The following is a 144179-nucleotide window of genomic DNA, read 5'->3' as shown; positions in this document are numbered from 1 at the left end:
ACCATGTCAGCCATGAACTACGTTATGATCTCATCTTTTGGGTTTGAAATCCTTGACTTTTCATCTTGATCATCTGATAGTTTGGTTGAAGTTATACCAAAAGCCATCACTTTGTAAGATCCAAAATTTATTGTAAGAATGAAACCTCATTAGGTGCATTATATTCTATAATAATTGTTTTTAACTTTGGCCCTACATCTATCTTGATTTGATTAATAACCCTTTCCAAGGTAATAATAATTGAGTAAAAGTCATAGAAAACCATCCTCTTAGTCATTTTTTCCATTCTCTACTTAGTAGTAGTCCCTATGTTTCAAAAATATCAACCACATGTATAGTGATGATGTCTTGAATCTAGGGTTCAACTATCAATTGTATCCAAACATCTTTCAACACACCAATGACTTTTACTTCCATTTTATCCAATTGTATCACTATCCAATTAGAAGGCTAAGAAGTGACTCCCAAATTTTGTGCTATCAAAAATCGTATAACATTGCAAGAGGCTCCTAAATCAATTAGGAAATTATGAAGATTCTTAATATATCCTGATACTAAGTAAAAATGGGGGCACCTCAACCTTGTCTTTAAACATGGTTGACATTGTCTCTAAAGCATTGACTTGTTGAGAAACTATCTTTTGAGGAATAGTACTCATATTATGGGATGCTTTTCTATGATGAAGAGTTTTCATCAATGCCTCTCACTAATGAGAAAAATTTTGTAGCTTGTCAAACATGGACATATTAGCCTTTGTTCATTTCAAATCTTCCACCACACTATACTTTTTGATAGATCAAGTGGGATTTTTCAAGATTGTTGGCACATTTCCATGATTTTGATTTTATTGTCCTCTTTATGAGGGCCTAATTAGTATCAGATTGTTACTCACTCTTAGATTAGGAATATTTATTTGTAATACTAGATGAATCCCATTTGTCATAAGTTCTTTTCTACTTCGCAGATTGGAAGTATTTCAAGTGTCATTGCAAAAAGAAAGCATTTCTTTAGGGAGAATATCTAGTTCCTGACTGAATGTAAAAGAGAATTTTTCATTTGCTGGTTGTTCCACCTATTTTTTCTATGTAGAATCATAAGATTCTCATAGCATAAAATTAAATTGAACAAGAGGGACATTCTCATTCACTTGTGAATTTTGAGTCATGTCTTGTTATCTATTGTAATATGAACCATCATGGTTAGAAGCATTTTTACCATCATCATACTAATTGATGTCCATATTCTGAGCAGTATTGATATTGTTATCTACAAGAATACTTTCATTTTTTGGGTAAGTTTTCTATAGCCAATTTTTTCTTTGGAAGCCATTTTTATAATCGAGAGGATTGAAATTGTTTCCTTCATTATTTTTTCCTACATTTTTGTTTCCATTGAAATTCCTATTGTAGTTCTAACCATAGTTGTTGTTGTTGTAAGGACCCGCATTGTTTCTCTAAAAAAAATATTCTATCCTTTTGGAAACCTCAAGAGAGTCAGCTTATTTTTCATTTGTGACATTGTCTTCTTCATTTGACCAAACTCGGAGGAAAAACTATTGCTTTCTTTAGAAAAAGCTACTACATTTTTCTCAAAGAAAGTAGCTTTTGGAGGTTAATATCCTAGATATGTTATAGGTGGAGTTTGTGGAGAATGTTCCTATTCTGAATTCATTGGTATGAATAGGCTAAGAATCACAAGTTATCTGACAAGAAATGATGTCATCATTGTAATAGCTTGAGATGGAAGCTTCAATCCTCCTCCATTAGGATTTTCTTGCTTATTAAAGGTAATTGCTTTTGAGAAGATTTTGAATAACATATAAATATTTTTTGTAGGAAGTCATCCTAGAAAGATAGCAGTAAGATGGTCCATAGGATTCAGATAAATCTGAATTGTGGCCTCAATTGGTAGGGTGTATGGAATTTCTAATTTGTGATAGGTGATGGTTGAACTATGAAACCTGCTCAGTTTAGTCCATGAAATGCCATATGAAGGTGATGGTTGAACTATGAAACCTTCTCAATTTGGTCCATTTTGAATGATATATATTATTGATGTATCACATGTGGGTTGATGAAAGTTTTGAATTGTTCCAAATCTAAATCTCCAATGCATACAAGTGGAAAATTAACATACGAATTAAAGGAAACTTCCATAAAGAGTAAGAGAATAAGCGAAGAACCATATTCTCATTCACAATCTATTTTTTATTTCAGATTTCCTTGAATACCTTGATGTGATTCTTATTAGTTCTCATCTCTCCATAGATGATCCTTGCAAAAAAATTCTCAAGATTCTTGGTAAGATCATTAACTACATCTATCAAGTTGATTGGTGAGCCTACAACATTTACAAAAATATTCCATCAAAGGATTTGGTGGAACAATGGGTGGTTGTTGTGGAGGTAGAACTGAGGAAGATGACAAAATGTTGAATGCAAGTGGTAGAATTTCAAGTAATTCTTTGTCACTATGAGGCTTACAAAAATGGCTAAGTTTGAGGAGCTCGTGTGTACTGGGTGAAGATTGTAAAGCTCATTGAAATGGAAATAATGGATCAAGATCTTCCACTTTGCATCAATTCTAGAAAATGTGCAACTCTAAAAAAGTAAACTATCTCAACAACAAGGTGCATCTTGGAAGCTAGTGCACCTAGCATACCTAGAGTACCTTAGACGCAAGGACACCTTGAAAACTCAAAAGCTCAAAAGCTCAAAATCTCAAAATCTTAGAAGATCAAAAAAAAAAATTTGAACTTGTAAAAATGTAAAATTTTAAAATTGAAAGTTATTTTTTCCTATTCTAAATGTTTGGGGCTCTCTTTCTAGTGCCATTTATGCAGAGCTATCATTTTACACCATGCTTAATGTCAAAAAACCTTTCAAACTCCTCTCTTGAAAAGTTGATCTAGAATCAATTACAAGGTTTTGGGTGAGCTTATGACCTACTGGAATTCACTCAATTTAAGATAAATGTATTTTTTTCACAAGGAGGCCTTTGCTAGTTCTAACCAATTTAGATAGGATTTTTAACCTTCTTGCTATCTCAAAAGAATAATCACACAAAGAGCAATATATTTTTGTATTTTTTTATTTTTTTTATGAATGCAATCTAATAATGCAACCATATGAATTCCTAAATTAACCAAGTGTCTATAAAAGCATATAACAAAGATAGGGTAACAAGAAGTTTAAGAAAATGACTTGAAAAGTAAATTCCTAATGGCCAAGCCATGAAAATAACACATATATGATTTAAACCTTTGAAAAGATCATTAACTAACAAATGAAAATAGGAGCAACGCTTCCTTAATTCCATTGATGCAATCATTAATGAGAATTCAATAGCCATAAGATGTTTCACTTTTAATCAGTGTTAGTGTAAATAATTAGTTATTATTACACTTTACTTAAGTTTAATTAGGAAGATGCATAGGAGTTAGCAACTTATTTGAGCACATGGTGTCTACAATATCTCTTTATGAGATACACCTGTGTAAACTTATCATCTCATCATCTCAAAAACTTCTATGCTCAATGGAGGATAATCCACTGGTAGTGGACATATGCTTGGTTGTGATGTTTATCTCTTTGCCGACTCCTAGTCATTCTAGTTTCCTTCATACATAGGCACATCATCTATTTATTCATCTAATATTCATTATCATTTTGTTCATATTAACATTCTCATTTGATCATCATTAATATCTCTTATTCTATCTATTAAGCTTCTTGATCTTGGTGTTGAATTATTGCCTAAGGAAAATTCTTACATGGTATTAGAGCCATAGGAGATCTCTTCATATAGCCATTGGAGACCATTTTTCTTCACCTATCGGAGGGCCATGATTGAGACCTAGAGTATCCATAGAAATTGAGAGTATTTTGAGCAAGATTTAACATCTCCATTGTATCTAGAGGATTGATTCGGTGAATTTTGACTTTAAGTTTGCATACCCTAGGCTATAGTCAAATTTGAGGCAAATTTTATTTTTCAAACCAAAACATGAAGGCTTGATTTATGAAATTGGTATGATCACTATAGATTTTCTCAAATAATTTTTTAGATTTGCATTCTTTTTTGATAGGTAAATGGCCAAAGCCTAGGTTATTTATTATTATTATTATTAAGATTAATCATTATTATGTGTTAATCATGAGTAGACTCAAACCCAAGACCTCTCTAATAAGAGGCTCACAATCTACCAGTGCGTTGTAGGCTCTTTCCTGACTTTTATTTTTATTTTCTTCTTTGCACTTATTTTATTTAGATCTCCATTTTTTATTTTTCAGATTTGTATTTTATTTTCAGAAATCTAGAGAAAAAATTAGCCTTTTAGGCCAGTAGGAGAGCATTTTTTTTGTAGGCAGACCAGGTGGTCAAACCCTAATCGCCCTTGGTTAGACATTGTATGTAGTCCAAATGGGCACACAAACTATAACTAGCATATAAACTGCCAAAGCACATCAACAAAAATTGTGACTAGCATAGAAACTGCTAGTGGCAACCATCAACTAGCGTTCAACATGGCTCGTAAGCCACTAGACTTGTTGACAAGTGTAGTATTTCAATACCCAAGAAAAAATCAACATGGTGCATGTGGGATAAAAATCCCACACCATGGCCTACACAATCACCTAACGACACCTTTTCCTTCCTCCAATACCACCACTCAACTGCACCTCCACCTTCCATCCAACATGCAGCCAATGCTTTGTCACTACCAACACAGACCTCCACCATAGGTGCTACGTGGACTACCAAGTCATCAACCACATCAGATGATACTTGATAACATCATCTACAACATGGAATACAATTTCATCATCCACACAAGCAACCATGTCACCATCTGTACCATATAGATTGCCATGCTGGCTACCTAGTCATTTGTTTAGCTAACAATATTAATCAGTGAGCCTAAAATGGATGGTTATTTGACCATCACTAGTAGGAAAAATTTCACGGTAGGGAGTATCATTTGGATGCCAATTTTAGCACAGTATTTTTCTAATGCCATTAGGGTAGACCCCTCACCATATGAAATTTTGATTTGATAGTCCAAATTTAGAAGGCCATATCTCAGTCATCCAAACTTGAAATCAAGTGCAATTTTTTTTATTTGGGATAGAATTTCATGAACTTTTTAGTGGTACTATTGTTTTCTAGTTTTAGTACATAGATTTATCAGAAAATTTATTTTTTGGTGACTAAACCTATTCAATCTTGCATTTTGAAACTTCAAATGCTCTGTATGGGCACATCTTTACACATATTTAGGTTATGGTTTTTTTAAAGTGCATAATCTTTTCTCTACTTTCTAGATCTACAATTAGATTATAGGCTTGTGTGGACAAAAGTACCACTTTCAGAAATAGGTTCTTTTCTGCATTGTATTACTTTGATCAAATTAAATTTTTTTTGTATATCTAAGCTGTTAGGATAAACCACGAACAGAAATAAAAACTACATGCAAATATAACCAATAATAGAAAATAATAGTACACACAAAAATGAACACAAGGCACCAATATTTAATGTGGTTCACCCAATCCCTGGGTTACGTCCACCAAACAGCAAGTCCGATCTTATTACAATCCAGTGATTACAACCTGATTACAATTTGTAATCCCTTACAGCTCAATACCGCCGCAAGAACCAATTTCGTATCACAACATTATGAAAAATACCCAACCCTAAGCCCTTTTTATACAAGTATTAAACCGCTTTAGGGTTATAATATGTCAGCCATATGTCGGCCATAATATGTCGGCTACCATGTCGGCTACTGCCCAAAAAATAAAATTTTCGGGGAACCCCACTATTTATGAAGTATGTATAGTACTTTCCTAATCAGTCACCACAATCTAACATAAGCATCATTGCTAAGTACCAAATTTGAACTCCAAGAGGACATTGTAAATATAAAAGTCAAAAGTCAGGGGGTTCTTTGATTGAGTGAAAGTAGGGTGGGGGGTGTCTCTTAGTGTTGTGTTCTTTTCTTCTTGCTATTATATTTCTTTCCTTGCATTATGGGAAACATTAAGGTTCCAAAATTAACACCACATAATTATGCCACATGGTTAGTTAAAAAATGGTGTGAATTAATGAATGAAGAAGTTTCTCAATATGTAGATGGATCTGTTCCTAAACCCATAGGTGATAAAGTAACTCAAAGTGATATCCATGCTTGGGAATTGAAAAATAGAAAATCTGTATGAATCCTTAGGTTAGGGGTTGATGAAATTATCCTTTATCAAATAATAAAATATGATACATCCAAGGAAACTTGGGATGCCCTCCAAAATCTATATGGGAAAGTGACTAAGAGGATGTCTACAAGATTGAATATGAATTTATCTCCCTAGATCCTAGAAACTTTGATTCCATCTAGGGTTTTATCAATAATGTGAATGATTTGAGAACAAAACTTAATGATTGTGAGAGTCCCTTTAAGGATGAAAACTTGATTTATCTAATTTAGAATAAGTTTCCATTAGACTACTTCACATTTGTCTCTACTTTCAACACCTCGAAGAAAATGTTAGGGGCTTCTTATCAAAAACTCACTTTTGATGAGTATGCCCAATTGTTAGAAAATGAACAAGATAAGTTGATAACAATGGGGATTATGATGTCTTCAAAGTCTAATAGTGACTTGGAAGACATTTGTTCATGACCCAAATAGAGGCATCAGACAAATGAGGTTGAGGAAATCCCTTCTACTTCTACATTTTCCTTCACTACACCTAAATGGGCTCAGTAGACATTGGATGTAGAAGTACCATTGGTAAGGAATCCTTTAGATACTAGGAGGACAAGATCATAGCATAACCCACTCCCTCATGCTTATATTGTAGTTGCTTCTGATCCTTAATCATTCAAAGAAGCTTAAGAAGTTCTAGAATGGGATAAAGCAATGGAAGAAGAATACAATTCTCTTATGAGAAACAACATATCGAATTTATTCTCTCTTCCTAAGGGAGAAAAATTAGTTTGGTTTAAATGGATCTATTGAACCAAATTTTTAGTAGATGGAAGTATTGATAAGTATAAGGCAAGACTTGTTGCAAATTTTTTCTCTTAGGTGCCTAGTATTGAGTACACTAAGACCTTTGACCCAATTGCAAAAGTGAACTCCATTCATTTGACACTAGCTATAGTTGTAACTTAGAGATGGGTTGTTCATTAGATGGATGTGAAGAGTGCATTCCTGAATGGTGATCTTTATAAGGAGATTTATATGAAGCATACACAAGTTTTCATTTAGGATTCTACTTTCATGTGCAAGTTGAAAAATTCTATGTATGGACTAAAACAAGCTCCAAGAGCTTGATATGCCAAGATGGATTCTTTCCTTCTCTCAGTAGGGTTCATGAGATGTCATTTAGATCTAAATGCCTACACTCTTCAGTAGGATTATTCTCACTCGCTACTTGTGCTTTACGTTGATGACTTAATCACTACATGGAGTACAACATCCATCATTGATAGTGTCAAGTCTACTTTGTACAAAAAAAATTCCATGATAGACTTGGGTCTACTTCATTATTTCCTCGGTATTGAGATACAAAAATCTTCATCAATGAAGACATTATCTCAACCCAAGTATGCTCTTGATCTACTTGCTTAGTTTTGCATGAGTGACTGTGAGGCTACATCTACTTCCACTCCACTTGTTGTTGCTACTTTGTATAAACAATTAGTTGTAAGTCTCATCTACTTTACACATACATGCCTTGAAATATCATTTCCAGTTGGCATGGTTTCTCACTTCATACAAGAGCCACATGAAATTTACTAGAAGGAAGCCAAACACATCTTACACTATATAGAGGGTACACATACATATGGGATATGTTATTCAGCTGGTACTAGACTACACTTAGTGGTTTATATAGACTCAGATTATGCAGTGGATCTTGATTTTTGCAAAAGAACTTTGGGATACATGTTTCATCTTCATTCTGGCTCCATTTTTTAATAGACTAAAGAGTAGAATACTATTGATCTATCATCTACTAAAGCTGAGTATTGAGGAGTTGTCACTATGGCTACAAAATCTATTTGGTTACAACATATTCCTAAGGAGTTTGGTTTTGACATACCTAGACCCATAGTCATACATTGTGATAATTAGAGTTCCATTAAAATCTAAAAACATTTAGTGTAGCATCACCCATAAAAACCATTAAGGTTCTTATGCACTACATCAAAGAACTAATTCATGAGCAGGTCATTGCATTATAGTATTGTCCTACAAAATAGTAGATTGCATATATCTTCACCAAGCTCATAACTGAGGTCAAGTATCTTCATTTGTAAGATCTCTTGGGGATGTAGGATTTTTCACCAGGGGGTCAAATGATTCTTCTCTTCTTTATTTTACTTATATCTTTCTTTGTAGGATTCTTTTCCCATGAGGTTTTCCCTCTTTCTTGATTTTTTAGAGAGATTGCATTGTATTTGTACATTGGTACCTAACATGGCCTAATAGTCAAGACCCACATTGCATCTTTCATTTATCTTTGTGAGCTTAACTACACTCCCCTAAGTTGCAGTTAAGGGGGTGTTAGTGTAAATAATTAATTATTACTACACTTTACTTAAGTTTACTTAGGAATATGCATAGACATATGAGTTGTCTTGTTGACAACATAGGAGTTAGAAAATTATTTGAGCACATGCTATCTACAACATCTCTTGATGAGATACACCTATGTGAACTTATCCTCTCATCATTGGAGAAACTCCTATGCATAATGGATGATAATCCACTCTTGGTGGACATATTCTTAGTTGTGATGTTTATCTCTTTGTTGGCTCATAGCCATTCTAGTTGGCTTTATATATAGGAACTTCTAGTGTGTATTCGTCTAATATCCATTCTCATTTTGATTGTTATTGAGATTCTCATATGATCATCATTAGTCTCTCTTGTGCTTTCTATTGAGCTCCTTGATCTTGGTGTTGAATTATTGCCTTAGGAAAATTCTTACAATTAGATTGCAAGGCCATGGAAAGATTGCTCATATGAGACAAAAAGTTATGCAGGAACAATATGATAATCTCTTCTAGAACTAAGTATGTCAAAAAAATTTCTAAACCTATATCAGACACTAGAATTATAATATCAAATAATTAAAATAATGCAATAAAACTATTGGCTCAAATACATTCCATGAACATACATGCACAAAATATAACACACTTAGGCAAGAATCACTACACTCCAAATGTGAGAACCAATGGCATTTATTATTGCATCAAAATAATGGCATAGAATAAATATCCTCTTCAATTTGTGTTGAGAGTGAGAGATATCTTTCTGCAAATGTATGCTTCTAAACTAATAAAAAAAATCTATTTATATACAAACTGACTCTCTAACTGGTGCTTAGTAGGACTCTATCCTAATTTATATTATTAAATTGATGCATGAGACTTTATATGTCTTAAAACAAAGAAAACATGATAAAATAAGAAGAATAAATCCATTTGATGATGTAGGAGTATCTGAAAGTACAAAAAATAGAAGATCTATCTTCACTAGGTGTTTGTAGGACTTAAACTACGGTTAGAATGCATTTTTTATGCATGGAAAGCTCTAAATTTGAAACTGATAGATAACTATTCGTGCACCTTTGAATTCTTCAAAAAAAATTGGCAAACCTAAAAATAAGCACACCTCAAAAGTAGTACACCTAGCACACTTCCTCACCTTGGAAGAAGGTCCAAAAAATGCAAAATTTTACCAAGTTTCAAAACTAAAATTCTAGCTTTTGAGTTTTGTTCCCCTTTATACCATAGCAATGTTTGGATATTTTTTCTCAATAATTTCTATATAATCTCAATGACTTGGGTTGTATCCATCAAATCTAAAGCTTCAAATTTTTATTTCATTTTCTACCTATAACTGCATATATCAATGCGAGTTTTGACAAAATCTCCCATTTCCACATCTATGTCTAGTAATGCTTCTTTAATCCTAAATGCTTGTCTAATATCATCATAATTAGAAGATTCTACAAAAGTCTTCTATAACTTCTCAAAAACTTCTTCTATAGCCATTATTTTTTCCCTTTAATTATTTTAAAACATATCTAAGCATGCATCACTATAATGTTTTTCCACCTCCAAAATTTTCTCTTGGGTTTGATACTTGAGCTTATGAATATCTACATGAAATTCCTCCATTACTTTGTTGCAGTCCACAATATTCTCTATCCAATCATCAATTTTATCTAACTCTTCTACTATATATACCTCCATTAACATCTGATACCTTTGACCCTTGATTGACTATAGTGCTCAAAGGTCTTTGTCCTAGTTATGCACTTCAACTTTTAACCCAAAATCTTGGTTCAAAATGGCCACCAAGTTATCTACATTATTTTGTATATGGTGCAGCATTTTAGGAATTCCTTTTATAATGTACACAACTTTCTCTTCAAAACTTTCTCCCCATTACTAACAAGCTTTCAAAATGGGTCAAGTTGCACATTCTTCTTATCCCTTTTCTCAAGTGCTACATTCAAAGTATCCTTGGGATTTTCAATATTTTATGGACCAACTACTTCCTTTAGATATCCCTTTAGGATCTCTTCTTCAAAAGATTCATTATTTTAGTCTTATCCTATTCTAAGTGCCTAAACACTTAATTGATTCTAGTTGTCACCATGAACATGGTAGTGTCCACCATGGGTTTCCTAAGCAAAACCTCCCTAATTTGAAAATCCTTTGGGGTTATGTCCTCAATATCTACATGTGGAGGAGGGATATAAACATGAGAAAACAAGTCCATATTCTGATCACTTATGAAAAACGCCAATGTTCACACATCTTTTGAAGGTGACTTGGGTTTCCTTAGAGATTCAATTAATTCTCTCATTCCCACCTCCTCAGTATCATACTGCTACCTTTTATTTCTAATCATCCATTTCCTCAGCTATTTTAGAATATGTTCAATTAGATATTTACCTTTAGAAAAAGGAGAAGTTTTTTCTACTATGCTATTTCCCTTATCACTCCTCTCTAGTGTCTTCTCCTTTTGTGAGAGATCCACACTAGGAGTCTTTCTATTTGTCAAGTCCATGGATTTTACCCCTGTGGCTTGGGAAGTTTGTTGAGGCTACTCACATTTTTTTCCTTCCTTTAACACCTCTTCAGTGGGTATTTATTGTGGCTCTTTTTCATGTTCTTCTTAGACCTATTCTTCTTCATTGCTCAGAGGTAGTGGAGTAGCTAAACCTATAGCCATGCAAAATTTAGCCTGATTTGGTGATCTTGAAGCTTATTCAGGTCATTGTGCCTGAGGTGATAATTGAATCAAATCCTCTTGTTGAGGTTAATTAGTCAAAGTATCCTTTATCTTATTTGCCACTACCTTAGTGCTAACTAGCATGAAATCAAAATGTGACATCTGAAAGAAATTATCCCTTCATCTTCTTTTTTATCAATCCATTTCTATACAACTCATCCTTTGAACTAGTAGACTAAATAGGTTGAGTGGGAATGGATGGTGGTGTAATGGTAGAGATTTTTCTCCACTCCAACTCTATCACTCTAGCAAGACAAGTCCTCCAACTCAAGGGAAGGTTTCTTCTTCATCTTCATCATCTTCTTCTGGAATAACTTTTGGAATTGATGGAAAAGGGATAACCTTTCTAATCACCTTTTGTCTCCTCTCAACTAGAGTTTTGATCTTTCTTCTCTTAGGAGCTGATGGGGAGGCTTGTACTTCTTGTTGAGGAGGAGACACTATTTTTACTTCTATTTCAATTCTTCCTTACCCTTATTAGCCTGTGGCACTTGAGGATTATCCAAGGTCTACATAATTTCTACATTCTCTAACCCTTGTATAGTCTCTACCCCTTCTTGTTTTGTTGCTTTAGTTATTCCTAATTCTAGATAATCTTGTTAGTGAGAATTTATTTTCCTCTTACCTTTACCCTTCTAAGCCCTATAATCTCCAACTTCTTTGTCAAGTTGGTGAACTATTTCTAAAGTGGGCACTATTACCTTGGCTTTTCTACCTTTTATTGGGTAGGCTATAGTGTGGAAGACTACCATGTTAGCAATTAGATCCAATTTGAAAGGTCTTTTGATTCAATCCTTGGTTAGTTTAATGACATTTTTGGCCCTATGATTAATATGTAAATTCTCTTCCTTATCAATCTCTGCATTCATCATGGGTCAATCTAAAATCTTATTTCTATTATATAATGGATTTAATACATATTTGATATCTTGATGTGCTACCTTTAAAGGAACTTTTATCTTCAAAGCACTGCTTGCCAAATAGAGAATCATCCTAGAATAATTCCTTATACGGATATCATAGTAATCTACTACCTTCATCCAATGATCCTCAATTACATCTTCATGTTGGAATTGTTTTTCCGATAAGTACTACACTCTTCCAATGTTATCAAAATAGGGATGACGAAATTTATATACATCCAAGGGATATTGATCTCAATTAGACTCAAAAGACATAATATATTTTCTCTGGACCACGCTAAATGGTGCTATAGTAATGGGCTACGTCCAAGTTATCTTGTGTTCCTTCCTTCATCTATCATATATAGACAAGAGTTGTTAAGAAATCACCAAAAATATAAGTCTATGAGATGGATACCCAGGGAGCTTCTTGGCATTGAAATTCATACCTGCTACCCTCAAATAAGTGAATATCCTAAATTGGATGTAATGGGTGTCAATTTCTAAAATCTTTGTAGCTGCCTCCTCTACCATCCTTTTTTCATAATCCCCTTTGCTGAACTAGATAATCATGAAAATAAAAACATCATTCACTATTCTATATTCCACTTGTGCTTTGGAAGCTTTTTCTTCACCAACTAGGGATATACTATATAGGGCCATGTGTTTTCATCTTGCATGCTTCCTTTTTTAAACAATCCCAGATAGTGTGTTGCTCTTGTAGCTAATAAGTACATGAAATAGGATTTCATTTACAACTTATAGCTATTCTTAACTACCACCAATTGATCATCTAGGTTTTTGCTAAGAATCAAAGCCCAACCAATCGGTATCTTTACTATTTTGATGGTCTCAATTAAGTGTACCATTCATAAATTCAAGTTTCTTGATATTAGTAGCCCCATGAATCCACTCAAAAGTACTATAGAATATCTAATATCCTCTTTCATATTTCCCCTTTTCATTTTTCTTTGCATTTGAGAGGAGTTTTCTTGATGAGGTATGAGCATTGGATGATTTTTGATGCTTTCTCTCCATGTTCTCTATACCAACTTTCCACCCAGTGATAGGTCAAGCTAATATATTGATCTGCTCTCACACGATTGAATACCTTTTCTTTTTTCTTAGGTTGGGAATCTAAAATGATCTCTCTAGTTATACTCTTCATGACCAGTTATGAATTTTAATTTTAAAAATAGTACAAAATAATAAGTAGAAAGAATTGGTAGTAAAAGAGTATACAAGATAATTCTAAAACAATCAAACCTATATATTGAGGGTGATCTAAGGAAAATGTGGCTAGGTATGTTAATGGATTAAGACTTGATATTTCAATATAAGTTAATTATGTTAAAGATTATTACTATTAAGGATGCTAATAAGTATTAATTAAAGCTAGAATATATTTTAAACAAATGACCAATCAACCCCATGCTTAGTGGTAAACTAATTATTGGCAATGGAAAACATAAAATTATGTGTGAAGAGGAACCTAATTAGAAGATTCATGAAAAGGGAAGAGATAGTTGAGAGTCCAAAGGTATTGGCTTTAAATGTAGAAGTATTAGATATGAATCTTTCCAATTTTTATTTGTCCCTACTAAAGGAGAAAAAAACCCAATGGAATATGTGGAATGAAGTGAGAATATAAACTTCATGATAGGTAAATTACACCTAATATGGTTGAATATTTTATGTTTAGGAAACATATGTTGAGTTAGAATGGAAAAAGAACTTATGAATAGAAGGAAAATGTTCCAAATTGTTTGTGAATCAACAATAAAATATTATATGATATTAATGGATAATGGATGTAATGATAGCCATCTACCTATAGAAATGCTTCACCAGTTGGCATTAAGGAGACTAAAACATCCTCCTCTTGACAGGACAAGTTACTTTTAAGACCATTGTATGTTTGAAGTGAAAGTATAGTGTCGAGTTAATTGTGTCATTGGAACATACTAGGATGGGGTATTGTGTAATGTGATTAATTTGACTTCCTATCATGTATTTATGGCTATTCCAGTTAGATATCATTCTATTAATAATTATGATTTCTAGAACTTTTTTTTTTCTATCATAAATAATGGCCAAAATTTCACTCTAATTATTTATTAGGAAAAGGGAATGAAGGCCAATAAATTGATTATGATGTGGATTTACACCTTAAGAGATCAAATACTATAGATTAAAAGGTGAAGGATTTTAAAAAAGTGGTAGAGAAGGTCAAAAAGGTCATAAAATTATTGAGGAACTAGATGAATAGAAATGAAGTAGTAAAATTGAAGGATAGTGTAAACTAGATGGTGTTATAGAAGGTTGCAAAACTAATGGTATTAAATAAGTAGTAGAATCTTGTGATGAGTGGATTGGAGGCCACAAAGTTGTTGAATAATTCTATAGGGAAAGTTGAGTACTAAAGGAGTAAAAAGAAATTTCTTACTAATTTTAGTGGTTACACAAGTAGTGGCATTTGGTGTTGATTTGTGAAATAGATAAAATATCATGGAAGAAAAATAAGAGAAACTTACCTAATGTTTGATGGCTCTCAATTATATAATATTATAGAAATGGCTAACCTTTATATATCTTCAAACAACATAATTTATATATTTGAGGAAGTTCTTATGGATTTTGATACTAACCTATGTATTTTAAATATGTTTTCTTTACTTGGAGATTATGGATTAGAAAAGGCAACTTGTCAATGGTGATCTTGGATGTATACATGGTAGTATTCCCTTTTTTGGAAGAGGTGAGAGGAGAGTAATAGGAAGACAAAGAATGATATTTGGTATATTGGAACATTATTTGATAATTAATTAGATGTACGAATGAAATTTGAGAAGGATTGTCACAATCTTTCATATGTACTTGTTAGCCAACTTGAAGATATTCCCTAGTAAAAAAAACAACAATATATGACTAAATAATATACTAAAAAAATGAAAACATATGATTAATCTTAATAACATGACCAATAGTAGTTTATTGTTGGGCATTTATCTCATGGCCAAATTTATGACTAAATTATTTTTCATCATTAATTTGGTCTCTTATTATTGTTAACTAGTGATTTATTTGGCTATTTATTATAGTTAATTGGTATTTTATTTGATAGTTAATTTTGTCATTTATTTGGTAGTTAATTTAGTAATTTCTTTGATAATTTATTTGGTACTTTATTCGATAGTTGATCTGGTCGTTGATTTGGTGGTTGATTTAGTAGTTGATTTAATCATTTATTTGATTGTTTAATTGATTATTTGTTTAATCATATTAGAGAATGATGGAATTGAACCACCGTCATCCTATTTATAAAGTAGGTACTCTTCTATTGAGCCAGTACCATTTAAAGAATAATTCAAAAAAAATATCAGAGAGAACATAAGACAATATTGTTAAAATATCATAATTATCAATCCAATAATCAACAAATGCATATCAAACAAAAAATTAAAATATCGTAAGTCTATGTAAAAATTTGTGGTTCTAAGACTATGAGCATGAAGAAACTAGTAGGATGCTCATGACATCTCTTCTCTTATGCTTTTGAGAGTTAGACATCATCATTGAATATAAAGGAACACAAAATTATCAGTTGAAATAGCTACAATTTGAATTATGCAAGATTCATGCCCTTCTACATAACTGGAAGCTAAACATTAACAAGAGCTTTGTTAAAGGAGTCCGTGCCTATTGTAACGAAACAAATATCAAATTTTTCTTTAAAAGGAAAAAAAGTGAGAATTATTTGAATGGAAAAACATTGGAATCTTAAGTAATTTTTTATCTAAATTAATAAATAATTTATATAGAAAATAAATTATTAAATTTTATATCCCCACCATATCAATATATTCTAGTGTAATATTTAGAAATTATAAATACATACCAAATTTTAATATTTTTAAACTAAAACTATATATTTTTTAGTTTTACATATTCCCCATCTTCTCCTTCATAAAAATGACAATCTACATGCCTAATCCATTTATTTAGAAAATATTTCACTGTACAAAATGGATAAAAGTTATAAATTTTATAATAATAATGACACAAAATGTAAGGTGGTGTATTGAACAAAAACATCTTTATCAAATCAATTCTAAAAGTTGGCCTTTCTCAAATTTTGAATTTAAAAATATCAAGTATTTTATTTCATTTTCATAAAGGAAGATTAGATGACGAGGTATCATGTAGGTTTATGTTCTAAGACTACAATTGAAAAGTACTAACTTGAGAGATATAAGGTAGCTTTCATATTTCAGGTTTCGTCATTTACAAGAGGATAAAATACAACTACAATGTTTGAAGAGCTTAAATATAGAGTTAGATTTTTGAGGATCATATAAGATATGTTTATTATTCATGACTATATGTGAGGAAATGTGCAAATGAAGACAAGCCCGTGTAATAAAAAAATATATGTATCCAATTATTCATTTATATAGAAAAAAGAAAATAATAATATACATCTATGTTTAATATTGTTTACTTTTTCATAAATAAATAAGTAAAGTTACCAAATGACAATCATCATTAAAGAAAAAGACTAAACAAATGACAATCTCATTAAACAAAGAAAATCTATTTATTTATATTATGTAAAATAATATAAAAAATATTTGGAATAACTTTATAAGTTGTACTATAGAATATTATATGATAATTTAAAACAAATATTTATTTAAAAAACATCAATTTTAATTTTATACAATAAATATATTTACATTTTATGTGTATTAATCAAATTAATATATTTAATTATATAGAGATGTATACAATTGTGAAACTTTTATTTAAGAATTTTCTTTAAAACTTAATTTCGTAAATTATAAATTTGAATACAATTTTTTTTTATTAGATTTAGGTTTCTTTCAAACTATGAGAATAGATATTTACACATTTTAAAGATATTTTAGAAACAATTGGCACGTTAAAAATTGTAATGTACTTTTATTGATCTAAATATCTCACATCAATTTATTATTGTCAAAATATTATATAATTTTATAATAGAAATATGTTTTTAATAAATAGCCTATGAATAATACAAAAAATATAGAAAATAAAAAAATATGCAATTATTTTTAAGCCTCATCTTTAGTTGCATTGTGTTTATGTAAGATATTGATTGAGAAACAACAAAGCCTTAGGTGCTACACCCAATGATAATTGTGTGATCCAGAATATGATGTCTTGTGGGGATTTCTCTCATTTTGGGGCAAATTATGAAAGGTAAAGTAAAAATTAAAAATATAATGTCTTTAGTTTCCTTTCACCATTGTAGCACCATCAAATTTGACCTAGAGCCCTATACAACACAACTTCTGGAAGAAGAAAAAAAAAATGTTGGGAAAAAGAAAATATGGAGTTTGTTCACTTCAACTAGGATGATGCCTCATTCTAGCTCTCTATCATGGTCAGGCGATGCCAAGACTCTTGCATTAGATGGGAAGATTGTAGTAAAAACATTTTAAATGTGATTGGTAATTTGATGTTTCTGATAGCATATTTGAGAAATCAAATCCTTGATATTGTAATAGACCCACTCTACATAAATGTGAAGTTATTGGGTTGTAAACCTATTAAATCAATTTTCTAGAAAAGCGTGAGTGTCTCACAAGGACATCCATATATTTTGTATGATAAAATAATTGTATTCCATGACATGTTGTCTCCTTTTTTGAGGTGCTTTTCCACTTTATGTTCATCACATATTCTCTCACACATCACATACAACTTAATTATCTTATTATAAAATCCACATTCATTATAAGCTAAATATAACACTAGTACTTTACTAGTATGATCCATTTCATCCCTTAGAAGCTTCTTGTGAAAAGGTGTTGTTAGACGAGGTTCTAATTTCAATTTTGACACAATGGTTGACAAAAGACTATGGAATTGAATTCTAGGGATTAAATTCTATAGTTCATACTTTGATTATAATTAAAGTTTGATGTTGGGTTTGGGTTGTAATATAAAGTGACCACTTCCTCTATGCTATTTATATGTAGATCATTCAATCATGAATACACATTTAGATGGGCGTCTATTCAAGTGAGTCAAATATTTTGATCATTTATTAACAATTGGTCTATGTAAAATATTTCATCTTTAATAACATGTCATTTTATCATTTTAGTTGAGTTTTTACACCCTCTTCACTAGGGTATCAATGTATAACTTTTTTCCTTATGTAATATATGATATCATTTTCAAGTAAAAATGTATTCAATCTTTTTGTTCTTTTTTAGCTTCACGATTTGATGTTTAGAAATCCCTTTTTTTTTTTTCATTTTAGTTATGTCAAATATTGTTGATGATGTCTTACATGGTTAAATTCTAGACTCTGAGTTTATCTATATTTTAAAGGAAAACAATTCAGGAACCTCTCTCTCTCTCTCTCTCTCTCTCTCTCTCTCTCTCTCTCTCTCTTGTTAGTGTAGTTTTTTATTTTTTCTATTTTGCTAGGTTTTTCCTACACTTTTAATAATCTCACTTAGGTTAATAAAGCATGTCTTATTAAGTGAATGGTTGTGAGGTGTTACCTTCCTACATGTGAGCATCCATTAGCTATCTTGGGAAGATACTTTGCTATCTTTAGTCCGATAGATGGTTGCTCCTCATTGGTTGGTGTTGCCACCTCCTCCCTCTTCCTAGCCTATATAAGCATGCTACCTGACTTGTATTTGTATCTCTTGTTTTTGCATCCTCTTAATGCTATTTTGCTTCCAGCATTTGCATTACTCTCTTGGAGACTAACTCTATGATGCTATTTTGATTTTGTATCATTTGCATTCATAGTTTAGATATTTACTCTTGGCACTAGTTTTCTGGGTTATTAATCTTTTCAGATTCTAACATGGTATTAGAGCTTTTCTATGTGCAAGAGTAGATTTTAGTTTCCTTATTTGAGAGATTCGGGGGGGGGGGGGGGGGGGGGGGGGGCAAATAAACTTTATTATAATTTTTTGAAAAATGAAGTATGCTCTTCTCTTGCATCTTTGGATGATCCTGAGAATCAGAAAAGTTTTGACAAAAATAGTTTTTCTCTAGGGTTTCAATCTCAAATCTAACAACAAACTTGTATATTTGGAGTTTTCAATCAATTTTGCAGGTTCCAGCATGCCATTGATGGACTTAAGAAGCTGATCCAACATTTGCATGTCATATTTTGGTTGCTGGGGTCATTTTTTATTTTTGGAGCCATTTTTTACTGTTAAAGGCGTCTGATTTACACTATAGCAACATCTTCTGTACATCAGCAAGAAAAACACTTTTTGAGTTTTGTTCGCAGCCCCGAAAAACCATCTGGGTATCTTTTAGATTTTGCATGCAAGCTATATATTTTTCAAAATCGAGCATGCAAAGCTACAACCATACCCCTCTCCGTTGGCGGTCGCAGATTTGAATACAATTTTTCTTCAAATCAGGGAATCAGCAAATTTTTGGAGCACTTTCAGCCCAAATGGATATCGCCATTGGATCTGGAATGCCGTTTGAAGTCAGGATTCATATAAAACTTATCATTTTTGGACACAGGGCAATTTTGGAGATTTTTTGAAGCCTCCAGGGTCACTACTGTATAGATCGAATGGACGCAGGGCTTAAAAAATTTTTTTTTTTAAAAAAATCAAATTCAGGCACATCACCGCTGTACCACCGTGGGGCCGCCATGGTGCCACCTGTGTGCAGCCCGCAGCGGCCGCAGCTGGCAGTGCCACGCAGGCTCCACCGCGGCCCGGTCGCCTCCCGTTCGCCACCCTACGACCACCTCCGCCGGCGCTCCGCCCATTCTCCGGCCTCTCCGCCCGCCGACCTTTGCTTGTCTATTCTGTCACGTGGAGACAGTTCAGCACTCGCATGGCATTTTTTAATTTGCCAATTTTTGGCACAGCTAGCTCTGCAGATCCGTCAACACTGACATCACCACTTGGCCCAGCGTGGGGGTGACACGTGGCCTGGGCGCCACGTGGCACACTACCACGTGGACCTGCAACGTCGTTTGTACTACCACGTGGCGATGCTACATGGCACTCTTTTTTGCAGCGACGACTGTCTAGCCATCAAAATTAATGCTCTAAATTGCTGACATCATCAGCCTTGCTTGCACTCTCCTTCAAGTTCTCTTTTGGACCTACCTTCGATTTTTTGGCCATAACTTTTGCATACGGAGGTATTTTTTCAATCCGAAAGAAGCGCCGAAAAGCTGGTTCTGAGACAGAGATCCTTGTATAGGTGCTTTTGAGTTTTGAAGCATTTTGGTTGCCTATTATGGCAGTCAAAGCCAGATGTTCTATTTTGCACTCTGAGAGGTGTATCTTGAGCTTCCGATCTCTGATTTTTGACTTCTTTATATTGCTGGAAAGCTCTTTTTGTGCTCTTTCTAGTGATGCTAGTTGTTGTTCTAGATTCTGTTCCAAACACATCTTATTCAGTATTTTGTGTTTTTGCATTCTGGTGGATATTCTGTTTGTTTCAGGTCCGAAGATCAATTTTGTTGCTTCAGTTGCTTCGTTTTGGGCTTTACCTTCTATTGTTTTAGACTTATATTTTTTCTGATCATTTTTGATATTCATTGTAAGCATCTTTATGCAACGCACTGAGATAAAGTGCCACTCTTGCATTTCGGGATCCTTTTCATCATTGTGATTCGTTGTACTCACACTATTATATAAAGTGCCATGGGGGGATAGTTGTTTGCTGCTTATAGGCCCTCTTTCTCTAATTCCTCATGCAGTGTCAATGACACATGCCTTTATTTGTGTTTGTACCTCACTCTCGATGAGTTTGGCTCCTGTGTTGTAGGAGATTTTTGGCCCATCTTTTCAGCTGCCTGTCACCTCACCTACCTTAAGGGGAGGTTATATTGTTGTTCTATGCTTCTTTGGTTGATGGTTTGTGCCTTCTATTTCCATGGAGGTTCCTTTGGTTGATGGTTCATGCCTTCTATTTCCATGGAGGTTCTACAGATCAGCATTTTGATAGAGTTTTGCGGTTCTTCATGCTTCAGTGATGTTGCTTCTTCATGATCACTCCTTGTTCCTATTTTAGGGGACAATTTGCCTAGCGGGAGACTTCTTCAGTTTTTCACTAGGTTCTTACCTCTTTTGGGGGGAGGGTTTTTCCCATGTGGTTTTCTCTCTTTCCCTGCTTTCAAAGGTTGCATCTTCTTGCTTTGTACTTGGGTACCTAACATGGCCTCATTGCCGGGACCCATTTCTACATCCACCTAAGCTTCGCTTATGGGGGGGTGTTAGTGTAGGTTTTTATTTTTTCTATTTTGCTAGGTTTTTCCTACACTTTTAATAATCTCACTTAGTTTAATAAAGCATGTCTTATTAGGTGAATGGTTGTGAGGTGTCACCTTCCTACATGTGAGCATCCATTAGCTATCTTGGGAAGATACTTTGCTATCTTTAGTCCGATAGATGGTTGCTCCTCATTGGTTGGTGTTGCCACCTCCTCCCTCTTCCTAGCCTATATAAGCATGCTACCTAACTTGTATTTGTATCTCTTTTTTTTGCATCCTCTTAATGCTATTTTGCTTCCAGCATTTGCATTACTCTCTTGGAGACTAACTCTATGATGCTATTTTGATTTTGTATCATTTGCATTCATAGTTTAGATATTTACTCTTTGCACTAGTTTTCTGGGTTATTAATCTTTTCAGATTCTAACATCTCTCTCTCTCTCTCTCTCTCTCTCTCTCTCTCTCTCTCTCTCTCTCTCTCTCTCTCTCACAATTTAGAGCATTAAGTATGTATAATTTCTTAGTATTTTTCAATTAGTCTTGGATTATTTGTCAATTTTATTCAATACAAGCTAGAAGTTGATCAAAATTAACACTTGTGCTAGTGGGATTCATTCTTTCTTGATTCATGTTTGTTCTGATTAAGAAATCTTACATAAAATCAGGGTTTTGATGGTTTCATAGCATCTAAAAAGTTTAATTTTTTTCTTGAAGGGGCATTGTATTATATTAATCCAAAGAACTTGCAAAGTTCTATTTATTTACTATGGCATAAGATGATGGTATTTTCTCAATATTTGGAAGTTTATTTTCTTTCATTACATGTCATGCTTTTAATGCCAGGCTAGGTATCCACAATGTTTAAGATTCATGTTTGATCATTTATGTGATATGATAACCCTAATTTGGATCACATACCTACTTTCTTTTGTTATGGTGTCAATGGAATAACCAAGCTATAACAACATTAGCATTTTGCATCAATGAAATTTTCTTATCTTATGGATTTGAGGATTGTATAGTATGTATTTTGGATATAGTAAGTTGTTAGGTTCTTTGTATTTTCAAGCATACCTGATGGGGACACAACCCAAGCACAGAATGGACACAAAAGGAAAGGAAAATTTTATTAAATTTGTAAATAAGCTAATATATCTAGTACAGAGAAAATAGACTTCAAAACATGCCCTATGGGCTTACAATAGCATAAATCTGGAGATAATTTCTCCTTTCAGTACCTCCTCTCGAACTCCACTCCGAACTACCTTTTACAATGCCAGAAATGTCCTTAAATAGACCTTGAAGGGTTAAGGACTAGGAATACATTCTAGAAAGTGCTAGTTGGCATCCACTGACCAAATAGAAGGCTCCGGAAGTTGCGTTGAAGTCAATGCAAATCTAGAAGAATCCAGAAGTGGTAATCAAACTTTCGGGAGGCATAACTTTTGAACTATAGCTCTGATTGACGAACCGTTTACATTTTCAGAAAGCTCTCGAAGTGCTCTATAGCCCTATAGACCAGCTTTTCTCATCCCCCATTTTCAGCCCTTTTTGAGGTGATTTAATTCTGCTAACCTAACTTTAAAGCATTCTTAGGAGGTCTCCAAAACCTAAAAAACTACGATAACTTTCAAACTGTGGGGCCTTTTGGCTTGATTCTTTTTCTGGAATGCTCTAAATTACAATTACATTCATCTAGCCAATTTACACATCCTAGTTCACCAAAATGATGGCTAAATTACATACTCCTATTTTTTGGCATTTATATGTATCCCAAGGTGTTCAAATACTCTATCCTAGAATACTAATAGTGAAACTATGAGAGTTGGAACCTTTATTTGACCCAAATGGGTATCCAAAAATGAAAACACATGAAACAAAAACTAAGTCTAAGTACATTCTTTTTGGTGACACAGGATTGCCCTTATACCTCTGGATGCTCCTGCATCAATACCAAAGGTCATAGAATAAATTGATGTCTAGACTCTTAACTATGGTTGAAATACATTGATATATAGATGAATTTAATGTTAAATAACCATTCTTGAATAGTTTGTGTTTATTTTCATTCTTGCACATTCTTCTTGGTTATATCTTTTTTAGCATGTTTGTGTTGCAGGGAATATTACTTTTTATAAAAAAATTGTAGGAAAGAAAACATCATTTTCAAGAACTCTATTACTAGCTAGCAGCTATATGCTTGCAGTATACCATCGAGCTACTCCCATAGGAATCTATTATGATATAACTACAAGAAAGGGCATATTAAGCTTAGGGTTGGAGAGTAATGGGCCTAAAGATGATAAGAACATACCTTTTATTCTAGGAACCATTCAGATGTAGGTAGATGTAGGTATGTACTATTGTGTAGTCAATTGGGTTTCTAAATGAAATGTCTATTTGGATGATAAATCTAATTTTTTTCATAATTTTATCAAATACTAACAAAAAATAAGGTCTTCTATCATATGGTTAATAATGTCAAAGAATATTTGAATCTATATGTGCTGGATATAATTGATTAATTGTGTATTGTCTTTGATGTTATACAAATTTCATATCACTATTAGTCAGTACATGTTGAGCTCACTCAAGCAGTGAAGATATTATTTTGTGTCTATCGAGAGTTCCTATGTTTGCCTAATTTAAAAGGCAGTGTCTGTCGACCTCACTTGGGCATCAAAGGAAAGTTTATAGAAGATGAGTGTTAACCAAAATCATCAAATTACCAAAGGATCTTCATAAATATGTAGTGTTAACTAAGTTCACTAGGTTAACAGAAATAAATAGTTTTTGATTTAGTGTCTACTAAGAAGGGTCATCTTTCAAAGGATTTTCTTATTTTGGTTTATTGAGTTTAATTGATTTATCTATTGGTTCTAGCCGATTAAGGATATGAATATTAATTATTCTAAGTTGTTTATAAGCCAAATTGATAATATGAATGATATAAGTATAAGATCAAGTTAACAATTTGAAAGTGGAAGTGTGTGAATGCATAGAAGATTTTGAAGATCTAATGATGTAGTATGGAAGAAAATTAGAAGTAAAAGCAGAACATCCTTGTGAAGCTGAAAAATGTACATATTACCAAGATGAACCTATAGTATAAGTCTAGGGAAGACCAAAAGAGGAGACATAAGGAGTTACAGTATAAGGCTAGGAAAGGATCACATACAAGCCAGAGAAAAGATCTGTAGTAAAAAATTTGCTTGCATCAAAAATTAGGTCATCTCCTTGTTACTCTCTAACCATTGAAGCAATGATCTAAAATATTTTAACAGAGTTGGCTTAACAACTATTTTTAAAACCTCTAACAAGGTGGCAATTCTATTGAATTGTCTAAAGACCTCTAACAAGGCCAATCCTAAAAGGGTGATTAAATCCTTTAACAAGTTCACACCTAATAGTTTTTTTTGTAACATTTTAGAGGGCTTTCTCCTAATAGAGTTCACATCAAAATAGTGAAAATAGTAACTAGTTGCAATTGGTGGTTTTTCCTAAATTAGGTTTCCACATCAAATCCTGGTATCAATTGTGTTCATGTTATTTTATTTTATGTGTTTGAATCTAAGATAAAGTGGTGATAATCGTAGCTAAAATCTAATATTTTTATGTCAATTACTTACCAAGCATGTTCAATATTTATTGTGTTACAAGATTTTATCTATGTTTGTTGAGCATTAATAGTATTTAGTTTTTAGTGTTTATTTTGTACTAACATCTAAAGGGATCTAGGATTTATTTTTGTGGTAACCGATTCACCCCTCCCCTCTTAGTTACTCCTCTTATATTTTCAGCAATTGATATCAGATCTTTTGGTGCTTGTAGAGAAGGTTTGAAGGACCTAAGCTAAAGACTAGAATCTCTTACAAAAGAGAATTTCCTAAGCTAAATGTAGAAATTTTTGTAGCATGGAAAGGACTTATGATACATTTGGCTACCATCAATGATTTAGGTTGTAAATATCTTGAAGCTAAACACAAGACTCCCATAGGAATATTATCAATTTAAGATATTGCTAAAAAGAGGAATCATAAAATCATGATGATTGATATTGCATCTACTCTCAGTTATGTTGAATTTGATGAAGTAAAAGGATTTAATACTACTCATGAAATGTGGACCAAACTAAAAGACATTTATGGAGGAGATGACAATGTAAGAAGAGCTAAGGCTAAAAGTCTTAGAGGTCATTTTGATTAGATGAAAATGACAAAAGATGAGAACATTGCAAAATATGTGGAAATAATTAAAGCAAGTGTGAGCGCAATCAAGGCATCTAGAGGAGACATTCAAGAAAAAATAATTGTAAGGTACTTAGAACTCTCTTCCTATTTATGCAATTAGCATGTCTTCTATTCAAGAGATGGAATGTGATCCAACCAATAAAATATCTTTGGATTCTCTAGTTTGAAGACTGATAAATTTTGAGTTAGATAACTTTGATAACTATGTTCCTAGCTCAATAGATATTGAATTTGCATTTGAAGTTAAATTCTCACTCAAGAAAAAGAGTAAGAAATCAAAGTCCAGTCAATCGAGAAATAAAGAAGAAGAAATAGAAGAAAGCTCAAATAGTGATCTTAAAGTTGTTGAAGCCCTACTTGCAAGAAAGTATTCTAGAAGCAAAGGAAAGCACAAAGGTAAGGTTCCTCTGATTTCCTCTTCTTCTAAAGAAGCTAGTAACATTGTTGCAAGGTACCCAAATAGAGAAAACAAAGATGAAAATAAGAGCAATAAGCACAAAGGAAGGAAGTATTCCAGGAACTATAAGAACTACAAGGAAAAGAGTAAGAAATCTTGTTTTATGGCTAAAGATTCTGATAGCATTGAAGATGAAATGGTATATATTGTTGTAACAGATGAATCTGATGATGATGAAGATAAAATTGCACTTCTCTCTCATTTTAGAAAAAATGATACATGGATTAGTAATAGTTTCCCTATTCACATCATATGACTAGTGACAAAACAAAATTTGAGCACATGGAATATTACGATGGAGGTAGTGTGAGATTTGGAAACAATGAACCCTGTAACATAAAAGGAAAATGATGTATTATGACAAATAATCTTGTATATGAAAATGCTTATTAGGTTGAAGGACTAGGAATAATCTACTAAGTGTGGCATAGTTGAATAAAATTGGATTCAAGGTACAATTCATGGATGGATAGGCCAATCTACTAGATGGAAAAGGAAATCTTGTTGGATTTGGCAAGCAAAAAAGAGGTAATTTATTTTATCTTCATTTCAGTCAAAGTTCATCTTTTATTGCTCAAGTAGAAGAAATTTTTTTATGGTACAAAACATTATGTCATGTAAATCTTGATAATTTGGTTAAGGAAACATAAAAGAGTAAGAGCTATTCCTAGTTTGAAGAAGCCTAATATGGGTCTATGCAAAAATTGCCAAATTGGTAAGATGGGAAAGATTAGTTTTAAAAGAAAGAACTATTAGTCAGGAGAAGTCTTACTAGAAATTGTGCATACAAAATTATGTGGACCTATTGGAATAGAATGTTACAATGGAGAAATTTTTTTCATTCTTTTTGTTGATGATTATTCTAGAATGATGACTATAATGTATCTAAAATAAAAATCTAAAGCTTTTCAAAAATTCAAGTGGTATCTGGCAAGAGTAGAAAAATAAAATAGAAAGAGATTAAAATGATTAAGATCAAATAGAGGTGATGAATTCATCTCTAGTGAATTAAATAATTTTTTCATTGAAAGAGGGATCAAAAGAAAAGTATCAACCCCTGGTACTCCACAGAAGAATGGTGTGGCTGAAAGAAGAAATAGATTCTTTGTAGATTGTGCAAGAATACTGATCATTGAAAGGAATGTTGCAATAAAATACTATAAAGAAGCTATCAACACTATAGTTCATACCTTAAATAGAGTATAGTTGAGGAAAGATTCAAACAAAACTCCTTATCAATTAAGCTATGGCTACAAACCAAATGTATGTTACTTGAAAGTATTTGCTAGCAAATGTTATATCTTGAAAGAATCTAGAAAAGGAAAATTTTATGTCAAGGGTGATGAAGGCATATTCTTAGGATACTTCTATAGAAGTAAAGCATACAAAAGTTCTAATTTTTCTACTCATAAAATCATAGAAAGTGTACATGTGAGGATTGATGAGTTTGTAGAAAAAGATTGAAGAAGAAAGTAGTAAAGAGCTATAGGATTACAAAAGATTTATTTACTATGAACCTAATGCCCTTCCAAATCTAAAAGGTAAGCTAGGGGTCATTCCCCTATGTAAAGCTAACTAAATGAAGTTTAGTGATGCATCGAATAGAACCTATTAAAGATCAATCAGTTGGTGTAGTAACAAGGTTGTATTGCAAATGAATTGATACTTAAGGTACACTGATATTAACAAAATTGTTGTCTTTGGAATGTGTTATCAAAGAGGGAGAAGTTTACTGTCATATTTTGTAATAAATTTTAATTAGAAGGATAATTTTATTGTAAGAGGGAGAAGTATGCTATCATATAGATATCTATGAGGGACGGGGAACTTGGAAAATTTTTCTAACAGAGGGAGAAGCTAAAAGTTGAAAGAGGTTATACTAAAAGAGAAAGTTCTCAGAGATGTGAGATAGAATGAAACTAGGGATATGTTCCTTACTTTATTCTTTTTCCAAAAATTTCATTTTGTTATGACATGTTGTGTTGCCATCAATGCCAAAAAGGGAGATTGTATGATACAATTGATTAATTATGTATTCTCTTTTATGCTACACAAATGCCATATCACCATAAGGCAATTCATACAAAGCACACTCTATTTTGAAGATAGTTTTTTGTGTCTATAGAGAATTCCTATGTTTTCCTAGTTTAGAAGGCAGTGTCTATTGAGCTCACTCAAGCATCAAAGGAAAGTTTACAGAAGATGAGTGTTAACCAAGCTCACTTAGTTACCAAAGGATCTTCATGAATATGCAGTGCTAGTTGAGTTCACTTGGCTAACACAAGAAAATTATTTCTAAGTTAGTGTCTACTAAGCATGCTCTGCTATTAAAGGATTTTCCTATTTTGGCTTATTGTGTTTAATATATTTATCTATTGGTTCTAGCTAACTGAGGAGATAAATAGTATTTATTCTAAGTTTTTTATGAGCTAACTTAACCATATGAATGATATAAGGTCATGTTGAGAATTTAAAAGTGGAAGAGTGTGAATGCATGGAATATTTTGAAGATCTAATGATGCGGTAAGGAAGTGAATTAGAAGGATAAGAAGAATATCCTTATGAAGGTAAAAATATATATATTCGAGTAGGAAGGATCAAGTACAAGCCAAAAAAAATATCTATAATTAGAAATTTAATCATCTAATTGTTACTCTCTAACCATTGTACCAATGATCTAAAATCTCTTAATAAAATTGGCTTAATAGTTATTTGTAAACTCTCTAACAATGTGGTAATTCTATTGAATTGTCTAAAGACCTCTAACAAGGCCACTCCTAATAGGGTGATTAAATCCTTTAATAGGGTCACACCTAATAGTGTGTTTTGTAACTTTTAATAGGGTTGGCTCCTAATAGGGCTCAATTTAGAAGAGTGAGAACAATAACTAGTTGCAATTGGAGGTTTCTCCCAAATTAGGTTTCCACATTAAATCCTAGTGTCAATTGTGTTCATGCTTTTTTTTTAATGTGTTTGCATATAAGATAATATAATGATAATCATAGATAACATCTATGATTTTCACATTAAGTACTTACCAAGCATATTCAAAATTTATCAAGTTATAGTATTTTATGTGTGTATATCGAGCATCAATAGTTTTCAATTTTTAGAGTTTATTTTGTACTAACATCTAAAGGGATTTTTAATTTATTTTTTTTGTAATTGATTTACCCCTCCCCTCTCAGTTACTCCTCTTATATTTCCAATAGTATGGCACCAAGAGAGATGCAAATGAAAATAAAAAAGAGCCAAAGGAACCTATAATTGGTATTGTCATGCAAAGAACCCACATTATTAATGGTGATGATAGTCAGTATGTGGTTGTTGTAATGGAACTAGAAGCTAGAGGATCAAGAGTTGTCACAATATTTTTAGCTAGATTATACTTTTAATCTTGTGGAACATTTATTATATGACCCATTCACAAAGAAACCCATTGTGAAAGTTATGGTTTTCTTGAGAAAATTTGAAGTAATGGTTAGACCTACTGTTGGGCATCAAAATCAAAGCCTTCATTTTTAGTACCATTGAAAATAATCAACCGCTTTATGTGCTTTTAATGCATATATGTTTAGTTGTCAATTTGAGGCCCATGAGGTGTTTAATGTGTCTAACACCTTACATTCAATTTTTCTATGTGTTCCATGATGGTAAATTTCCATTTCAAGCCATTTTGTGAAGTTTTGTTTAGGGTAATTTCCAAATTTGCATTTTTGCTTAAGTGTCAAATAGCGATAAGAGGCCTAGTTTGCAATTGAATATCTTGCACCCAATAATGTTTCATGACTCACTACTTTGGAAGTTGCAAAATTTGGATTCATGTAACTCATTTAATGAAGTTGAATACCAAACCTTTTTTTTTTTTTAGGTTGATAGCATGTATCTATCATATGTTCATGATAGTTTTTAGTTTGATTTATATAATCAAGAGCATGCTGATATACATTTTTATAGTGAGCAAGATGAAGAAAGTATGTCTAATTTTTATATGCACTATGGAAGTGATGATGACAATTTTGTTTTTCCTAACGAAGTGATTGAAAGTGCTGATATTTTGGGTGAAACAAAGGAGAATGAAATTTTTAGTTTACCACAAGAAGATGTAAATGAGAGTTAAGTATTTGACAGAGGTAAAAGTTTTGTTGAAGTTCAGTCATTTGTACATAGTAGGAATAGATTTCCTTGCTTTCAATAAAGTTGTTCGAGAGAAGTTTTCACTATCAATTTTGTGGTGTACTTCTTCTAGAGACTAGAATCACTTCCATGATAGAGCCAATGTTGGGACTCAAAATTGAAGCCCTGATTGTGAGTACCATTGAAAAAAATCAAGCCCTTTAAGCACTTTTAATGCATATATACCTAGTGTCCATTTGAGACCCATGAGGTGTTGAATTTTTCTAACACCTTTCATTTACTTTTTCTATGTGTTCCATGATGATACATTGCCATTTTGAGCCATTTTGTGAAGTGCCATTTTGAGCAATTTCTAAATCTACATTTTTTCCCTATGTGTCAAACAACAACAAGAGGCCTATTTTGCAATTGAATACCTTGAAAACATTAATGTTTCATGACTCACTACTTTGGAAATGTTTAATTTCCATATTAGAGAGCATATGTTTCATATTTTCGATCATTTTGAATCCATTTGTCTAGGTCTCAAATTCCTCAAATTTGGTCATTTATTGTTGTCATCCTAACGTGAATTGTTTAGAATTTTCGAAGGCCCTATTTGACTTGTTATAACTTTGAATTAATTGAAAAAATGCTAAAATTTCTTTTACATTGCATTCTAGAGGTTAGAGACTTACTATATTTAAATTTTGAGCTTATGACAAATCTGTTCGATTAGTTTTCGAATGCAATTCAAAATATAATTTGTAACTTTTAACTGGTGTCATAAAATATCAATTAGTCAGTACCCCTATTTGTGATGTCATATCTCAAAATCAGTAATAGGTGAGATCTGATAGATTGTACCCCTATGTTTTTCTCTAAAAATACTTTAATTGTGCCAAGTCACAAGTTTTGACGAATCCATCTACACATTTTTCCAGGTCCATTCTGCTTGAAAAAGCCGCTTTTCTGCCAATGTTTCCAATCTGGAAATTTTGAATAGCCTACTTTGACCATTCACTATTTTTTTCCTATTATTTTTCATGAGCCCAAATCTCAAATTTATGCTCTCCTCATCATAGTGAACTAGCACCCTAATTTTCATCTTCCCAAGTATTAGTTTACCCAATTTTTGTTAGAATTCTTTTAGAATAATTGAGAGGGGGTGAATCAATTATTCAAAGTCCAATATGTCCAATTCAAAATTTTTAACAATTCTATAGCAAGCCCATACAAGCTACTACTCATCCAAGCTTTTATCCTTTTATCCTAGCAAGTTACTGGAAATCAATATGCACTAATGAAAGACATATAATCAATACATAAGACAAATATTTACATGGAAACCCAATTTGGAAAAACACTACAAAACATTGTTAAATGTGACCCTATCAAAGGATTTCAACACCCTATAAGGTGTGTGCCTTGTTAGAGGACTTTAGAACATTCAACTTGGAATATGACCCTGTTAAAGGATTTACAAAAGGCTATTAGGCCCACCTAATTCCATAGGACTTTCAATCACCTTCTCAAAGGCTTCTCCACCTAGTTGTTAAGCTAAGCTATCAATATAGGATTTCAATATCTAATACAATGGTAAGGAAGTATTAGAAAGCTTTGACCTAATACTATTTGCAACTTAAACCTTGTAGATCTCAGATCACACTTTAGTTCTTAAAGCTTGTTAACCCTTCAAGATTTGTCTCCTTGAGTCTTCTACTCATTATGCCAATGTATTCATCTCACTATGGTCACTTCATCAAATTAGAGTCTTAGTGCTCTATTCTTCCTCATTGTGTCCTTTCCTTGACACTCCACACTAGCCTTCTCTTGGCTTCTTCACAACTACTTCCTTTCTTGACAATAATTTGATCTCTGACCTCTAACTCCTTAAAAATAAGTTATGTTCTTCATTTTCCACTCAATTCTTCCCACTTGTAACTTGAATTGACTTGAGGAGAAATGATATTGTTTTCCCTCCAAATTTTTCCTTCTAGAAAAATAATGAGAAATCCATTTGTATTCACCTAGAATTGGTTTGCATAAGATTCTTGATGCCAATTCATCATCCTTATCACCCAATTAGTTCACAAAATTCAATATAACCACCTTATTATCTCTAATCTAGTAAATCTTTGACTTTTCAAATACTGCAGCAACTCAACACTATTGAAATACTGGTGCTCGACACATATTGTGTTACTCGGCATCAACTATGTTTTTACTGATGCTCGGTACCTAAACAATTTTTCTAGACATCAACTATATTTTTCTAATACTCAGCACTTGAAGACATTTTTAGTCAGCACCTAAAGGCTTTTGAATCAGCAGCTATAGATTACTTGGCACACAATAGATTTTCCACTTGCTCTACCTCAACTAAAAATTTTCACAGCTTGAACTACCTTGCTTGACACTCACAAATGAACTTAGTTAACCTTTGCAAATGACCTTGTTACAACTTACACTTCTAATGTATCTAATTGTTTCCATCCTCTATGTCTTAGAGTATGTCATTAATACACTATTTTATCAATATCTTAGCTGATCCTTATACTTCATTACAACAACATAACTTCAACCTTTTCTCTAGGTGCTCTAGTTACCTCTTATTGATTAACTCCTCCTTGCTAATCAACTAAGTGATAGTACTTAGATCATATAAGCAATTTTCATTCCTATGAATAGAAAGTTTGATATCAATGACAAAATAATGATTGAAACCATTCTTTACTAGTTCCATTATTCTTTAGTCAATGATCTTTTCAATCATTTCCAGCAATCTCCCTCTTTGGCATTGATGGCAAACCAAATTGATCAATTGGTTATGCTGATCAACTTAGTTATCATCAGACTTATATGCCAAATAGAAAACTTTCTATCTTTATCTTTACATATTCATTATGTATCTCCTTCTTTGTATCATATCTCCCTCTTTTCCTTATACAAATTGAATCCTCTATTCTACTTCTTCTTTCTTTGTTGCTATATCCTTTCTCTATATGTTTGATCCTTTATAGCTATGTGTTTATCAGTTTCTCATTTCTCCCCCTAATCTATTATTGATCATTTTCTCATAAATCTCCCTCTTTGACATAAATGCCAAAGATGTAGCATCTTGAATATGCTTCGTGTAAGCTTTGTATCTCTAGTTTTTCTCCCTCTATCACCATGCTTGTGACTCATCTGGAATTTCTATTCCTATTATCATCCTCTGCATCAACTTTTAATATTTCAATGATAAGTTTCCTTCTAATGTAGGGAAACTTCTCTGTTGCTTTAAACTGCTTGGGTTAGGGGTTTTACCCCTAACTTACCTCTAAGATACTCATAAGCATCTTTAGGTAATAGTTTAGTGAAGATATCTACAATTTGTTCTTTTGTGTAAATATACTCCATCTTCACTTGCTTGTCTTCTACAAACTATCTGACATAGTGATACTTGATTGCAGTATGCTTGATTTTTCCATGCATTACTAGATTCTTGGATATGTTTATAGCACTTGTGTTATCACAATATAGTATCCCTGGCTTGGTTATCTCCTCCTTCATTCCATTCAATAGATGTTTGAGCTATACAATATTTTTGTAGTTAATGGTTGTTGCTACATATTATGCTTCTATTGTAGACTATGATGTGCATGTATGCTTCTTTCTAGTCCAAGTAACTAGTCTTTTTCCTAAGAAGAGTGCTCTTCCACTAGTGCTTTTTCTATCATCAATGTTACCTCCCCAATCTACATTAGTGTAGGCATTCAGCTCAAAATTATCATTCCTCTTGGAGTATAAACCAAAATTATCTATCTCTTTAAGATATCTCATTATCATTTTCACTACTATGAGATGATTTTATCTAGGATTAGTAGAGAATCTTGCTACTATTTGAATTGCTAATGCTATGTCTAGTTTGCTATGTACAACATATTGTAACTTCCAATTCATGGATTTGTACATTGTCTGGTTGACTTCAGTAGATTCATCATTCTTGGATAGCATGTATCTAGTTGCCATTGGTGCGCTAACAAGTTTGGATTCCCCTAGACAAAATGTCTTGATTATCTCTTTGATATACTTTGATTGGGTTACAAATATACCATATTTCAGTTGATGTACTTGCAATCCAACAAAGAAATTTATTTCTCCAAACATTGACATCTCAAATTCATGTTTCATCTTGTTGGCAAAATCTTTTCTAAGTACTTCTTTTCCTCCAAATATTATGTCATCCATAAAGATTTCTAATATAAGGATGTCCTTACCTTCTTCTAATTTGATATACATATTGCTATTGTCATTAATTCTTTCAAAACCTATTTGCATCAAATATTTATGAAGTCTCTAATACCAAGCTCTAGGAGCTTACTTCAACCCATATAGAGCTTTGTGTAGTTTACATACATTTTCCTTATTATTCTCATCAACAAACTATTCTGGTTGCTCTATGTAGACTTCTTCTTCTAGTATACTATTTAGAAATGCAAACTTTACATCCATTTGGTATACTTTGAAACCTTTATAGTCTACATATGCAAGTAAGGTCCTTAATCCTTCCATTCTTATAACTAGGGAAAATTTTTCTCCATAATTCAGTCCTTCTTCTTGTGCATATCCTTTGCAAACTAATTTTGCCTTGTTCCTTGTGATTTCACCATTTTCATCTAGCTTTTTTATGAACACCCACTTGATTCCAATCACATTCTTATCCACTAGTCTTGGGACTAAGGTCCATGTTTTGTTCTTCTCAATTTTCTCCATCTCTTCTTTCATTACATTGTACTAGTCATCATCTTGTAGAGCTTCATTCACTATTTTGGGTTCTACTTTTTTGAGCAAACATCTCTCACTTTTATGTCTATTCCTTTTCATTGGTCTAGGCTTCTTTGTTTCCAATGATCTATTCTACTAGATGGTGTCTTCTCACATACTTTGCCAATCTTGGCTCTTTCCTTGTTTCCATGTTAGTCTTTTAGCATCTAAATCTTCATGCATATCTCCATTAGGTAATTATTCATTTTTTTCATGTGTGTTGTTCTTAGAATCTAAATGTGCATTTCTTACATTCTACAACTTTGCATGTCAATGCAACTGACTTTCATTGTCTGTGACTCGGCAAACACTTAAGTTTGTTACTGATTTTTATTTTGATTTTCAACTTCACCTTCATTGGGCATACCTTCATATAAGTCTACAAAGGACTTGTATTCCTCTATTTTCTTGGGACATTCAATATTTTGGACTTCTATAAGCTCATCAAAATTTATATTTACACTTTCCACTACTTTGTTAGTATTGACATTTAAGCACTTATAAGCTTTTCTTCTAGTGGAATAGCCAAGAAATATTCCTTCCTCACTTGTTGCATCAAACTTTCCATTCCTAGACTCTTTAAGTATATAGAATTTGCATCCAAATATTTTTAAATGTTTAACATTAAGTGAATGACTATACCGTAGCTCAAAAGGTGTTGCATGAGTACCTTTTTTTGTTTGAAATCTATTAAGTGTGTAGAATGTAGTACAACTTCTTTCCAATACTTGAATGCAACATTTTTTTCCATCATCAAAGTTCTAGCATAATCAATCATTGATATGTTTCTTCTTTCTACTATACCATTTTGTGATGGAGTCTTAGGTGTTGATGTCTACCTTTTGATTCCTCTATCATTGCATAATTCTTCAAATTCTTTTAACATGAATTCACCTCCTCTATTAGATCTTAGATGTTAAGGCTATTTCTTTTCTCCTTCTCAACTCTAGCCAAATACCATTTGAACATTTGGAATGCATCAGATTTTTGTTTCAAGAACATGACTGTCATTATTCTTGACTAGTCATCCACAAATAGCATTATGTATCTATCTCTGTTATAGCTTTGCACTTCAATTGGACCACATAAGTAAGTGTGAACTAACTCTAATGCTTCACTAGAAGTATAGGCCTTTCTTTTGAAACTAGACTTTGTCATCTTCCCTAGTTGACATTGTTTACACATTGTGTTGTCAAGCTTCTTCAATTTTGGTAATTCCTCTAACTTTCTTCATTTTTTTGATGTTGATCAAATTGTCAATATTTTACATGATGTAGCCTCTTATGCCAGAAACATACATCATTAGTTTGTACTATAAGACAAGAAGCATCTTCCATATCTAGGTAAAGCAGATTACTCCTAGTCTAGTCACCCTTTTCTATTAGACCTCCACCAAAATCATAGATCTTGGAAATTTTATTTTCAAATTCTACCTTTCATCCTATGTTGTCTAATTGTGATACACTTAGAAGATTATAATTGTGGCCTTCAACATAGTATGCATTATCACATGATATATTTTCAATAAACTTAATGCTACCTCTTCCTTTGATTAGACATGGTGCATTATTACCAAATCTAACATTATTAGCATCGTATTGAGTGAAGGTAATGAACTTACTTTTGTCTCTAGTCATGTGATGAGAGCATCCACTATCTATGATCCACTTGCTATTTTTGTTCATGCCAGTTACCAGGGTTGTTACTTCATCTTCATATGATTCATCTTTCATGGCCACATAGACTACTTCATCATCATTTTTATCTGAATCTTCTTCAACAATGTAGCATCTCTTGCCTTTGTCTTTGTTACTGTCTTGTTTTTTGTTTTTTTACTTTCTTCCTTCTATGTAATTCTTATTTTGTGTGCATCATGTTACAATCTAACCAATTTCATTGCAATTGAAACAAATGATAGGAAACTTACCTTTGAATTTGCCTCTTCCTCTATGAAATCTTCTGGCTAGCAATGCCTCCAATTGGTCTACATCATCTTCATCAATGTTGCTATCATTGGATACATGTTTTCCTCTTCCATTCTTCTTCTTTGATTGCAGTTTCTTGGTGTCTTTTACTATCATCTTAGATTTGAAATAAGATTTAAAGTTTTCTACCTTGTAGATGTCAAAGTTGGATAGTTAAAATGTAGTGAGTCTTCCAATTATTCCTTCAAAGGTTAATGCGTTTCCTTGTACACACCTTAGTTCTTGGATGGCTGACACTCTTATAGCATAGATAGGGAGTGGAGTTCTCAAGTATCTGCTACTAACTATTTCTTCTTGTAGTTGACCACCCAAACTTCTTATTGCACTTACCATTTCTTTCATCCTTGCAACATACTGAGTAGCATTTTCTTTCTCTTCCATCTTCATATCATCAAACTTTCCTCTTAGGCTTTCTCTTTTGGCTCTCTGGACATTATCATCTTCTCCATAGATAGTTGATAGGGTTGTTCACATTTTGTGTATAGTATTACATCCTTTGATGTCATCATATTCAACATAGCTGAGTACTGAGGCAATCTCCAACATTGCTTGATTGTCAAATCATCTACAATAAGGGGTCCTACAGAGTCTACATGATCAACTATGACTAAGGTCTATGCATAGTCACCTATTGATCCAAGGTGCAATTTCATCAAACATTTCCATGCAGCAAAGTTGTGTCTATTGAGCTTGGGAACATATCTTTTGGACATCCTAATCTGCCTACTGCTAGCACCTTGAAATTAATCAGTAGTGAGCTCTAATACCAATTGTTAGAATTCTTTTAGAATAAATGAGAGGGGGGTGAATTAGTTATTCAAGGTCTAATATATCCAATTCAAAAAAATTAACTATTCTATAGTAGGCCCATACATGCTACTATTCATCCAAGCTTTTATCCTTTTATCCTAGCAATTTACTATAAATCAATATGAAGTAATGAAAGACATAGAATCACCACATAACATAAAGATTTACGTGGAAACCCAATTTGGACAAACCACCAGTAACATGCTACCCTCTTTTCTCACCCTTCTGAAGTGATGCCCTATTAAAGGCCTGCCCTGTTAAAAGCTACAACACACTATTAAATGTGACCCTATCAAAGGATTTCAACACCCTGTAAGGAGTGTGCCTTGTTAGAGGACTTTAGAATATTCAACTTGGAATGTCACCTTGTTAAAGGATTTACAAAAGGCTACTAGGACCGCATGATTCCATAAGACTTTCAATCACCTTCTCAAAGGCTTCTCCACCTAATTGTTAATCTAACCTATCAATATAGGATTTCAATATCTAATACAATGGAAAGAAAGTATTAGAAAGCTTTGACCTGATACTATTTGTAACTTGAACCTTGTAGATCTTAGATCACACTTCAGTTCTTCAATCTTGCTTGGCTTTCTTTCTTTGTAGTTCTAATAGCTTTTTCACCCTTCAAGATCTATCTTCTTGAACCTTTTGCTTGTTATGCCAATGCATTCATCTCACTATTTTCACTTGATCAAATTAGAGCCTTAGTGCTCTATTCTTCCTCACTGTGTCCTTTCCTTGACACTTCACTCTAGCCTTCTCTTGGCTTCTTCACAACTACTTCCTTTCTTGACCATAATTCAATCTTTGACCTATAACTCCTTAAAAAGAAGTTTTGTTCTTCATTTCATGCTCATTTCTTCCCACTTTTAACTTGAATTGACTTGAAGAGAAATGATATTATTTTCCCTCCAAATTGTTCCTTCTATAAACATAATTGGAAATCCATCTGTATTCACCTAGAATTTGTTTGTATAAGACTCTATGACACCAACTAATCATCCTTATCACCCGACTAGTTCACAAAATTCAATGTAACCACCTTATCATCTTTGATCAAGAAAATCTTTGACTTTTCAAATAATCTAGCAACTTGGCACTATTGAAATACTGGTGCTTGGCACATATTGTATTACTCAGCATCAACTATGTTTTTACTGATTCTTGACACCTAAATTTTTTTTCTCAGCATCCACTATATTTCTCTAATGCTTGACACTTGAAGAATTTTTCACTCAGCACTTGAAGATTTTTTACTTGGCACCTGAAGATTACTTGGCACACACTAGATTTTCCACTTGCTCAGCCTCAACTAAAAATTTTCTCGACTAGAACTAGCTTGCTAAACACTCACAGATGAACTTAGTTAAGCTTTACAATTGACCTTTTTGTCTTAGAGTATGTCATCAATACACTATTTCACCAATGTCTTAGCTGATCCTTGTACTTCATTACAACAAAATAACTTCAACCTTTTCTCTAGGTGCTCTAATTACCTCTTATTGGTTAACTCCTCCTTGTTAATCAACTAAGAGATAGTACTTCGATCATATAAGTAATTTTCATTCCTAAAAATAGAAAGTTTGACATCAATGGAAAAAAAATGATTGAAAATATTATTTACCTGTTCCATCATTCTTCAATCAATGAAGTTTCCAATCATTTCAAACAATTTTCGGAGCCAAATCCAAATGTGATTTATAGTTTTCTGACTTGTTTTCTTGCAGGCAATTCTAAGAGGGAAATATTGATGGTCAATATATTTTGATCCTAAATTCATCAAGGCACAATATTTGACAAGGTAAAAGTGTGTCAAAGAAAGAATTGATGTTGTTGATTTCAGAGCCCAGTTATTTTTTTGGGTCAATTTTTAAAGCCAGCTAACAGGCCCTATTAGTAGAGAATCACAGTTTGCAAACACTGGCTAAACAAGTTTTAAAGGTTGAATCAGTGATTGGATGGTTTTTAGTCATGATTAGATATTAATAAAATCACTTTGACATTTCAATTATTTGAAACCAATTTTTTTTTTACTCAAACAAACTTTTGGGGGCCCAACTAATTGCATCCAACTATTAGTACCATTGAAAAAATCAACCCCTTTAAGTGCATTTAAACTAGGTTGTCCACTTGAGGTCCATGAGGTGTTTAATGTGTCAAAAACCTTGCATTCATTCTATCTATATGTTCCATGATGATAAATTTCCATTCAGAGCAATTCTGTGAAGTCCTATTTTGAGCAATTTCCAAATCTGCATTTTTTCCTAAGTGTAAAACAGTGACACAAGGCCTAGTTTGCAATTGAATATCTTCCACCAAGTAATGTTTCATGACTCATCACTTTGGAAGTGTTTATTTTTCCTTTGAAATTTTTAAAAATATTTTGAGTCAATAGAACAAGGCAAATATAGCCATGGAAGAATTGGTTGTTTTAATAGTCAATAAAATTGTGCCCAATGTGAGAACTTTCAATACAATCTTTAACGCTTCTTGTAATATAGAAGATTTTCAAAAGGGGACTAAGCTCATGCAAAGAAAGATGCTAGTATATGCAAGTGGTAATGATAGCAAAAGGAGAGAGGCCATGACATGGAATCAGGTAAGAGCCCCACGATTGAAGAATGGGGAGGCAGACCATGTCATAGAGGAACCCACACACAACAAAAATCAATTCTTTTAATGAAATGCATGTATGAAGGAGGATGTCAAACCAGAAAAATAGCCACAGTATAAAGCATAGGAGGCATCATTTATAGGAGCCTTCTTTTATATGAGGTCAAAAAAATGAGTGTTTTACAAATGCACAAAGTAAGCTGGAAACTACAGTAATAAGATGGAATCTGCCACACCAGATTGGGGAAGCCATTGTCCTGAAGTGAAGACACTAGAGGAAATGATGAAAAGAAGATGACATCAAACTTATGGATACATGATAGAAAGATTATATCTCTTAGTGGAATCTTCTTTCTCACATGCACATCTATTTTCAAAAAGGATGCCATTATGAACTACGACAAAAGGAAAGAAGCCACTGGAAAGAGAGTAGGGCATTGGGAGATTTTATCCCACATTTCTTGCACTTGGAAATTTTCAAATTTTAAATTCTCCCACACTCAATAAGTGTAATGTCTAATACGACATGGCTTTTGGAAGCCTAGGTTGCCCATGGTGGACCCCTGATAGCTGGATCCGACTACAAGGAAATGTTGAACCGAAAAGCACCTGTTGATGTTAGATGATGTGGAAACATCGAAAGACTAAATGTACATGATTGTACCATGTGGTGAATCTAAAGGTAGGCATATTAACACTCCTCAAAGTTGAAAGGAGGATAACAAATGGAAGAATGCACTTGGGCACCACATGGCAATGGGCTCAGGCTAGTGGTGAAGTGGTATACCAAGTTAGTGGATGATGTGGTAGTGTAGGTGAATTAGAAATGGACATGTGGCAATGAGGTGTCAAGGTCAAACCAATAGTATAGTGCCACCTAGCACACATTTGGTGCTTGGTTGACTTAGAAGAAAGGTTGAGAATTAATAAAATATTACTTGTTTTAATGTTTTATTAAATTATTGATAAATCACTATTCATTTGTAAAATCAAATTTATAATTCTAAAAACCAATAGTTTATACTATAGAGTTTTTTTTTTGTTTTTTTTCAAGATTTTTCATTTTTAATGTGCAAAACTTGAGCTATGAACCTGATTTTCAAATGCATACAAGAGGGCCAATTTTCACCCAAAATATGGACTCCAATATACTATTGGAATAGAGAGGAGATAAGATGTCCATTTTTAAACTAGTTTTTATATAGGTGGTCATTGGTGCATGCTATAGGGGGTTTTGTATTTTTAGTGGGATGCTCAGTCCCAAGCAATAATTTCATCAATGCAATTATAGAATTCAATTAAGACACACTTGATATGCTTAGTTCACTCAGTTTGGTTGAAATTTGATAAATAATGATGTATTTTATCTCTAGACATAACTAATTTGGCAAGAAATAATAATCTCTAAAAAATTTTGCCAAATATCTAAGATATTTTATGATTTTGGAAGTTTAAATGAGTCAAGATATAATTTACCAGTTGGGGGAAGAGATTAGAGAGATGTTTTTAACTTCTTGAGGAAGCTTTCCAAGTGGACACATGTCATCTTCAAATAAGATCTAGGAATTCATCCTCTTCTCTATCTTTCTTTCTCTCATTTATTATGGGAGTTCTAGTTCTTGATATGTTTTCATGATTGTGATACCATTTTCTTCAACAATTTCTCTTGTAATGAACAACAAAAAATGAGAATATAGATAGTTTTGATCTATTAGATAGTTTTTGAATTTCAATTTCATACATCTTATTCTATTTTTTTCAAAGAAATAAATGAAAAGGCAACAACAAGTTATTCTTCATTCTAATATATTGTCTCCCTTTCATGTTGTTTGTGATCTTTTGTGTTTTGTAAACAAAGAGTATGAAACTTAGTTGCAATCTATTGGTTGTATATGTTGATTTATTTTTCTTATGACTCAAAAAATTATGTAAATGCTTGATTCATCATCATAGGATTACAGATCTCATGAAGGGATAGGTCAAGTATGAGATTCAGAAAGATGCATATATTTAATTCACAAAGTGGATAAGTAGATTAGGAAGTCCCGATGTATGACATATGTCAATGACTTTCAAGGATGTGTGTTAGGGGTTTGTATGACTACCAAATAGTTAAGGAACTTATCATTTTGAAGGATCATAGGGATATGTTGCCCATGTCATGTTTTGTTGAACTCAACATCATTAATCAAATGGTTTTTGCTTTAATGTTGAAGAACTGAAATGTGTTGCCCTCACTTAGCTTCACAATTTCTTATGTCATGTTATTAGCTATTCCATGTCTAAAATTTGTGCATAAGTGCTATAAGATTAAGGTTTTTTATCTACTTTGTTAGATTTAGGAATATGTTTTAGCACTGGTACCATATACATTGAATCTAAGGTACACCCACCTAGGTTTTGCAAAGCCTAAAGTATAAGAAGAGTCTAGCCTTATAGTTAGCCTCATGTCTGGAAGGATGTGTTTAAGATGGGAGTTAGCTATCCCTAGATGTATCTTGTTCTCATCAAGGTAATTTAGAACCTTGTTGTTTCAAAACACCAAATCCTACTAGATAGGATCATCCTCATTCTATAAAAGCTTTAGCCAAACATGATGCTCCCTATTATTTCTTTGCCATTGGTGTTCCATACTACGAAAGATTACTTATTATCAATTCACAATTGCATCCATTTCAGGGTACACTAAAGGAATCTCTTCCTAAGCATGATGGTGGTTTAGAGCCCATTACTTTTTCAAAGTGTGATGCAAGAACTAGTAGTTTTGTTTTAGGAAGTTAAGAAATTACATATCTACGAGTAGCCCAAATTTCAATTGAAAAATGATGAGTTATCTTTGGAAACACTCATTATCATATCCTTGGTGATGATAATATGATTTACATTTAAACAAATGTGTAGAACTCATGTTTCTCTTTAAAAAATTAATGAATATTAAAAATTTATGTAAATTTTTACTTGCTAACATCTATGTATCTCTTTGCAAGAAAGTCCCATGCAGTCTACAAGTGTGTTAAACAACTTTGTGCATGAAAAAATAAACTTGGGTGACCTAAAGGAAAAAGCACAAGTAATTTTATTTTATCGTCCAAATGATTTTTTGTTTCTAATTAAACTTTTAAGGATACCATGTGATGTTGGCACCACAATCCTTAATATTATATTTAATAGTGCAAAATTATTTTACCATAATCACTCAGAATAGGTTTAGTGACTTATTGGTTTATATAGAAGCCTCAATGGACTTATGAATTATTACATGATTACAGAAGGAAAAGAATGTTTCTAGCACCATATTCAGTTTTCTACTTGATAAAGGCAATGTAGGGACTAAAGCTTATCTCAATTCATTCTCTTTAATTTTAGTGTTATGTATTTTTTACATTGTTATAATGTAGAAGGCTTTTTGAATACTCCTAAAAACAATTATCAAACATAAAATTCATGAACAAGAGGTATCCAACTTAGCAAGATTGTAGTTCATAATTTATAACGAAAAATAGACTAGCCCTTATAGTGTCCTCCATTATTTATACTTTGATGGATTTTTGTGACCTATTGTAGAACTCTTATTTTGGCATAGGCTAGGGGAACATTGGAAAATGTGAAGTGGTTGTGTTGTAAACTTATTTTTTGTACTTGCTAGAAAAGACGAAAGTCATGTCTTTAGTATGGTGTAATAATTTTATTCCATGATACGTTGTCTCCTTTCATGTGTTCTTACACTTAATGAGCATCAACCATCTTCTCACACTTTACATACAAGTTAATAAGTTTTAGAATAAGGTAATTAACTTGTATGTGAACTATTAGGGACTAAGTGATTCTCATAAAGTGTTAAAGCACATGAAATGTAACACTATGTCATGGAATATTATTATTACACTATACCAAAGATGTGGATATCCTTGGGATGCACTCGCACTTTTCTATTAAATGTAGTGAACATGTTTACAACCTGATGACTTCACCTTTTTTGGTGTTCTCCCAGTGTGTGCTGAAATGGGAGCAATGGAACAATGCATGGGCATTCATCAAAGCATTAAGAATAGAGGAATACCATTAGATGTTGTAATTGCAACTTCTCTTGTAGACATGTATGTAAAATATGAAAGAATAAATATGGTACATGCTCTATTTGACAAAATGTGTCATAGAAATTTGGTCTCATGGAATGCCATGATTGTGGGGTATGCACAAAATGTTTTTTTTTTTTAAAGGCCATGAAAACTTTTACATAAATGAAACTAGTGGGGGTAAAGCTAGACTCTGCAACTTTGTCAGTTTCGTCCATGCTTGTATTCAAATGGTAGCTCTAGAACAAGGTAAAACATTCATGAAATCATAGTTGAAAGAGGGATTTTTTTTTTCAATATTGCAGTCAGAAATGCTCTTGTAGCTATCTATTAAACTTATATTCTTCACTCAAATATTTATGCAAAAGTGGGTAGGTAAGGTGAGGCTCAAATGGAAATGATATTTATAAAGGAAAGAAATTAAAAATATTTTAACACTTGAGAAGATGTTGATTTTGAGAAATGAAAAAAAATAGTAAATCATATAAAAATAAATAAATAAAATATGACATTCTAGAGGAGAGATTCCTCCTTCAAAATGTATAATTTTTCCTTTGGTTAGAATAGATTTGTTTTGAAAAATGTGGTGGGAGATGAAAACTATTGATTTTAGGTGAGTTGAAATATTAATTGTTATCAAAGGAAAAGTATAGGTCAAAAGCCAATTATTTTTCATTGATCTAGATAAATATGTCATCTATACAATAATATGAAATCAAAGGGAAAAAGGTTTATTTCCATATCATTTTGTGGTGGGAACTAGACCCCTAATTCTCAGATTTTTTATCAACTAAAAAATCAATCTTTAAAATTAGGAAAATATATCAATTATTTTAATATAAATAATCATTAAAAATAATAATTCTTATATTCATCCATTCCTAGAAATTTCATTAATCTACTTCATTGTGAAATTCTAAATAATAATACTAGTTTTATGCCATTGAAGTTGAACGATTATACTTTTGATAGCCTTTTCCTTTATAAAAGGGTGACACACATTTGTCCTTTTATGATGATAATCTACATGCATAAATGAGAAAATTTTATTTAAAACAAATTTATAATGCTTTGATCAATTTGATTATTTAAATTTTGGTTTATATATATATATATGTGTGTGTGATTTTATCAAACTACTGATGTTCACATTGAGTAATCAGGAAATTTGACCATGGAAATAATCAAAGAAATAATAATTTACCCTATGTGCAAACTATAAGACCAAGGTTGAATCCAATCAAGTGATTCAAACCTCTTGTTAAGTGTTTAATTTGTATCGCAATTTGTATGTATGTGTATCATTTTGTATTTTGTGATATTTCAAATAATAAGTAAGAGTAAATCTTATGGTGTCACTTGACACTCATTATATGCATATGTATATTGATGTGTCAATTAAGGTTGGAAACATAATCCGTTAAACTAATAATGATTTAGTTAGTAACCTAAATTAATTTCCCTTGATTAGAGTTTAGAGGCATGGTTATGTCCTTAGGATTTTGGAGATAAAACATTTTCAAACAACTTGTATAGGTCATAAATTGATCCTAGAAGCCAAACTGAATACAATCCAAGAGCCCAAGTGGTAGGGGTATGGGTTAGGAACCTTTTTCACCCTTCTAGAACTTCCTAGCAACATTTATGGTCCCTAAAATATATCAATTTCCCTTTGCTACGAAAATGGATTATCTCCACAAGGTTACCAAAGTTTACACTCTTGCTAAGAGGTTTCCTTTATGATAAGGGAAAGTGGGGAGACCAAAGGAGGCTTAGAGTCAAGATTGGTGTTATTGCTATTTTAGGTGGATGAGCTTAGAGAATATTTAGAGTCCCATTGAAGAGTTGGAGCGTGTTCACCCACTCTCTATTTTTAGATTAGTCAAGTTTTGGAATTGGGAGGAGGAAAGGATTAATCTCATCATAAAACTCATTCTTTTCATAACCTTTGTGAATTTTAGGTTTCTCTATTGCCATGGATATATTCATTTTGTTCATTGCTTAAGTGTGTCTGTAAATATCTTGTATTTTTGGAGTTTTTTTTGTGTTCTTATCATGTGAGGGATGGGTATTTTGGGATTTTAATTTTTTCCTTTTCATGTTCTTTTTCTTATTTTTTTGGAAAAACTATGAAGAGAGTGTTGGCATTACTCACCCTTGCATAGGGAAGAAATGACCATGTATGGGGGAAGGGGTTAGTTAGACACCAAGATTGTGTAGAGTATATTCTCATGGTGAGTAGAGGGAAGAAATGTAAGGTGTATGGGTCCTTGGATTCCAATGACATTTATCTTAATTTGGTTAAGATAAGGAGGAGAAAGTATGAAATTTTATGTGAGTTTATAGCTTCAAAAAAACATGTATATTGTATGATTTTACATTGAGAAATCTCATACTTGGTAGTCCACCTTTACCCCTTATTTATGGGTTCTATGTGAACCCAACTGTACAAGCCTTAGAAGGGTGTTCTTATATATTTCTTGGGATGTGAGATTTGATTTGGCTGTCACCTAGTCGGTTCTAGTTTCTGCAAGCTTAGTGGGTGCTCATTCAAGGCTTAGGATGGCAGCTGGGATCTCCATGGTTATTCTAAGTGGTTTTGAAGATTTCTTTGATAGGTTCTTATGATGGATCAACTAGGTTTTGAAGCCTTGTTAGGGTTCCTTGAGTCATTTTAGGAGACTTCTCCTTGTGATGAGCTTTTATTATATCTTGTAATCTTGTTTAAAAAGGGATCATATTAAGACCTTCTAGATTGTATTTCATGATGCATATGTTATTGTAATAAGAAAAATTGTGATCTTTATGTATAAATTTTACGGTAGAATGAGAACTTGTAAAAAAAAAAAAAAAATTACAAATCACCTATAATTGATTAGAATAGCATAAATACAAAAATCTAGTTGTTTCACAATTCAAAATCTTGTAGCCATAGCTTTAAATTTTGAATACAAGATGATTTATTATATTAATGTTATTTTTTTAATAAATAAATTTAAATTAGATTAGGGGTAGATTTATTTATGTCATAAAAAAATAAATTTGATGTTCAATTGATTTAGTTCTATAGTTGCATCTCAAAATTGTTAAAAAGACACAATGGAATAATTAATATGCATTCAAATTTCAATAATCAGATGATGATTACCCCATTAATACATTAATAATCCCTAATATCATTTATATAAATTTGAAAACATAGCCATTAAACCCAGTTGAACCTTCTTATGTTTCTAAAAAAACATGTTGATGAAAAATGCAAAAATGTGCATCTATAGGATGTGGGAAAATACATGGGAAATAACTTTATTTCTGAACATTAGTTAGAGAATATTCATTAAGTTCCCTTTTATTTTCCCATATGTAAAAAATTTATTCAAAAGATATATATATTTAAATGCAAATAAATATATTCCATGCATGTAATTATATTCCATGCATGTTGATCATCCTTTCTTTGGAATTGACTTGGCAAAATGAATTTATGAGTATGAAAAGGTTCAATGTAAAACAAACTTTAAATTTTATACTCAAAGTTTTGGGTATGTGCAAGATCATGGTGTGCCAAAAAGTGGTGATCTGAAAAATCTATAATTCCAAAATATGTCAAACCATTTAAAAATCTATTCCAATTTTTTTCCCACCCACCATGATACTAAATTAAAACAATTAGTATCCTTATAAGGTCTACTATATCTTTTCATACCAAACCTATATGGTTAATTTTAAAAACATCCTACAAATGTGCTTTTGGCCTATTTTATGTGATTTTTACTTCAAACATGCAGCTAACGACTTTTTTTTCACCAAAATTTGATGAAATGACAAGGGTTTCTTAATTTTCTTATCTTTCCATAAATGTAAGGTTTGTCAAATTATGATTTTAGTAAGCAATTATTGCTTTTTTTCTAATGGAGTTACATATAAAGTGTTAACTAACACACTATTTGAAAAAAAAATATAACTTTCAAATGGTACAACATTTTTTAAATCGAAAAGATGCATCACATTCCATGTTTCTTCTACTATAAGGAAAAAATAATTGAAAAATGAATTTTGTAGAGATTTGAATTAGTTAAGGTGGTCAGACACAAGAGTTTTTTAATTCCAAAAATACTAAAGTCAAAAATTAATAATTAATTATTTATTTAGAATAAGAATACCCAAAAATATGTGTCACATCCAAGCATGAGACTACTACTTATATCTAGAATATTATTAAAAAATATTATCATTTGATTTTGACTAATATGGTAATACATACGTCTACTTCTTATTTTCATTATGAAATTTTTGTAATATTGCATTAAAATTTTCATGCCCATAATTCATAGGGCAAAAACACAACTAAATTTTTATTTTCATTTATTTATATATTATTATTTGTTTTCTAACAACACACTACTAACTAGGATCCAACCAATAATTCAGTAGTTTCATTATTTCATTTTATTTCAATTACTTTGCTAATTATTATTAACTTTACATACTCATGTCCCCCTCTTTACTAGTTACCTAAAGAATAGTTTGGTGGATTATTAAATTTACCCTAGAATTTCACTATCCATCCACTATATGCCATTGCTTTACAATTTTGTTATTAAATCGTAAATATAACATAGACCTAAGATAATATAATTTATAATGTATACATATGTTAAAAAAAATAACTAACCAATAACATTTCTTTATCAAAATGGAAAATAATTTATTAATAATTTTTTTTTACAAAAAATATCACCCAACACCCCCTTATTCATAACCCATCTACATGACACTTATCCCCCCTCCAACTAACCCATAACTCTTTCCTAGGCATGCAATTTTTTTTCTAGGCATGAGAATTTTTTTCATAACACTAATGGTAGAGGTGCTTATAGAATGCCTTATAAACAAGGACAAGCCTACGTGCCCTTTCATAAACTCAAAATATGTACTTTTTGCTTAATTCTAAAGCATTTCTAAATACCATAAGTAAGTTGATTTCCCACACAAGTCATTAATGTTGATAGTCAAGGGTTTTTTCCTAGGTGTACTTGCAAGGATAGAAAAAGGTGTATATAATGTCATGTTAAATCTCAAGAAACAAGGTGTCTAGACTATGTATAGGTTTCCTAACACTTTCTAGAGTCATGATAAGGGTTGCAATATTTGATTGTATATTTCCCAAGCATGTAATGTCAAGAGGTGGTTTTTCTTTCTTTTTTCTAATTTATTATTCTTGCTTGGTGGTAGGTTCATGGGGTAGTCGGCTAGGCAAGTGGGAAATTTACAAGTGCTTTCTTTCTTTTAAAAATTTATTCTTTGCAATAACTCCAAAGCTTAGGTAAGAGGGAATAGTTAGGATAAAACATATTTTTTCATTTATTGTGTTAGGTCAGTTAGAAATTATAAAACATGTTTTTTTCTTCTTCTTGATTATTAAATTTATATATCCCTTGCATAGGGTCATACCATGAACAAGGGCTAAGTTTGACATTTATTTAAGAGGAGGATTTTTGAAAATGATTTACTTTTGACTTGTCAATCCAAGGTACTAATATTTTATTCAATGTCTATTATTTTATTTGACTATAATAGAATAAGACCTTTTTCTTTTCTTTTCCCATACATTTTCCATAATAAAAATATGTATCTATAGGTCTCATTTAAGCTTACCTTATTTGTCTAGTTCCTTTCATGTATTCTCTATGGTTGTTAACATTGAATTGGTCATGGTCTATCATTGCATTATGCTTTATCATTTTCTATTCTAATAAACAATTTAACATGAAGCAAACTATTATGTTGCTAACAAAATCCAATTTCTAGATGGAACTCAAGAATTCTTTGAATCTAAAATTTCATTGCATCAAATATTCAAAATACTTTAATGCCATCCAATTCCATAATTTAAGCTATCTATAAATCCATTACTATCAATTGCATATCTTACAACTAATTTGATTTCAATACTAAGCATCAAGCAACTAAATTATTCTCATGTAATTGTAATTGAGGAGATAAAAATATCAAGGAGATAATGTCCAATTCATTCTTAATGGTATATCATGACACAAAATTCATTCCTTCAACACATTCCAAATTTAAGTATAGATAAGATAACATCAACACATCAAAATCTCTCCTTCATGTTCCTTTCAAAATTTACTTTCAACACAATATCAAGCATGAACAAGGGTGGTCGAATGACCATATCAACCTATATGCAATGGAAGGACCAATTGATACATAGATTTTGAAAATCTCTGTCTCTATGGACATATGAATTAGAATAATAACAACTCTGCTTCACATAACAAGTGGAGTTTATTAGTCCATTTCCAATACAATAATAGTATTCTTCTCCTATGCAAGAATAGACTACATGAACTTGAAGCTTCCAAGCTCATCAAATGAAAACCTTTAAAAAATTTGACAAAAAGAATTGGGGAAGCATGGAGGCTCACCTCCCAACCTAGGCCCCAAGGAGGCCACCCACCGAGCTTGGGGAAGCAAGGCATAAATGGTTGCATACTAGACATTCACATGCCATGCATATTCACAACAATATGACAAGATTTTAACACAATAAATTACAACACATCCCATCCCAAGGCATTGCACAAAGATTCAAGAATTGAATCATGTATAGGGTGAAGGTGGGCTCTCTCCATGAGGAGCATTTCCAAAGCTATGATTCACAATATTCACAAAATCTCATTATCAGCATCCCCTTTCGAGGATGACAATATTTTTCCCTCCACCTACATCATTATACCTTCCTAAATGCAAGTATCAATAATATCACATTCCATTGAACCCACAAAATTCATCTCCACATATGGGAGAGTTCCTTTACTACATGTGTGAGCCAAACTAACCCCTTCACTGAAGCATCTCTTCCCTCCCAAGGTGAGTGATGCTTCACACCCATTACACAAAATACACATAACATAGAAGCAAAACAAGATTCAAGGAAAGATTCATACAAAACTTCTCATGTGCAAGACTCAAACAATACCTTTTCCCACAAACCACATCTACAATACACAAAAATTTCATCATGAAATGAAGAACACCACATCTATTCTACATGCAAAATGAAGAACACCATGGATCAAGGGTAGCAACCTCACTCCAAGCAATGGAAATGGATGGTTATAGAAGAGCTCCTTATCCTCTCCCTCCAAACCCTAGTTGTCTCTAAAGATACAGAGTGACCAAGTGAGTTTCCAATTTAGCCATACCAATATATATCCCTCTCATTTTCAGATTCAATAAAGAATGCAATTTTTTTTGGGTCTCCTAGGTCTACTAGGCATCATTGAGGTCATTATTAGCCCCCTAACTTAAAGTATTAACATGTGTAGGGTTTTTTTTTTTTACAAAATCACCTTAGAGTTACTTTAATTCCCTCCCAATGCTAGGTAATTCAAATTCCAAATTTTTCCATGGTGATAACCTTGTTCTCTTTACTAATTTAGGGAAACAAATCAAATTTCTCAATTAAGCCATTTAACTTGGAATAAGTTGGCCACATGATCCATTATCAAATAAGATGTAATTTCACATAACAAGTACAACTGTCAAGTAACACACATAAAATACACTATACATCACACATGAAACATTTAGAATCTACACATGAAATACATACTACACACATACATCTCATGTTTACAAAATAAACACATCAGAATGAAGTTTACAAATCTTTCAAAGATTCACCTTGGTAGATTCAATTAAGCATGTGTTTATATCGTGTTCCCCCATTAAATTTCCATGGTTCCTCTTCTTGTACATCAAACTCGAGCATCAATAGTCTAGGAAGTCAAATAAACATATACAACATAAGTGCATATAATAATAATATCCATATTAACATAATTTGAATTAGATTTCCTTCCCTAATCTTTTTAATTATTCCATTCAAAATGTTAAGATATCAAAATATTCATGTCACACATCATCATTATCAAATTAATGTCTATCTGCATATCCTAACCATTCATCTGCATGTCATTAAGCATAATAATTAAATTAAGATTTATCTATAAATTAAAAATCATAAAAATCAAATTAATATTTTGTTTTGCATAAAAATCTGATAATATCATGTCATAAAGTTGCACCCATATATGTTCAAACATTTCTTACACAATAATAGATTCTTAGTGCATATAAAAATGTAAAACACTACTAGAGTATCAAAATCAACAGATTAAGCAATCTAATATCCATCTAAGTCTCAAATAACTATCAAAATATCAAGGTCTTGAATATCGAAATGTAAATAAAATATCCATGCTATGATGGGTCGGGATGAGGCCTCACATCCTTCCCCCAAGGAATGAACTTCCTCCTGGAGTTCATCAAAAGGGTGCAAGTATTATGATCTTATCTATATTGCATTTTCCAAGTTTGGCTCAACCTAAGTCTTCTACTTCTATGTGCTAATAAACCGCTCTTTACCTTACCAAGGTCTAACCGATAAATTTTTCATGCCCTTTCTTAAGGTTCTTAACGTAATGTTTTCCTATGGATTTAACAAGTATAAGATACAACCTATGGTTGTGCTAATAGAGTTTTCAAGAAATTTGACCATTTTTCATATTTACGACATAGGAAGGGGTGGCATCCTTGGGATCTTTCCAAGTAGCTTTGCAATGTATATAACATGAAGGTTTAATAGTCTACTAATTTTCTAGATGATTTGTCAAGGATTCTCCTTGGTATAGCCATTTCAATATAATATTCTTTCCAACCTAATCCACAAGAAAATGCCTCATAAGTAACTTAAGATAAAATGATCAATTTTATAGGGAAACAACATAGATGTGGACACATTGGTAAATCATGATTAAAATAAGACATGTCCCTAAGGTACAATGGGACCAAGATCAAGAAATCTAGCAAAATGATAAGTGTAAAATTGCTAGCAAGAAAAATAGAAATTGTATAAATGCAAAATTTTAACAAAGGACTAACAAAATTTCACATTGAATAATAGTTTCACAAAAATGATGTGGTCATACCAAGGTTCCCTGATGGAGAAGAGGAGAAATTATTGTTTTATAGAGCTAATGGCTTAGTAAGAAGTCTCATATACCCTATGTCTCTAAGTGCTTCATCCATATATTGTGGTTTAATTGGGTGCACTAATACATCTTACACTAGGTTGCCATTTATTGCATATGTTGAGATGTAATGGGTTAGGCTCCCTGTGTTGAAACTAGACTCTACTAATAGTTGATCTCAGAAGGGAATGTATGCTTATGCGACCTTGCCATAGAAATATCCTTTATAAATTATTCAACTTAACATCCTATCCTTGAGGGTAAGCATTGTATCTATAAAGTATTAGGTAAGTTCTTTCTCAATCCTAGATTCCCAATTCAAATTGTATCCAAATGGATGTACCTAAATAAGTAATTATTCATATTTATCATTATACATTATACAGTATTCATTTGTGTGATGTAAGATATCCATATTACTCAACATGTACATTGAGATCATGACTCCTAGATGAATAATATCTACTTAAAGTTAAGAGTTCTATACAATGGTGTGATAAGTAACAATCATACTAAGGAATCCAACTATTGATTACATCCTATATCTAATATAGGAATATCACACCTTAGCACTTACAAATTTGGCTATATCACACAATGGTGTCTTGAATGGTTTACTATTTAGTATCGTAACCGCTATAAGAAGATGATAATTCCTCTACTATATATATCAGGTACTCCATAACCACGTTTCACTTCTCTCTACATTATAACAAATCTTAATAGTGCACTTTTATTCACATCCAAGATATCATTCTATATAGTTCACTTCATCATGTTTTGATATTGTTATATTCCCTTCAACTATTATCATTTTCCACACTAATTTAGATGCTATACTTTTATGACACTCTGACCCTTCAACATTATTATTAATGACAATCAATTGTCACAAATATACAATTAATCATAAATAGTTAATGTTATAGGAATAGTATTAAATTTGATCATAAAATATATATTCTATTAAATATAATGGATAGTATAACTTGTACTCTTATATTCGTAATACCCAAAATTGGTCTCAGAAACTAACTTGCTCCTAATCTTTCAAATGATCATCAAAATCCTAATTTATTAGGCATTTCTAGTCCTAATTGACTCTAGTTGATTTATTATTAATGATAATCAACTCTCATAGATATACAATTAATCATAAATAGTTAATGTTATAGGAATAGTGTTAAATTGGATCATAAAATATATATTCTATTAAATATAATGGATAGTATACCTTGAACTCTTATATTTGTAATACCCAAAATTGGTCTCAGAAACTAACTTGCTCCTAATCCTTCAAATGATCAACACAATCCTAATTTATTAGGCATTTCTAGTCATAATTGACTCTACTTGATTTAATTATCAATTGTAGAAAATCATTAATCTACAAAAATCAAAAGAAAAAAAGAAAAAATGATAAGTTCATGTATATCGACATCTTGGCTATTAAACCCACTAAATTAATTAATTAAATTAAAATTTCCTAATACTTTGATTAAATTAATTTTAACATTTCTAAAATTACATGACAAATGAATTTATTAATTATTTGAATTAAATGTCTACACATATTTATTATTTGAATTTAAATATTCAAAATATGAGACACAATTTTAATAAAATCTCCAAAATCTCTTTTTGAGTTAGAAAAATGGAAAAATTGAGTGGTTTTGAAAAGAACAAGGAAACAAATCAATTAACACTCTTTCAAATGAAAACTTCCATTTCAAAATGAACACTCATTCAATCTCCACCATTCATCTAGTTGATATACACCATTTATTCATTTTGGATTTCTCTATAATTCGGAAGTTATGTCTCTCATTTGAGAGGACGAAATTTGTGAGTGAATAAACTCTGTTAGTTTGATTACTCCACATTTGTGCATCCAAAAGCTTTGTTGCATTCTCATTCAATACTTTCATTTTAGTTGTTAAATTGTATACCTATTCTAGCTTAAATGCTTTCTTATTAAACTCTTAGATTAAATTTGTATTTCATCTTGTTTATATTCATTTACTTGCATAGAAAATCTTAGATAAATTTTGCATTTATTTTCTTTACAAATCCTTCATTCTAGTTCAATCTATGGTCACTAAGCTCTCTTACATGCAGTGACAATGTGAAATGCATATAGGGACATTTTTGACACATACTATTAAATTAGTATTCCTTTATCAATGAAATGAGTAAAGAAATACAAGTTTAGCTAATGTTTATTAGAAGAAAAAATGTATAGGTTATTATTATTTCCTTTAATTAATCATAAAATATAATTTATAAAAAAAGATATATTTTTTTTTAAAAATAGAGTAAAATCTATAAAATAAATTTGGTCCTTTCAGTAGCAATTCAATTTTTGTTTATTGTTGATTTCTTTCTTTTCTTATTTTTACTATAATTATATTAGTAGTGCATCATAAAAGATCCTTCATCTAGAAATGTTAGAGGTAAAAAATATATTAGTAAAATCAGTATTAATTTCTTACTAAATATTATATATTTCCCAATAATTATAAAAGAATTGAATGACCTTTATTTAATAATTAAGATATATTATGTTTTAAAAGTGTTCATACAATTAAGAGATAAAAATATTATCTGTCTTATCTTGAAGTTGAGAATGCCACTAATGAAATATCATTATTCACCTTTGAGATAATAAAAGTACTATCTCATTGACGCTTCTATATAACTATTTAGATTAATGTTTAAGTTCTTATTTACATTAATTTTATGACAATGGCTTGTACTAAATTTACCAGTAGTGAGAGAAGGGTTTGGTGAATATTTTATTAAGGTTAGTTATTTTATTTTAGTATTAATTTTCAAAATAAAATTCATATTATTATGATGATGAAAAAATTTATCTAGTACTAGGGAAATCATATTGGTTAGTATCATTTAGAATAATTTATTTAATATGATTAAAGGTCATTTATAAAAGAAATAAAATTGGTCAAAGGTTATCTTATCAATAAGTCAAGAATAATAAGAGTGTTATGCTTCCAGTTGACTCCCTAATAGAAGATACTAGCTTGAAAGATGAGTTCATTGAAGGTTTTCTCTTCTAAAGGTAACACTTAAATTGTACATTCATTTATGGATGCATTAATGCCCAGTGTTTCATGACCTAGCTCTGATACTAGAATGTCATGCCCATAATTCACAGGGCAAAAACACAACTAATTTTTTATTTTTATTTATTTATTTATTTTCTAACAAGACACTACTAACTAGGCTCCAACCAATAATTCAATAGTTTCATTATTTCACTTTATTTTTTATTACTTTGCTAATAATTTTTAACTTTACATACTAACATCCCCCTCTTTACTAGTTACCTATAGGAAAATTTGGTGAATTATTAAATTTATCCAAAAATTTCATTGCCCATCCACTATAAATCATTGCTTTACAACTTTTTCATTAAATCCTAATAATCCTAATTTAATAGAAGCATTTCCACCAGTTCCATACATAATTAGTTAGTCATAAGAATTTTCAGCACCTTATATCTACATCCTTCTTAATCCTTGATTGACCCTTATCTACCCATGCTTGAAGTCTCAATATAAGAAAAATAATGCCAACAATATATATATGTATGTATATATATATATATATATATCAATACATATAAACACACACACTTAACATAGTATCTCCTATAGACGAACTCTTATAATAATCTTCTGCATTCGAAAAGAAACTTACATTTTCAAATCCTATATTCCATCTCAACTTAAACTTTATTACTAATTTTTTTATTATTATTACATTTTAATTCCACTAATACAATATTCATAGAATGCTAATAATGATTAAGGGATGTACCTTTAGAATAGTGAACATAGTGGAATTAAAATGTGTGTGTCTGTGCACGCACATGCGTGTGCGTGTGTGCGTGTGTGGCTGTGTGTGCGCGCGTGTGCATGTGTGCGTGTGCATGTGTGTGTATGTGTGTGTGCATGTGCGTGTGCATGTGCATGTGCGTGTGCATGTGCATGTGTGTGTGCATGTGTGTGTGCGTGTGCGTGTGCGTGCGTGCGTGCGTGCGTGCGTGCGTGTGTGCGTGCGCGCGCGCGCGCGCGTGTGTGTGTGTGTGTGTGTGTGTGTGTGTGTGTGTGTGTGTGTGTGTGTGTGTGTGTGTGTGTAACTTATTACTTATAACATAGACCTAAGATAATATAATTTATAATGTATACATATGTTCAAAAAAATAACCCATAACATTTCTTTATCAAAATGGACAATCAATAATTAATAAAAAAGACATTTTATGGAAAACATCACCCAACACCCCTTATGCCTAACCCACCTACATGAACTTTGTCCCCCCCTCCATCTACCCCATAACTCTTTCCTAGGCATGCAAAATTGTTTCTAGGCACGCAATTTTTTTTTCTAGGCATGCAAATTTTTTTCTTAACACTAATGGTAGAGGTGCTTATAGAATGTCTTATAAAAAAGGACAAGCCTACATGCCATTTCACACAGTCAAAATACATAATTTTTTCTTAATTCTAAAACATTTCTAAATCCCATAAGTCAGTCGATCTCCCACACAAGTCATTAATGCTGACAGTCAAGGGTTTTTTCCTAGCCATACTTGCAAGGATAGAAAATGTTGTATGTAATATCATGCTAAATCTCAAGGAACAAGGCATCTAGACTAAGTGTAGGTCAAGGGTTATTTCCTAGGTGTACTTGCAAGGATAGAAAAAGGTGTATGTAATATCATGCTAAATCTCAAGGAACAAGGTGTCTAGACGAAGTGTAGGTTTCTTGACACTTGCCAAAGTCATGATAAGGGTTGCAAGATTTGATTGTATGTTTCCAAAGCATGTAAGCAAGGGGATGGTTTTTCTTTCTTTTGTCTAATTTATTATTCTTTCTTGGCGGTAGGTTCATGGGGTGGTCGGCTAGGTAGGTGGGAACTTTACAAGTGCTTTCCTTGTTTTAAAAATTTATTCTTTGCACTAACTCCAAAGCTTAGGTAAGAAGGAATAGTTAGGATAAAACATATTTTTTTCAGTTATCGTGTTAGGTTAGTCAAAAATTATAAAACACATTTTTTTCTTCTTCTTCATTATTATATGTATATATCCCTTGCATAGGGTCATATCATGAACAAGGGTTAAGTCTGACATTTATTTAATAGGAGGATTTTTGGAAATGATTTATTTCTGACTTGTCAATCCAAGGTACTACTATTTTATATAAGGCCTATTATTTTATTTGATTGTACCTTTTTTTTTCTTTGCCCAAACATTTTCCAAAATGAAAATATGCATCTACAGGTCTCATTTAAGCTTAACTTATTTGTCTAGTTCCTATCATGCATACTTTATGGTTGTTAAGATTGAATTGGTGGTGATCTATCATTGCATTATGCTTTATCATTTTCTATTCTAATAAACAATTTAACATGAAGCAACATATCATGTTCCTAAAAAATCCAATTGCAAGATGGAACTCAAGAATTCTTTGAATCTAAAATTTTATTGTATCAAATATTCAAAATACTTTAATGCCATCCAATTCCACAATTTAAGCTATCTACAAATCCATTACTATCAACTACATATCTTACAACTAATTCAATTTCAATACTAAACATCACGAAACTAAATTATTCTCATGTAATTGAGGAGATAAAGATATCAAGGAGATTATGTTCAATTCATTCTTAATGGTCTATCATTACACAAAATTCTTTCCTTCAACACTTTCCAAATTTAAGTATAGATAAGACAACATCAACACATCAAAATCTCTCTTTCATGTTCCTTTCAACATTTTCTTTCAACATAATATCAAGCATGAACAAGGGTGGTGGAATGGCCATATCAAGCTATGCACAATGGAAGGACCAATTGATACATAGATTTTGCAAATCTCTCTCTCTCTATGGACATATGAATGAGAACAATAACAACTCTCCCACAATACAAACTTCTTCACATAATAGGTGGAGTTTACTACTCCATTTCCAATACAATAATAAAGAGTCTTCTTCTCCTATGCAAGAATAGACTACATGAAGTTCAAGCTTCCAAGCTCATCAAATGAAAACCTGCCAAAAAAGACAAAAAGAATTGGGAAACCATGGAGGCTCACCTCCAAACCTAAGCCCCAAGGAGGCCACCTACCAAGCTTGGGGAAACAAGGCATAAATGGTTGCATACTACACATTCACACACCATGCATATTCACAAAAATATGACAAGATTTAACACAATACATTACAACACATCCCATTACAAGGCTTACAATATGTTTCCCTCCACATACCTCCTTATACCTCCCAAAATGAAAGTATCAAGAAGATCACATTCCATTAAACACATAAAATTCATCTCCACACATGGGAGAGTTTCTCAACTACATATATGAGCCCAACTAACCCCTTCACCCAAGCATCTCTTCCCTCCCCAAGATGAGTGATGCTTCACACCCATTACACAAAAAACACATAACATAGAAGCAAGAAAAATTCAAGGAAAGATTCACACAAAAATTCTCACATGCATGACTGAAACAAGACCTTTTCCCACTAACCACATCTACAATACACCAAAATTTCATCATCAAATGAAGAACACCACATCTATTCTACATGAAAATGAAGAACACCATGTATCAAGGGTACCAACCTCACTCCAAGCAATGACAATGTATAGTTGAGGAAGAGATCCTTATCCTCTTCCTCCAAACCCTAGTTGTCTCTAAAGATAGAGTGTGGCCAAGTGATATTCCAATTTAGCCATGCCCCTATATATCCCTCTCATTTTCGGATTCAATAAAGAATGCAATTTTTTAGGGGTCTCCTAGGTCTACTAGTCATCCTAGAGGTCACTATTAGCTCCCAAACTTAAAGTACTAACATGGGTAGGGTTTATTTTTGTCATAAACTCACCTGAGAGTTAATTTATGGCCCTCCCAATGCTAGGTAATTCAAATTCCAAATTTTCCAATCGTTATAACCTTGTTCTCTTTACTAATTTAGGGCAATAAATCAAATTTCTCAATTAAGACATTTAACTCAGAATAAGATGGCCACATGATCCATCATCAAAGAACATGTCATTTCACGTAATGAGTACAAGTGTCAAGTGAGACACACAAAATATACTATACATCACACATAACATGTTCAGAATCTACACATGAAATACATACTACACAAATACACCTCACATTTCAAAATAAACACATCACAATGAGGTTTACAAATCTTACAAACATTCACCTTGGCAGAGTCAATTAAGCATGTGTTTATATCTTGTTTCCCTATTAAATTTCCATAGTTTCTCTTCTTACACATCAAACTCAAGCATCAGTAGTCCAACGAGTCAAATAAACATATACAACATAAGTGCATATAATAATAATATCCATATTCACATAATTTGAATTCAATTTCCTTTCCTAATCTTTTCAATTATTCCATTCGAAATATTAAGATATCAAAATCTGCATGTCATAAGTCATCATTATCAAATTGACATCTATCTACATATCCTAACCATTCATCTACATGTCATTAAGCATCATAATCAAATTAACATTTATCTATAAATCAGAAATCATCAAAATCAAATTAATATTTCATTTTGCATCAAAATCTGATAATATCATGTCATAAAGTTGCACCCATATGTGTTCAAACATTTCTTACACAATAACATATTCGTAGTGCATATAAAAATGTAAACCACCACTAAAGTACCAAAATCAATAGATTAAGCAGTCCACTATCCATCTAAGTCTCGAATAAGTATCAAAATATCAAGGTCTTGAATATCAAAATTTAAATAAAATATCCATGCTATGACGGGTCGGGATGAGGCCTCACAGAAATTCAAAATTTTGACCAATCAATTTTTATTTTTTTGAGACAATTTCTAGTATTTTAGAAAGTAGATTCAATTTTCTAGAGATTCTTTCCTCTCAACTTTTTGATATAAAGTTAATAACAAGTAGGAATCTACATGTTAAGTTGACATAACCTTGAATTTTTTATTTTTTAGTGCCACTTAAGAGCATAGTTTTGTTGACCATGATCCTGCACATTCCTTTTTTTTAGTTTTGTTGACATATTGTAGGACATGGGAAGCATGGGGCATGAATATGTTAGCATCCTGAGACCTTAGGAAGTGCTCAAGTACTTGAGCGTATAACCTAGGCAAGTGGGCATGTGGTTAGGAAGTAGGTGTGTAATGTAAGTATGGTATAGGGTGTTTAGGATGCACTAAGTAGTTAAGTGGAGTTTTTTAGTGGTTAATATAGGTATTAAGTGATATTATAAGTGTAGATTATGATAATTATGATGATTTTTAGCACTATGTTAGTTAGGATTAGATAGGAATAATAAAGCTCAAGTTAATATGGAGTTTTTAAATAAGTAGGTTTGGGAGGTAGATAGTTTATTATTGATATTTGCTATTCTCATTTAGTAGTTAAATATTGTACTAGGGATATTGAAGATTTAATTTAGTTTTATTTATGAATATCTTGTATGTTTTATGTTAGAGTAAAAAATTAATTACTAATTATTTATTCTATTTACTTAAGCTTACTTAGGTAAATGCATTCATTTATTAGTTGTAGTTTAGGAGTTAGTTATAAGTTGTTGACAATATGGGAGTTTTTCCTCTCCTAATTAATACTTATCCTCTCATGTTGTTTGAGGACTTTCCACCTCATGTGGATGTATACTTAGTTGTCACACTTAACTCGTAGCATCTGGTAGTTCTTTCTAGGAGATTGCTTGAGCTCTTTATATTCGAGCTCACTCAGTGTATTTCACATTCGTTAAGAAATTCTTGCATATTGTAAATACATATATTCTTGTGTTTGCATAATTGTGGTCTCATCATGTCCATTTACAGTTTTTCCCTAGCTCCTATCTCTCCCCTTCTCGGCTTCCCTTTGAAAGGTCTTTTGCATGCAGGTGATCCTCGATGTCTTTGTAGTTGGATTTCATCAACTCCAACATGGTATTAGAGCCCTCTTACTACTGCTTTGTTGAAGGAATTTTCAAGCCGTGATTTGAAGGCACAAACCCTAGTTTGTTTGTGCAATTTTCCTTAAATTTGAGGGAATAGAAAATTTTTAGAGCACATTGGGCCAAAATGGACACCACCATTGGATTCAAAAGGTGCTTTTCAATTAGGATTCATATAAAACTTTCTAATTTTGGAGACAGGGCTCCAGGAGGCAAAAAAAATTATTCCAAGAGGATCCGTATGGATCATACGGACAAGCACATTAAAATTTTTTTTAAAATATTGCACAGGCACCACCACCAAGCGACCACCATCGCCCCACTCAGTGGCCACCTGCACCCTGCCTCAGACTTGTTGTGCTCAATTTCTCGTTGGCAGTGCCTCCTTTGCCAGTGCTCAGCTTCTTTTGATGGCTTCTCTTCCCACAACACTGCCATCGGTGGTTCTGCAAAATGCTGCTCCAGCTCCACTGCTATGTTAGTGAGTACTTTACCGCCACATGGTTGTAACTAGCCCATCTGACACCTACACCAAGTCAGTAGTCCACATGTATGCTTTTGCAAACTCAGTAGACCATTGCACGATCGACACATGGCATGGGTGCCATGTGGCACACACCATGTGGACCCTGCCAAGTATGCACCTTGCCACGTGGCTGCCATGTGGCCCTTTTTTACTGCAATGGCGGGATGGCCATCAATTTTTTTCTCATGAAAAGCTAACATCACCATGACATCAGCACTACATCACCTTCTTCCTTGCACATCTCTAGGGTCATTTTGGACCTACTTGCAGTTTTTTTGCCATAATTTTTGCATTGCGTCAGAAAGATGGTTCCGAGATGGAGACATTGGTGTATGTATTTTTCAAGTTTTGTTGTAGTTTTTTCCTATTTTTTGCTATCAAAGTCTGAACATTTCCATTTTTTGAAAACCTTATATTTTTGGAAAGCTAGTTCTATCTACTTTTCAAAAATGCTTTCATTTCCTTCAGATTCTATCCCATATTCTTTCTATCATGTTTTTAGCATTTTTTCTTCTTGGTGGATATCTTGGGTGTTTCAGGTCCGAGGGTCATTTTCTTGGTATGGGATCTTTTATTTTGGGTTGTATTTTCTTTTTTTGCAGCTGATTTTTAGTTTTGATCATTGTAGCTATCATTTTGAAGCACTTTTATGTACCACACTGGGATAAAGTGCCACTCTTGCATTCTGGGGGTCATGAACGCTGTTTTGAGATAGTTGTACTTGCACTAATTTTCATAAAGCACCATGGAGGATAGGTTTTTCCATTTTAGTGCCCTTTCCTTTGTCAAGTGTCCCTTCCACGACATTAGCCATAGCAATGTCTATTTGCTCGTGTCTTTATGAGTGTTTGTACCTCTTCATCTTTCTCCTCATTCTTGGTTCGTCTATAGGAATTGTTTGGCTAACCTTTTTAGTTGCATGTCATCTCACCTCGTCTTCATTAAGGGGGGGGTTCTGTAGTTGTTCTAATGCTTCTATGGTTTGATGGTTTGTTAGTGTGAGTTATGTATTCAGTGGTTGATCCTATATACAAAGGATCCTATTTACAAAGCAATTGCAGTGGCTGGCTACCTATGCATTTCGGTGAGATGGATCATCTACCATATAGACACACTTAGTTCATGCCATTTTCTTCCTTGGTGGTTCTTCAGATCAGCAGTTTTCTTTTTGATGATAGATTTGTAGCTTCTACATGCTTCAGTGATGATGCTCCTTCATGATCATCTTTTTTTTCCTATTTGCGAGGACATCTCCTCTAGTTGGAGGTTTCTTCAGTCCTTCACTTGATTTTCTGTTATCTCTTTTTGGAGAGGGCTTTTTCCCACTGGGTTTTCTCCTTTGCTCCACTTACAAAGATTGCATTGTACATGGGTACCTAACAAGGCCTCATTTTTGGGACCCATTCTGCATTTCTTAGTTTAATGAGCTTAAGGCATTTCCCTAAGTTGCACTTAAGGGGGGTGTTAGAGTAAATAATAAATTACTAATTATTTATTCTATTTACTTAAGCTTACTTAGGTAAATGCATTCATTTATTAGTTGTAGTCTAGGAGTTAGTTATAATTTGTTGACAATACAGGAGTTTGTCCTCTCCTAAGTCATACTTATCCTCTCACATTGTTCGAGGACTTTCCACCTCATGTGGATGTATGCTTAGTTGTCACACTTATCTCCTAGCATCTTCTAGCTCTTTCTAAGAGATTCCTTGAGCTCTTTATATTCAAGCTCACTCATTGTATTTCACATTCATTAAGACATTCTTGCATATTGTAAATACATATATTCTTGTGTTTGAATACTTGTGGTCTCATCATGTTCGTTTAGGGTTTTTCCCTAGCTCCTCGCTCTCCCCTTCTCGGCTTCCCTTTGATAGGTCTTTTGCATGCAGGTGATCTTGGGCATCTACAGAGTTGGCTTTCTTCAACTCCAACATATTATTTGAATTTAAATTTATTAGAATTAGTTTTTATTGATGGGTATAGGTTAGAAAAAGGGATCAAGGGTAAGAAGTTATGTTAGGAAGTAAGGGGTATGTATTAGTTTATTTTCAAATGTTAGAATATTATGTGAAACTATATTATTTTATTAATTAAATTCTTTAAATAATGTTTTATAATTGTTCTATGTTTTTAATTATGGGTTTAATTAGTTCGAGTTGCCAAGTTATAGGTTTGAAGGGTTATTGAAGGGGTCTTATATAGATAACCTAAAAGTCGTAAATAGGGATATGTTAGAAGATAAGATAGATGTCATAAATAGTTTATTTGTAATTTTTTAATGTTTTAATTATTTCTAAATAGTTTATGGTAATAACTGTAAATTTAACTTTGAATGGTGACTTAACCTAGTAAAGTGTCAAAGGGGATAGTATCAAATTTTCATCAAATGAAACTTATGTTAATAATAGAATATAATGTTGTAAAATACAATACAAGTGAGTAAGTATGACTTACCCATTAAATATGTTTAAACCCTGAATGTGTCAATAATGTGGTGTTCTTCAAAAAAGAGGTAAGAAAGTGAAACATATGAATCATGCCTTATTAAAACTAAACCTTGAGGCTCAAAGAATATCATTTTCATGCCATCATAAATCCATAAAATATTCAATATGTGTCAAGATATATGTTATTACCTTTAAAAAAAATTGTTTTTGTGTTTTTGCCTTGATTTTTCCTCATGACATTCTACTATCAAAGCCCAAGTTCATAACACTTGAGAAATAATGGACCCACGTTAAGTGTAGAAGATTAAATTATTACTATAAGAAGTAGAGGTCTCTCAATTTAGAATTTTAATTACCTAATGAATTATTTTTAAAATTTGATACTAATGAGTAAACTTAAGAAAAAACATTAAATTGGGATTAACTATTGTAAATGGTCAACCATAATAGATAACCCAATCTTAATGACTTGGAAAATGATTAGATGCAAGAATGGTGTATTTGTATAAAGGTAAATGATGATATCATAAATTATTTGAAATTATATTGAACACTATTGCCTTGGGGGTAGAACTAAATTAAGAACACTAAACATGTTTTTCAACCATGTGGACAGAAAGGATTAAAGAACCTAGCAATTAGAGAGAAAGTGTTTAACATCATCTTTGATAGAAGTTAGGTTATGGTTGGGCATCTTAATCATAAAAGTATTGTAGTTTATATCAAGTATGAAAGTGACCAAGTAGACTAGTATTGATTTAGACATTACAACATAAGTAAAGGAATCATATCAACTTCCTAATTTAATTTTCTTCCTTAGGATTACAATTTCTTTTTAGATATAAATAAATGGTGAGTGAATAGGAGTGTAACACTTTAATAGTGTACAATGTTATCAAGATATTGAGATACCTCTAACATAATACAAGTTAAAATTTATTGTTTCAGTAATTTTTAGAAAGAAAACAAGAGCTCAATTGAAATCTATTAGTAAGATTTGGGAATATCAAATGATATGATAATAATCAAAAAAGCTAATTCAACAAGTGAGTTAGTTACGAATGCATGAGAAAAGGAGTATCTCATTGTACTATGAGGAATAGAACATTAATTAGATAATAAATTTATCTGAATATGATGGTAAGAAAGTAACTAAATGGTGAGAAGTATGTAACATATAGCATTGAACTGATAAGATAGAAAACTAAACTTCTAAGTCAGGGTGATGTACATCTATTTATGTTAATAGGATTATTGTATAAGCATGAGTGATACTAAATTATAACTATCAAGTGTATAATCTTAAACCTTATTAATGAATTAATAGATCAATTATAACCTTGTAGTATAGACAAAGTAAAGTTATGATTAGATTATCAACCAAATATGAAATAAAGCTTTAAGTTTGAGAATTAAGTGATAAGAGGATGCGAGCCACAAGGCATGATAGAAAAGGGTGATGATGGCCTAGACCTTGTTAAGGAGATAGTTTTAAGAGTGAATAAGTGAGTATTAACAACATAATTGTAATGGTTTTATACCTACCAAGTTGCAAACCTACAACCTAAGGATGAACTCATAAGTCATTTATGACTAGGAGACATGAAATACAAATTATATATATGAGAAAAAACATTCAGTGCACTCTCAAATGATGATTAGAAACTTTGTAACCAATGAAGTAATATAGCACAAGGATATATATGTATAAAGGGTCATAACCACTTTGGTGAATTTGATAGCACAACTTCAACTTGTAAATTTTTTTGAATTTGACCTATGAAAGATTGTAGGTAGATGGCCCAATATGTAATATTGAGGATAAGGGATTCTTATTATAACTACAACTCAAAGTGTAAATCTACCTTTCATTAATATCCCCACATGTTTTGATTCTTCTAAAGGAGAACCCTATAACAACAAGAATATGGAAGGAAACTCATTTGATTTATCCTCTCATTTACACGCTATAATGGGGGTTCTAATCTAGACATGCCCCTTGGTACAGTAAAACCTAAGCATAGGGTGAAGTCAATAAAGATATATATGTAGTTACTATGTGGGATCAACCATAATTTGAGAAATATGGTATTTAGACCACCATTTAATTTCATGCAATCTCCCTACAATGTATTTGGAAGACATAAGATTCCTCCTTTCCCTTGGTGACCTTGGTATGGCAGCATTATATCAATAATGTAAATTTTTTAAGCAACTAGATTTAATTCCCTATTTGTCTAATTTTAAGTTTTTCATTTTAGTATTCTTTCTTGTTTCTGATAATTTGATGCAAAGCTTCTTAGCAAAATTTATTATTGATGATTATATTTTTCCTCAACAACATGCCTTCATTTCTTGATTACAAGTTAATTATGGTGGCCATTCTTGATTTCTTTTGTTTCATACTTTTGCATGAAATATTTCATCTTTGATTTTTGAATTTAAGTTTTGAGGCACTTTCATGTGAATTGTGTTGATAAAGTGACATATGCTATGCATACTAAATGGATTCCTAACAATAAAGTGGAGATATAGAATTAGAATAATAGCAATTAACCTTTGAAAAAGATCTGAGTTGCATTTTAAGGAAAACCTATTTAAGGGAGCCTCGTACAATTGTTACCTTGATGAGTGAGTATTTGGAAATTCAAAAAATGTTATGATATTATTATTATGAGAGATGCTATAAGTATATTCATACTAGTCTAGAATGTTTTATAAATGTGACCTATATCTTTTAAGAAGTGTTTGACCCTGGGGAGCGTAGCCATGTCAAATTTAACTTCACATTTAGTAAGAGTAATAGGTAAATATGTTATCATCTTAGAGTGTATATGTCAATTATAAATCATTCTTTTGTATGAGACTAAATTTTGAAATAATTCTAGACAAGCTCAAGCATGGGATGGACATTTTAGTTTGTGTGACTTCTAGGAGGAAGTCAAAGGAAAGTGGCAAAGGATGTAAGGCCCCACCTTGTATGTACTTATTTAAATATTGATTTCTTTGTTAAATCCTTTATAGCAGATTTGTGTGGATATATGAGCATGACAAGGCAATGGTATGGCAGATTGTTGCTTTTCTTGCTGCAAACCATGTAGAGGACACAATGATAATTATGACTATCTCACATATAATGACTTGACGACTATTGCAATAACATAGATTAATACTTAAGCACTTTTTAATCATTAGTAATTCAAAGACAAATATTACCAACTCACTAGTAGTGCCCTGAAGTATCTTTAAATTTTAAATATACTAATTACATTAAATAATCTATTAAGGTTGTTAGGGTATCAGGTAGAAGAGATTGAACTTCTATATTGGGATGAGTTATTTGGTTGCTCAAAATTATAGTTTAAATCATAAATATTGCACATGTTTTCTAAGGATAAATCTGCATAACAAGGTGATAGAAAGTTATGGAATTAGATGACTATTATGATGGATATGAATTAAGGTTTTATGGCTTATGTGTCCTAATGGATACATTCATATTTTGATACCTTGTGATTCAAGACTTACTATGTTGTTTGACTATTTGAACATCGATTTAACAATACCATCAGGTGTTTCACCTTATAATGATGATGTTATTTATGGTACCTTGATGACTAGGCTATGTGCACTAAAATAGTTCAATATAATCTTGTGATGATGTTTATGATATTTAGGTATATGAATGCATTATGATGATTATTTTAGTATTTTAACTCAAAATAATGAATATATAATGGTGGTTCAATTTTGAGATTACTGATTTTAATATATGTGCATAAATGGGAAATTTTATTTTGAAAGTTACAATGTTTTGATTAATTTGATTATGTAAATTTGGTTTGTATATAAATGTGATTTTATTGAACTATTGATATTAGCATTGAGTGTGTAGGAAATTTAAAAGTGGAATTAAATAGAGAAATAGTAATTGACCCTATGTACAAACTGTATAACCAAGGTCAAACCTAATAAATATATTTAAAACTCTTTGCCAAGGGTCAGTGCAAGAAGTTGGGTCTCACTTTTTGCCAAAAAGTGGACGTGTTTTTCCTGTTTTTGAAATATTTTGTCAATTCATGCCAAAATTTGAGCCATTTAGAGATTAAATATAAAAAAAACTTCAGAAATAAAAATTATAGTGCCTAAAATCTTCTTTTTAAATATGTAATTTATTTGTATACCCATATGATAGATTATTTTTTTGGTATGGATATTTAAAAACCACTTTTTCAAAATGCATGTTTCAGGACCATACCACACTCGTGTACGGACACCATAATTTGACACAAATGAATGAATTTTTGTGAATCCTTGTAAATGGAGTTACCTGAAACACCAAAGATTGATGAGAATATTTTTCTTGAATATTTTAATGAATATTTTAATGAAATTTTTAATTGGATATAAAAGAAAATTTTAAAACCTCTCATGTACAGACACCATAATTTGATCAAAATTTCACTTTTTTCAAAAGAAGAAAATTTAACTTCAAAAGAATTAAATGTAGATTGATGACATATAAATTAATTTAAGAAAAAATATAAAATAAAAAAGTTATTAAAGTTTTAGTGAACGTTGCTAGTTTACATTTAGGTACCACCTTTGATTAAAAAATTTTAAAAAAATAGTAAATAAAAACATAACTTTATAAAATTGATATTTTTAAATCAGGACAGTGAGAGCTCTAATGGATTTTTGTTTCGTAAAAAAATTTGATAGGGAAAACTCTCTAAAAATTATGGCAAGTCATGAATTTGTTAGTTCAATGCCTTAGCAAAATCTTAAGAGGCCAAGGCATAGGCTTGGTCTCACCAAGCCTGTCCCAAACTAAAATCCTAGGCAGGAAAAAAAAAATCCCACCTCATGTTGTAAGAAATGCGCACTCATTATTTGAATTTTAAAAAATAGGTACCCGTTTTGAAAAGCTAAAAGCAACATGTAAAATCCATCAAAAACTTAAAAAATTGAATTTTTAAGAAATGGGTACACATTTTTTACTTTTAGAAAATGGGTACTCGATTTTTTAAAAACGGGTTGCCCGTTTCTTAAAAATTTAAAATTTTATTTTTAGAAGAAACGGGTACAAAAAATGGGTACCCGAATTTTAAAAATAACGAGTGCCCGTTTCTTAAATTTAGGGTCGGGCACCCGAACCAAAAAATGGTGCCCATTTTTAAAAATTGGGTAACCGTTTCTAAGAAGTTTCATTTTGCGGATTTGACTTCCGCGAAATTGTGACCCAACTTTGTGCATTCACCTCCAAGTGTTTAATTTGTATCATAATCTGAACCTATATATATCATTCTATATTTTCCGATGTATCCAATGTTATGTGAAACTAAATTTTATGGTGTCACTTGACATTTCTTATATGCATATGTATACTGACATGTGAATTAGGGTTGGCAATATAATCTATTAACAAAAGACTAATTTAATTAGTAAACTAAATTAATTTCCATTGATTATGCTTTAGGGTAAATGTCACATCCCTAGAGTTTTGGAGATCAAATATTTTCAAATCACTTGTATAGGTCATAAACTGTTCTTGGAAGCCAAATTCAATGTAATTAAATTCTAGAGTCTCTTCTCATGGTGAAGAGAGGGAATAAATTCAAGGTGTATCTGACCTTGCATGGCAATTATGTTGCACTTGCTTTGGGGGAATAAGGAGGAGAAACTATGAAAGTTTATGTGAATTTCTACCCTCAAAAACGCATGTATATTGTATGTCTTTACATTGAGAAATCTCCTCCCTAGTGTTTTACCTTCAACCCTAAGTTATGGGTTTGATGTGAACCCAATCGTACAAGATTTAGAAGGGTTTTCTTATGTTGTTTTCCAAAATGTGAGATTTTATTTGGTTATCACCTAGTTGGTTGCAATTTCTACTAGGTTGGTGGGTGGCTTTTCAAGACCTAAGATGGGAGGTGAGCTCTCCATGGTTGTTCTAAGTATTTTATTAAATTTCTTGGATAGGTTCTTATGCTGGACTAACCATCTTTTTTAGTCTTCGTAGGGTTCCTCGAGTTATTTATTGGAGACTTCTCCTTGTGATGAACTTTTTTTGTATATTGTAATATTATTTAAAAATGGAACTTGTATCTCTATTAAGACCTTCTAGATTGTATTCCATGATGTAGATGGTATTGTAATAAGAAGAATTGTGATCCTTATGTATAAATTTGATGGTAGAGTGAGAAAATGTAGAAAATGTTCCATTACAAATCCTATAATTGCTTGGAATATCATAAATGTAAAAATTTACTTTTTTCACAATTCTAACTCTCGTAACCCTAGATTTAAATTTTGGATACAAGATGATGGATTATATTATAGATATGTTTTTAATGAAGAAATTCAACTTAGATTATGGGTACATTGACTGATGTCATTAAAAATAAAATTTGAAGCTCAATTGATTTAGTTTTATATTTGCATTTCAAAATTGTTAAATAGACACAATGGAATAATTAATATATACTCAAATTGAAATAGACAAAAGATTAAATTAGAATTTAAATTGATTAAAATTAGTGTTTATTGATGGGTATAGGTTAGAAAAGTGGGTCAAGGGTTATAAGTTGTGTTAGGAAGTAAGGGGTGCCTATTAGTTTATTTTCAAATGTTAAAATTATTAGAAATATAGACGAGGTAACTGAGAAGGGGAGTGAATCAGTTACCACAAAAAAAAATACATAGATCCCTTAGATGTTTGATAAAACTATTTACTATTGTTACTTGGTAAACATACATAATGTGTTGTAACTTAGTAAATGCAGTGTATGTTAACTTTAACAGATCTTAAACATGCATAGAAATAACATGCAACCATAAAAGAAATAGCATGAACACATGAGACACCAAATTTAATGTGGAAACCCAACATGGGAGAAACCACCACTGTAACTAGCTACTAATTTTCACTCTTCTAAAATGAGCCCTGTTAGGAGCCAACCCTATTAAAGGATACAAAACACACTATTAGGTGTGACCTTGTTAGAGGATTTAATCACCCTATTAGGAGTGGCCTTGTTAGAGGTCTTTAGAACAATTTAGTAGACTATTACCTTGTTAGAGAATTTTTAAATGGCTATCAAACCAAATCTGTTAAGTGATTTTGGAATCACTACTACAATGATTAGAAAGTAACAATGAAATAACCTGAATAAGATGCAACTAAATTTTTTGATCACAGATCTCTATTCTTCTCTACTAGATACTTTCTAGTCTAATATAGCTTTGCTACTCATCAAGGATATCTAACCATCCTTCAAAGTTTGCTTCACACTTTTTCCTTCTCAAACAATCAATCCACTTGCATGCTCACTCATTCATTTATACATATTCTCACACTTAGAATTCTTAGCTTGACCTTTCATATATACCATTTAGATTATCAAGTAGGATCATTCACAAGTTACAATTACCAATAATCATTACCATAGTTTGCTGGAATTAATACTTAAAACAATTAGTCTTTGATTCACAAATTAAAAAAATCCTTCATTGGCCAACCCTGCTCGGTAAATATTGATCTTGAAAAGATTTCCTATGTTAACCAATAGAAGCTCAGCTAACACTGTGAACCCTACAAAATCCTTTGGAGATCGAGTGAACTCGGTAAACACTAACTTTCCTTTGTTAAGAATTGTAAGAATTTACCTAAGGGCAAAATTCACCTAGGAACTAAGAACTCAAACACAAGCAAATAGTAGACCAAAAATGGATATGATCAATTAATCAGAGTATGTCCGAGTACATTGCTCTATTCAGAATGTGATATTGAAACACACTAGGAGTGCCTGTATTTAAAGGCCTCTAAAGAAGCACCTAGAATGTCCCTAGAAACAACTAGAAGATAAGACAACTAAGCACCTTATCCAACATTGTAGATGAATGGATAAGAATGACAAAGTATCATATGTCTACATAGAAGATTCTTGTGTTGTAGACAACATGTGCTTAAAAGAGGTGTAGACCCCTATGATGTCATCAAGACAACTCACAAAAGTGCACAAACTCCTAAGTGTCTCACAAATAAAAATAATAAAATAATGCAAAATAATGCATTAACCTAAGTAAACTTAAGTATAATAAGTAAATACTTATTTACACCAACACCCCCCCTTAAGTGCAACTTAGGGGAATGTCGTTAAGCCTATGAACTAGGATGAAGATGCATAATGGGTCCTGGCTACTAGGCTATATTAGGTACCCATGTACGTAATGAAAATGAAAATCTCTCATAAAGCGGGGAAAGAGGGAAAACCTCATGGAAAAAACCCTCCCCCAAAAAGAGAGATAAATAAGGATACAACAATGGATGGAGTAATCAAGACCCCCCCATTATGACATACATCCATGTATATACAAGAAAGAATGGAGAAGGACAAAACCTCCTATGAGGAAAAAGTCCCCCCCCAAAAAGAGAAGAAGGAGGCGAGGTAGTCCCCCCCTCCCCCTCCCCTTAAAAGTAGTGTGCCAATTAATGAAGAATGATCCTATGTAAAAGTTGATCCATGACCTTTGTATGATGTTCCTCCCCTTTGAAAGAAACAAAGGCAAGGGTACCTATGAGATGCATCCCCTAGATGGAGAAGGAATCTTTATGATGACTGGTATCTCTAAAACCTATTCAAAAATCCTTGTGTCGATACTGATGATGGCTTCCTCCAAAATTGCTAAAGAGAAGAGCAGATCAAACAAGGAAGGAGGTAGAACCTATCTTAGGAAACCAATAGTCTTCTCAACTGATGAAGAGACCTCCTACAAATGTTGTACATAAGAATCCACAATCATGCCAACCTGGAAGGATTGATCATGTAGAGAATGTGTAATAACTGTAGAAGAATCTGCCTTAGCAAAGAGAAGAGAGAAATCATCATAAAAGTCTCCCATGTCTGTTGTGTGTGACTCCAAGAATAGAACTAAAATGTCTAGCAAGAAATCATCACCTGGAAGACCATGAGTACCCTGTAGTGTTGAAGTACATGAATCTGTCACTATGGCAAAGGAAGGAATATCTACCTCAAAAAGAAGACAAATTTCATCAATAATGTCTCCCACATCTTCAATGCGAGACTCCACAAACAACTGTATAATGTCTGAAAGGAAGTCTTCGCATGAAGGTAGAGTAGGAAGACATAAAGTATCTTGTTGCACTGATTTTGAAGCATTTGTGGCTGAAATAGGATCAATATGAGCAACAAGAGATGGAGGTGAGATCTCATTTGAGGTTGAAGAAACCATATTTGGAGTGACTAGATGTAGAAAGTCCACTGGAGATGGAGGATCACATGGATCTCCATATGCTTCCCAAATAGACCACCAAATATCACAAGGAAAATGTGCCAATCTAAGATGACCAAAAGATTCCCTACTCATACTTTTATGAAAAAATTTATTAAGGTTAATAATATATGTCCAATCAAAATGTGGCATTGAATAGAGATAAGGAAGCAATCCAAGATGTTTTCTTAGATGGTCAGTTACCAAAGTCCTCCATTTGTAATAATTCCTTGTTGTCAATTGTGGTCTAGTACCAAATTGACAAATCTGACAAGACTCCATGAGATCAATCAAAGAAACCTCCAAAAAAATCAAAGAACCCCCCTAAAAAAGATGTTCTTGGCACTTGAAAGCCACTTCCCAATTTAGGTCCTATTTTTGAAAGTAGTATTTCTGTCTACAAAACCTATAATGTGATTATAGATCTGGAAAGTAGACAAAAAAAATGCTCTTTCAAAAAAAATAGAACTTGATTTGGAGTCCAAATGAGCCCGTACCAAGCATTTTAAGTGGCAAAATTCAAGATTTTAGAGTTGCAAAAAAATTCAGAAACAGAGATCTCAAACCACCTGTACCAATGTGTAGATCACAAAATCCTACCCCAAAACAAAATAAAATTCTCACAAAAAGGAGTTCGTATGAGGAAGATATCGTTGTTTGAGAATCGTTGCTGCTATTATTTTTTTGAATCACCGTTGCGCCTCCAAAAAACAAATGGCTCTAGATTTTGCCTCAGATGTCCGTTTTGGATGAAAGAAAATCTAATCTGGGGGTTTTTGGAGCTTCTAAATGTGATGCAAATATTAGATTTGCACCAACAAGTTTTAATTTTCACTTGCAAAAAATCTCTCCTATGGCCCTATGGCCAAAAAATTTCCAAAAAATAATGCAGATCTGAAAAAAAATAGCAGAGATGCAAATGCAAAAAATGTAGACCTAAAAAATAAATGTACAAATCTGAAATGATCATACCAATTCTGCAAATTGGTCCTTCAGGTGCCGGTTTGCAAAAAAAAATTGCTTCACAGTCAACTTTGGGCTAGGGTAGGTAGCTTTGTAGCCAATTTTCACTGATTCAGCATTCTGGATGTAATGGTGAGGTCAGATCTGGCATTGGATACTCTTAATTTCTGCAACACTCTAGATTCGAGCTAAGGTGATGAAGCAAGCATGGTCTCGAATGGCTATGTGACGAGAAAATCTCCAAGTTGCTCTGATACCATGTAAGAATTTTCCTAAGGGAAAAATTCACCCAGGAACTAAGAACTCAAACACAAGCACACAGTATACCAAAAATGGATATGATCAGTTAATCAGAGTATGTCTGAATACATTGCTTTGTTCATAATGTGATATTGAAACACACTAGAAGTGCCTATATATAAAGGCCTCTCAAGAAGCACCTAGAATGTCCCTAGAAACAATTAGAAGATAAGACAACTAAGCATCTTATCCAACATTCTAGATGAATGGATAAGAATGACAAAGTATCATATGTGTGTATACAATTCTTGTGTTGTAGACAACATGTGCTTGAAAGAGGTGTAGACCCCTATGATGTCATCAAGACAATTTAGAAGAGTGTACAAACTCCTAAGTGTCTCAGAAATAAAAATAATAAAATAATGCATTAACCTAAGTAAACTTAAGTAAGTGTAATAAGTAAATACTTATTTACACCAACAAGAATGAAAGCTCAGTTAACACTACTTTCTACAACAATTTCTTTCAACATTTGAATTATCTTGATAGAAACTATCTACACAGAGTAATGTTCATAAATGGTTGGTAGACACTAAAAATCATCTTCTAGAGCAACTAAGCTCAGCAGATACTGACAAATAATTGATATGACATTTGTGTGACATCAAAGACAACACACAATTGGATAATTATATCCAACAATCTCCCTCTTTGGCATTGATGGCAACAGAACATGTCATAACATAATGAAACTTGAAAATAAGATTTTTTATAGAAAGTTTACTCCCTCTTAGATTTTACACCTAAAGCTTCTCTTTTCTTCAGTAATCTCTGTCTATAAAGGAATTACATAGCTTCTTCTTTAAATAACAAACTCTTCCTCAAACAAATCTTAGTAAATTCTCCCTCTTTCTTTCAATTTTTTTTTGGAAAGATATGACAGTAAACTCTCCCTCTTTGACACCACATGCCAAAGACAACACATTCCAAATGAGTATCAATGTACCTTGAGTACTAATTCATATGCAATATTTCCTTGACTATGTATCATCAACTGATAGATCTTCAACTTGGTTCTTGTTGATGCATCACTAAAACTTTATTTTAGTGAGCTTCAGATAGGAGAATGACCCCTAAACTACCTCTTAGATATAGGAATACATCTTTAGCTAGTGGCTTAGTGAATATGTTAGAAATTTGTTCTTTTGTATGGACATATTCCAATCTAATTTTTTTGTCCTGTGCCAATTCTCTGACAAAGTGATATTTTATAGCAATATGCTTGGTTTAAGAATGCATCACTAGATTCTTTGAAATGTTAATTGCACTTGTATTGTCATAGAACATGACATTTGGTTCTTTGATCTCAACTTTCATGTCTTTGAATAACTATTTAAACCAAACAATATTACAACAATTTATTGCTACATAACATACTTTTCTTTTGTTATAGATTGGGATGTGCAATTTTTTTTTTCACTTGTCCAAGATACCAACCTTTTGCCAAGAAAGAATGCTCCACCACTTGTATTCTTTCTATCATCAACATTTCCTACCCAATCAACATCAGTGTACACTTTTAAATCCATACTTCCTTCAATTTCATACCACAAGCCATAATTTTTAGTTCCTTTCAAGTATCTCAAGATTCTTTTGGCTGCCATCATATCATTTTCTCTGGGTTTTACTGAGAATCTTGCAACTATACCAACTACTAAAAGTAATATTAGGCCTTGTATGAACAACATACTTCCATTTTCCAATCATTGATCTATATAAGGTTTGATCTACTTCTTTTGAATCATCATCTTTTGTAAGCTTTAGTCCTCTACAAATGGGAGTTCCAACTGGTTTAGAATCTTCCATATAAAAATTCTTGAGTATCTCCTTGGTATACTTAGACTGAGTGATGTAGATACCATTCTTGCTCTACTAAATCTGAAGACAAACAAAGAACTTAATCTCACCAAACATAGACATTTCAAATTTTTTATTCATCTACTCTAAAAATTCTTTACATTGATCATCATTCCCTATAAAAAAAAGTGTCTTCCACAAAAATATCTGCCAAAACAATCTTGTTATTTAGTCCTTGCTTGATGTACAAACTATAGTTATCATTAGTTCTTTGGAAACCAATATGAATAAGGTAGTTATGCAATCTTTCATGCCATGCTCTAGGGCCTTGTTTCAGACCATATAATGCATTGTGTAACTTGTAGACCATATCCCTTTTGTTTGGATCAATAAAACCTTAAGATTTCTCAATTTAGACTTCTTCATCAAGGATACCATTGAGAAATGTAGATTTGACATCCATCTAGTATACCTTAAATCCTTTATGTGCTACATACACAAGTATGGTCTTGACACCTTCCAATCTTCCAATAGGAGCAAGAGTCTCACCATAATCTATGCCTTCTTCTTGAGAATATCCTTTGCATACAAATCTAGCTTTGTTCTTTGATACCTTACCATCTTCATTCAACTTATTCCTAGATACCCATTTTGTCCCAATCACTTTTTTATCTTTAGGCCTAGGTACAATAGTCTAGTTTTTGTAATTCTCTATTTGTTCTATCTCTTCATTCATAGCCTCAATCCAGCTTTCATTTTCCAATGTATCTTTGACATTTCTAGGTTCAAAATCAACTAGCAAACATGTAACTCTTAGCTTACTTCTTATCATGGTACCTTCTGATTTGTTTCCAATAATCTAACTTGGAGCATGATTCCTCCTAACATACTTGGTCAATATAGGTTCATTGCCTCTTCAATGAATTGCATTTTTTATCCTCTTGAATTTCAACTTTAGGTTCTGGCTGCTCAAACTCACTACGTATTGGCTTGATACCTTTAGGCTGAGACTCAGGTCCTTGTGACTCAGTTTGAACTTCTTGCAACTCAGTAACTATCTTGGGCTTGATATATGTAGTCTTCTTATTGATAGATGTGTCTAGCAATGTATCAATTAAAACAAATCTCCTATAATCTTCAGGTTCCTTTTTTCTTTCTTCTCCAATCTTTTTTGCAAACTAATCAACTTTCACATGTGTACTTTCTATAATTTTTTGAGTAGACAAATTCAAACATCTATATGACTTACTTTTGCAAAAATATCCTAAGAATATTCCTTCATCACCTTTTGCATCAAATTTAGCTTTTCTAGATTCTTTCAAAATGTAACATTTACTACCAAATAGTTTTAGGTAACTTACATTAGGTTTATAGTAATACCATAAGGCATTTTGAATGAATCATTCTTCAACTTCACTCCATTTAAGGTATGAACTCAGTGTTGATAGCTTCCTTCTAGTATTTGATAGCAATGTTCTTTTCAATTATCAAAGTCCTTGCACAATCCATGATAGATCTATTCTTCCTTTTAGCTATTCCATTATTCTCGAGAGTTCCAGGAGCTGAGACTTGTATTTTGATTCCTCTTTCAATGCAAAAGTCATTAAATTCATTGGAGATGAATTCACCACCTCTGTCTGATCTCAAGCATTTTAATCTTTTCCTTAATTATTTTTCCACTCTTGCTAAATACCATTTGAACTTCTCAAATGCTTTCGACTTCGCTCTTAAGTACATAATAGTCATCATTCAAGAGTAGTCATCAACAAAAAGAATAAAGAATTATTTTTCAATATAACTTTCTACTCCAATATGTCCACACAAATCAATATGCACAATTTTTAAAATATCTTCAGACTGATAGTTTTTACTTTTAAAGCTAGTCTTTCTCATCTTACCAATTTGACAATTCTTACATAGACCAATATTAGGTTTCTTCAAATTATGAATGCCTCTTACTTTCCTAAATTTTCTTATTTTCACCATGTTGTCAAAATTTACATGACACAACCTTCTATGCCATAACCAACTTTCTTCAACTTGAGCAATAAAGCATAAGTACTCACCAAGATCAAGATAAAACAAGTTACCTTTTATTTGCTTGCCTGATCCAATTAGTTTTCCTTTGTCATCCAACAATCTTACTTTGTCATGCATGAATTCCACCTTGAATCCAATGTTGATTAACTTTGCTACACTCAACAAGTTATGTTTTAGTCCTTCATCTCAATATGCATTATCACATACAAGTTCTTTGGTTAATGAAATTCTACCTCTTCCTTTAATACAACAAGGTTCATTGTTTACAAACGTTACACTACCACCATCATAGTCTTCAAAGTGTTCAAACTTCTTTTCATCACCAGTCATATGATGTGAACATCCACTATCTATGATCCATGTATCATATTTTCTCACATGAGAGATAAGTGCCATCTTATCTTCTTTTTCATCATTATCAAATTCATCTTTTATAGTAATGTAAAAAATTTCATCCTCACTATTATCAGAATCCTTAGAATCATTGGCCATAAAACATGTTTTCTTACCTTTTTCCTTAAATGATTTATGATTTTTGAAATCCTTCTTTCCATTGCACTTGTGACCTTTCTTCTCATCCTTGCTTTTCTTGTTTGGGCATCTAGCTGCAATATGACCTAATTCTTCACATGAGAAACAAATTAAGGGCATTTTACCTTTGTAATTTCCTCCACCTCTAGAATATTTTCTTGCAAGTAATGCTTCAAAAACTTCAAGATCACTGTCAAAACTTTCTTCTGACTCTTCTTCACTTTCTGATAGAATGTTCTTTATTTTCTTGCCTTTCTCCTTAAGTGAAAGTTTGTCTTCAAATGTAGATTCAATATTCTTGGAAGCTAGAACATAATTTTCATAATTATCTAGTTCAAAAGCTATCAATTTTCCCACTATGGCATCCAAAGTTATCTTGTAATTTTTTGACATCTTCTTTCTTGAATAGTAGATACTCTAATTGCATAAATAGGAAGTAATGTTCTAAGAACTTTACTTATAATGGTTTCTTCTTTGATTTCTCCTCTAGAAGCTTTGATTGCACTAATCCTTGCTTTGATCCTTTCAACCTATTCAGAAATTTTTTCATCATCTCTCATTTTCATTTGATAAAATTGTCCTCTTAGGCTTTCTGCTTTGGCTCTCCTCACATTGTCATCACCTCTATAGATTTCCTTTAGCTTGATCCATATTTCATGAGCATTTTTGCAGTCCTTGATCTCATCAAATTCTTCGTAGATGAGGGTTGATGCAATGTCTACCATCATGGTGTTATGATTATTTTTCTCTGTAATGTCTCCAATAGATAATGTGTCAGTAGGAGCTATATATTCTTCATCAAGATATTTGAATCTTGAATCACCAATGGAAGCCAAATGAAGTCTTATATGTCTCTGCCATGCTGAAAAGTTATCTCTATTAAGCCTTGGAATTTCTTTCTTGTAAGACATCCTGACCTTTAGCTTAGGTCCTTGAAACCTTTCCAACAAGTGCCAAAATATCTAATATCAATTGTTGGAAATATAGATGGAGTAACTAAGAGGGGGGTGAATTAGTTACCACAAAAACAAATCCAGAGATCTCTTACATGTCTGATAAAACTATTTACTATTGTCACCCAATAAACATACATAAAGTGTTGTAACTTGATAAATGTAGTGTATGTTAACTTTAACAGATCTTAAACATACATAGAAATAACTTGCAACCATAAAAGAAATAACATGAACACATGAGACACCAGATTTAATGTGGAAATCCAATATGGGAAAAACCACCAATGTAACTAGCTACTACTTTTCACTCTTTTTAAGTGAGCCCTATTAGGAGCCAACCCTACTAAAGGTTACAAAAAATGGTATTAGTTGTGACCTTGTTAGAGGATTTAATCACCCTATTAGGAGTGTCTTTATGAGAGGTCTTTAGAATAATTCAGCAGAACGGTAACCTTGTTAGAGGATTTTCAAATGGCTGTTAAACCAACTTTGTTAAGAGACTTTAGAATCACTGCTACAATGATTAGAAAGTAACAATGAAATGACCTAATTAAGATGCAACTAAATTTTTTTATTACAAATCTTTGTTCTACTCCACTAGATCCTTTCTAATCGAATATAGCTTTGCTACTCCTCAAGGATATCTAACCATCGCTCAAAGTTTGCTTCACACTTTTTCCTTCTCAAACAATCAATCCACTTACATGCTTGCTTATTCATTCATAAATACTCTCACACTTAGAATTCTCAACTTGACATTTCATATATACCATTTATATTATCAAGTCGGCTCATTCACAAGTTACAATTACCAATAATCATTACCACAATCATTCGAAATTAATACATAAAAAAATTAAGCTTTAATTCAAAATTTAAAAAAATCCTTCATTGGCCAACCCTACTCAGTGAATACTAATCGTAAAAAGATTTCCTATGTTAACCAACAAGAGCTTGATTAATACTATGAACCCTACAAAATCCTTTGGAGACCGAGTGAACTCGGTAAACAGTAACTTTCCTTCATTAACTATGAAATATCAGTTAAAACTAATTTTTATCACAACTTGTTTCGACACCTGAGTTAGCTTAGTAGATATTTTCAATGCAAAGTAATGTTCAGGAATGCTCGGTAGACATTGAAAATCATCTTATAGACCAATTGAGCTCGATAGATACTGACAGGTAAGTAATATTACATTTGTGGGACATCAAAGACAACACACAATTGGATAATTGTTTCCAACAAAAATATTATGTGAAACTAGATTATTTTATCAAGAAAAATATTTAAATTATGTTTCATAATTTTTTATTACGCATTTAATTAATTTCAATTGCTGAGGTTATTAGTTTGAGCGGTTATTGAAGGGGTCTTATGTAGATAACCTGATAATGCTAAATTGGGTAATGTTAGAAAATAAGATGGATGTCATGAGTAGTTTATTAGTAATTATTTAATGTTTTAATTATTTAAAAATAGGTTATGGTAATAACTAGAATTAAATATTAGTAGTTAATGATAGATTTAACTTGACTAAAGAACTAATTTTCTAGTGAATTAATTTAGTAATGTGTAATAGGGGATAGTATTGAATTCTAATCAAATGAAACTTATGCTAACAAAAGCTCTGCAAAGCTTTAGTCCATGTCTTAACTACCTTAGAGAAAGGTTAAAAAAAACAAGTAAATAGAGAAGAAAAAGTAATCTAAGAAATGCAGTTAATATATAGATCCAAGTTATTAAAAAAATTGACAAAATCAAAATTAGATAGTGTAGGTAAAATAATAATAACCATTACTAGATGAGAATGAACTTGACTTTGTCTAAACCAATGAATTTATAATATTAATTTTTAAAAAAAACTTTAAGTATAAATGGTTTAGCATTATAATAAATTTTTTCCCTTTGAAGATTTTTTTAACCAAAAAGTTTATATTTTAAAGAAAATTTCTATAAAAAAATAAAAATTATGTAGAACTCTTATACTTACACACACACACACACACACAGATATATATATATATATATATATATATATATATATATATATAGTGTGTGTGTGTGTGTGTGTGTGTGTGTGTATACCCACATACATATACATCCATGTATGCATACATACATACATACATACATACATACATACATACATACATACATACATACATACATATATATATATATATATATATATATATATATATATATATATATATAAAGAATCATCCTCACTAAAAGAACTAAAAATGTCTACCTAAAGTTATTATATTAGAGAAAAATTATTTTGTATTCGCTTTGACAATAAATAATTGCATGAGAACAAGGATGCATTATACAATAATAAAAACTTACAAAAAAATTTGCACAAACAAAATTCCGTAGTGTAGGTAAAATAATAATAATCATTATTAAATGAAAATGAAATTGAGGTTTTCTAAACTAATAAATTTTTGATATTAAATTTTATTTTTAAAACTTTAATAAGTAGAAAATGTTTAGCATTATAATAATATTTTTCCATTTGAATTTTTTTTAATGAAAATTTTATATTTTAAAAATTGTCTTAAAAACATTAATTGTACAATAATAACAACTTGCAAAAAAAATTGTCACACACAAAATTAGATAGCGTAGGTAAAGTAATAATAACCATTATGAAATTGAGTTTTTCTAAACGGGAAAAAATTAATCTTAAATTTTATGTTTTAAAATTTTAATAAGTAGAAAAAATTTAGCATTACAATAATTTTTTTCCCATTCAAGATGTTTATAAAAAAGAAGTTTATATTTCTAAAAATTGTCTTTAAAAAATTGTTTTTAAATTATTTTTTATGTAAAACTTTATGCACAACTTCAAAAGAAGAAGTCAATAATTTTAAACATGAAAATTTTTATAAGTTTAATATCTTAAAAAGACTTATAAAGCTTAATAACAATTTATTGTAAAATCTTGACAAAAGGTATAATAAACAATTCATAAAATGTTAATACAGATGTAATGAGGCAAAAGACTAAAATACATCATAAATTATACAAAATAGTGAAAAGACTACTGATTGAGAGATAAGAGTAGTGAACAAAGCACAAATGATGAAAAATATCAAATGCTAACTACAAGAACAATAAAAAGAGAAAAAATCAATTTTATCTTGCAATAGACTTTGGTAAAATTGTAAGCAAATATATCATAATATAAAAGTAATCTTAATAACTTAATAATAAAGTCAACATACCCTCTGCCTCCAGTTGTTTTGCTGAGTTCCTCAACTATTCTAACAAATTGAAAAGCATTTAATTGAGAATAAAACAAAAGATTGAGGTATTATGGAAAACTGTTGAGAAACATGTGTCTCAACCTTGCAATCTTTTCTTGGAAAATTCCAAAATTAGTTTGAGGGAGTTTTCTACTTCTTTATGCATTGGAAAGTGGTTAGTGAGTTGTTAAATGAGTCTTGTCCTTAGTAGAATGTAGGTAGGCTATTTTTAGAGCCTTGATGACTCATTTTGTGACTTTTATGGGGGTCTAGACTAAGAGACAAAATTGTGGACGGGATTACTATTTTTAACCTGGTTGTTGTCAAAAATGGGTAACATGTGGCATGGTAGTTTTGCTCATGGTTTTGTAAAACCACAAGTGGTTTCCAGGTTGTAAAATCACTATAAAAGGAGGGCTTGGGGAGGTGTTTGTGTAATTGAGTTTAGTTTGCAAGACTGGTGCTAGAAGTAGTCTCTCCAAGTTTGAGTTGTGGTGATGCGCTCTTGTAAGAACTTGCATTGCAAGTGTATTGTAATCATCTTGGTTTGATAATACATTGTGCGAGTTTTGGAGGGTGGGGTTTTTCTCCCGGAAGGGTTTCACCACGATAATCACTATGTTGTGTGTTCTTTGTTATTTTGATTATGTTATTATGCATTTCTTGAGATCTTTGCAATAGTTACTTTGATTTGCATAATCATCCTCCAAAGATTAGCGTAGGAAGCGATTTCGTGCACCTTTTCTTCCTTACAAGTGGTATCAGAGCCTGGCCAGTTTTGGTTCTATTTGTTGGGTACAGGGTTTTTTGAGCTAATCAAGGTTTGAGTGGGAGCTTGTGCAGAGCATTTCATTTCTATGTTGCAGGATCGAAAAGATGGCAAGCATGTCAAGGAGAATTGATGTTGAAAATTTTTTTGGCACAAAACTTGAGATGTGGAAGCTAAAGATGGAAGATCTGTTGATTGATCAGGATCTATGGGATGCAATTGAAGAGAACAAGCCGAGGCCCATAGATCGGACATTAGCTACACAATATGATGTGAATGATAGAAAGCTAAAGGTCTCATCAGATTGTGTCTTGCAAACTCAATTATGATTAATGTCCATGAAGAACCTACCGCGAAGAAGCTTTGGAAAAAGCTTAGTGAGATCTATCAAGAGAAATCACTTGTGAATAAGATTTTCTTAAGGAAGAAATTGTATTCCTTGAGAATTGAAGAAGGTGGAAAAATTTTTGAGCATCCGGAAAGGTTTAATATGTTGCTGACTTAGTTGACCTCAGTAGGGGTGCCAATGGATGAAGAAGAAAGGTGTCAAATATTGTTATGTTTGTTGTTAGACTCATGGGATAGTCTTGTGATGGCTATAGGGAGCACTTCAGTTGTCTTGAAGATGGAGGACGTTGTTGGTTCTCTACTTTCTGAGGAGATGAGAAGGAAGGTCTCTCTGAATGCCAAAGAGGCTTTGAGTGTTCATAGAAGACCAAAAGAAAGAGGCAAGAACAAAAAGCAACATGGCCATTCTAAGTCCAAAAATAAGGGAAGATCGAAATACCCTAGTAAGTCCAAGGCAATTTACTGGAATTGCGGCAAACTTGGACACTTTCAAAAGGACTTCAAAGAGGAGAAGAAAAAGAAGAAGAAGAAGAAGAAGCAAGATTCTAATTCTGAGTTCGAGAAGGAAGATGGAGATGCTTTCATTGTAGCCTTGGCCACTCATGTAGGTGAAAATGCATGGTTAATAGATTCAAGTGCATCTTTCCACATGACTCCTAATAGGAACTGGTTTAGTAAGTACGAAAATTTTGATGGCGGTAAAGTGTATTTGGGTGATAATTCAATAATTGATATTTTTGGTCATAGAAGTATTCGTGTGAAATTTTCTAATGGTAGAATTAGAAGATTTGATGGTGTCTTGCATATCCTTGGACTGACAAAGAATTTTTTATCTATTAGTAAGCTAATAGATGCGGGTGTGCATGTATAGTTTTTTGAAGCAGGTGTAAAAATGTTGAGAGGTGCTATGGTAGTAGAAAGAGGAAGTAGATTGGGTACATTGTACCAACTTGATGCACACATAGTTGAGTGCAATAGTACTTTTGATAAGATTGTGGAAAAGACTACTTAGTTGGAGAAGGAGAGAGTTTCTCTCTCAATAGATGGTCATGGTTTTTGGGTATCCAAGGGTGCTCTGTCTATCGAATCAAAGTTGCCTACAGAGAAGACTATGTTATGGCACCAAAGACTCGGCCACATAGGTGAGAAGGGTCTACGGACCTTGAAAAACAAGAACCTTGTTGATGGGTTGAATGACTGCAATCTTGAGTTTGATTTTTGTGAGCATTGTATCTATGGTAAACAAAACCACATTCAGTTTTACTCGAGTTCTCATAAGTCTTCATGTATTTTGGATCTAATTCATTCAAATGTATTTGGTCTAGTCGATGTTCCTTCTATTGGTAGATCAATTTATTATGTTTCTTTCATTGATGATTTTAGTAGAAGAACATGGATTTATTTCCTTAGGAGTAAAGCTGAATTTTTTAGTCATTTCAAAGAATTTAAAGCAATGGTTGAATTGTAGACTGGAAAGAAAATAAAATGCTTGAGAATTGATAATGGTGGTGAATTTTGCTCCAATATTTTTGACACATTTTGTAAATATTGTGGTATTAAAAGAGAGAAGACAACTCCATATTATCCACAGCAAAATGGAGTTGCAGAAAGAATGAACAGGACCTTGATGGAGAAGGCTAGGAGAATGTTGAGTGGTGCTGGACTAGAACAAAAGTTCTAGGCTGAAGCTGTAGCCACTGCCTGCTACCTGATAAACAATTCTCCTACATTAGCTCTTGTTGATAAGACACCAATGGAAGCATGGTCGGGCCACAAGTCTTCACTTAGACATCTGAGAGTGTTTGGTTGTGAGGCATATGCTCATGTGCCAAAGGAGAAGCGAACAAAATTGGACAACAAATCTGTCAAATGTATCTTCATCGGATATAGTTATGGTGTGAAAGGATAAAGCTTTGGGATCCTGTTGCACAAAAGGTATTTTATTCCAGAAGTGTTATTTTTAGAGAAACTAAGCCTTCTTCTATTACAGTGTAGCCAGAACAAATTAAAGAAAAGAAAGATGTGATTCAACTTCCGGCTACACTTGAGAAAGTTGAATCAAGGCCCTTAGAAAGAAAAGATGTTGAAGAGAGCTCTACGAGTTCTGAATCATCAGAGGAAGAGAGAGAACCTAATCACGAACCTGAATCTCTTGAACCTGAACCTCTTGAATCTGAACCAGATCTTGTTCGAAGATCTACTAGATAAAGGAAACCACCTAAACGGTATGGGTATTCTCCTGATGATTGGAGGTGCATATTTGCATTGAATCCTATCATTTATGAATTGAGATCTATAGAAGAGGCTCTTGGTATGAATGATTTAGAGTCCTGGAAAATAGCCATGGATGAAGAAATGGCAGCTCTTAAGAGGAATCGAACATGGGACCTTGTACCATTTCCTGAAGGACGGAAGCTTGCTGGTTGTAAATGGGTGTTCAAAAAGAAGACGGGTTCAGATGGAAGCATTGAGAAGTATAAAGCGTGTTTGGTTGCAAAAGGTTACTCTCAAGTTGAGGGAGTAGATTATGGTGAGATTTTTTCTCCAGTAGCCAAAATGACATCCATTAGATTTTTGCTTTCTATTGCAGCAGCTTATGATCTAGAGATCGAGCAAATTGATGTGAAAATTTCTTTCCTTCATGGAGATTTGGATGAATAAATTTACATGTCACAGCCAGAGCACTATGTGGTGAAAGGTAAAAGTGATTTGGTCTGTAAATTGAAGAAATCCTTGTATGGTTTAAAATAGAGTCCTAGGATGTGGTACCAGAAGTTTGATACATATGTGTTGAGTTTGGTATTTGTGCGATCTAAATTTGATCATTGTATATATTTCAAATCTGATGGTGATATTTTTCTGGTTATTGCCTTGTATGTCGATGACATGTTGTTTATTGGCAAAGGAAAAGGTTTGATTGTAGACATAAAATCTCAACTCTCAATAAAGTTTGAAATGAAAGATCTTGGTGCAGCTAGGCACATTCTAGGAATGGAGATTATAAGAGATAGACAAAATAGAAAGCTTTGGCTAGGCCAAAATAAGTATGTTGGTACTATTTTGAAAAGATTCAATATGTAGGATTCAAGACCATTGAGTGTTCCAGTTACTATGGGAACAAAGCTTTCTAGCTCACAGTGTCCTACATCCCCATTGGAGATGGAAGAGATGAGTCGAGTACCATATCAAAGTGTTGTTGGAAGTTTGATGTATGCTATGATTTGTACAAGACCAGACATTGCCCAAGTAGTGGCAGTACTTTCCCATTATATGTCTAATCCAGGAAGAGCACATTGGAATGCAGTAAAAAGAGTTTTCAAATACTTGCGAGGTACCTTAGAGTACTCAATATGTTTTCATGGAACAAGAAGTGAGCATTCCTTGGATATTCGAGGCTATGTGGATTTAGACTGGGTTGGTGATGTTGATAGAAGAAGATCCACCAGTGCATATGTGTTTACATTATTTGGTGGTGCAATCAGTTGGATGAGTATGCGACAGGCTATGGTTGCTTTGTCCACTACTGAGGCAGAGTATATGGTAGCTACTCATGCCTACAAAGAAGCCATCTGGCTAAAGAGATTGTGTTCAGATATAGAGTTCAAATAGGGTGCAGTGACAATTTATAGTGACAGCCAGAGTGCAATCTTCCTAGTGAAGAACTCAACTTTTCATCCGGGGACCAAGCACATTGATGTACAATATCATTTTGTGAGATATATGGTCAAGGATGGCAAGGTGAAGCTGGAAAAGGTAGAGACTTTGGTGAATGTTGCTGATGCATTAACTAAGCCCGTGAGCACAGAGAAATTCAAATGGTGTTCAGAGTCTATGGGCCTCTCGGCCCCTAGCAATTAAGTCCATGATATTTCAGATCCCCTGACTCTTGCAAGGTGTTCTACAAGTGGGAGAATGTTGAGAAACATGTGTCTCAACCTTGCAATCTTTTCTTTCCAGAATTAGTTTGAGGGAGTTTTCCACTTGTTTATGCATTGGAAAGTGGTTAGTGAGTTGTTAAATGAGTCTTGTCCTTAGTAGAATATAGGTAGGCTATTTTTAGAGCCTTGATGACTCATTTTGTGACTTTTATGGGGGTCTAGACTAAGAGACAAAATTGTGGACGGGATTACTATTTTGAACCTGGTTGTTGTCAAAAATGGGTAACATGTGGCATGGTAGTTTTGCTCATGGTTTTGTAAAACCATAAGTGGTTTCCAAGTTGTAAAATCACTATAAAAGGAGGGCTTGGGGAGGTGTTTGTGTAATTGAGTTTAGTTTGCAATACTGGTGCTAGAAGGAGTCTCTCCAAGTTCGAGTTGTGGTGATGCACTCTTGTAAGAACTTGCATTGCAAGTGTATTGTAATCATCTTGGTTTGATAATACATTGTGCGAGTTTTGGAGGGTGGGGTTTTTCTCCCAGAAGGGTTTCCCCATGGTAATCACTGTGTTGTGTGTTCTTTGTTATTTTGATTATGTTATTATGCATTTCTTGAGATCTTTGCAATAGTTACTTTGATTTCCATAATCGTCCTCTCAAAGATTAGCGTAGGAAGAGATTTCGCCCACCTTTTCTTCCTTACAAAAACATTATTATCCAAAATTAATGCTCAAACTAGATGAAAAGTTGAGTTGGTACATAGGGTTCTTGCATGGAGGCAAGTGAATCCTTTGGAAAATGGCAATTTAATTAACTCTAAACTTAAAGGCAAGTCATCATTGTTATATGATATTATAAAATAAAACTTATGTCCAAATCAATGGCCAAATAATCAGTGACCATGATTCTCCGACATTATGAGCAAAATGATTTCTAACTCTTACCACGACCCTCCATAAAAGTGAAGTCGTGATAATATAATTATATCAAAAACTCATTAGTATTAAGGACACTAAAAATGCCCTTATCACTAGAAATGTAGAAACTTATTTTTTGTCCTCAGAAACCCCCGCTATGGACTGTACAATTGTGATTGCTAATAGATAATCTCTCATGGCCTAGGGTATTTGATTTTTTTTAAGAGCATGCAAAGAACAAGCTTTCATGAGAGAAATCAATATTTCATTATAGTAATAACATTCACATGAATGCAAATGTGGATTCTATAGAATCAAAAATTTATAAATAAATAAAAAATGCAAGTTACACTAATAATTTAATGCATTGGATATTGTCGGTTGCCTCTTTAAACACTTTCCACTCTTAATTTAAATTTCAAAGTATGGAAATTTATATAAGCTATCCATAGATATAATTTGAGCTCCCTTGTACATATGGTATATTTATATTCTATGAGTTCATCACCATTCTTTGAAATTATTTATCTCATATGAAGGCACAACAAAATATGATAGAATGTTCAACATCTTTCTTAAATTACTTATAAGAAAACTATATTTATTTGTTATTAGTGATTCTCCTAGAAAAATTACAATACAAACCCTTCTCTATAAGTTGAAACAATTTTTGGTATACAAATTTAACAAGCTCTATGTTTTTGAACAAAAAAAATATTCTTACCAAAGAATGAGGATTTGAGGAAACAAGTAACCAACACTAGAAGATCTCAATCTGCACATGCCTATGCTAGTAGACTAGCTTCTATAATAACTAGAGTGGATTAGTACTAGATAAACTGTGTTGAATGGCTTTACCTTTGAGCTTGTTGGTTCTACGCCTAGATCTTTTGCCCTACCTACTCTTTCTTCTATGGATTCAAATGTGATTATTTTTTGTAAGCTACAAGAGCCTTTTCTATAGTCTTCTTTGCTCCATTTAACTTTGCAGTTGGCAACATCTAAACTAGAAAAAAATACTACTCACTATTAAGCCATATGTCCCCTTGAGTTGTTTACATGGATGTTGAACATTTTCCATGTTCAATTCTTGTCAGTTTTAGCCACCTGTCAACCATGTAACCTGTCACCTGCCCAACCTTAAATCATCCTATCGGATTTTTTTAGTTCTTTTCGCTAGAAAAAATTTAAAAACTACTAGGAAAAATGATGATAGCAAATTAAAAAATAGAAATTAAAAATGTAAAAATCATTTCAAAAGAAAACATTTCTTAAAGCGTACGATAAAGGAGATTTCCATAGTTTCCAATAAACTAACTAATACAAATGAAAACTATTGAAAACTATAGTCCCCAGCCTTACAGCAGGAACAAATAATCAAATGTAAGGTTATAAAATATACTACAAGTGAGAAAGATGACTTAAACATTAATATGTTTAACCGTGAATGTGTCAATAATGTAGCGTTCTTCAAAAAATAGGTGAGAAAGTTTAACATATGAATAAAACCTTATTAGAGTTTAACATATGAATCAAACCTTATTAAAACTAAAGCTTGTGATTCAAAGACTATCATTATAATGTCATCATCTTTACATAAAATATTTAGTATGTGTCAACATATATGTTATTACTTTTACAAGAACAAAAAATGTTATGTTTTTGTTTAGATTTTTGGGCATGACAATTAATGCAGTGATCATAAATGGACAAAGTTTGTTTCTCAAAAAAATTAAAAGAACAAAACTTGACTTTAAATTTCTAGAAAATTATTTTTGTTTTTGTTTATTTAGCAACTTAGACCGTATTTTTTTGAGTGGTGGACTATTTTGAGAATTGCTTGCAATAATTGCTTTTAGATTTGTCAAAAAATAAAATGATAAGATGTATGTTTCATTGCATTATTTTCCAATTTTTTGAGGATGGAGGAAGTGGAGAACAGGCAAAAAGAAAAATGTGAGGAAAACAGAAAGTTGTTTAATTTTCACATCATTGAGAGTGAAGAATTAATGCTTGTTAATTGTTATAGTTATAATTATAAATTCTTTAGCTCATATCAAGTTGATCCTTTATACGAATTACACATTCTATGGTATTTATATTGATTATATGTTTTCCAAGATACATTATGTAGTAAGGGTGGGTAGAAAATGTCACTTTCCAAATTCTATATAATGTGGACCTTTAAATATCATGTTCAAAGAGAAAATATTGCTAAGAAATTATTGTTATACATGTTAAATTTTTCTTCAATATAATTGAGGACAAAGAGGCTAGGTTCAACTATCCCAATATTAATAATGTTTACAAAATGAATGTAAGAGAGTATCAATAGGTGACTTCTTATGTAAAATCTTTGGAAGCTAACTATAAAAGGCTACTTGGAAACCTCAATTCTGATGGGCAAAACTTCCTAGTATTTGAAAAATAGTATGACAATGTCTTTATTGGAGTAAAACAAAATTTTGGTTATGAAGCTGACCCTATGAGGCTTCTTTTGAAAAAATTAACAAGTCCACACCATGGATTTACTGCATATTATTCATTTATTGAGAAAATTTTCAAAGTTGATGTTGTCTTAGATTTTAGAACTCTTCCGTCCTTGGAGTTCATGCTTGGTAAACAAGTGGTATCAAATGATGTCTATTATCTTGATATATGATAGGAAAAATTCGCAATATATACTTCTACACTTCAAAAAATTCCCAATATATACTTTGTGAAAAATTAATTCACAATCCTAAAAATTTACTTGGCAACAACTATTGTTGAGTGCCAATTTTTCTCACCAGGTGAAGGTGTTGAGTGGCAATTTTTTGCTCTACACCAATAGATGCCTAGTGACAATTGCTTAGCACCAATGGATGCTGAGTGAGAGGTAGAAGGTTCCAAATGAGCTTGGTACAAGAGGAAGTTGAGTGAGCTTGGCACTCAAAGGGAAACTCGGCACAAGCAATACCAAGTGAGCTTGATTTAAACTGCAAAGTTAAAACCCAAACTAAATGACTAGATTCACAATGTGAATGTTTCCACCATTAAAACTAGAGAGCCAAAGATTGAATTATTCAGCAATAAACTTCTCAAATCCAATGAATAGAGGAAGAACAATAGATCTATGTATGCATGCTTGCTTTCTATTCAAATTTGGTTAAAAACCATTACAAAATTTGGGAGCATTCGACTTCAACCAGAAAATCCTAAAATAACCTTAAAACTTTAAACTAGAAAAACTTCAAACTTTAAACTTTAGACTTACAACTCTAATGGCTGCATACAATAGCACTTGAGCAATCACTAATTCATAGGTCAAATCCAACAATAAAGAACTTATAGAATGACAAGAAGAAACACGTGCAACTACATACATGACAACACTTTCTTCTGTCTTCTGGACTATTGGATCTACTGATCAATTTCTTTGTTCCTTTCTTGCTCCACAACTCTGCTCTCTCTAAACTCTCTACAAATGAATTTGAAAAAAATTCCTTTTTTCATTCCTCCAAAACCATTTTACCCCTCTTTTTCAGATTTCAAAACTCACCTACCACATTCATTGTTTTTTACTGTGTCATCAGGGTAGTAGATGGCCATTTGGTTCTAGGGGCAAATGGCTATATGCAATTAATATTTTAACACTCCCCCTTTGTCCCAAGCCAAACAAATAAGGATCACTTTTGATCCAAATCAACTACACCAAGACACTCTCTTAGGTGTACAAAAGTTTCAATGCCTAATAGGTTAGTAAAAATGTCTGCTAGCTACTGCTCAAACTTGCAAAATCTCATCTTGATATCCCCATTCTCCACCAGCTCTTTGATGAAGTGATATTTAATCTCTATATGTTTACTTCTCCAATGGAAGACTGGATTCTTGGACAATGCAATTGATAAGATGTTGTCACAATAAATTGTGGTTCTATCCTCTTGCCTTTCATTCAAATCTATCGAGATCCTCCTTAACCAAATATCTTGACATGCTATTGCATTTGCTACTATGTATTCAGCCTCTACTATAGATTGAGCAACAATAGGTTTCTTCTTGGATGCCCATGGAATTGCACCCAATCCCATGTGGAACATATATCCAAAAGTGCTCTTTCTATCATCTAAGCTTCTAGCCCAATCACTATCCATGCAACCAACCAACTTGAAATCATTTTCTCTAGTATACAAAATCTCCTTAGGATCCTCTTTCCTACTTGCCAATGGGAATCCTTTGATGTTTCCATAAATCTACAAATCAGACTTACTACATGCATTAGGTCTGGCCGAGTTGTAGTCAAATACATCAAACTTTCAACTATACTTTTGTATAGTGTTGGATTCACTCTTTTGCTGCAATCTTCCTTGCTCAATTTCAAACCCATGTTGTTTGTGTGGGGGCTGCCTTACTATTTTGCATTTTGAATCTCTCCAAGATCTACCTTGCATATTTTCCTTCAGAAATAAAGATACCATCATGCATTTGTTTTACTTCTATGCCTAGAAAGTATTTCAAGAGACCTAAGTCTATCATTCCAAATTCATTTTTCATGGCCTCTTTTAACTCACAAATTAGGAAATTATCATTTCTAGTAAAAATTAAATGATCTACATACAAGACAACAATCAACAAATTACCATTTTCTAGCTTGATGTAGAGAGTGGGCTCACCATCACTTTTGCTAAAGCCATTGGTCATCAAATATGATTGAATCCTGCTATATGATGCTCGTGGAGCTTGTTTGAGCCCATATAAATCTCTCTTCAATCTATACACCTTGTTCTCTTTACCTACAATTTCATAACGAGGTGGTTGCTCCACATAAACTTCTTCTTTTAATACACCATTTAGGAAGGTGGACTTCACATCCATTTGATATACCTTCCATTTGTGCTGGGCTGCAATTACTATGACAGCACACAAAGTTTCTATTCTTGCAACCACAACATATGTCTCATCATAATCTCTACCATACTGTTGCTTGTACCCCTTGACCAGTAAACATGCCTTATGCCTATCTATTTTTTTTAGAATTGCACTTGGTCTTGTATACCCATATCGCTCCAATTAGTTTTTTCTTGGGAGGCAATGTAGTTAACTCCCATATCTCATTTCTTTCAATAGCTATCTATTTCCTCATCCATGACATTACACCATTTCTCTTCATTCATAGCTTCCTCAAAATAAATTGGATCACTATGAGAAAATAATGCAAAATTTACACTTTCAACATAATCTTCCTCATACCTTTCATCTTGGTATACCTCCCTTAGGATTTTGGTATTTCTTGGCAATAGGGAGGCTAGAGTGGGATCTGAATTTTTAGTATTGTTACTATTATTGTTTTGAATACTGGCTTGAGGCTGTCCTCAACTGCTTGGAGCTATTACTCGGCATGTTAAGGGTTGGTTGCCTTTTTTCCTTTGTCTATAATCTATGTCTGTTGCTCCATCTTCTTGCTGATCACTAATGTCATCTTCTTCCTCTTCAATTGTAGGAACTTTACTTGAAGTGCTTGAGGATTCATCAACCAAGGCATCCCATGAATGATTTTCAAGAAATTCCACATCTCTTGAAATGATGATCCTCTTGTTAATTGGATCATATAGCCTATAGGCCTTTGATTTTGAGCTATACCCTATGAAGATGAATTTCAAACCTTTTTCATCCAACTTTTTCCTTTGTTCCTTAAGCACATGTGCATATGCTACACATCCGAACACCCTTAAGTGCTCAACTATCCATCTACCCCTTGACCAAGCCTCAAGAGGTATCTTGTCATGAACTAAATTTTTAGGACACCTATTGATCAAGTATACTACTATTGCTACAGCCTCTCTCCATATTTAGTTGGGACTCCTTTTTCTTTCATCATGCTTCTTGCCATTTCAACAATGGTCCTATTTTTCCTCCCAGCCACTCCATTTTTTCGCAGAGTATAACTGGCTATAAGCTCTTTCTTGATACCATTCTACCTGCAAAAATTTACAAATATATTGGAGGTATACTCCCCTCCTCTATTTGATCTAAGGATCTTATTATAGTGTCCACACTCTTTTTCAGCCAAGGCTTTAAATTCTACAAATTTGTGCTTCAGATTTGGTCTTCAAACAATACATCCATGTCCTATGATTGAAATAATTTATGAATATCATAAAATAAGTACTCCCCCCAATAGAAGTAGTTTGCATAGGGCCTACCAAATCAAAATGAACCAATTCTAATGATGCTCTAGCCATTCTAAAATTTGCACAATTAAAGGGAAGCCTATCTTGCTTACCCAATATGCAAGCCTCACACTTGACATATGAATGTACAATACTTGGAAAACCTTCTACCATTCTTTTCTTGGACAATAAATTTAAACCAGCAAAGCCACGATGTCCATACCTAAGATGCCAAAGCTTGGAGGGGTCTTTAATCACACTCTTAAGAGATAATCATTGTTGTAATGTTGTACATGAATGCTTGGGAGGTGCAACATTGACTTGAGAAGAGAAACATGTCTCTATTCTCAATGGGAACATCTGGTTCTTTGTCATTTGGACTGCTGCAAGTAATCTATTACTCCCATCTTTTTCATGAATAACACACTTGTCATTTTCCATCAACACTTTCTATCCATTTTGAATTATTTGTCCAACACTGATCAAGTTGTGCTTCATACCGGGGGGAAATACACATTCTATATCTTCTTCTTCTCACCTTGCTTGGTGTGGACCATAATAGATCCTTTGCCCACTATGGGAATAGTTCCATTATTCCCATCTTAATTTTAGACTTAAAAGTCTTACCAATGAAAGAAAATAAACTTTCATTACCACTCATGTGGTTGTGACAACCGCTATCTAGGTACCATACCTTAAGGCTTCCTTCTTCACCAATGTTACACATGATGAAGGTTGTGGGATTCCTTGCATTTCTCATGTTCACATCAGCTACATTAGCATTTTGTTTTTACTGATCACCTTGTTTCTTCCAAAATTCACTTGTATAATGCCCATACTTATGACAATAGTAGGATTCAACATTACTTTTATTGGTGTTATAATTCTTCTTACCTCCTCTAGAGTTTTTTTTTGAGGTACTTTCTCCCTCATGGTTGCTTTCTCTTTCTAAGCTGTCTACACCACCATTCATTTGACCATTCCTTCCACAAGCTCTACTTCTTCAGCCTCTACCAGAGCCATTTCTACCTCTTCCCCTACCTCTTAAGTTTTTTTGAGCCTTAAAGGATTGCTTTTGGGAAGTAGTAGCTGACCTATTTATCCAGTGCTCATGAGTTTGAAGAGTTCCCATCAACTCATCCATGGTCAATGTGGTGATATCTTTAACCTGCTCTATGGTCATGACAAGATTATCATATTTCTAAGGTAAACTCATCAATATTTTCTCTACAATTCTCTATTCATCATATTCTTCTCTATTTGATTTGAGTTGGTTTATCAAAGTGGAGATTCCTAAGCAATAGGTTCATTGTTCCTCATCTGGGGGTTCTCAAACTCTTCTAATCATTTGTAGCTTTACTATTCTAACATTATTAGTCCTCTTGAATTTTGTCTCAAGGATGTCCCATGCTTCCTTTGCATAATTTTCTACTCCAATTTCAAGAAAAACTATCTCTGTCATCACTGCCTCAATCAAACTTAATGTGTTAGCATCCTTTCTCCTTGACTCTTTCAACTGAGTCTTTTGTAGATTTTTGAGAGAAGCGTACTAAGTTGGGTCCATCACATCATTGATCCCATTTATCTCAAATTTCCATAAATCATTTGCAACCATTATGGTTTTCATTTTCTTTGCCTTTGTACCATAATTTTGTCCATTAAATGATGGTGGCTGTTGCTATATCTTTCTTGCATCTCCTCCATATCAAATATCCCAAAAAATTCCCTAACTCACTATGGATGTGGGGCCTCAAAGCTCTGATACCATGTGAAAAATTAATTCACAACCCTAAAAAATTAAATTGGCAACAACTATTCCCAAGTGCCAGTTTTGCTCAGCATGTGAAGGTACCGAGTGGCACTTTTTTGCTCAGTACCAATAGATGCCTAGTAACAATTTTTTGGAACCAATGAATGATGAGTTATAGGAAGAAGGTGCCAAGTGATCTTAACACTCAAAGGGAAACTCAGTACAAGCAATGCCGAGTGAGCTCAGCTTAAACTGCAAAGTTATAACCAAAACCAAATGACCAGATTCACAACATAAATGTTTCCACCATTAAAACTAGAGAGCCAAAGCTTGAAGTATTCAACAATAAACTTCTCAAATCCAATGAGTAGAGGAAGAACAATAGATATAAGTATGCATGCTTTCTTTCTATTCAATTTTGATTAAAAACTATTACAAAATTTGGGAGCATTCAGCTTCAACACAAAAACCCTAAAATAACCCTAAAACTTTAAACTGGAAAAACTTCAAACTTACAAATTTAAAATTTCAACTCTAATGGCTGCATACAATAGCACCTGGAGCAATTACTACTTTATAGGTCAAATCCAACAATAAAAAACTTATAGAATGACATGAAGAAACACGTGCAACTGCATACATGACAACACTTTCTTCTATCTTTTGAACTACTAGATCTTCTGATCAATTTATTTCTTCTTTTTCTGTTCTACAACTCTACTATCTCTAATCTATTGAACTCTCTACAAATGAATCTAAAAACATTCATTTTGTCATTCCTCCAAAACCATTTCCCCCTCTTTTTCAAATTTCAAAACTCACCTACCACATTCATTGTTTTTTACTATGTCGTCAGAGTAGTATGTCGACCTTTAGTTACTTGACACCTCCAGAAAAGAATGTTGGATTGTATAAATGTCTAAATTTTTTTGGTCATCTTATATATTCTCATAAATTACTTGAGGATAGTGGGAGAGGCACATAGATAATCAATAGTATCAACAACACTGCTAAATAATGCAACCTTAACAAAGGTGTTATTATGCCATAAGAAGGTGTAGAGCTTTAGCGTAAGAGAGATTATTTGGTGGGAAAAGTTTGAGTGAGATCATAGAAATTGAATTTCAATTATTATCCTATAGATTGCATGTTATAGGGAAACCACATTTTGTAATGGAATTTGGAGCTACTCTTTTCAATATAGTTTCCCTAGATAGATATACAGGTGAGATATATTTACTGTTAAGGATCCTTTTAGAGGTAGTGAACCAAAGTATAGAAGATGTTTATAGATACATTGATAAAGGAGTTTTGATAGATGCAGAATTGTTGAAACAGATAGCAGATGCCTCCAGAGGTGTGCTCTCAACATATGTTAATAGATCAACACATCCGAAAGGAAAGGTGGTTAATGTAGCAAAAATGCTTGGATCTATTCTTGAATTTAGATGAAAGGACCCTTGGATTGAGTACCTAGAAAAGGTATTTTTCTTCTTAAAATGTTGACCAAAGGAAGCTATGTAGCCTTTTTGAATTCTTGAGTGATTTTTTTAGGCTAGTTGTGGTTGGCAATGAACTTGGAGCATTAAAGCAATCTCTAGAAGGTAAATATGTTTAGCCTGGACTAGGAGATGATCCAATTTGAAATCCCAAGGTACTTCCTAGTGGAAAAAAAATATTACACTAGATCCTCAAGCAATTCCAACTGCATCAACACTACAGAGTGCCAGTGGTAGTTGAGTGGCTTTTAGAAAGGCATAAAGTAGATTATGATGGAAAAACCCTTGAAACAATTGCATTGGTTCTTTGGGGGTGGATAATATTAGGACCTATGGTAAATCATGTGCATAGGTAGTCTCGATGATTGGTGTAAAATTTGTAGCAGATACACTAGGTTGAGTCAATAGTGTGAAAGATAATTCCCATTTCCCTCCATTCTTGACACCTTCATTCTTGATAGTCATGTGTCCATCTATATCCAAAACCTTGTGTTTTTCACAATGATTAGATTAAAAGTAGTCAAATTTAAAAAAAATGACTAATAGAAACAACGTAATATAAAATAAATAAACAAGTAATTCATTATTAATTACGACTAATTGAAAAGCATAAGAATACAACCACTATCATAAGAGGCAGAAGGAATAGGATGGGTGTCATCTATAGATCCCAAAATAATGTTCTTGATATTGTGAACTTTAAAAACACTTTTTTCTCTTTTTCCCTATTTTCATTATTTTTCCTATGATGAAGGATGAAAAAATGGTATTCTTCTTGTTTAGGTACACATGAGAATTTTTGATTTTATTGATTTAGAAATTATTTATATTATTATCAGTCTATTTTGTTTTTGCTAGTAATTATTGTATTCATTTTTTTTTGTTTTTTTTATTTTGGCTAAGGTGGACGAAGCCACATTATATAAATGAGAGTAAAAGATAGTTGGATAACCCCATTTCCTCGTCCAACTACGAAAGATACAAGGAGATGAAAAGCAGCCTACAAAAGATTTTCTTTGCAATTACATGAACTTTAGAACGTTGAAAATGGTAGCTTTAATTTGAATCCTTGATAAAAATTTCATATAACAATTGGATGGGAATTAAGAATGGTATGCAAAGCTGAGGCAACAAACTCTACATATTGATCATCACGTCCAATATTTGTTAAATAGTCAGCCACTGAATTACCTTCTCTATAAACATGAGATAACTGATACTCTTGAAACATAGAATAACCCCCAAATCTACTTTAGGATAATTTAACTTAGTGAAAACCATTTATTCCTTCTAATATTAAACTAGCTAATAAAGCATGAGCCTCTTCCATGTTATTTTTCCCCAGAGGTAAATGTTGAGATTTAAATGCCATAACCCTCCCATACTCATTTGTAATGCAAGCTCCAATTTCTGATTTTCATGGGTTTCCACATGATCTACCACCACAGTTGATCTTAACAAAACTAGATGACATAAGAGTCCATATGAATTTTGATCTATCAACTTTACAAATTAATTTTTCATTTGGATGAGTACCCATTGGAATGCAAATAGCTTTCCATTCTTGGATGGTGCTACTATCCCAAATTGAGAAATAGTGATTAAAACTTACATAAGCAATTGAAGAATTGATACTTTTTTCTGAATCTAATTTTGCACCTTGCACACTTGTGAAGAAACATGGTGAAAGATATGTTTATTTGTTTCCCACCAAAGTGCCCAAATAATATTTGATGGAGTGTACTTCCATATACCATGAAAATTTGATTTATGATAAAGCGTGTGTCATGATTGAAAAAGATCCAACAAGATGTCTAGAAATGGCATCTCATAATTAAGCTTCTTGAGCACATGCAACCAACATTTTTGCGCATAAGGACATTGTAATAGTAAGTGATATGTAGTCTCCTAGGTTTTCTCACACAAAACACATTTAAAAGGCTGAGCTATTGAGATTCTTGACGGTTTATCACTAGTTATGACCCTTTTTTAAAAGCAAGCCAAGTGAAATAACCTACTTTGGGGATCACAACATTATTCCAACAAAGATTGAAGGCACGATGTGGGGCCTAATTTCAGCCAAATTTGCTAATGCCTTATAACCTTCTTTAACATAGTACCTTCTTTTGAAGGATCCCATCTTACTACATCTTTATCTCAAGAAGAAAAAAAATATTTCCTTAAAAACACCTAATGAAAAAGAACACTAATTATTGCCAAGAGGTAAGGATGTCACATCCTTCCAAATACTCTTTCCCAAGTGTATCTCAATTGCATCAATAAAACCACTCAATTTTGAGCCCTAGTGTTGGTTAATGATTTGCATTATCTCCAATGCTTGGAGAGTGTTTACAATAGGTGGGAAACCCAACCAAGAATCTAACCAAAAGGAAACATTTAACCCTCTATCTACTTCCCATGGGATCTAGTTGGAGACCACCTTTCTCAAAGCCATCATAAAATTCCAAGTTACTAACCTCTTTTGAGGAATTGCTAAAGTGAAGATACACAATGGATCATCAATATCCAGATACTTCTTACACATAATAGAACACCTCTTGATGTCTAGTTTCTCACACATAAACCAAACAAGTTTGCCTCCAAATGCTTTATTCCTACTAAGGAGTTCATGCAAGCCCACCCCACCTTTAGATGTAGAATGAGACATCTCTTTGAAAGATATTAGGGGAATTTTTTTAATCCCAAACATGTTATTAGTCCATAGAAAAATTCTAATCAAATATTCAATCTAACAAATAACTAAGGCATAAGTGTTCAAGACAACAAAAAAATAGTTTGGGATTATTGTTAACATTTTCTTAATTAATAGGATTCTCCTTGACAACGATATCCATCTCACTTTCCAAGGTGAAATTTTATATTTTATTCTCTCAATAATGTTTTTCTAGTAGACAACTTTATTTTCTCACACAAAAAAGAAATTCCCAAGTATGTTGATGGAAGTTCACCTAGTGGAAAATCTAAGATAATTTGAATCTTAATAGGAAAAATAGAAGTTGTGTTCAAAAAATAGATTTTTTAATTTTTTTGATTAACTTTTGGACCTAAGGCTGATGTGTATGCTTGGAGGGTTCTATTGATCTCACGGGCTTCATAAATTGAGGCACAACCAAAAAGTAGTGTGTCATCTACGAAAAGAGAATGTATAACAGACTCATTAGTACCTACAATTAGAGCACCCTTCCATAACCCTGATTTAAATTTTTCTACCATCAAGATAAATAGACAAATAGTGGATCACCTTGTTTTACCCCTTGTGAAGATGAGAAAAATCTAACTGGAGTACCATTAATAATGATTGAGAACCATGCACCAGATATACATGATTTTACCCACTTACATAAAAAGTCCCAATGAAGTCTATCCTAAGGTTTCATCATATCTAACTTAATAACAAAATTTGAAGTTTGACATTTCTTAATGGAATGTAAAGCCTCATGTGCCACTGAGACACCTTCTAATGCTTCCCTTCTTGGCACAAAATCCTCTTGCTTTGGAGAAATAAGATACTTGGGTCTAAATTCTACAAATGTCTTAGGGTTTAACCTTAGGAATATCAGAAATATTAGTGGTATTAAAGTCACGTAGCATGACCTTTCTCTTCCTCAATTCCTCTAGTATTGGAAAAGTATCCCAAAAAATAAAATCCCAACATTTTTGAAAAAAAAGGGCTGAGAACCCATCAAGCCTGGGTGATTTATCTGGAAAAATGGAAAAAATGACTAAATGGAGCTCCACCATAGTGAATGGAGCCATCAGGATGCAATTATATGGAGCTAACACTAAAGATGGGATGTTATTTAATAACTCACTTGTTGCGATTGTGGGTTGTGTCAATAAAAATTAATAGCACTGGCAGCTTATTTTTGTTTTGTAGTAGCATGAAAATTTTTGGTATTTTTGTCCCCCTCCTATAGCCATAGCTCTTGTGTTATTTTGTCTTTAATATACCTCTTCTTGAGAACATAGTTCCTCTCACTCTTCCTATAATTTTTTTGTTGCAAAAAAATATCGCTATCCAAACCATGATGAATGACATGACTATTAAACTGATAAAGATGTAGCTTGACCACCTCTTTCTATGAGAAAACATTTTTGAAAGCATATATATTCTATTTTTTGATCCAAATCTTCACATGTTTGATATTTGACCAAAACTGATACATCTTGGTGCCCCTAACATGTGTTGCATTGAGCCACTACTCCCTCAATAAAAGAGTAAATTGGGGATGTTTGAACCACATCCGCTCAAACTTAAAAGATGGCAGGCAAATACTTCCATTTTCTTTTTCCACATTTAGAATAGCATTAAAATCACCACTCATAATAACATTTAGGTCCTAGGTTTTCTGAATTATGCCCGTTAAAATTTTCAACAACCTTCTCTTATCATATGTAGCAGCGGGACCATAAACATTAAAAAGATGAAAAGAGAGTTAGCTATGTCGAACTTTTATCAATTGCCAATTGTGTTGTTGAATCAGTTGGACTTGCACCATCTTAGGATTCCACAAGAGACCTAGTCCCCCTGAAGCACCCATTCCCTGCACATGAACATAGCACCAACCCTTCCATTTCATGACTATCTTTTCATAATTTCCTTGCGATAACTTGGTTTCTTGTTAAAAAATAATATATGCATGGGAATAAACAAACATAGTTGAGGTTAAATAGTTGTTTATAAAAGACAAAAGATCACCACTAAAGTTATCACCATACAAATTGAACATAATCTGAATTTTAATGGATTTTTTTAAAAATAGTTCAAAGAATGCATATATACAATTAATCTTCTAATATTTTTATAATTAGAGATGCTTCATATTGCATAATGTTAATCTCTATTGAGTGTGATCCAAAACATTATACATGTAGATATATAGTTGAATCTGACAGGTTTCAATAATTATTAACATGGAACATGAGAAGTTAATGTCTTCAATAAATGTATATCTATATGTGTGTGTGTGTGTGAGATCATCTAAATTGTTGATCATCTTTTCCATATTCTAGTAACACTTGAAAAGCATCTTGACAATGACAAAGATAATTTATGTCTTGGTCTTTTTGGGCTTAGCTATGTTAGTTTTCTCGATTTTTCTCTTTTAATTGTGACTTTTTGGTTTTAAATAATACAAAGCTACAAATTCCAAATTTTGACTAAAAAGTGTTCTTTTCATTTTTTTCTGATTTATCCATGATGATTGGTACAAAACTTGTAGTATTTCAGAAGTCTAATAGCACTATTAAGATACTGAACTCCTTATTTGCATACATGATACGATGATCAAATAAGACAGAAATTAAAACACAAACACTCAAGTTATACAGCTCACATCTGATATCAAAGCGGATCCAGCCAAGCTTTATGAGATTTTCATTGCAATATCCATGGGTAAAATAATCCATTTCTTCTCCTCCTTCTCTTGACCATCGGGAAGAGTTATCCTATGAAAATGATTCAATAGCGGAAGTCAATATGTTTAGATACTCAAATCAAAAACCTACCCTTAACGATTCATCCTAAGAATTAGACTGTCATGTAAGTGTAAAATATAAACAAGTGGTTGAAAAGTAGAAGTGGGGAAGTCATATCCTTCAGAAATAGAAAATAGTAATTTCCATGCCAATTGTGACAATTTCTAATACAAATATACAACCTGCTAATTTGTAAAAGAGAATTATAACTTTGCAGAGAGAAATAGACTCAGGCATAGCTTTTCCAGACAGTCAACTGGGTATGCCTAGCCAGCAAGCAACAATGTGGAAGGAAAATTGTCTTACCAAGGGGTGTTATTAATAGTTCCACCCAGATAAGAAATCTAGGAGACTGAAAAACTATGAAACATCAACACCTTTACAATTTTTAATAAAAGTAAAGTAGAACACAGGTAAAAAGATGTATTTAACTTCAATATTATTTTAGATGTTTTACACAAGAATCTTTCAAATGATAGATTCAATTGATTCAATCTTAAACATTTACTACCATGCGTTCAAGTAAAATATTTTGATACCGAATTGAAACCTGCCAAGTTACAAGGAGAATATATAACTATGTACAAAGACATAGACTGACAGATAGCTAATCCAACAATTGACTGGAGTGCCTGGACAACCTCCAATATAAAAAGTAAATTAGTTAAAGCCTTTGCAAGGGTTATTAAAAATTTCAAAAAGATCAGAAAACGGGAGAATGAACGGAACATCAAATGGCACTGTAGTAGTCTGAATTAATCCTAAGCTGTCTAGCTCATTGAACATTAAATTCTAAGGCATTAATGATTAATCAAATGGATGAAGAAAATTTATCATAATTTTTTTCTTTAAAAAACACATTTTTCAAGGGCTCAATTTATTTTATCCTTAAAAAGGAGTTAATTGCTGATCTTAAATTTATTTCATCCTTAAATTAAATATTTGATCCATAAAATTTTGTAGCATAATTCACATAATGCTGGGGCTTGACACTGATCAAAAAAGTTGCCGGTTAGATCGTTATAGACGATAAAATAAGTAACTTAAAAAACATACATATAACTTATGATACATTAGCTGATATAAAGATGGCTTTCTGTGCACAGGAGAAGATGTTGGAGGAGAGGGAAAAATGGAGAACCTTATCAAAGCTAAGTTGTCAATTTGAGTATGGGTATAGATACGGGTATGCCTGTGTGTATTAAATTGATATATTATAAATTTATATATATATCATAATTTTGAAAAATTAAAATTAGAATATCTTAATTTTATATTTTTTAACACTTATTCCCAACCTTCTATATCTCTATATGTGTCATTGAGTTTGGAAGATAATGCCAGTTTGGAAGCTCAGATATTGAGCCTTCTTGGAGGCACCAAATTTGCTATATAGCATATCACCCATGTCAAGTGGAAAATTGACAAAGTGTCTATAATATACTAACCAATGGCATTCATGATATCATACCAGCTCAGCATAGTCGCCAAATTACATTAGGAGATCTCTACGTGGTAACACCAGTAACCAATTTTCAGCTTACCTTTGTCTTCTATGGTCCCATGCTAGTTGTTGATTAAACAGTTAGTAGTTTACACAAAACACTTCTAAATTTTTAAATGATCAATCAAAGATGTTACCAATGCATATAATGTTTGAAAGGGAGCAATTGTTAGAAATTATATTAAAAAAACAAACTTAAACTCACAACCCTAACCCTAAAAACTTTGCTCGGCACTTAAAAGTTGCTCGGCACTTGAAGAAAAGTGCTCAGCACAGGAAGGTGCCAAGTCCCAGATTTACTCGGCACTTGCTTGGCACAGGAAGGTGCCGACTAAACTCAGCACAAAGAGGAGCTTGGTAGCAATAGATGTTGAGTATGCTCGGCTCCAAAAGAAATGCTCAGCAATAATAGATGTCGAGTGAGGTCGACTCCAACTCAAAAATTATAACTTAAGAGATTTCAATGTGAATAAAACTAGAGAGCCAAAGCTTTAAGCTTTCAAACAAATTACTCAAATGCAACATACAAGGGAAGATCAATAGATTCAAGTATGCTTGCTTTCTTTTCTATTCAACTAAGGTTTAAACTATTACAAAATCTAGGAGCATTTCGCTTCAACTAGAAAACCCTAAAAAGTTAAAACTTTGAACTTTCAATAAACTTTCAACTTTAAACTTGCAGCTCTAATGGCTGCATACAATGGTGCCTGGAGAAATCACTGCTTCAACAGGATGAATCTAACAATGACAAACTTACAGAGTGAACAAGGGAAGAACATGCAACTACGGACACAAACTTCTTTCCCTCTTCCTTCTCTACTCAGCTCTGCAACTTTTTTTTGATCTGCTTGATCTGTAAAACTCTCATGAATGAATGTAGAAACATTCCTTTTGTCACATTCTAGTTCCTCCCTCTTTTCCGAATTTAAAAACCTCACCTACTCATATTAACTTTTATGTTTGTTCTGGACATCAGGGTGGTAGGTGAGCATTTGGCTCACGGGGAAAATGTCAATGCTACATTAAGTTTTCCAACACTCCCCCTTTGTCTCGAGCCAAACAAAATAAGGATCACAACTGATCCGCATCAACTACACCAAGACAGTCTCTTAGGTGTACAAAAGATCCAATGCCTAATGGCTTGGTGAAAATATCTGCTATCTGCTGCTCTAACTTGCAAAAATTTATTTTGATATCCCCATTCTCCACCAACTCTCTAATGAAGTGATATATGATTTCAATATGTTTGCTTCTCCCATGGAAGACTGGATTCTTGGACAATGCAATTGATGAGATGTTGTCACAATAAATTGTGGTTCCATCCTCTTGCCTTTCATTCAAATCTGTCAAGATCCTCCTTAGCCAAATTGCTTCACATGCTGCTGCATTTGTTGCAATGTATTCAGCCTCTACTGTAGATTGAGCAATAATAGGTTGCTTCTTGGATGCCCATGAAATTGCACCTGATCCCATATGAAACATGTATCTGGAAGTGCTCTTCCTATTATCTAAACTTCTAACCCAATCACTATCAGTGTAACTAACCAACTTGAAATCATCATTTGTAGTATATGAAATCTCAAATCCCTTGGTACCTTTCAAATACCTTAGGATCCTCTTTCTTGCTTGCCAATGGGAATCCTTTGGTGTTTCCATAAATCTGAAAATCAGACTTACTACATGCATTAGGTCTGGTCGAGTTGTAGTCAAATACATTAAACTTCCAACCATACTCTTGTATAATGTTGGATCTACTCTCTTGCTAGAGTCTTCCTTGCTCAACTTCAGACCTACTATTGTTAGTGTGGGGGTTGCCTTACTATTCTGCATTTTAAATCTCTCCAAGATCTGCCCTGCATACTTTTCTTGAGAAATGAAGATGCCATCATGCATTTGTTTTACTTCTATGCCTAGAAAGTACTTCAAAAGACCTAGGTCTCTCATTTCAAATTCACTTTTCATGGCCTCTTTGAACTCACCAATTAGAGCCTTGTCATTACCAGTAAAAATCAAGTCATCTACATACAAGACAACAATCAATGCATTACCATCTGCTGCTTTGATGTAAAGAGTGGGCTCACCATTTCTTTTAGTAAAGCCATTTCTCATCAAGTATGAGTCAATCCTACTATACCATGCCCTTGGAGCTTGCTCGAGCCCATAAAGAGCTCTCTTCAATCTATATACTTTATTCTCTTCACCTGCAATTTCATAGCCAGGTGGCTTCTCCACATACACTTCTTCCTTTAATAGACCATTTAGGAAGGCAGACTTCACATCCATTTGAAATACCTTCCACTTGTGCTAGGCTGCAATTTCTGTGACAACACACATGGTTTCCATTCTTGCAACCAGGGCATAGGTCTCATCATAATCTCTGCCATACTACTGTTTGTAGCCCTTGACTACCAGCCTTGCCTTATGCCTATCAATCTTGCCTTCAGCATTGCATTTGATCTTATAGACCCATTTCACTCCAATCACTTGCTTCTTTGGAGGCAATTTAGTTAGCTCCCATGTCTCATTTCTTTTTATGGCATCTATCTCCTCATCCATGGCATTACACCATTTCTTCTCCTTAATAGCTTCCTCAAAATATATTGGATCACTATGAGAAAATAATGCAAAATTAACACTCTCATCATAATCTTCATACCTTTCATCTTGGTATATCTCCCTAAGGCTCTTGGTCTTTCTTGGTAACAGGGAGGAGAGTGTGGGATTAGAATCTTCGTTACTGTCGCTTTTCTGACTAGCTCGGTCTTCACTGGTACTCGACACTGACACTTGATCATGCCTAGAGGAGCTCGGCAATGTCTGAACTTGCTTGCCTTTTCTTCTATTTGCTCCTTCTTCTTGTTGTTCATCAACATCTTCTTCACTCATAATTGGCACTTTACTTGAAGTGCTTGGTGACTCATCAATTTGTCCATACCAAGATTGATTTTCAAGAAATTTCACATCTCTTGAAAGCATCATCTTGTTGTTCAATGGATCATACGATCTATATGCCTTTGATTCTGGGCTATACCCTGTGAAAATGCATTTCACACCTTTTTTATCAAATTTTTTCCTTTTCTCTTTAGGCACATGTGCATATGCTATACATCCAAACACCCTTAAGTGTTCAACTATCCATCTTATTCATGACCAAGCTTCCATTGGAATTCTGTCACGAACTGCCTTTGTAGGACAACTATTAATTACGTAAACTATTGTTGCCACAGCCTCTCCCCAAAATTCAGTTGGGAGACCTTTCTCTTTTATCATGCTCCTTACCATTTCAACAATGGTCCTGTTCTTTCTTTTAGCCACTTTATTCTGCTGTGGTGTATAGCTGGCTATGAGCTCTTTCTTAATGCCATCTTTCCTGCAAAAATTTAAAAAAGAATTGGAGGTATACTCCCCTCCTCTATCTGATCTTAGGACCTTGATATAATGTCCACATTCTCTTTCAGCTTGGGCTTTAAATTCTACAAATTTATCAAATGCTTCATATTTATTCTTTAAGAAATACACCCATGTCCTACGACTAAAATCATCAATGAATGTCATGAAATAAGTACTCCCCCCAATGGAAGTAACTTACATAGGACCGACTAGGTCACTATGCACTAATTCTAATGGAAATCTAGCCCTCCTAGAATTTCCAAAATTAAAGGGAAGCCTATGTTGCTTACCCAAAATACAAGCCTCACACTTGTCACATGAATTTCCTACACGTGGCAAACCTTCTATCGTTCTTTTATTTGACAATAAGTTTAAACTAGCATAGCCAAGATGACCATACCTAAGATGCCATAGCCGTGAGGGGTCTTCAATCACACTCTTTAGAGCTGATTGTGTGGGAGGTTCAGCACTAACTTGAGATGAGAAACATGTCTCAATCCTCAAAGGAAACATTATGTTCTTTGTCATTTGAACTGCTGCAAGTAGGTTCTTGCCCCCATCCTTTTCTTGAATTACACACATGTCATTCTCCATCAGCACTTTGTATCCATTTTGAATGAACTGACCAATGCTCATCAATTTGTGCTTCATACCAGGGGCAAAATACACATTTTGTATTTCCTTTTTCTCACCTTTCTTGGTGTGGACCATAATAGATCCTTTACCCACAACTAGTAGGGTTCCATTATTACCCATCTTAAATACTGATTTGAAACTCTTGTCAATGAATGAAAACAAGATTTCATTACCACTCATGTGGTTGCTACATCCACTGTCAAGGTACCAAAGCTCAGGGCTTCCTTCTTCACCAACATTACACATGATGAAGGCAACAGGATTGGATCCACTTCCCATGTTCACATCAGCCACATTTGCTTTTCCTGACTGATCATTCTACTTCTTCTAGCATTCATCTGCATAATTGCCATATTTATGATAGTAGTAGCATTCTACATTACTCTTATTTGAGTTGTAGTTTTTCTTACCTCCTCTTGAAGTATTTTGTGAGCTACTTGCTCCATCTGCTCTTCCCGAGCTTTCTGCTGCAGCATTTCTTTGCCATCCATTTCCTCGGCCTCTACCTCTAGAGTTTTTGCCTGAGCCATTTCTTCCTCTCCCGCTTCCTCTTGGATTTGACTGAGCCTTGAATGCTTGCTCTTGGGAAGATGAGGAAGTAGATCTGTTGATCCTATGCTCATGAGTTTGAAGTGTACCCATCAACTCATCCATTGTCAAAATAGTAAGGTCTTTTGCCTATTTTATGGTCATGACCAAATTGTAATATTTATGAGGTAAACTCCTCAATATCTTTTCCACTATCCTCTGCTCTTGATAGTCTTCTCCATTTGACTTCAATTGATTAATTACATTGGAGGTTCTTGAACTGAAGTTTGCAACTGATTCATTCTCCTTCATCTGAAGGTTCTCAAACTCCCTCCTTATGCTCTTTAGCTTTACAGTATGGACTTTATCAGTCCCCTTGAAGTTTGTCTCAAGGATATCCAATGCTTCCTTTGCATAATTTGCTGCTGCAATCTTAGGGAATATAGTCTCTATCATTGCTGCTTTAATAAGACTTAATGCCTTTGCATCTTTCTTCCTTGACTCTTTCAAATGAGTCTTTTGTGCATTTGTGAGGGCAGCATACAGAGTTGGGTATCTTACATCATTGAACCCATTAACTACAAACTCCCACAAATCATTTGCAACCATAATGGTTTTCATTTTCTTTGCAAATGTATCATAATTTTGTCCATTAAATGATAGTGGCTACTGCGATATCTTTCTTGCATCTCCTGCCATGATAAATATCCCAAGAAAACAAATGCCCTAACTCACTTTGGATGTGGGGCCTCAAAGCTCTGATACCATGTTGGAAATTATATTAAAAAAACAAACTTAAACTCACAACCCTAACCCTAAAAACTTTTCTCGACACTTAAAAGTTGCTCAGCACATGAAAGTGTCGAGTGCTAGTTTTACTTAGCACTTGATGGTGCCGAGTGGCAAGTTGCTCGGCACTTGAAGAAAAGTGCTCGGCATAGGAAGGTGTCGAGTGCCAAATTTACTCGACACTTGCTCGGCACAGGAAGGTGTCGAGTGCCAGATAACAGGTGCCAAGTGAACTTGGCACAAAGAGGAGCTCAGTACCAATAGATGCCAAGTATGCTCGGCTCCAAAAGAAATGCTCGGCAACAATAGATGCCGAGTGAGCTCGGCTCCAACTGAGAAATTATAACTTAAGAGATTTCAACGTGAATGCTTTCACCATTAAAATGAGAGAGCCGAAGCTTTAAGCTTTCAAAAAAATTACTCAAATGCAACATACAAGGGAAGATCAATAGATTCAAGTATGCTTTCTTGCTTTTCTATTCAACTGAGATTTAAACTATTACAAAATCTGGGAGCATTCGGCTTCAACAAAAAAACCCTAAAAAGTTAAAACTTCAAACTTTCAATAATCTTTAAACTTTAAACCTTAAACTTGTAGCTCTAATGGCTGCATACAATTGTGCCTAGAGAAATTACTGCTTCAACAAGATGAATCTAACAATGACAAACTTACAAAGTGAACAAGGGAAGCACGTGCAACTGTAGACACAAACTTCTTTCCCTCTTCCTTCTCTGCTCAGCTCTGCAACTTTTTTCTGATCTGCTTGATCTGCAAAACTCTCATGAATGAATGTAGAAACATTCCTTTTGTCACATTTTAGTTTCCCCCTCTTTTTAGAATTTGAAAACCTCACCTACCCATATTAACTTTTTTATCTTTTTTGGACGTCAGGGTGGTAGGTGAGCGTTTGGCTCAAGGGGTAAACGTCAATGTTGCATTAGGTTTTCCAACAGGAATGAAAGACCAAAAAGTGGATTGTAGGTTTTAGAATAGATTGGGACATTGTTGTTGGATACAAATGCTCGAGCCGTACCCAGGACAACTCAAAGATGAACTCAAATCATATTCTAATCCACACCACACTTGGAAACAATTCTAGGGGACTGGGGTACAATCAAGAATCTTAGTGTCATAGACAAGGTCTAAATTCAAGAAAAGTTAGTTGCACCAATCTTTCATTTTCATGGTGAAAATAATTTTATTTATGAGACAAATGTGGAGGGATTCCCCAAGAAAACCACTCTAAATAAATTATTGTGCTTTCTAAAGATGGATTTGTTGGATTGATTACATTAAATTAGGTTAGTTTCTAAGTTTAGTTTAAATAAATAAACAAATTACATATATAGTATGGATGTGTTGGATTGATTACATTAAATTAGGTTAGTTTCTAAGTTTAGTTTAAATAAATAAATAAATTAGATATATAGTTGTTGGGAAGTTATTCTTGTAAGTAGTTGTTGTAAGGGAAAATGAGACTATATAAAGTTATTCACATATCAATGTGAAATATTCATTATAAATTTAGTTTTATCAATTTAGTTTATATCTGAATATATATAGAAAATTTAAATCAGAGCATCAAAGGGGAGAATAATTCTTTTAGTGAATTTTGGATGACCAAACCCTAACTTTTCTAGATGAGATCTTCTACAAATTTTTATATTGAAGATAGGAGGCTGTAGGCAATGGAGGTTGGAGGATTTTTATCCTCTCAAGCTATCTTCTCCCTCAAATATGATTATTGAATGGGCAACAACTATTTGTGTCCCTATAAAGATGGGCTTGGCATATTCATCCTTGAATAGAAGAAGGGACTTTATAGATTTGTGTCCCTCAAAAAAAGAGGGGCCTTGGCTGTGTGACTATCCTTCTATGGAGTGAACGTGGGGGCAGGATTTGAAGAATGACGTTAGAGACACTCAAAGGAGATGTCAACTTTTGGAGAAAAGGTGTCTATGTGAAGACATATTAGTGGTGATTGCTTCTATGACACTTGAGGAGCATTAGACACACTAGGAGGAGATGTAAACTTTCGAAGGAAAGGTGTCTCATGTGCAGCACCAAAAGAGGCATTAGACACACTCCAAGAAGATATGAAATTTAGGAGGAACTATGTCTTCAAGGGAGGTGGAAACAATGTTATTATGAGAACAACTTAAGATTTATAGTCTGAAGTTGGGATATGAAATCTACTTATAAGGGAAACTTCATGATTTGAGGATTTGTAATATGAAGTTGGAAAGATAAACTGTACTTCAATAAATGAAGATTGGTCTCATCAAAGGATCCAGTGAAGAAAATTAGTGAAAGCAGCTTACAACTTTCACTCCTGTATTAATATTAGATTAGATATACAGTTGCTGGGAATCCCTTAAGTAGTTGGTTGTAAAGAAAAATGAAGCTATATAAAATTGTTCACATATCAATGTGAAATATTCAGTATTAATTTAGTTTGTATCCAATATATACAGAAAATATGAAACAATAAAAATAGTCATTTTATTTTTTAGCTCTTTCAAAATTTACCAAGGAAGAGATTAACAATTTTATTCTTTTTACACCAATGTAAATATAATTCCATGCCTCTTGGCATTTCCAGTGTTTGCTAAAAAAAAACTTTATTTGTGGGATAAATATGTTTACATGCAAACATACATCTCAAAATTGGTTCTCATCGATGGAGTGGAGAGACTCTTTATTTTGATATAAGAAAAACTATATTCTTGCAGCTTCTGAAAGTACTGGAAGTCATTTAAATCAAATTCTTCTTTAAGTATATCAAGCTCTTCGACCACATGCTCAATTTCCTTACCTTGGCTTCACAATCTTGTTTCGTAGCACATACTACTATCTCAAGTTGTGTTTTTTTTTTTCTCCCTCGAAGAATGTCATTTGGGTCTTTTCTAAAGGGCCCTTAGTTGCTTCAAATGCAGAGAAGAAATCATCAACTCTTTCCTCCTTTTCCTTGAATTTTGATGACCATATGCCAATCTTTGATTATTGCAAATATTTAGATTCCATTTCTCCCAAAATTCAAATCTGTAAGACTGATTGTATGTTTAATCCTGATGTCATTTACTTGACATGAATTATGTGCCTTTTTGAAGATTAGAGTGGTCTCTTCAATAAGCTCGTTTGTCCGTCCATTCAACTAGGTTTACATGTCTGTATGCAACAATAGAAAAATTAAGAGAAAAAATAGCAGCCTAATTCTTCAACTAGGATTTTTTCCGTTTGTCAATAATGTGACAAAACCTAACCTCTATTAATTATTTTTATAATTAAAATTATATTTACAAAACCTCAATTAAAATAAAAGAGATAATATTGTGTGTAGGGTTCCTTAAAACAACAAACCCTTACTAATAAAAGTTTTGGTTTGATTTTTTTTCTTTTACAACCTCTCTACAACAGTTATTCATTAATTTTCATCTAAATGAAATCCTTCTATAGCCTAACCTTAATTTTTAAACTCTTTGAATTTGTCATCTTCATCAAACAAATCGATCTTAGGGCCTTCGCTGACCTCCTCCATTGCATTTTCACGCATGATTGTGAGGAAGATGGGTCTTTTGTGAGATGAATAGTACCTATTATTTTCAAGTTTATTATAGTTAAATATTATTATTGTTATATTTTATTTTCTTTTAATATTAAAAGAAGAAAACTTTAAAACTCAGAAGTCTAGTGGAGGTTTCTGTAGACTGTTTGAACACTACCTCTATGCTTAATTGATTTGGTTCATCTATTTGTGAAACTTCTGCTCTTACAATAATGTGCAATGATTTTGACTACCAATCATTTCATACACCACAAAGCTAATAGCTTAACAAATATATGCCACATTTTACAACAGTTTTGCTAATATGGTGTGCAAGGACTTATATGTTCAATCAACATTTAGATCACTTACATCAGACCAAATAGTAGTGCCTAAATAGTGATAGTCAATAGAATGCATCGTAACATTATATTGAATTGAAATTTCTCAAGTAAGAGCATCTCTAGTATAATATCCCATTGAGGTGAAATAAAGTGGAACATTATTTATTCAAAAATTATTTTTCATATGATTTTCATCTTACAAGAAAATTGTAACCTATTTAATTACTAAATAGCATTATAGTTTCACAAAACTCATTAATTCAAAAGAAGTAAAATATGGTTAGTGCCAAAGATTGACTACTTGTGAGAAATAAATTGTTGTCAAACTATCATAACTGAATCTAAGCAGCACTAAATTGACTGCCAGTACCTAGAAATCTTGCTTTCTTGCATGGAAATATTTACATATGAATTTAAATTCTAGGATAGAAATAAACTGTATGTCTTAAATATAATTAAAGTTTTTTCTATGGACAATTCTATTATTAGTCCTTGTCATAAGGTAGGGGAGTAAAGTTTTCAATTGCCGTTTCCAACATTACCTCTTGAAAATTGAAAATATCTTGCTTAGAGCTATAGTTTTTGAGAAACTTGGGAATTAATTGACATCATAATTTTAGATTACTTTTTCCTATTTCTTGCAGCTATTATTCCCAGTAGTCTTTTCTTTTTCTAATGAAAATATTATAAAAATTATTTAGCATTGCAACTAGCATTTTCCAAGAAACCTAAGTGGTAGATAGGTTTACACTTGGTTGTAGATGAAGAGAACATGTAAATAATAGTTGTTTCCATGTATATGATGTGGAAGTAACTGAACTATTGGGTACCTAACTTGTGTGATAACAATTTCTTCAAATGAAGAGGAATTTTAAAACATTCACATCTAATTGCTCCACTATGCTAAGGCTCTTGAAATAGATTTGGTCATGTCTATATAGCATTTCATTGCACTATTATTTTGTAACTTTATTGTAACACAAAGTACTAGATTCTATTTGGTTCCTCATATAGAGATATTTTGAAATTTGGTTTTCATTTAGTAGTTTCAAAAAATTACAATATCCTTTGAAGCCTTATTTTATTTTTGTATTTTTTTGGATCAACGACCAAAGCCTAGATTAATTATTATTATTTGTTGAAATTAATTATTAGTATATGTTAAGTGAAGGTTAGATTCGAACCTAAGACCTCACACAAAGAAGCTTGCAAGTTACAATTGTGTTGTAGGCTTTTACCTTAGTTGGAAGCCTTATTGAGTTTGGGGTTGTTGGCCTCTAATTTTTGGAAATCCTAAAACCACTAAAATAGAATTTTTTTTGGGTTACTTGTTGTAACTAGAAATCTATATATTGCATTCTTCTTTGAGAGTCTTTTTCTCTTCAAAAGATAGAAATGGTATGATCATGATCACTACAATTTTGATTTTTTCGCATTCACATTTGTCTCTGAAATCTCATTTGGGAGGAAGGAAACTTCTTAGATTTACTTATTAAAATGAATTTTCTACATTTCTATTTCTTTTTTTCCCATTGGACAGCTTCAATTTTCTTGACAATTTCTTCTATTTTTTGTTCTTTTAAATTATTAGAAAATCTTTGAAGAGTTGTGTCATCCATTTTCCAGAGGACATATGGCTTTTGTTCTACAACATTACAAATTGTAACAGGTGGAAAGCTTTACAAATCATTGTAGGTGGAGTACTCCATGAGTAGAAAAATCTATAATATAATGGTTATTCACACAAGAGAGGTGTGCTGGAAAAATTAAAGCATCTTAACACCACTAAAGATTTCACTGGCAACATTGTAAAGTATTTCTACAAAGATAATTTATCCAAAGCCTACAACACTCTCATAATAATGGAGTTTCCAGAACTTTTTTCACTCTCTTCTTAAATAGGACTTCCCTCCATTAAAGAAAATGTGATAAAATAATTACCACCACAATATTTTCCACAATTTGAGAGTTATCTGTGATTTCTAGTTATCAATCATTTTGTTTTGTGTGTTTGATTTCAAAGAGCTCAAAATTAAAGTTTTAGTAAGTTTGGCTTTTTCTTGTATTTATTGTACACTGTCCATTGATTTAATGTGGATTGAAGACCTATAGTTTATACTAGGATCCCACAAACACTTGAAATTTAGATAGAATAGGTTAGAGGATAGAAGTCCATTATTAGTGTCACCCATGATAAACAAGGAATTTTCTTCTATTATGGCATGCCAAAAGACATTCCTATGTTGGTTTTTATTTATTTCTATGTTACTTTACCATTTTTTTGTATAGTTTTAGTCCTCGGGAAGGCATAAATCTTTAGTGATCACTATTTTGGGATGTGGATAACCAGCCTGATTGTCAACACCCAATTTTACCCAGCAACAAAAGAATGTTTGGCAAAATAAAAATTAATAAAAGATGTGGCACATGAATCCATTCCTCATGCCCTAGAATGAAGGAATTTCCATTTATTGTTGCATATTGTTATGGAGATGTGACAAATGTTCAGGTGTAGGCAATTTGTGATGATTTTTTACCCCTAAAATAGATTTCTTGTAAAATTAGATGTTTGTACAAATATAGAAACAAATGCATCATAATAGCTATATCTCATGATTACTTTGAAACTTTTCCATTGTTAGGGCATTCCTTATCCAAGGTTTTTCTCTTTCTACCCTAGATATAGTCTATTTTGTTTTTGTTTCTTGAAAGCTGCAATAGTATGCCTAGTTTCAAGAATGCAAACCATGTTTGTCAAGACTACTAATAATAAATTCCCCAACTATCAATGTATAGATAGTAAGATTCATTTCCTACCTTTTTCTTGTAACTAAAACTCATTTGATACCAACTAAAACTCATTTGTTACTAACTAAAACTCTTACCACCTTCATTATTGTAGTCCAACTACTCCTCCTTTAAATCCAATTTTTTCCCTAAAAAAGGAGTATTGATTGTCCTCCAATATTCGCAACTTCCAGTAAAGGTTCTTTCTCATAACATCCTTTTGTTCCTTTTATAAATAATATTTTTCAGCATATAGCTATCATTATTGTTCTTCTTATTCATCTTTTCAGTGTTGGCTATCCAGAACCATTATTATTTTCTTTTGACGCATACCCTATATTCATTGTCTAATATTTTTTTATAAAATCTTTCTATAGCATTTCAATATTTAAATCTTTTAATCCTTGTTAACACATTGGGGAAGCATTTATGTTCCTTGTCTTCCTAATAGATGTCAATGACTCTTTTGAAAAATTTAGTACTTATGTCATAATTATTTTATTCATTCTTGTAATATTTTTTGCACAAATAATTTTCCCTATGAATTTAAGTGTTCGGAATAGAAATAGAGATTTGGCAGTTAAAAATCATGTTCACTCTATTCCCTCTACCATCTCAAGATGCATCACTACACTATGCTATGTGTTTCCTTCATCTTGGAAAGTGCTTTTTAAATAATGTTTGCATCACTATTGTAGATCCTTCATCTAGAAAATGCTTTCACTATTGCAAGTCGTAGCAGGAGTCTGAATGATTCATTTTATCTATTTATTACCTATATATAAGGTTAAAACTTTATTTTGGCTGGCATGTGTTCAATTTCATTGAAGAAAATAATGGAGAATCATCATTTTATGGGGACAAACACTGCATATAATGATGACAGTGTGTCATGATGAGTTGTGCTATTTTTTATTAAGACCCCAGCACCAAACACAATTGCAAGTGGGCACATATATCCTCCTTTGCTTTGAATTCAATAATTGTTTCAAATTTAGCATCTCTATTGCTGAGGAAGTTTTCTTGTAAGTCTAGCCTCTTCTTGTGATTGTCATCATTCTTGAAGTTAAAAGTGCTAATAGTATATGTTTTTATTAAATTGTATTATAGGGTCTTAACTTGAAAACATAACGAACAAGTTTAGCAAAGTACCTACTTTTCTTGGTCACTGAATCTCTATAATAATAATGAATTTTTAACTCAAATACCAAAAAGAATTCTACTTGAACACATTTGAAGCCAAATTAAAAAATTATCATCATTTTAATGAACCATAAAAAATATTAACTAAAATTCATACAAAACCTCTGCTCCACCAAGTGAAGCAAGAAAAAATTGCCATACACTATTTTATATATGTATGACCCTACTTTGCAGGGACTCTATAGATAACACACATTCAAAATGAAATCTGTCAGCTTGAGAATGTGGCAAGATTGATTACTTAGGACTAGTTTACAAAGCATGTACTAAATATGATTGTCTAGTTGAAAGGGAAGGATGCTTTGGCCAAACTGTGAAGCTAATCCCATTGATGACACATAGAACTTGTAATTTTCAAGTATGTTTGGATGTAGAGTAGAAATGGTAATTGTTGCAGATGGATCTGCTATGGTTGGTTGTGCAACATAGATTCAAGCACCAAAGTGATTAAATAAATAAAGAGGTAATAAAAAATCTAAAATTTAATCATGGTCAGATTTTATATTTTTAGTGTCCATATTCTATAAAAGCTTACCTATTCACTGTACAAGCTGAAAGTAAAGAGAACTTCACTGCAACCACAGTCCTGCTGGGGCTTGTAGAAAAAACGTGGAAAAACAGTATGGGTCTTGAGTTTGAGAGTTGTGAGAAGGGTAACAGAAGTGTATAGATGATGTGCAAGTGTTTGGAAAGGTTGTGGCCAAAATGGAAGGTCAATTTATTAACTTTTGCAGAGGTGTTTCATGACTATCCTTTTGGGACGAGCCACTCTTATGTGTTGTACTGGGTCGGAATGAATTGAGGAGTTTCATGACTGTCGTTTTGGGACGAGCCACTCTTATGTGTTGTACTTGGTTGCAAAGAGTTGAAGATGTTCATATTTCTCTTAATAAGAAGAACCATCGATTGATAGAAACTTTTAGAAAGTGTGCGAAAAGCCTAGGGTGTTTGAAAATCAAAATTGTTGAGGGATTATTCCAAGCGTGGGTGATTTGGAAGACAACTTGACTGTTTGGTTGTAGAGATAAAGGAGACTTGTCATATGAAATAGATTCTCAATGTGGAGGGAGTATCTTAGAAATAAACCATTGGGTTTTTCCCATTTTCAGATATGGTGCTGGGGAGAGTTTTCCAAGTTCTCACCAGACATATTGATAAAACTGCATCAGGTTCAATGTTACACTTGACTAAGTATGAATTTGTATGAAATCCAGTAAGTGTGGATGTATGGACAGGGATTTTGTGAGAAGATAGATAAGTGGGCATTCTATCATAGGATTCTAGTAAAAGAGATGAATGTTCAGTTAAAAAAGTATGCAAATAGAGCAAAGGGGCATGGAGTCTCACAAAGAAAAATTATGAATAAAATTAAAAAATTTGAAGATGCGCTGAACATTTGATGAACGAATTCAGTTTTAAGGTGTGGAGTACAATGGGAAGGAGAGTTAGCCAGTGAGAGGCTTTGACCGTTAAGAGGTCTTGAGTGTATACAATCAGTTTGGGAGGATTTTTGTGTTGATCAAGATGTCTTTTAAAACAAGAGATTATGTACAAAGTTGTATCCCACCATGAATTTGAAGAATTCATCCTTGAATGAATCGATGTGTATTTGTGCTCAATTTTCTCTTCATCCATATGTTAAATATTCCAAACGCTCACAGGTCAATAGTAGTGATATTATAGATAATACACTGTGGTTGAAGTTTAAATCTATATGTCCATGGACAAGAGTGGGGAGAAGAGTGAGCTAGAGTCGAGCCTTCAATCAAATCTAGTAAGAATGATCAAGTTCCTTTTATTCTTCACAACATAAATGAACAAACAAGGTTTTTTATAATATAATTAAATTCAATTTAAAAAATTTATTCATAGAGAAGAGAGTGTGAAAAATGATTTTATTTCTCGAGGAGGAAAAATGTAAGATTAATAAAAGTGTAACATTTAAAACATTGAACTAATAAAATTGCAATTTTCTTTCTCTACCCATATTTACATAGTTTTGTAGTACCTCACATTTTGGTTCCTCCTAAAAGTATCTCAATTCTTCTACAAAGATGCTTTTTTATTGCATTCATGAACAAACATGCAACAATGGTTTTCTGAGAGTCATTGAAAAATGATAACCAACCAAATATAAACTAATCATAATTTATAAACCTATGTATATATTATGTCTAGGCATGCAACATTCACATTATAGTCTTTAAAGTTATTTTTCATATTTTTCAAATAGATTTTCCAATGATCTTCTCATATTGAGGTTCCAAAACTTGTAACACAATCTTAATAAAGATTCAAATAGTCACCCAAATAATATTTTTAATTTAATATTTTGTAATAGACAATAATACATATTTTCAATTGCTTAATTTTTTATCATAATCAAGCCACTAGATAAAATAAATTGTCTATAAATTTAGAGGACTGTAGGTGAGCATGTCAATTATTCTAGTCCTCCTATGTTCAATCTTATTGACCATTATGTAACCACGCAAAATCATACCCAAAAAAATTATAGGTTTTTGTATTTAATAGTTTCTCTAACACACATATTTGCATAGGAAAAAATAAAATAAAATTTGTAGGGTAATGTGGGTAGAGATGGCATCCTAAATGGTGCAAGTCTAGCAACCTCATGAAAAATTCAATAAATGGACATAGAACACAATTAAAGAACAAGAAACCAATTTGTTATCTAGGTTAGAGAAGCATAAAATGTAAGGATTACTTTCTATTTGTCTTGTATCACAACAACAACTATCTTTGATTGAATATTCTTCTTCACTTATAAGTTAGCTCAAGAAGTTCAAGTAAAACCTGAAAAATCGACAACAATAGTGACAAAAGAAATAATTAGTATCAACAATTAAAAGTTCCTAAAATTTTTGCAAATTAATCCATTCGTGGGTTACTGATATTGTAGATCAGCTAGCAGACTTCCATTGGAGTTGCAGTCTACTCCACCCAAAAGGCATGGGATAAGGGGGAATATGATTAAATACATTTTATACCTTGCACCTAAGCTGAAGAACTTAGATGTGATATGCTTTGAACCTCAATGATCTATTTATTTGAACATCCTACCAAACTTATTCCAAATTATAAGTTCTAACCTTTAACCATTTTTTAATTTAATATTGAAGTTTGGCTGGTAGTCACTTCTTAGAATAAGACAAAGATAAATAAAATTGATATGAAATACTATATTCTTGAGAGGCTTCCCCAAATATATAATAACTTAGCAGGTTCATTCATAAGAAGACGAGGCAGGTTTATTCATAAGAAGAGGAGGCTTGTGAAGTGTTTGGCTAAATGTCTGTCCTAGAGATTTATTTATCAAGTTCCTATAACATTTTACCTCAGTACTATTTATCAGGTTTGAATTAAGTCTAGTTGCCCGTATTCGAAAATAAACATTTAGATTCATATTGTTTAAGTAAATTTGAAAAGTCTATTTAAAATTTTGAGAAAATTGCAGATAATTTTGTCAGCATTGAATGCTTGAGGCCTACAACTTATTGCTACATACGAAATAATAAAGCATCTCTACTTCTTTACAAAGATGGTTCTATCATTGGTAGCATAACATAGACATGGGTTGATTATTTCGGAAACATTCGTATGCATGTCCTAAATTTGTGATGGCATTGAGGCTTTCATTTTTGAGGCACTTTGTGGAACATTTCACAGTGCATGTTTGTGTCTGTTTAGAAGCTATAATTTATAAGAAGATAATGGTATGGTTTTAGTCGGGTAGGATTCACTCTATCTACTTCTGGGAAGTCTAAATGGAACAAAACAAATAGAATAAAACAAATGAACCAACAATTTGTAATTAACAGAATAAATCAAATCCAGCAACCCATTCCAAAAAAATCTTCCAAACAAATGCTAGACTAAATCCTTGTTGAAAAAACACTGGGATGAGATGCAAAGTTTAGGACTCAAGCTAGTTAAGAAAGCCCCACCCCAAAATAAACCATCATTTCTTTTTTGATTTGTAGAATCCGGGTGCCAATTTCAAGCTTTTAACTGGATTTAATTACCTTATATTAAGAATTATTAATATCTCCATGACATGCCCAAAAATGTTACGATATCCTAGAATTTAAACTTGTTACTAAATGGAAAGAAAAGCCAAAAGGAATGCCTAGTGTCGAACGACACACATTGTGTACAAAATTGAGAAGGTGGGATCTTTCTGCGGCAACACCTCCAAGCATTTGGCCATTTCCAATTGTGTGCAACTTTGAATAGATTCCTTATAATTATCAGGATAAGTTTGATAAATTATCTGTGCAAACAATTTTTCCATCTTGAACAAGACATCGAAGAAGGGGCACTATGTCCATATACTCGGCAATAGAAGATCCTTTGCAAGTAGCGTTGTATCTCTTGATTATCTTCTCCGCGCTCCACCTAGCCCGTTCAAAGATGAATTAAAACTAGAAATTGCAATTCCTTTCAGTTTGTGCATTTCTTTTCCAATCTCTTCCATCTTTATCTTGTTATTTGTTTATCTCTCTATCTTGATTTGCCATCCCTCTTTCTCTATCATATTTTGATAGGTGACATTTTGTATTGTATTAATAAAATCAATAATTCTTACAATAGTCTGTCATAGTGTAAAGAGGATAATATAAAAGCCCTCTACTTAACTTCCATTAGCAACAAAAAGTTAATACATGCTAGTTACAGAAGGCATTAACACCTTCCAACTACAACTGACTCATTACATTATTCAAATATAAAAACTGGTTGAGCCACCAGACATGCAGCCAACTACTCTGTCGTTTCAAGCCTTAAACCAGGTTGTTGTATCTGCCTTCGTGAAGTTTGGGATGGATCGATCATCCTCCACGTAGCATTGCAGTCTTCCCAATCCATTTAATTCCACCTCCCGTGCAAGAGACACATCAACCCACCTTACAGTTCGCGTGCATGCCCCAACAACCTCCCACATTCCTTTCCAGCTGGCATCTCAACGAATCTCCACGTGGTTGTACACTCTTCCTTGGAGTTGTTTTCCTGAAACCCTACTTCCCTCCCTCCATAACCCAAATCTTCTCCTGCAGAAATTTGACTAATTTTCACCATCCTTCAACCACTTTTTGCATATGTACCTCACAGAGAGTTGCGGATGACCATACCACCAAAGGTTACAATAGTGAGCCACCTCCACCAATCTTTCTCCATGGTTCCAGCCCCATATTTAGCCCTTCCCTAGCTTGGCCCTGTAAATGACCTTTTCAACTTCCAGAAGCCACTATGGGTCAATACTCAGAGCAATGACCCCTCGAATCTCCTCCTTAGACTCTCCAATGAGAAATGCCAAAGCAAAAAAGAGTGAGACGATATCCAAATTGGTCGTCCTTCTCCAATAGGAGTCCAAATACTCCTGGGCAAAGATCTTCATAATGAAGCTCATGACATCTTTTTCCTCAATGAGGAAAATGTTCTTCAGTCACCGCACCAAAATTTTCCATTCATAAGCATGTGCTTGATTATCAAACTCCAATGACAATTTGGCCTCTATTTATGAATTTTTTTCTCACATGCTTGAAAAAATGAGGCCCTTCTCCTTCTTGAAACCACTCTCATGAAAAATCTGTAAGTGCACAATTCAAAGTCCTCCTGCGTGTGGAGCCTTTGTCATGGATGCAGGATTTATTGTTCACGAGTGAACTTGATTAGAGGTTAATAATTATGAAATTCTCCATCAAAAGAAGGCCAACGGATATAATGCCACTAAAAACACACCATCTTTAATCTAGTTTAAGAAGACCAATGCCTTCTAACATGTTCTTCTTATTTCCAAAGGGTGCATTTGTTCCTAGGTTGGCTAATCTTTTGGCCACCACATTTGTCTCTTTATAAACATGTGAAATCTTGAATTCCTCAAAATCCAACAAAAAGGTGCTTAATTTAATTGATGTGCTTGTCAAGATGTCAAGACTCTAATTTTCCTTTTTCAATTCCACTAATGATAATCTCTAAGTCTCCTTCCAAGTGCAATTGCCTGATGCTAGCTTAGCTCCTAAGAAAATAACCTCTTTTGCTACTTCACATTCTACCACATTATTAGTCCCATCTCTTAGTCTTTTCACAACAAGAGCTATCAAATTGCCTTCATGGTCCCTAAATGTTCAGGAAGCCCCATCAAAATTGATTTTTATCTAGCCTTCCTCTGGTGGCTACCAAAAAGACCTTTCCTTCCTTTGCCAAGGATTAACCTTGAAGGCCCATTAACAGGCCACAATTTCATACTAGGTAACTTTTCTTGCAAATGAGCATCAAATCTTGTAAATTGATGGATTATGATCTCTTGATAATGATGTGGATAATATGATTTATGCTATAGCTCTCTCTAGCCACTGACCAAAGAGACTATTATTCTCTTCCTTTCCTTGGAAAATTCTCCTGTTCCTCTCCTTCCACAATTCCCATAACATTGTTGATGGGATTACATTCTAACTTGCTCCAAAAACATGTCCTTTTTTCTTCTCTAGGCAAGATTTCAGCCATCCTTTTAGGGTTGCCATGAAAGGAAAAGCCCACTCTAGTTTGGATTTAACTATTGTCTATATCTTTTGGGAGAAACTGTAGTGGAGTAGGAGGTGATCAATAGTTCCTTGTGCTTCCTTCCACATAGGCTATCTAAAAGGTCCTTGAAAACCCATCATCTTCAGTCTTTCACTTGTTAGGATTTTACCATTGCCTACTAGCCATGTCAACACTCCTACTTTTGGAAGAAATTCCCCACCCCAACACAGGTTGCAGTCCCAATCCACTATATTATGATTCCTTTCCAATATCTAGTAGCCAATCTTAAATAAATAATTTCCACTTTTGGAGCCACACCAAATAAGTGGATCCTCTGAATTAGAGGAAGCCAAACCCCCTTTCTAGAAAAATTTGTTTCATTCATTCCTTATCCTCATTTTTGTTCTCTAGAGTTGATGGCTCTTTTAATCTCCTTGGAAAGTCCATGTCTATTAGCTAAGTATCAATGTAATCTTTAACTCACATTCCTCTAAGCTTGCATTGTATCAATCAAGCTTTGAGGGACCCCTAAGCTATCTAATTTCTACCCTCCATCCCATGAATCCAACGGGAAGTGTGCCCTATGTCCATTTCTAAACTTCAAAGTTAAATGATTAGTGATTAACTCCCTACAACTAATAAGGAAGTTACACATGGCCAAACCATGTAGGGGATCAGCAATATTCAAAATGCGATAATCCTCCCAATTATCCAAGTATTTTTCTCTTAAATTCTTGAGCCATCTTTGTTCTCTGGCACTGAACATCTATTAGACTAGTTTTTCTCCTAAAGCTATATTAAAAAGAATTTCTTCCATCACCCCCACACCTCCTCCACCTTTTAGTTTGCACACCTATGACCATGCCATCATAGGTTCCTTGTCTCCTTCTTGTGATCCATTCCATAAGAACTTTCACATGCACCTTTGAATTGACATAACCTCTTTCCTTGGAATTTTGAACCATGCCATAGAGTACATTGGCATTGCTAAAATTACAACCAAAATAATAGTGATCCTTCTAGCTAGCATGAGCCACTATCATTTCCAGCTATCCATTCTATTCCTATATTCATTTGTCAATTCTTTCTAGATTGAACCTATCAATGGTCCTCTGAATAGAGAAATCCCAATAAATCTCCCTGGTGTAAGGAAACTTGTAAGAAAGAATATAACCATTTCCACATGACCCATAATTGATCTAAAATAAATATGCAAATAAAATCCACATGCAAGAGAATAGACGACATGCCCACAAAAAATATGACACAATGTATACCCTAGAAAACCCTCATTAGGGAGAAACCTAGCCTCCAAAAGCATCAATCACCATCTATTATTTGGAAAAAATACTATTTCAATACAACCACAGAAGCCTTCAAAGACATAGCCACAATCGAGTAGTCCAACCTTCACAAATGCTCCCATGGAAAACTTGTCAAGCCTTGTCCCACTCGACTCTTTCCAATTTTTCCTTCTATATTCTCTTCACAAACAACAACTGCCTTTATGGCTACTTATATAGTAGCAAGTCCCAGAAATCCACCAAGTGGTATTACATAACCATGTGCTAGCTAACCCACTGAACCCACATGTAATATTGGAATTTTAATTCTTTTCTCTGATATTAAATAATTACATGAAATATTATCACAATACAACTCATCAAGTATATCCCATGGGAATCTTTACATGTTGCATGTCCATCTAGTTACAACATTACATAATAAAATATAATAATACTATGCAATGTATGAAACACACATGATCACAACACCTAAGAGCTTCCCAATCCTTACTCCAAAGAAACCAACAATAAATTTTTGTGATCCTACTTCTATGTTAAAAAATAAAATTTATGATTTATCCCAGTTTACTGACTGTCAAGATGCCAAGCTATAATAAATGAGCACTTTTTCATCACCTTAGCCTTCATCATCAAAGCCACATCAAAGAAGCAAGCATCATCTGCAAATTTAGAATGGGATGTATATGGTATCCAATTCACAATTTTAATTCCTTTCTAGGCTCCACTAATTCTATTTTTTCAAAATTAATCTTCCCAACAGCTCTGCCAAAATGATAAATAAGAAGTGTAAGATTCAGTCTCCTTGGCTATACCCTAGATTGTACTGAAGAAACCTTATGAACTACTACCCTCGATTGGTCTCCCTTTCAGCCAGCTTTCCCAAAACCAAAACTTCTCAAAACTTCAAACCAAAAGCCCCTATTAAATGCATCATAGGCTTTGCATATATCTTATTTTACCATCATTCTCCTTTCCTTTCTTTTGAGGGTGGAATGAACAACCTCATGAACCACAATGATGCCATAAATAATACTTCAATAAGGTGTCAAACTACTTTGTTCCAATGAGATTAAAGAAGGTAAAAGACTTTTCATCCTATTTGTGGTGATCTTTATGATGATTTTGTACATAGTATTGCAAAGAGAATTGGGTTTGAAATCATCATACCTTGATGGTTGTCCTTTCTTGGGGATGAGGGAAATCAAAGAGTTTTTTAAGCCTTTCAATATGAAACCTTCTCTTCTTAACTCCTCCACCACTTTGAGCAGCTCCCCCTTAAGATTCCCAAAGATAATATTAAAAAAAGCCTAGAAACCATTTAGCCTTGGAGCGTTATCTCATCCTAGACCATAAACTACTATATTCAGTTCACTCATTGTAATAGTCTCCATGAGAATCATATTATCCTCTTCTATCATAATTCTCAGTATAACTCTTAGAAACTTCTTTCCTATCTACCTATTACTCTTTCCAAAGTGTTGAGAAAAAATTCTCTTATTCCTTATTAATGCTACTAGTATCTTCCAGAAGGACCCCATTCTTATCTTTGATGGAAAGAGTTTAATTTACATTTCACCTAACCTTCATAGAGCTATGATTTTTTTAACTATTCCTATCCCCATCCTACATCATGAATTCTCTCTAGATTTCTTCTTGAAATAAACCTACTCCCTCTTCAAGATTTCTGGGAACTTACCCATTAAGTCTTATTCTAGTTGAAAATCTATCACATCCATCCCTTGCTCCAGTACCTTATTGTTTAAGGTTTCAAAATCTGCATCTACCTCTAATCTTTCCTTAAAGATGTTTCTAAACTGATGTTGATTCCACTCCTTCAACTCTTTCTTGAGATATAGTTTTTTTTTTAAATGGAAAGAAACATTACCCTAAAAAAAACTAGGAAAGCTACTTGCAGAAATGCCTTCCAAATGTCAACTTACAGGGAAACCTATAAGGTTGAATCTACAGAGATGTATAGGAAAAATAAAGAACATAGAAAAAACAAAAATTCACACAAGATATAAAGGAGACCAATATTTACATGGGAAACCCTTTCAGGAAAAATCGACCACCCAAGAACTAGAGTATCGCCCTTTGTATTGCTATAATGTATACATTACATACAAACAATAATGAAATCAAGCTCAAATCGTCTTTACAATCAACCTAACTACTATCACTATGACACTCTATCCTTCAAGCTCACAGCCACAGCCCTCACATCCTCTACAACAATACAACCATTACTATCAATAACAAACTTAACAATGTTTTTCCAAGCATTTGGCTTCTTACCTCCTCAAGGAATCTCACATACATTTATACACTATGCAATTTGCTATGGCATCTAGTGCATTAAATGTCAAGAATAGAATGGTTACAATCCCAATGGTTATGCATCCATTTTATGGTCACTCTTCTAGTTGGTAGTCCCTTCAGCATCAGGTCACTCCCTTTGGCCTCTAAAACTCCATTCGGTATCAAATCCTCAGGCACTCCCTTACCTCTAGTCTTCACTATACACAATAAGACTTCACCTTTACATCTGACAACATCATACTATCAAACATTATCACCATCATACTTTCCACCATCACCATACCACCACACAACACCATTTTGGCATTCATGGCACAAATGTCTATCACTATATGGCTCAATGGTTCATTCACCATACTGTACATTTGAAAAATTATATATATGTCACCATAAAGTGACATACCTCCATTGTACAGTGGACTCACTGTATGGTGAGGCTACACTATACGTTGTACTTCACCACTATACAAATCTTCGACTTGATGAAGTAGCAACCACCATTTCAACAAACACATCTCTAATCGCAAGAGACAACAACATCATCCTTTGAGTTTCCATGAGCACCTACAACTGATCAATCCATGCCAACTTTGAATACAACATTACCATATCATGAAGTATGTGACAAATATTCAATGTACTCAAAACAAAGAAACTAAACCAAGATCAATGTCAAAATTCCAACCATGGCCTTAGGAACATAGACATGACAACATGATCTAAACAATCTCAACCAAAGAGAATACATGCTCCATTTATTAAATGAAAGCATAAACCACACCCTTATCAAAGACTCCATTGAGCCCTCTAGATGTAAACATTTTCAATCACATGAAGATGAACATCTCCAAATAGTACTTCAGTAAATGTGTACAGATCCTTCTACAACATCAGAATCTTGCACCTTCGACATCTACAATACTAATGAAGATCAATCGCTACATCACCACCAACAAATCCCACTAAACTATGGTGATGAGTTACGCATGGCATGTACATTACTTCCATCAACTCCTACTGTGCTATAGTGTCAAGTCACCCATGGCACCATCACTACCATCTTCCAAATGAATATTGAATTATTTCAACTAGTCATAATCAAGATGACTGTTCAACCAAAGCAGCACTACTGGCATCTTCACCATCACTTTAGGCATCTTCACCATCACTATCAGAACTCTCTGAATCAAAAGAACTCTACACTTTCTTCTTTTTATTCTTCTCTTTTCAATCCTTTTGGATATGACTACTATGCTTGCAATTCCAGCACTTCGCTTTGAATTTCTTCTTGTTGGTATCCTTCGATTGGTTTTGAACAACAAGAGGCTTCTTAGCCACATCAAAAGACCTTTTTTTGCATATCGTCCGATAGAAGTGTAGCAACTACTTCATCCATTTTTAACTGGGTGGTTGTACTTCTGATGGCCATTACCATATTATCCCATGAATCAGGCAATGAGCTTAAAAATAAAATGCACCAATCTTCTTCATCAACAGACACACCAATAGATGTTAACTATGCAATCACCATATTGAATGCATTTAAATAATCTACCACAGCAGTTCCTTCGTCCATCTTTAGAGAAAATAATTTCTTTCTTAGGAAGATCTTATTTACCAAGGATTTTACGTTATAAATATCTTCCAACTTCTTCCACAAAGAACGTGCAATTTTCTCCTCATAGACATTTAATAAGACATAGTCTTCTAGACTCAATCGTATCATTCCTCTTGCCTTTCAATCCACTAGATCCAAATCTTCTTGCTTCATGCCCAAAGGCTTGTTTCTAGACACAACTATCGATAGATCTTTGTCTACCAACATATCCTCCATTTTAAGTTTTCATAACTCAAAGTTTGTGCCATTAAATTTTTCAATCTTTATTCTCCCTAATGTATGCGCCATCTCAATTTCTAGATGAACACTTTACAAACTCCCACTAGAACTAAATTGAAACCAAATGACCAACCCTATCCAATACAACCAACTCTACCAAACAAGATGATGGTAATGGATAATGACTCTATTACCACTTGTTAGGAATGCTACTTGTGGAAATGCCTTCCAAATGCTAACTTATAGGGAAACCTAAAAGGTTCGAATCTAAATAGATGTATAGGAAAAATAAAGAACATAGAAAAAGCAATAATGCACACAAGATACACAAAAAACCAATATTTATGTGGGAAACCCTTTCAGGAAAAACCCACCAGCCAAGAACCAGAGTGTTGCCCTTTGTATTACTATAATGCATACATTACATACAAACAATAATGGACTTAGGCTCAGATCTACAATCAACTTGACTACTACCCTATGACTCTACAATAATGCAACCATTACTATCAACAAAAGATTTAGCAACATTTTGCCAAGCATTTGGCTTGTTACCTCCTCAACGAATCTCACATACATTTATACACTATGCGATTTGCTATAGAATCTAGTGCATTAACTATCAAGAAAAAATGGTTACAGTCCCAATGGTTATGCATCCATCTGATGGTCACTCTTCTAGTTGGCAGTCCCTTTGGCCTCTGAAACTCCATTTGGTATCAAATCCTTAGGCACTCCCTTACCTCAAGTCTTCATGGTACACAACACGACTTCACCATACTATCTGACACCATCTTATTGTCTAACACTATCACCATCATACTATCTGACACCATCGTACTACCACACAACACCATTTCGGCATTCATGGCACAAATGTCTATCACCGTACAGCTCAATGGTTCATTTACCATAGTGTACATTTGAAAAACTATATATATGTCACCATATAGTGACATACCTCCACTGTACAGTGCACTTCATCACTATACAAAAACAAGGCTGCTTAATCCACCACTCAACCACCAACTCTTGAAAATCTTCCATGATAAACCATATCTTTTCAAACTTGAAAGGACACCTGATTGGGATTCCATCTTGCTAAATCACAAGAGACATTGGATAATGGTTAGAGCCTAACAACCCTAGAATTCTACCTTGGAAGACAATAGGAAAATTGTACCATTCACCTGCTAGGAAAATCCTATCCAGTTTCTCAACAATATGTAAAAAAAAATTCCTCATATTTGTCCATGTGAAGTGGCTGGCTCCCTTTGGCAGGGACTTCCCCAGAGTATATTGTTTTGTACAAAGTTCTTAAAGTCTATCTAAACCTCCCCTAAGGTTATCCATTGCATTGATAGTGGCATTGAAATCTCCAACAATCATTTCAAAAAGCAGCTAAAAAAAGGTCAATTTCCTCTATCACATTTATTAACCAATATGAAATGCAAAGATATTAATTCCTTCTTTCTCAATACTTTTTCATTTTTTTGTGCAAGGAGAAGGGAAAATATCATACTTTCTTTTGTGCTCCCATGTTATATGTATCATTTACAATTCATTAGTATATTGTAATAAAAGATTGCATTAAATATGCATATATACTAATGAGAAAAAATAGTCAAACTATTTATTTTACATACTTTTGGGCCAATGCCATAATAAAAAATATCAACCATTCTCATCTACCATGCTCCTTATGCACACACATTATCCAATATTATAATGTAAGAGATATCACAATACATTGTGCTTCTCCTCTCTAATCATTTTTATTTTGTAATATTTATAATAAAATTTATGAATCATCCCTTCTTCTCTAATCTATTATCATGCATGCATCACAAATGGAAGTAATCCCACAAAATATCACTACACCAACTTACTTAAAGCCAGTGAGAACAATTCCAACACAATCATCCACTTGTAATGCATAATAGTTTGGTTTTTTTTTAAAGTATTTCATCAGACATGAACTCAATTACTTGGCATGATGTTGTTTTTGTATTAAAAGAATCAACAAGGAAATCATACATTCAAATCCATATGAATCAAAAAGTAATAAAATAAAAAATTTCAACCAAGATATAATTACATTTTATTTAAGGAGGGAGGCAATAATTTGAAATATAGTTCTAATTTGTCAAGTTAAATAAGGAGAGATGGAAAAGATAAAGGAAGATAATTTAGAGGGGGGGTTGAGAGAAAGAAAGGGGAATAGAGGAATGGAGAGATCTAGAAAGGAAGGCAAAGACATGTGGTAGATATATCTAACTATACAAAGAGAATATAAAAGACCATTGAATATTAAAAAAAAAAGATGAAACATAATTGAAATTAAATTATAAAATAAATTAAAATAATATTTTAAATAAAATAGTAAATAATTTAAACTATATAATTTCTACATTAAAATTAAACTATTGTTTATTAAAGTATTATATTTTAAATGTAAAATAGTGTTAAAGTTACTTTAACACATTGATCAATATTTTCAATAAACATTAATTTAGAAAAAAAAAATTAATGTTATTCAAGTTAAATAAAATTTTAAATATTATTTAACAACTATCAAATAAAATGTCAAATTTTAAAATAAAATATTCATTGAACTGGTACCAGTACCATGGGGGCGGGGGAGTCTAGAACCCATGACCAACACCCTGCAACAAGAAAGCTTTAGCCAACTGGGCTAGGTCTCACCCCCCCCCCCACCCCAATTACCGATGTGATTTTTTATTTTTTATTGCTTAGATTGCAAGAATCGGGTGTGACACAACCCCCCAATAAACTACAGTGCACTGAGTAAATTTTTTAACATGACTGATAGTGCCGACACAACACGTCCACTGGTACCACGGGGGCACAGAAGACTAGAACCCGTGACCAACCCCCTGCAACAGGAAAATTTAGCCTACCCATGTGATTTTAAGGTTAACACTCCTTAAGTATTTATTTAGCTTCTACATATTTATGTAAAAATAGTTTTATCATAAATACAAATCAATCAAAATATTAAAAAAAACATGCAAGATTAATCAATCAATCATTATATGAAACTTATCAGCTATTTTATTAGTTTTATTTTTGAAAACTTGCCATGAAAATCAATCAAGTATATAGATTTTCTAATAATTTTTTTCAAAAATAAATTATATAAATAATAAATTTCTACCATGTAAAAACCAAACATAATGGCTCGTTCAACATGGACAATATTATCACCTTGCTCATGAAGCGAAAATGTAACTTCATCACGTATTGGACAATTCTAATGATTCATGCCTTCGAAATGTGCGCATTAGATTTGTATTAAATGTCAAGCAATTTTGAACAAGGCACATTAGTGAGTTTTTCCTTTGGTTCACAAACACACCGCTTAATGTAAGCTATAAGGTGACCAAACTAGATTCCAGAAAGGTTGATTTCAGAGAATTTGAGCCTTGCCAAGTAAATACACCCCTCTTATCATGATTGGAGTAAATCAACCTTTTCGACCCATATATGTTGTAATGAAATGTGTTGAAAGAGGTTTGACCCATATAAATGATTTTATTATGTCCCTAGGGGTCATGGGACCCCTGGAGACATATGTTGTCATGAAATGTATTAAATGGGGTCATAGGTTATCCTATGGCCCCTATGACCCATAAAAATTATTATAATATGTCCCTAGGGATCCTAGGACCCCTAGAAAGATATTTTGTAATGAAATGTGATGAAAGTGGTCATAGGTTATTGTATGACCTCTTTTGACCCATATAAACTATTATGATATGTCCCTAGGGGTACTAGGACCCTTAGAGACATATATTGTCATGAAATGTGTCGTAAGGCCTATGTCCCGTTTTGACCCATATAAACAATTATAATATGTCCCTAGGGTTCCTCGGACACCTCAAGACATATGTTGTAATGAAATGTGTCAAAAGGGGTCATAGCTTATCCTATGACTCCTTTTGACCCATATGAATTATTATAATATGTGCCTTGGGGTTCTCAGACCCCCAGAGACATATGTTGTAATAAAATGTGTCAAAAGTGGTCATGTCATATTTTATACTATGACCACTTTCAACCCATAAAAATGATTATAATATGTTCCTATGGGTCGTAGGACCCCTAGAGACATATATTGTCATGAAATGTTTCAAAAGGATTCATAGATTATCTTATGACCCCTTTCGACCCATATAAATGATTATAATATGTCCTAGGCATCCTAAGACCCTAGAGATATATGTTGTAATGAAATGGGTCGAATGGGGTCATAGGTCAACCTATGGCCCCTTTTGACCCATATAAATGCTTATAGTATGTCCCTAAGCATCCTAGGACCCCTAGAGACATATGTTGTAATGAAATGTTTCAAAAGGGGTCATAGGTCATCCTATGTCCCCTTTTGACCCACAAAGATAATTATAATATGTCCCTAGGGGTTGTAGTATCCCTAGAGACATATGTTGTAATGAAATGTGTCGAAAGGGTCATAGGTTATCCTATGACCTCTTTTGACCCATATAAATGTTTATAATATGTCCCTAGGGGTAATGGGACCCCTAGAGACCTATATTGTTATGAGATGTGTTGAAAGGGGTCACATGTTATCCTATGACCCCTTTCAACTCATATAAACAATTGTAATATGTCCCTAGGGTTCTTGGGACCCCTAGAGACATATGTTGTGCTCAAAGGGGTCATAGGTTATTCTTTGACCCCTTCTAACCCATATAAATGATTCTAATATGTCCCTAGGGGGCATGGGATTGCTAGAGACATATGTTGTCATGAAATGTGTCAAAAGGGATCATAGGTTATCCTATTGCCCCTTTTGACCCATATAAACAATTATAATATGTCCCTAGAGGTCCTAGGACCCCTAGAAAGATATGTTGTAATGAAATGTGACGAAAGGGGTCATAGGTTATCATATGACCTCTTTCAACCCATATAAACTATTATAATATGTTTGTAGGGGTACTGGGACCCTTAGAGACATATATTGTCATGAAATGTGTCAAAATAACCTATGAACCCTTTTGATCCATGTAAACAATTATAATATATACCTAGGTCTCTTTTTTAATCACAATGCTATATATTTGGGAGTGTCAATATCAAGAATCATTAGTGTTGATAGATACTCTCTCTAGATGCAGTCTTTCCTCTTATGCATCCTTTTTGTATTAGGCAATGACACAAATTTTTCTTTCTTTGGTTGTTTTCTCTAGAGACATTTAAGAGCTAGTTGTTATTAATATAAATATAAAGTTTCGATGAAAAATATTAAAATAAGAATAATGATTGCCTAATTGACATAATGTTAATTATAACTTCATAAATATGTGAAAATTATCTAAAAATCAATAATTAGTTGATTTCTTTCTTTTGTTTATTTCTTTTATTCCAATCTTGCACCATTAGTTTTTTATTAAGGTTGAAATAGGTTTTTAAAAGTGAATCCCCTTATAAAATAGTTTACCAATGATCAAGGATCCCAAAAAAAAGAAGTTGTGCCAAGATATTATAAAACATTATCTAGCATCCCAAGATAGATAAACAACCTATGACCACAAGAAAAGTTTGCAAAGAGAAAGACTTAGCAGTCCACCCAAAACCAACAAACACAGCTAGATATTATTATAGAGTTGTAGCCAAAGGGGTTTTAAGGTTTCCCAAACTATAACACATTAATTTCATGGTTCCATGAGCCAACATGATAGCCCACAGGAAACCACCAAAACCACTCTTTGACAAAGACCTGATCTTCTTCTAGCCAATCAAAATCAACACCCTCCCTCTAAGGAGGAAACTAAACATCTTAACTAGAATGTTATTCCAATAGGAATCACTAAGTTTATGTCTAGTAATCAAAGGGTGAACTATCAAAAACTCTAGAGTAAACAAAAATGTATATAACCACACTTCTTCAACATCACAAAAGAGAGACCCAACTCATTTGGTAAGATTGGTTACTGAACTAAAGTTTACAAATACATAGAAAAGAACCGACTTGTCACCAAATAGTCCAATGACTAAAGATAACATTGGGAGCCACTCCCTATTACAACAAACCAGCTCCATACTCCCAAATATAGCTAACCCTGAATCTCATACTGTTCTTCCTCCACAACAAGAATAAACCACAAAGACATAATGGACCACATAGTCTTGGAGTGACATAAGGAAAAAAGTATTGATCCCCCAACAAAAGAGATCTAAGCCTCCAAAATGATGAAGTCACAACAAATAAGTCATCCATAAAAAGTAGCCTCCTAGTAGGAACTATATGAAAGACATAGCCCGCATCAGAGAAAAAAGGGTTAGAATATCAGGACTCTATACTAGCAATAACAAATGAAGCTACCTTGACAAGACAATGAGGTAATACCCTATCAGCAAATTGGATCCTCCCCTAATAAGAAGAATAGAGGCACCCAAAGCCCCTCTAAAACCACCAGTGCCCCACAAAAGCAAGGAGAGAAGGAAATATTCAATCAACCACCAACATAGAGAACCCTTAGACCCCCTCTCTATGACCTCATCAAAAGAAAAAAAAATCCCCTAGATCGAGGGAGAAGATTTTTCCCAAGAAAATAATTGAGGGAGGGAAAGTAGGCAAGCCCATCATCTCCAACTCCAACAGTGTACATAAAGAATTAAAACTTCTATGAATCTCCCTATTAGGATAAAACAACGGACAAAAATAAAAACTACATACAAATATAACCAATAATAGAAAAATAATAGATCACACAAAAATGAACACAAGGCACCAAGATTTAACATGGTTCACCCAATCCCTGGGCGACATTCACCAAACTGCAAGTCCAATATTATTACAATCCAATGATTACAATCTTATTACAATTTGTAATTGTTTACAGCTCAACACTATCGCAAGAAGCAATTTTGCATCACAACATGATGAAAATACCTAACACTGAACCCTTTTATACAAGTATTTTATGCCGTTTTAGGATTACAACATGTCGGCCATATGTCGGCTACAACTAATTTATGGAGTATGTACAACACTTTCCTAATCAGTCACCATGATCTAACAATCTCCCACTTGGGGATTGATCAAGCTCTACACTAAACAAAAATCTCCCACTTGGAGACTGATCCTATAGCAATATCAGTACCACATGGGGTTCCCACTAGATCAAACCACCCTGGACTTTGCTGTTCTTTTATTCATGTTTAGTCTAGAAGACCAACTGAAGTTGAAGAGGAGTTTAGCTTCTCCCTTGTTACAACCTTTGTAAACATATCTACTTGATTTTCATTTGTATGTATCTTCTCTAGCTTTAACTGTCCATCCTCTGAAACTAACCAAATGAAATGGTACCGCAACTGTATGTGTTTGATCTTAGAATCTAGAGCTGAATTATTTGTAAGATGAATGACACTTTGACTATTTGTGAACAAATAATTATCCTTCTAAGGATGTCTCAATTCTTCCAAGAAGAACTGAAGCCATGTCATCTCCTTGGCTACCTCTGAAGCAGAAACATACTCTACCTTTGTAATGAATAAAGCATTAATATTTTGTAACCTAGAAACCTAGCTCACGGCTAGCCCACCAACAATAAAGACATAACCTATAGTACTCCACCTATTATCAATATCCCCTACCAAATTTGAGTCAACATAGCCCTATAAATCAGTAGTAGAGCCCCCAAAGTGTAAACACTTATTGGATGTTCCTCTCAAATATTTGAGAATCCACTTGACAACATTCCAATGGTCAAATCCTAGATGACTCATATACTGACTAATGAGTCCCACTACATGTGCAATATCTAGCCTATTGCATACCATAGCATACATCAAGCTTCCTATAGATGAAGCATAGGGTACCTTGGACATCTTATCCTCCTCTTCCTGTGTATTGGGACACATCTCCTTAGTCAACTTCAAATGACTAGGAAAAGGTGTGTTGATAGCTTTAGCATTCTCTATAGAGAAACGTTGCAACACCTTCTCAACATAATCAGCCTGAGATAGCGTCAATTTTCTATTCTTCTTATCTTTGCAAATCTTCATAGAAAGGATTTGTTTTGCTGCCCCCAAATCCTTCATAGAAAATGCATGTGCTAACTGGCATTTTAGCCCCTTAATATGATCCATGCTAGACCCAGCTACAAGCATATCATCAACATATAAACATAAAATAATGTAGCTATCATCATCCAACCTCTTAAAATAAACACAATAATTTGAATGACACCTATTATAGCCATGCTCCTGCAGAAGCCCATCAAATTTTAGATACCATTGCCGAGGTGCTTGCTTCAAGCCATATAAACTTTTCTTCAATTTGTACACTGAGTTCTCCTTACCTTTGACCTCAAATCTCCGTGGCTAAGACATATATATTTCTTCATCCAAATCACCATGAAGGAAGACTATTTTAAAATTTAGCTACTCTAAATGCAAATCTTCAGTAGCCACAAGACTTAAAATAGTACGAATAGGAGTCATTTTAACAACAAGAGAAAATATCTCATCAAAATCAATTCCCTTTTTCTATGCAAATCCTTTTACAACTAACCTGGCCTTAAATCTTTTCTTACCTCCTTCCTCTTCTTTCAACCTATAAACCCACTTATTCTATAAAGCCTTTTTACCTACAGGCAACTTGTACAAATCCCATGTCTTATTCTTCAACAAAGAGTCCATTCCATCTTTCATTGCAAACTCCCACTAAATCTTAGTATCCAGCTGCATAGCTTCATCATAAATTTCAGGTTCACTAGCATTAGTAAGTAAAATAGAATACAAAGAGGGAGAAAATCTTTGTGGAGGTCTAATTTTCCTCGTTGATCATCTAACATTCACCAGTGTGTGTGGTATTTGTTATTTTGGTTGTTGCACATCATGAGGAATGGCTAGAACATTAGCTTTTGGAGTATCATCCAACACTACATAACCATCTTCTTTCTTCAGATGTTTCTGCAAGAGATCTTTGTACAACACTTTCTCATTGAATATGACATCCCCGCTTCTTGCAATTTTATAATTTACAAAATCCCAAAGCCTATAACCAAATTCATTAATGCCATATCCAACAAAGACATATTTCTTTGATTTAGCTTCTAGCTTGGTTCTATTTTCAGAGTCTATATGAGAAAAAGCTTCACAACCAAAGGTCTTGAGAAAAGAATAACTAACCTTCTTACCAATCCATGCCTCCTCTGGAATACCACAGCCCAAAGGAGTAGAGGGACCTCTATTAATCAAGTATACAGTAGTATTAATAGCCTCTTACCACATGTGTAAGGGCAACCTAACATGCAACCTCATGCTCCTTGCGTGCTCCATTATAGTCCTGTTCATGCATTCAGCCACTCCATTTTCCTATGGAGTCCTTCGAATAGTTTTATGTCTATGAATACCATTAGTGGAGCAATAATCTTCAAATTAATGACTGCAATACTCACCACCATTATCATATCTGAGACATTTTTATTTCTTACCAGTCTCATTTTCAACCAAGCATTTCTATTTCTTAAAAGTTTGAAATACATCAGATTTCTATCTAAGGAAATAAACCCATACTTTTCTAGTTGCATCATCAATAAATGTAACATAAAAATGAGAGCCACCAAGGGAAGATACTTGAGCCAGTCCCTATACATCTATATGCACAAGCTCTAATTTCTCCTTTTTGTTTTCCTTCCCAATCTTTACAAAACTCACTCTCTTTTGTTTTCCATACACAACTTTCACAAAAATCCATATTAACACATTTTTGACCTAGTAAAACTTCTTTTGAATGAAGTAATTTCATACCTTTCTCACTCATGTGCCCAAGTTTGTTGTGCCACAACACTGTATCAGAATCTACAACAAGTATTTGTTCTCCCTGCTCAACTGCAACAATTGTTCCTGAACATTCATTTTTCTCTGAAAAAATCAAAGTAGAAGGAACAATATGATCTGTACAAAGATATAAGGTGCCTACTTTCACACCTTTTGCTACTACAAGGGAACCTTTTGAAACCTTCCAATTTTTATCATTAAAAGTAACTATACAACCCTCATCACTGAGTTGCCCTACTGAAATTAAATTCCTACTCAGCCTTGGAACATGTCTTACCTCATGTAGTAGCCAATGATTCCCATTTAGCAACTTAATCTTAATTTTTCCCTTTCCAACAATCTGATAGGGTTCATTATCCCCAAAATAAACAAGCCCAAAATCCTCTTGGACATAATCAATGAAATAACCTCTATGAGGTGTAGCATGAAATGAAGCACCAAAATCTAAAACCCATGAATCATCCACACTTTCTAAAGACACAAGCAAAGCATCCTCTTCGGATTTTTTGCTTACCACATTTACCTCTTTGTCTCCATCTGATTTATCTCCATTTTTCTTTCGATTCTAGCAATCTCTCTATTTATGACCTAGTTTCCCACAGTGCCAATAGTCATTCAGTGCTCTCGATTGAGACCTCTTCCCCTTTGAATTTCCTCTTGATTTTTCACAATTTCTAGAGTTACTTCCTCTCTTAGTTGTTCTACCCCTACTTTGTGTATTCAAAGGACTTCCTGATGTAGATCCACCTGAGGATTTCCTACAAGTTTCCCCACTCAAAACAACACCGATCACATCATCATATTTTAGGGTACTAGATCTAGGAACAAAATTGCTCACCGCCATTACCAACCCATTCCATCTTTCAGGAAAAGAACAAAAAATCAAGAGACCCCTAATTTCTTCATCAAAATTGATACCTACAGAAGATAAGTAACTAGTAATAGTATTAAACTCATTTAAATGATCTGCAATAGATCCACCTTCTATCATTTTCATATTAAATAAACGCTTCATGAGAAATACATTATTTGAAGCAGAGGGCTTTTCATACAATGTTGCTAGGGTTTTCATCAACTCTTCTATCGTCTTCACTTTTGTAATGTTAAATGCCACCGATGGTGCTATGCATAACCAAATGCTTCCAAGTGCCTTTCTATCCAAAAGATCCCATTCATCATTTGACATAGATCCTTGATTGTTGGCTTTGCCTTCCAACGACTTCAATAATTCCTTCTGATAAAGATAATCTTCCATTTGTATCTTCCATAACTAGAAGTTCTATCCATTAAACCTATCAACCCTTAGCTTACCCTTATCTACCATCGCTCCCACTCAATCTTGAGACTCCCACTTAACCATGAGAGTTTCCTGCAGAGGATAACTGAAAGACAACCTCGCTCTGATACCACTTGTTAGGATAAAACCATGGATAGAAATGAAAACTACATACAAATATAAACAATAACAGAAAAATAATAGATCACATAGAAATGAACACAAGGCACCAAGATTTAACATGGCTCACACAATCCCTAGGCTACGTCCACCAAACTGCAAGTCCAATATTATTACAATCCAATGATTACAATCTGTAATCCCTTACAGCTCAATATCGCTGCAAGAAGCAATTTCACATCACAACATAATGAAAATACCTAACCCTAAACCCTTTTATACAAGTATTTTATGGCATTTTAGGGTTACAACATGTCAGCCATATGTCGGCCATTTGTTGGCAACCCCAAACCCCAAAGAATTTATAAAGTATGTATAGTACTTTCCTAATCAGCCACCATGATCTAACACTCCCCTCAGACAAGCAATGCCTAGAAACAAGCCTTTCTAAGAAAGTAATACTTGAGAAACTCAATCTAGTGAACAAACCTACCAATCAAAGGCATCCATAACTAAATGGGACACAAATGCCGAACTCCTACCCTTCTAGATGAGAAAATCCAACAATGGGTAGGGAAAAAATGAATTAGCCTCTTTCCAAAGACAAGAAACTCCAAAC

At 33.1% G+C, this 144179-nt stretch overlaps 1 pseudogene; it reads left to right on the top strand.

The window, feature by feature from the left end:
• The first annotated feature begins 40329 nt into the window (after window positions 1-40329).
• Window positions 40330-100604, top strand: LOC149546462 (magnesium-chelatase subunit ChlH, chloroplastic-like; annotated as a pseudogene).
• Window positions 100605-144179: the final 43575 nt, after the last annotated feature.

This window comes from Cupressus sempervirens, chromosome 7, assembly GCF_028749045.1.
Source record: "Cupressus sempervirens isolate cs-2001-9-10 chromosome 7, ASM2874904v1, whole genome shotgun sequence".
NCBI lineage: Eukaryota > Viridiplantae > Streptophyta > Pinopsida > Cupressales > Cupressaceae > Cupressus > Cupressus sempervirens.
This window is presented reverse-complemented; position numbering and strand designations above follow the sequence as displayed.